Source organism: Heloderma suspectum, chromosome 2, assembly GCF_057233095.1.
Source record: "Heloderma suspectum isolate Gila_16-S chromosome 2, 16-S_ref, whole genome shotgun sequence".
In the NCBI taxonomy this organism is placed as follows: Eukaryota; Metazoa; Chordata; class Lepidosauria; order Squamata; family Helodermatidae; genus Heloderma; species Heloderma suspectum.
Window position 1 is genome coordinate 268013967 of NC_139459.1, and position 144179 is coordinate 268158145.

At 45.3% G+C, this 144179-nt stretch overlaps 4 protein-coding genes across 6 annotated transcripts in view; 3 read left to right on the forward strand and 1 right to left on the reverse strand.

Moving 5' to 3' along the window:
* LOC146354539 (cationic amino acid transporter 2-like) overlaps positions 1–20063 on the forward strand; it is a 26133-nt gene extending 6070 nt beyond the window's left edge. Inside the window, exons 2-13 of one of the 2 annotated variants that reach the window (XM_084832431.1) lie at positions 1421–1556; positions 1668–1796; positions 3490–3645; positions 5747–5915; positions 7428–7564; positions 7910–8132; positions 9903–10039; positions 11178–11280; positions 11872–12014; positions 12938–13104; positions 14463–14571; positions 19818–20057. In XM_084832431.1, coding sequence (XP_084688557.1) covers positions 1421–1556; positions 1668–1796; positions 3490–3645; positions 5747–5915; positions 7428–7564; positions 7910–8132; positions 9903–10039; positions 11178–11280; positions 11872–12014; positions 12938–13104; positions 14463–14571; positions 19818–19936 — 1728 coding nt within the window. In that variant the 3' untranslated portion in view covers positions 19937–20057. Of the gene's footprint in view, positions 1–1420; positions 1797–3489; positions 3646–5746; positions 5916–7427; positions 7565–7909; positions 8133–9902; positions 10040–11177; positions 11281–11871; positions 12015–12937; positions 13105–14462; positions 14572–19817 lie in introns of both variants that reach the window. The other variant, XM_084832429.1, reaches the window with a different exon arrangement.
* Positions 20064–28526: 8463 nt separating this feature from the next.
* On the forward strand, positions 28527–44870 carry LOC146354540 (platelet-derived growth factor receptor-like protein). 2 transcript variants are annotated; one of them, XR_014787427.1, is made up of 7 exons: positions 28534–28705; positions 31183–31525; positions 32071–32222; positions 35012–35305; positions 37640–37779; positions 41492–41788; positions 44638–44870. XR_014787427.1 is itself a non-coding variant. In XM_084832432.1 (6 exons), the coding sequence occupies exons 1-6, from the start codon at positions 28651–28653 to the stop codon at positions 41711–41713; spliced, it is 1206 nt and encodes a 401-aa protein (XP_084688558.1). In that variant the 5' UTR covers positions 28527–28650; the 3' UTR covers positions 41714–43141. The 2 variants fall into 2 exon arrangements, 1 of the variants encoding a protein (XP_084688558.1); XM_084832432.1 differs by lacking the exon at positions 44638–44870 and having other exon boundaries at positions 28527–28705; positions 41492–43141.
* Positions 44871–48331: 3461 nt separating this feature from the next.
* On the reverse strand, positions 48332–104816 carry CCDC69 (coiled-coil domain containing 69). Its single transcript, XM_084839188.1, has 9 exons — positions 104460–104816; positions 70530–70596; positions 64320–64489; positions 60942–61029; positions 59785–59858; positions 57897–57998; positions 53147–53266; positions 52301–52398; positions 48332–50369 (listed from the first exon to the last, which is right to left on the reverse strand). Exons 1-9 carry the CDS (start codon positions 104505–104507, stop codon positions 50204–50206), a joined length of 933 nt encoding a protein of 310 aa, XP_084695314.1. The 5' UTR covers positions 104508–104816; the 3' UTR covers positions 48332–50203.
* A 32265-nt stretch (positions 104817–137081) lies between these two features.
* GM2A (ganglioside GM2 activator) overlaps positions 137082–144179 on the forward strand; it is a 19465-nt gene continuing 12367 nt past the window's right edge. The window contains exon 1 of the mRNA XM_084839189.1: positions 137082–137519. Within this exon, the coding sequence (XP_084695315.1) occupies positions 137397–137519 (123 nt within the window). The 5' untranslated portion in view covers positions 137082–137396. The remainder of the gene's footprint in view (positions 137520–144179) is intronic.

Sequence of the window (144179 nt, forward strand, 5' to 3'; positions counted from 1 at the left end):
TTGGTGGGCTCCAGTGCCACAGAAAGAGTAAAAGCTAATAAGCAGCAGATTATCAGATTTACAAACAAGCAGCCTTTGCCTCTAAGATCGAAGGATGTGGAGAGGTCCTAGAAGCAGCAAGTGCAGGATAGGAATGTGACACAATTTTCACAGCAGTCAAACCTAACATGAGAAAATATTCAGTTGGCGTTATGAGGAGAGTTTTAGGCCGAAACCATAGCGAGATATATCAGTTAGCAGAAATAGACTGTGAGATGGCTACATAGCATCACTGATGCAATGAATATGAACTTGAGCACGCTCCGGGAGAGAGCGGAGGACAGGAAGGCCTGGCGTGCTGTGGTCCATGGGGTCACGAAGAGTCGGACACGACTTAACGACCGAGCAACAACATAAACCTTACTAGAACGTCTCAGTGTACTGTGTGTGCATAGGATTATCTACTGGTGCTCCTGCCTCAAGGACAAAGAACAGGCAAGCAAACACTGCAGAGCTGCCTATCGCATCTGAATGTTATGGGTACCTTTTCTTTGTCTCCTCCTTGTCACCACAAGGTGACATTTTTCAATGACTCTTATTGGTGGATCCGCACAGTGATTTGCAAATAATCCAAATCGTGTACAGAACACGAATCCAAACAAATTAGTAACTTTTTACTTTAGAAGACTTTGGAGTGCAGGTTGACTCTTGAACTGTTGTTGAATTATTCGGGATACATATTGATTATTATGTAGCGGTTGTCTGAACTGAACATTCTACATAAGCCAGAGGTCTCTTGATCATGTTGTCTCTCTGAAGAGAGAGTTTCAGATACTGGAGAATATGCGTGCTGGAGGGCTGTCATGTTTGCTACTTGTGTGACTTTAGATGGCCAAGTTGGCTGGGGATGATGGGAAGGAGCTAAAGTCCAACACATTTGGAGGGTGCCAAGTTGGAGAAAGCTGTTTCAGATTGTTAGATAGGGCTGTTATTGTTTTAGGGTGGCCATGTTCCTCTTTTACAGAGGACGGTCTTCTATTTGAAGGGCTGCCAGACAACTGCCCTCTATTTTGAAGGCATCCTCTATATGAAGGGCTGCCCAGTCCAGTTTAAAGACCAAGAACCCTAAAAAGGAAGGGGGAGCATCAGGGGCCTTGAAATTGCTCATCATCAGCACCTGGACAGCAGGCTGAGCAAGGCACATTGGTCACCTGGTCACAGTCTTCCACACTATGGTGAGAGGTACTGTGCTTCTATTTAAATTATAATAATTATTTCTACATTTGCATCTACACATATAAATTAGCACATGCAAATTTATTGCAGCGTGGTGTCCTCTTTTGACTTCTTTTTTGGTGATGCATTTCCTCTTTTTTGGCGATTCATGAGTGGGCACCCTAGCACCAGTGTTAATGTTCACTCCAGCTTATTTCTTTTTCAGATGTCGATCTGGGATTCCGTGCTCTCCCTCTTTCAGATGGTTTCCCGTAGAAAAATGATAACAGCAAGTGACTGCAGAGAATCGAACTTGCGCCGCTGCCTTTCCACCTTGGACTTAGTGGCTCTGGGTGTGGGCAGTACGTTGGGTGCAGGGGTGTACGTCTTAGCAGGGGAAGTAGCCAAGACCGACTCAGGCCCTAGTATCATCATTTCCTTTCTGATTGCTGCTCTGGTATCCATCTTGGCAGGATTGTGTTATGCTGAATTTGGAGCCCGGGTGCCGCTGACTGGATCAGCTTATCTCTACAGTTACATAACGGTTGGAGAGCTGTGGGCATTCATCACGGGGTGGAACCTGCTGCTGTCCTATGTAATTGGTATGAACATGTATTTTGATATCTTCATCTGCTTTCATTGAGGTTGGGGTCTATGAAAAGATAACCTGGCAGGTAGGGAGGCAGAACTTGGACAAATGGGTTGACAGCAAGCACACCCTAGCTGAATTTGTAGAAAGGCTGTAGCTCATTGGTGGAACACATGCTTCTCATGCAGAAAGTTCCAGGTTCAGTTGCCGGCATCTTCAGGTAGGGCTAGGAAAGACCTCTGTTTGAAGCCCTGGAGAGCTGCTGCCAGTCAGTGTAGACAAGACTGAACGAACTGGGCTAATGGCCTGACTCAGCATCAAGCAGTTTCATGTGAATGGTTCTCCCCATCAAAACCTCTCACGCCCATCTCCTCATTGGAAAGGTCATCTGTGCTGTAAATTGTGTTTAGTTTTCCAAAGAGGAGATGGGCACAAGAACGCCTACTGGCAGTCAGTCAATTTATTTGTTTAAAACCAAAGGTCATCACAAAGCCATTTAAAAAATCATATACGAATACAAAATATCAGTAGAGAGGACAGGTCAGGATATATTTATTTAAGATGACCCCCCTGTCCAACGTGACACAGGAATAGGTAGGACATATCTCTTGTGGATTTTTTTCAGCAGCTACTGCAAATGTTGTGGTCATGTAAGACACATTTGTCTGAGTCAGACAATATAAAGAATATCTGATCCGAGTCAGACAATCAAACATTGCTACTAATCAGACTCGTAAGGATTCTTTCCCTGGGAACTTATATAACGGAATTGCTTTCGCTGCAGTCTCAAAATCAAGTTCAGGCGTTCACAATCCCAAATCTGCAAATGAACAGGGCTGAGTGAGGGTGCCCCTAAGCCTATCATGGGAGCGCAATTCAACCACTTTTATCAGGCAAAATGTAGGGCTGTCAAAAATAAGTGTGCCATGTCAGTTCGGTGAGAACCGTCCCCAAAGAAACTGAGAAAAAGGAACAATGAGGAAAGGAATTCTGTAACAAAGAGGTGAAATGTGAAATCCTTGTGGTAAGAAGACTGACCTATTCTGCCTGGCTTTGTAGTGTCATAGGCAATGTATATGCCTACGCAACAGTTTAAGGCCGACGTACTTAGGAAGATAATTTTAAAAGGACACATTTAATAGAACAGGGTGTTGAACCTCAGGCCTGCGGGCCAAATCTGGCCCACCTGGGGTCCCAATCAGACCCTCCAGGGGTCCCCAAATGGCCACGCCCCCTTCCTCCTGACCACCAATCATTTGGTGGTTTCCCAACTTTTGCAGTTTCTTCCCCATTCTAAAAAGTTGAAATGCCTCTTCCAAGGCTTAATTACTGGTAGTAAGCTTTAAGCTAAGATACACTGGTAGTTTCCGTAATTTGGCCCTGCCCCTTTTGCCTTGGGCCCCATCCCCTTTTGCTTTCAGCGTGGAATGCGTCCCGAGAGCTTCTCCAAAACTGAATTGGGCCCTTGGGCTGGAAGATGTTCAACACCCTTCTCTTCGAACATGATGGGCATCCTGAGAATACTGCTGTTTCACAGGAGTCCACGTCAGCCATCCATGAACTTTGTAAAGCGGGTTCTCTGTACCTGTGTATATGTTTATAGTTTTTAGCTGTCAGGGCTCCACAATATCCCCCATTCTTCAAATGTGATGTTCTGTACCCATATCTGACAGTGCTATTTTGTTTAACTAGCTGTTTCTCTGCAGGCACCTCCAGTGTGGCCAGAGCCTGGAGCTCGACTTTTGATGAGCTCCTGGGCAAACAAATGGTGACCTTTTTCAGCACGCAGATGGCCATGAGCTCTCCAGGACTGGCTGAATACCCTGATATCTTTGCTGTTTCCCTCATTGTCATACTGGCAGGTATGTTTATACTGATTTTTGTTAATGTTGTAAGGATCCAGAAATCAACCCAGCATCCACTTTATTGAAGATTGGCCGCTTAGGATGCAACCCTATGCTCACTTACCTGGGAGTAAGCCCCATTGAACACAGTGGAATTTACTTCTAGTAGACATGTATAGGATTGCACTGTTGATTTTATAGATGTAAGGAATTTTTATCTCCCTGCTATGGGCTTACTGCAATCCCAACTAGTTAGGCCTCACTAATACTATCAAAATACCAGTTATAGTTTCCAAACCCTGCATTTGCCACTCACAGTACCCCACATTTCAATTTACACTGGTGATGCTCTTCCTGTTCCTAGTGCTTCCACTAGGCTTGTCACCTGTTCCTTATTTCAAGGAACTGTTCCTTATTTTAGTATTAACACGTAGTGTTCTTTTTCAAGGAAGTGTTCTTTGAAATAAGGAGGCAGCCAGCTTCATTTGTGATCCCTCTTGCTACAAAACGCTGAAAAACAAACCTTCTGCATCATCTTATCTGTCCCCTTTTCTTGCCTTCTTCAGTCCGTAATTCTGATTCAAAAGCCATATGCACCATTCTGTCCTTAAGATAATTGCTTCTATTAACGCAAACACTGGAGCTGAAAAGGAATTCGTCTGTTTTTAGGAGTGCAAACTGTCTTTTGAAAATTAAGTTTGACTGTAAATCTTTTGTCTTTCTTTATCAAGGGTAAAGCATCATCATTATTGCTGCAATTTGTGTCAGGGCTATCTTTATTAAACTAATTTCTGTTCATGAAAGTGTTTGTGCGTGCGTGCGTGCGTGCGTGCATGCGTGTGTGTTCAAAGCAAATCTGTTTTCAGGGTTTCATTTTCAAAGCCAGCAATAGAACTGGTTATTCACAACTTAGGTATTCTGTATGTGGCGTGCATTTCTTTGTTGTTGTTGTTTGTTAATTTTGATGTTGATCAGATTTTTAATATTGTAGTAAGTCTGTGACTCTGTAGCCCATTTCGTAGCATGAAAGGTTTCTGAAATACTAAGTACTGATGGAAATATGAAAGCCACATCTTCTGCAAGCACTGTTCATATTTCTCAGCATAATATGGCTGACGGTGCGTACTCACTGGCGACAGAAGGGCAGTGGGTACAAGCTAAGAGTCAGATGTTCTTTTATTATTGCTTTCCCAAGTTCCAGTCCAAAGTCCTTGAGAAAAAGCCCTGACTCAAAACACTTGCTTCCCTCCCTGTTTCCCTATACATGTTTTAGGTGAACATATGAAGCTGCCTATGAATATGAACTTGAGCACGCTCCGGGAGAGAGCGCAGGACAGGAAGGCCTGGCGTGCTATGGTCCATGGGGTCACGAAGAGTCGGACACGACTGAAGGACTGAACAACAACAACAATGAAGCTGCCTTATACCCAGTGGAGGCCGGTGGCTCCGGTTTCGGTGGAGCTGTAAATCCACTCTGGGTTTCAGTCAGAACCAGCCGGAACTCTAAAGTAGCTATCCAAAGTGCTGAACCCTATTCCCAAAATAGGTTTAATGCTTTGGATAGCTTCTTTAGAGTTCTGATGGGAACCCAGAATGGATTTACAGCCCCACTGAAATCGGCGCCATCAGCCTCTTCTGCTTATACCAAGTCAAACCATTTGTCCATCTAGCTTAGTATTGTCTACAGTGATTGACAGCAGTTCTCCAGGGTTTCAAACAGGGGTCTTTCCCTGCTGTACCTGGAGATGCTGGGGATCGTAGCTGGGACCTTCTGCATGCAAAGCAGGTGCTCTACGACTGAACTTCAGCCCCACCCCTTAACAATATGTACCAATCTTTTAAGAATGTGAGTAGGAAGAGTTCATGTGGGAAGTGATTCTAGTCTATTCTTTTGACAACAAATGCACCCTCTCAGACTATGTTTCCTTTCCATTTGGTATCAGCAACTCCACATATACCGTACTCTGCAAAGGGCACTTTCTCAGACTTTGATCCCTAACGCTTGATCTTGTCCTACACTTTCAAATTGATCCAGTTGCAGCCCATGAAGTCAAGCACAGAGACATTTTCAGTGGTGAGATCTTATCACAAACATCGTTCTGTCTCCTTGACTCCCTAGGGCTCCTCTCCATCGGGGTGAAAGAATCCAGTGCAGTCAATAAGGTCTTCACAGCTATTAATGCGCTCGTCCTGCTATTCATAATAATCAGTGGATGTATCAAAGGGGACCTGAAGAACTGGAGGATGAGTGAGAATGATTTGCTAGTAACTGCTGCCCATAGAATTAGGTAAGAGAATCAAACATGGTTCCTGAGCTCAGCTCTCAGGCTGTAGTAACAAAGCCCACAATGTTTTGCTATCTACAGATTCAGAGGTGGCTACAAGAAAGTGGGCTTGAGTAGCTGACTGTTCTTTACAAGGTACCAGACCCATGCTTCTTGTTTACTTTCAAGAAGCAGAACAACATGTATTTTGTTTATAATATAGACCCAGTTTATGACAATGTATCCAAGTGTGTCATTCCCCAAACTATGCTCAAGGGGAGAATCCAACTAAAGCTCTGTTTGTGCAACTGCTTGCACAGGAGGTTGCACAACCACTTTCAGGAGCAGGCCATGGGCTCCACTAGTGCGTGCTCCACTATGGTGGTGAAATGACACCATGGAGCAAAGGGCTGGATGCGCCCGATCTCATCTGATCTTGGAAGCTAAGCAGGGTCAGCCCTGGTTAGTACTTGGATGGGAGACCACCTGGGACTCAGGCTTCCTGCATTGAGCAGGGGGTTAGACTCAATGGTCTTGTAGCCCCTTCCGACCCTATGATTCTTTGTTCCCCATAGTTGTCAGGATGGCATTAGGAGCAGGCAGATCTATCGTCCATCTATCAAGTCTTTTCCGTGCGAGTTCCATATGAAGTTGTTTTTTTAATGGAAAAAAGTCTTACAAACTTTGGTGCACATTTTTCAAATGTATGTATGAATGGACACATGCCCCCATTGACTAAAGCGTGTTTGTGTGCATTTTAGAAATGTACGCAGTGGGTTTTTTGCATATTTTTCAAATGTGCGTGTGTTCTCAAAAACATTTTCTTTTGCGGAATGCATTGCAAGCACAGAAATGTGTGGATTTCTGATGGCAAATTGCATCTGTTTCTACATTCAGTTCCAGGAGGTGCTGATTGTGTAAATCTGTAAAAACAAAACAAAACAAAAACCTCAATGGAGCTAATTACACACCGATCCCTAGATGGCAAACATGGTGGTGTCCAACTTTATATTCACAACAACCCCCAACCAGGTGCCCTCCAGATGTGTTGAATTACAACTTCCGTTATTCCCAGCAGGCATGGCTATTGCAGGCTGGACAGGAATGCTTGGAGCTGCAGACCAGCACCTTTGGAGGGCACCTGGTTGAGGAAGGCTGGGTCAGGCTGAGAGAGAATGGCTTGGCCAAGCCCGTGCAGTGAACTTCATGGCTGAACAGGCATTTGAACGCAACTCTTCCCAGGCTCAGATTGACATTCTGTTCACTAACAGCCCGATAATGACTCGCATAAAATGGAATCTGCTCAGTTTTTATAGTAATTAACTTCCCAGGATAGTCACACAGAAACAAAGCTTTTAAATGTCCTTCCTTCCTTCCTTCCTTCCTTCCTTTAGTACCAGCTGCTTGCCCAGTTACCTTCCTGTGGGCTGCTTGTCTACTCTGTCTATTCATGCATCCTTCACTGTGCCTGCCTACCAACTACATCCAATCAGACCCTTCTCACACTGACTTCCTTTATGTCATCTTCCTTCCAAGCAACCAATCTGTGACTGGAAACAGAACCTGGGAGTTTGGGGCAGGAGGATTCATGCCCTTCGGCTACAGAGGGACCTTGGCTGGAGCTGCTACATGCTTCTACGCTTTTGTTGGGTTTGATTGCATTGCAACTGTAGGTAAGTAAGAGAGGAGACGAGCAGCACAAGTGTAAGTGATCGATGTCCACATCTGGCAGCTAATAAAGAAAAGAGGAAAGATTTAGTGACATCACCTCATAGAGGCAGCCTGTTATTTTTAAAGCTACCCTGTGCCCAGTTCTTAGGAGGAGTGGAAAATGCTCTGTTATGCTGTTAGGTATTGCTGTTGCTGGAACAGAAATCCTTAGGCAATCCTTTTGGAGTATCCAAGGCGTCACATCATTGCTCATTTGCTACAGTGCCAAGGGCCCCATTCTTTGATAAAAAGAGACACAATGTGTATTTCAGAGTGATCATTTGACTACTCCTGTCTGTGTCCACCAGGGGAAGAAGTAAAGAATCCCCACAAATCCATCCCATTGGGAATTGTTCTCTCCCTGCTCATCTGCTTCCTAGCCTACTTCAGTGTTTCAGCTGCTTTGACCCTGATGATGCCTTATCACCTTTTGGACACCATGAGTCCTCTGCCAGTGGCTTTTGACTACATCGGATGGAGCATGGCCAAATATGCTGTAGCTGTGGGGTCACTCTGTGCTTTGACCTCTAGGTAAGGATAGCTGGTGCCTTGCAGAAGGATATACTCATGTTCTCATGCTTATGTTTGAAGGCCGTAAGAGTTCTGCTGGATCAGACCAAGGTTCCATCAAGCCCAACATTCTGTTTCCAATGGTAGCCATCCAGAAGATTCCAAGGAGTCCACAAGCAGGGCGTGAAGGCCACATCTCCCTTTGTTTGCTTCCCACCAAGTGATACTTAGAGGCTCTGAACCTGGAGGGTCCATTTAGCTTCTAGCCACTGGTAGAACTATGCTTTAGTTCAGACTTGAACTCCCAGAGCTCCTGACTATTGGCCATGCTGGCAGGGGCTTCTGGCAGTTGAAGTCCAAAACATCTGGAGATCTATCTTCTGCCCACTCCTGCTGTATAACAGCCTTCCCCAACTTCTGGCCTCCAGATGTTGTGAATGACCATTCCCAGCATTCCTGATCTTTGGCCATGCTGGCTAGGGCTGATGGGAGCTGACATCCAAACCATCTGAAGGGCACCAGGTTGGGGAAGGCTGCTCTATAAATTTATAGAGAAAGTGGCCATCACCGTATGTTGTGACAACAAATTCTATAAGTTAATGGTTCATTTTGTGAAAAAGAACTTTTGATTGTCCCGAATCAATGTAATTAGCTGACCCCAAGTTCTAGTATTGAGGAGGAGGAGAAGAATCTGCTCTTCTCTCTCTCGATATCTCTCCTTTCTCCATTCCATTCATAATTTTATGCAACTCTGTCATGTAGCCTCTTGGTCATCTTTCTCCTAAACTACAAAGCCCCAAATGCTTTAGCCTTTCCTTGGATTGCTGAAGTTGCTCCAGCCCCTTGATCGTTTTGTTTGTCTTTTTCTGCACCTTTACCAGCGCCACAATATCCCTTTTAAGATTGGGCAACCAGGACTGTTCACATTATTTGAAATGCACAGGGCCGGTCCTACTATTATGCAGTGTGATGCAGCTGCCCCAGGTGGCAAATACTGGGGGGGGGGGCAGCAACAGCAGATCCTGGCTGTTCCTCCTAAATCCCCTCCCCAACTGTACCCTTCTCATGGGGGACAGAGCTTTGTATGCCACATGACCTGTCCTGAGCGCCCTAAGCTATCTTGTTTCCCTTAAGTGTAGAAGATTCTATCTCATTGTCAGTATTCAAGTCCCAATGCACTCAGCGCCTGTATGTGGAATTAGTGGGTTGGGATGACCATCTTATCTGCCTCAAGCAGCAAAAATGTATTTGAGCCTGTCCTATCCTCTACGTTGCATCTGGTCAGCTTTATCTGATAAACTTTTATCATGTTCCAAGTCAGTCCTCACAATAGTTTCTTCATAGTCTGAACCTCTATTCATCAATATTTCTACTCAGATCTCTCAGGCACGTCATGTGCATCAACTAGGAAGCAAAGATAAAGGTCAGGCGGGTGATTCCACTCATGAACAGAGATGGAGTTTTGGAGGTTAAAGTCCAACAATCTTGGAGGCATTGCTTTGACATCAGGCTCTACAGAAGTGTATCACGCTCATAATAAAGATCAAGCCCCATAATTTAAAGCAGCCTTTCCCAATCACCATGGTGGCTGGGGATGATGGGAGTTGTAGACCAACACATCTGGATGGCAAGAGACCCATTTCTATCAAAGCACTAGGAGGCTCTTGGAAGATTTTCCTTTATGCTCAGTAAAAAATTGATGCAAAGCAAGCTCCCTTGTGTACAAGAGGAGGGTAAGGGAAAGGCAGACTGTGAGTAGATGTTCTACTCTTTATCTGTCTCCCTCTGTAGCTTGCTGGGTTCTATGTTCCCAATGCCACGGATTTTATTTGCTATGGCCAGGGATGGACTCCTCTTCCAACCTTTGGCCCAAGTGAGCAGCCGACAGAGCCCAGTGATTGCAACACTGGTGTCTGGAGCCGTTGCAGGTAAGGATGAAAGAGCTAATCTAACACCGAATACACCTTGGGCCTGCCAGCAGACAAAGGACTAACAATCCTGCAGTAAACCAAGGACTAGGTCTATTTTGAGACTGGAATAAAGAACATAAGAAGAGCCCTGCTGGATCAGACCAAGGGCTTGTCTAGTCCAGAATCCTATTTCCCACAATGTCCAACCAGATGCTCTGGAACCCACAAGGACAAGAGGGCAATAGCCTGCTGTTGTTCCCCAGCAACTGCTATTCAGAGGCATGTTGCCTCTGATTCAGAGGTAGCGTATAGCCATCATGAGGAATAGCATTTGATAGCCTTATGAATTTGTCTAATCTACTTTTAAAGCCATCACCACCTCATATGACAGATAATTCCTTAGTTTAACTGTACTCTGTGTGAAGAGGTGCTTCCTTCTGACTGACGTGAATCTCCCACCATTCAGCTTCATGGGATGACCCCGCGTTCTAGTATTACAAGACAGGGAGACTTTTTCCACACAATGCATAATTTTATAACCTTTGATCATGTTCCTTCCTATTTGCCTTTTTCCAAAGCTAAATTGCCCCAAACACTTTAACATCTCTCCTCGTGGGGAACTGCAGCGCCCCCCTGATTGGTTTATTTGTCCTTTCCTGCACCTTTTTCAGCTGTACAGTATCCTTTTTGAGATGTGATCAGAACTGTACACTGTATGGTACCTCACTGGGAAGGAAATTCTGCATTCCCTGTTTTCCAAAACTTGAGAGACAGGGAGTTCATTGGTATGCACACAGTGTGTTTTACGAAGTATAGGATACCTTGGGCAGTTTCCAGTGGGGCCGCTCCTCCTCTGCTGGTTCCGTTGAGATCACAGGAATGGCCACTCATGCAACATGGCTTTGTGTTTCTAAAAATAATGCTGGTTTCTGGATTGGGGCGGGTCACTGGAGCTTCCTTCTGGCAGCTCCACTGACTTTCCCCATTCTGGAAACGAGAGTTTCCACCTTCTTCGGATTAGTTTTAGAAGTTGGTCCTGCAAGTGCACAGTCACAGTAGGATACTACCCCATATCTCTATATAGACAGCGACAAGAATTAGTAGAAAATATCTGATTGCTTGTGTTTGCAATAGGCTGTCTGTCTTGTCTTCACAGCTCTGATGGCTTTCCTGTTTGATCTCAAGGCCTTGGTTGACCTGATGTCCATTGGAACGCTGCTGGCCTACACTCTAGTAGCGATCTGTGTTCTTCTTCTCAGGTAATGAGGTGCACATTATGTATACACATTTATAAGTGTATACACATTTAACATTATAGCTATCATCAGTGCTGAGGTTTAACAAATTACAATTTGCTTGGAAAAAATTAAAATTGGCCTGATGGAATTCCAAATCATACTAACTTTTCTTTTAGACATGTTGAATACATATACAGCTATGATATTAATTCAGGGCAGGCCATTAGTAATATTACTGATGGCAATAAAATTATCATTTGAATTGCACCTCTTGAGTGTGCACAGAGCTTTATAGCAATTATCTCCTTGCATCTAGTAACATGTCTCTGGGGAAAGTTTTTGGATTTGTTCATCATATGCGCAAGTGAATGGGAAACAATAAATCCTTGCAACAGAGAATCTTCTAACTGTAAATGACCAACCCCACATTCTGCAGGACCTAGAAAACTCTCTGAAAGGCATCCTGTATTTGTTCAGAATCTTTTTACATGTAAAATGATATCTCCAAATTCTTATCTCTCATCTCTACATTCTCTTAATGCTCCAGCAATTTGGCCAGAAAGAAGATTCCACCAGCTTCTGTGTTCTCTGATAAGTGAACTTGCTTTGCAGGTATCAACCTGATCCCAGCTCTCTGGACCCATCAGAAAAGAAGAATCCAAGCAGGATGCTCTGGATAGACCTCCTAATCAGTCCTCATATGATCTCATCCCAGCGCTCCTTCAACCTGGTGTCCCATACTGTATCTGTCATTGGTGAGTATCGAAGCGACAACCCCATCTACTGCAGGGGTGAGGAGAAAGTAGATCTCCATATATTCTGGACTTCAACTCCCAGCATTCCTGACCATTGGCCATGTTGACAGGTGTTTCTGGGAGTCTAAGTCCCAAACATTTGGAGATCTACTTTCTGCCCACCCCTGATCTACTATATCATCTGTACCAGTTTTCCCCAACCTGGTTCCCTCCAAATCTTTTGGACTACAAAGAACTGGGCATGTTTAGCCTTGAGAAGACTGAGGGGAGATATGATAGCGCTCTTCAAGTACTTGAAAGGCTGTCACAGAGAGGAAGGCCAGGATCTCGTCTCATCCCAAAGTGCAGGACACGGAATAATGGGCTCAAGTTACAGGAAGCCAAAAACTTCCTGACTGTTAAAGGAACATGACAATGGTACCACTTACCTAGGGAGGTGGTGGGCTCTCCCACACTGGTGGTGTTCAAGACGAGGCTGGACAGCCATCTGTCAGGGATGCTCTGACTTGGCTTCCTGCACTGAGCAGGGGGTTGGACTCGACTGTCTTATAGGCCCCTTCCAACCCTACTATTCTATGATTCTATGATCATTGGCCATGCTGCTTGGGGTTGATGGGATTTTTGAGTCCAAAACATCTGGAGGGCTCTGAGCTGGGAAAGGCTGACCTATACAGTTAAGTGGGCATGATGGAACCAAACAGGGATGCTGTTATGTGTAAAAGACAATCATCCTGCTTATATGATTGGCCTCACTTGAAACAAATAGAAATAGCCAGTTCATAAAATTCTCCGGGCAGTAGAGCCTTGCCTTTCTGATGAATGCTTTTCCAGGGCCACTTGTTATGGTGCATGGATAATCTTGTTTGAGAGGAAGATGTCTGCCCTCCCCCCCACATGCTTTTCACAGCCCTCTTTCTGTCCAGTTGTCCTAGTCTGCATCGTGAGTGTGCTGGCGACGACAGGGCTGCCATGTTTGTCATCAGGGGGCGTCTGGTGTCTTGTCTGCCTTTTTATCCTCCTCCTGGGGATTCTAGTGGCAGCCCTCATCATCTGGAGGCAGCCGCAGAGCCAGAAGCAAGCAGACTTCATGGTGAGTGAGGGACTTCCCTCTTGATGCTGTTCAGCAACTTAAACATGTACTGATGAGGTGTAATGAATTTCACATTCAATACAGCTGTGTACAGACTTACCTTTGAACAGGAGCGGACAGGGAATTATCTCTGTGGGCTGCATTCTGCTTCCTAGTACCTTTGCTTCTAGTCAAACCAGGGATGTCAGAGAAATCCTCAGTTGATTTAAATGGGTTCAGATTTCTGTGAATCCAAGCTTCAGATTTTACAGCGGACAGGGTTTTTTTGAGTCGCATGGACTGGCAGGCCATTTTTTTTACTTGGGGTGTGTGTGTGTGTGTGTGTGCGCACTTACAAAAGTGCACATTAGTGCAAATGCACCATTGCAAACAGGAACAAAATTCTCATACAAAAACCCTATTCCATCAGTGAGTGGACGATGGGATGAAGGACACCTAACAATCCATGAAACACAGATGGAACGGATTTAACAAAATCTGTACATCCTAGTCAAAGGACACATGTACAGCCTTTCAGCAGAAGGTTAATGGGCTATTATTCTTTGTCCTCCCCACCCCCACCCCAACTTAAGGAATCTTATTTGTTTTGTATATGTATGTGTTTCTCTCAACCGCTTCAGGCAATTTACCCACTTAAACATTTGTTCTCTACTTAAAAAAAACAACAAAAAACCCAGTCCCATTCTTTGACATTGAAAAAACTGCTCCGAGAAGGGTGGGAGAGGTGGCTTTGAGATTAGCTGGCCCTCCTGTCAATCAGCCCCGTGCATAGTTTATTCAGCTGCAAACTGGAGGAATAGGTTTTCCCCGAGCTTGGTGGGTTATATGCCCAAAATGTGGTGAATGCACACCCTGCTAAAATTACATACAGCTGTATGCTCACCTTTTCTTTTGTAAAGTACAATTCTAATCCCCTTGGTCATGGGAGAAAGCTTGATAACACATGATTGAAAATGGTCCGGAGCTGGAAAACAACTGGGAATCCTCAGCTCTATGTATATCTGCCCTGTATAGTGAGTCACCAGAGCTGCGGTCTGAAGCATCTCTTAGGGCAGTGAAGTATTCTCAGGTTCTGGACTGGCCCTGCCCTCCTCCTAGACAGGAAGGACTATAAAAGGCCTTAGTCTGTTTCTGCGTGTTCTTTTGGCTCAGACTCCTGGCTTGGCCCTTGGCTCTGAGTCCATGGTACAGCTTCTGGCTTCCCCCTGACAGGTGCCTATGGCCCAGCCTTGACACGCATAGAGGTAAATTCCCATTTATGGATAGGTTTTATCTCAGGTACCCAGGGCCGTAACATGGAATAATGCTCCTTTTATTCTATTAAAGTCGAATCTCTAAATCTCTCTGTGCTAACTTAGGTCCCATGGCTGCCGTTCTTGCCCATCCTCAGTGTCCTGGTAAACAGCTACCTAATGGCACAGTTCTCCAATGAAACCTGGCTTTGGTACATGGTGTGGATGGTTCTTGGTAAGCCGTTGAGAATGTGGGTGGCATTTTCCAGTGGGATTTTGGGGAAGTTATCATGAGCTATAAAGTCAGTGTCATCTGAATTCATGATAAGGCATTGTAGCCGGGTTCTTGTCTTGCTAGGCCTGTGAAATTCTCAATACATCGGGTTAGATGACCCTGCCTTCCTCTTTGACAGAAGACACCCCACCCACCCTGAGTCCCTGTATAAGTGGTTGAGAAATAATGTGGAGCTGAGAAATCTTGGCCTCACTGTGTTCATCTCTCACAGCACTTGCAATATTAGTGGTATAAAGAGCAGTGATAAGCAGTCCTCCAGCTGACAAGTAATCCTCCAGTTGGCTCCCATAGTGACTCTTACAGAGCACTGTGCAACAAAGAGAAGTAAGCTGTTGTAGCAGGCAACCATGGTGTTCTCTGTTAGTTTGCTCCTTATCATATGGTAGGTTCACATGCATGGTGATCACGGCAGTACCACATGCTCTAGACCAACCTTCCCAAACGTGGTGCCCGCCACATATTTGGAAGAACAACTCCCATCAGCCCTGACCATTGCTCATGCTGGCTGGAGCTGATGGAAGTTGCAGTCCAAAACATCTGGAGGGCACAAAGTTGTGGTAGCCTGCTGTAGGGTACCTGCATGGCTCAGTAGAGTCATGCAGCAGGATACAAATGAAATACAGATAATCACTTGCACGTATGAATGGCCCATCATCAGCAATACTCACAGGAAAAAGCTAATGTCCTAAACCACACCAAAAAGCCACCAAACAGGATAGGTTATAGGAAGATATAGATAGATAGATAGATAGATAGATAGATAGATAGATAGATAGATTTGTTGTTGTTGTTCAGTCGTTCAGTCGTGTCCGACTCTTCGTGACCCCATGGACCATAGCACACCAGGCCTTCCTGTCCTGCGCTCTCTTCCGGAGTGTGCTCAAGTTCATATTCATTGCATCGGTGATGCTATCTAGCCATCTCATCCTCTGTAGTCCCCTTCTCCTTTTGCCTTCAGTCTTTCCCAGCATCAGGGTCTTTTCCAGAGAGTTTTCTCTTCGCATTAGGTGGCCAAAATATTTCAGCTTCAGCTTCAGTATCTGTCCTTCCAATGAGCACTCAGGGTTGATTTCCATTAGGATGGACTGATGTGATCTCCTTGCAGTCCAGGGGACTCGTAAGAGCCTTCTCCAGCACCACAGTTCGAAAGCATCAATTCTCAGCCTTCCTTATGGTCCAGCTGTCACAGCCATACATTACTACTGGGAAAACCATAGCTTTGATTAGACGGACCTTTGTCGGCAAGGTGATGTCTCTGCTTCTTACTATGCTGTCTAGGTTTGCTATAGCTTTCCTCCCAAGGAGCAAGCGTCTTTTAATTTCATGGCTACAGTCACCGTCTGCGGTGATCTTGGAGCCCAAGAAAGTAAAATCTGTCACTGCTTCCATTTCTTCCCCTTCTATATGCCAGGAAGTGATGGGGCCAGATGCCATCATCTTAGTTTTTTTAATGTTGAGTTTCAAACCAGCTTTTGCACTCTCTATTTTCACCCTCAACAAGAGGCTCTTGAGATCCTCTTCGCTTTCTGCCATTAGGGTGGTATCGTCTGCATATCGGAGGTTGTTGATAATTCTCCCGGCAATCTTAATTCCGACCTGTGATTCATCCAACCCGGCGTTTCTCATGATGTACTCTGCATATAAGTTAAATAAGCAGGGCGACAATATGCAGCCTTGTCGTACTCCTTTCCCAATTTTGAACCACTCGGTTGTTCCATGTCTGGTTCTGACTGTTGCTTCTTGACCCTCGTACAGATTTCTCAGGAGACAGGTAAGGTGGTCTGGTACTCCCATCACTTTAAGAATTTGCCACAGTTTGTTGTGACCCACACAATCAAAGGCTTTAGCGTAGTCAATGAAGCAGAAATAGACGTTTTTCTGGAATTCTCTTGCTTTCTCCATGATCCAGCGAACGTTGGCGATTTGATCTCTAGTTCCTCTGCCGCTTCGAAACCCAGCCTGTACTTCCGGTAGTTCTCGGTTCGCATAGTGCTGAAGCCTAGCTTGTAGGATTTTGAGCATCACCTTGCTGGCATGTGAAATGAGCGCAATTGTGCGGTAGTTTGAACACTCTTTGGCGTTGCCCTTCTTTGGAATTGGAATGTAAACTGACCTTTTCCAGTATTGCGGCCATTGTTGAGTGTTCCAAATTTGTTGGCATATTCAGTGCAGCACTTTAACAGCATCATCTTTTAGGATTTTAAATAGCTCAGCTAGAATACTGTCATCTCCGCTAGCTTTGTTGTTACTAATGCTTCCTAAGGCCCACTTGACTTCACTCTCTAGGATGTCCAGCTCAAGTTCAGTGGCCGCACTATCATGGCTATCAGGGACATTAAGATCTTTCCTGTATAGTTCTTCTGTGTATTCTTGCAACCTCTTCTTAATCTCATCTGCTTCTGTTAGGTCCCTGCCTTCTTTGTCCTTTATCATGCCCATCTTTGCACAAAACGTTCCCTTGAGATCTCCAATTTTCTTGAAGAGATCTCTAGTCTTTCCCATTCTGTTGTTTTCCTCGATTTCTTTGCATTGTTCATTTAAGAAGGCCTTCTTGTCTCTCCTTGCTATTCTCTGGAACTCTGCATTCAGTTGGATATATCTTCCCGTTTCTCCCTTGCTTTTCGCTTCCCTTCTTTCTTCAGCTACTTGTAAAGCCTCCTCAGACAGCCACTTGGCTTTCTTGCATTTCTTTTTCTTTGGGATGGATTGAGTTGCTGCCTCCTGAACAATGTTACGGACCTCCGTCCATAGTTCCTCAGGCACTCTGTCTATCAGGTCTAATCCCTTAAATCTATTTGTCACCTCCACTGTATATTCATAAGGGATATGATTTAGGTCATACCTGAACGGTTTAGTGGTTTTCCCGACGTTCTTCAATTTAAGCCGAAATTTTGCAACAAGAAGCTCATGATCTGAGCCACAGTCAGCTCCAGGTCTTGTTTTTACTGACTGTATAGAGCTTCTCCATCTTTGACTGCAAAGGACATAATCAATCTGATTTCGATATTGACCATCTGGTGATGTCCATGTGTAGAGTCACCTCTTGTGCTGTTGGAAAAGAGTGTTTGCTATGATCAGCGTGTTCTCCTGGCAAAACTCTATTAGCCTTTGTCCTGCTTCATTTTGTGCACCAAGGCCATGCTTGCCTGTTATCCCGGTGATTTCTTGACTTCCTACTTTAGCATTCCAATCCCCTATGATGAAGAGGACATCTTTTTTTGGTGTTAGTTCTAGAAGGTGTTGTAATTCTTCATAGAACCGATCAACCTCAGCTTCTTCGGCATCAGTGGTTGGGGCATAGACTTGAATTACTGTGATGTTGAATGGTTTGCCTTGGATTCGTACTGAGATCATTCTATCATTTTTAAGATTGTACCCCAGTACTGCTTTTCCCACCCTTTTGTTGACTATGAGTGCTACTCCATTTCTTCTAAGGGATTCTTGCCCACAGTAGTAGATATGATGGTCACCTGAATTAAATTCGCTCATGCCTGTCCATTTTAGTTCGCTGATTCCCAAGATGTCGATGTTCAATCTTGCCATCTCATGTTTGACCACCTCTAGCTTACCTTGATTCATTGATCTGACATAAAGAACAATATAAACAATATTGATCTTTACAGCATCGGACTTTCTTTTCACCACCAGACACATCCACAGCTGAGTGTCCTTTCATCTTTGGCCCAGCTGCTTCACTCTTTCTGGCGTTACTTGGAAATACCCTCTGCTCTTCCCCAGTAGTATATTGGACACCTTCCGACCTGAGGGTCTCATCTTCCGGCTTTTAGCCTTGTGATACGTTCCATGTGGTTTTCTTGGCAAGGATACTGGAGTGGGTTGCCATTTCCTTCTCCAGTGGACCACATTTTGTCAGAACTCTCTGCCATGACCTGTCCATCTTGGGTGGCCCTGCACGGCATAGCTTATGGCTTCACTGAGTTACGCAAGCCCCTTCGCCACAACAAGGCAGTGATCCATGAAGGGGAGATAGATAGATGATAGATAGATAGATAGATAGATAGATAGATAGATAGATAGACAGATGGATAGATACACATATATACATACACACACACACACACACACAGGTGTGTTAAATATGCAAACAATTCTAATATAAAATTAAAAACAGAGTTTTAATAAAATAGTACAAACAAGGTTAAAAACATCTAAAGATCTATAAACAGTCTTCAAGTATTCACTACATACATATTATGATAATTGGTATCTATACCGGGCTATACAAATTTTACAATGCCTTGTTTGTAACCTTGCTTGTAATATTATATTAAAACCTTGTTTTTAATTTGTATTCAAACTGTTTGCATATTTCATAAGAACACAAGAAGGTACTATACGTGATTAAAACAACAAATAAGGAAGTATATGTATTAATAAACTGTAATGCATGTTTTCAAACATAAAACAGCAGCAAAAGTTTAGTGTAGCTTATATATTTGTTTTTAAGAATAAAATATGTACATCTTATCATTGTTAATAGCATGGATAACTTGTGAATTGATGTACAATTTATTATGTATCTGTTGAACAAAGTTGTACAGATAGATAATGTACATGTATTGTAATGGAAATGAAATAAAGAACAATTAAAAGAAAATAAATAAATAGTTTGCATATTTAACACGCGTGTGTGTGTGTGTGTGTGTGTGTAGTTTCCTATAACTTATACTGTTTGGTGGCCATCAGCACCAATCTCATTGCATAGACAGAGCTTTCATATCATGATGCATTATCTCACACACAGTGCTTTTCAGTTAAGTCAGTTCACACAAACCAGTTAATGAATGCAGAGAAAATGTAGAAAAATCAAATGGTATACATGTATGTGCGAATCAGCACATAGAATATGAGTAATGCGCAACCCGTGAGACTTGCAGGCATTTATGCCTGGAAAATGGCAGTAGAGGAAGAGCCTGTGATCCAGGAACCAAGCCATAGGCTGAGGCTGCAATCCTATATCCCCTTACCTGGGAGTAAGCCCCACTGGATTCTATGGGATTTACTTCTGAGTAGGCATGAATGGGATTGCACTGTCGATGTTCCAGTGTGTTTTGATTTTATCTGAGGTAGCTTTCTCTATATTACTGAAAATGTTCTGGGGGAATTCTGGACATTTCTGCTTCTGAAAGGGCAAAGAAATCACACTCCTGTCCTTTGTGTTGTAGGCTTCCTAATTTACTTTGGCTACGGGATCCGCCACAGTACAGAGACACACAGGAAACAAGATTCATCTCCACAGAAGGCAACGCAGGCAACAAGTGACACAGATTCATCTGTCACTTAGAAAAAATAACTCTAGGGAAACCATTCCCCTATGCCTTAACTGTATACGTTTGTCCCTACTTGCAGTATGGAATGCTCTAGAGCAAAACAAATAACAGATAGTAAATAAATTCATGGAATTCATATCCACTGGGTGAGTTGGTGTAGCATAGTGGCTAAGAGTGAACTGTGGTTCAGATCACCCACGAGATCATTGGGTGTCTTTAAGCAAGCTACTATTCTCAGCTAGGGATGTACGAAAATTTCATTTCTATTCGCAAATGGTGTGAACAGGTCCCGTTTACAATCCAGAATGTGAACACAAGCAGGAGCGTATTTTTTCCATAAATGTTTGCGAATTCCCAAACTTGCAATCACATTTTTTAAAAAGTGTATTTTTTAAAAATCTGCACTTCAGAACGTGCATTTTTTAAGTGCATTTTTTACACTTTAGTCAATAGAAGGATAATGTGAGCTCTTCCCATTCGAAATGCACACCTTCCCCCATCAAACAGGAATAAGCCGAAACGAGGTTCAAAGTGAATTTTGGAGCATTTACGTGAACGTGAAAATCGCTGGTTCTCCCATCCCTGCTTTCAGGCCCTTCCTTTCCCCACCCCACCCCACTCTGCAGCATGGGGATAATAGTAATAATAATGGCCTACCTTACAAGACAGTTGTAAGGATTACTGAAATATATGTGAAATACATTTTTTAACACTTGAAATGCATCTTAAGTACACTAACTACTATTATGTGGTGATGGCCATTGGCTTGAATGGCTTTTAAAAAGGAGTAAGCAGATTCATAGAGGAGAGCTCAATCAACTGCTCTTAGCCCTGATAACTAATAGAGGGCCAGTGTAGTGTAGTGGTTAGAGCAGCCTTCCCCAACCTGGCGCCCTCCAGATCTGTTGGACTACAACTCCCATCATTCCCAGCTAGCCAATAGCCATGCTGGCTGGGAATTATGGGAGTTGCAATCTGGCATATCTGGAGGGCACCAGGTTGGGGAAGACTGTGTTAGGGTATTGGACAAGTACTTGGAAGACCTAGTTTCAGATCTACACACCACTATGAAACCCTCACCTTGGGCCTCTCCCCTAGCCTTACCAACCTTGCAGGGCTGTTGGGAGGATGAAATGGAGGGGTGGGGCAGGAAGAACTATGTATGCCACCCTGCGCTCCCTAGAGAAGGGAGGGTGGAATATAAACGCAAGTCATTACTAGGCTGGGCCACAGTTCACTGGTCCTTGCTTTGCATGCAGACGTCCCCAGGTTCAGTCCCCGGCATCTACCAACAGGGCTGGAAAGGGCTCCTGTCCGAAATCCCGGAGAGCCGCTGCTAGTCGTTGTAGTCAAGACTGAGTTAGAGGGACCAGTGGCCTGCGTCTGCATAAGGCAGCTTCCTGTGCTCCGGAATGAGATCTCCAAGTCTGGAGGGAGGAGACCTCTGAATGCCAGATACCAGGAACAAACACTGGGGGGCAGCCAGAACGTCCACACCTTGTGGTGAGTTTCCCAAGGTCGTTACTGGAAATGAAGTACCAGATGAGATGAACCTTGGCCTGATCTAATCTAACAAGGCCGGTCAAATATCTGTTTAAAGATCCACCAGATGAACGATTTTATGCTTGGATTATGATTATCCTGAATTAGCTCCTGCTCAAAATCCTACCAGCTAGGCTTCAGCAGCATGTGAACCGAGAACTACCAGAAGTGCAAGCTGGGTTTCGAAGAGGCAGAGGAACTAGAGATCAAATCGCCAACATTCACTGGATCATGGAGAAGGCAAGAGAATTCCAGAAAAACGTCTATTTCTGCTTCATTGACTATGCTGAAGCCTTTGATTGTGTGGATCACAACAAACTGTGGCAAATTCTGAAAGAGATGGGGGTACCAGACCACCTTACCTGTCTCCTGAGAAACCTGTATGAGGGTCAAGAAGCAACAGTAAGAACCAGACATGGAACAACCGAGTGGTTCAAAATTGGGAAAGGAGTACGACAAGGCTGTATATTGTCGCCCTGCTTATTTAACTTATATGCAGAGTACATCATGAGAAATGCCGGGCTGGATGAATCACAGGTCGGAATTAAGATTGCCGGGAGAATTATCAACAACCTCAGATACGCAGACGATACCACCCTAATGGCAGAAAGTGAAGAGGATCTCAAGAGCCTCTTGTTGAGGGTGAAAGTGGAGAGTGCAAAAGCTGGTTTAAAACTCAACTTTAAAAAAAACTAAGATGATGGCATCTGGCCCCATCACTTCCTGGCATATAGAAGAGGAAGAAATGGAAGCAGTGGCAGATTTTACTTTCTTGGGCTCCAAGATCACCGCAGACGGTGACTGTAGCCATGAAATGAAAAGATGCTTGCTCCTTGGGAGGAAAGCTATGGCACACCTAGACAGCATAGTAAGAAGCAGAGACATCACCTTGCCGACAAAGGTTCATATAATCAAAGCTATGGTTTTCCCAGTAGTAACATATGGCTGTGACAGCTGGACTGTAAGGAAGGCTGAGCGCCAAAGAATTGATGCTTTTGAACTGTGGTGCTGGAGAAGACTCTTACGAGTCCCCTGGACTGCAAGGAGGTCAAATCAGTCAATCCTAAAGGAAATCAACCTTGAGTGCTCATTGGAAGGACAGATACTGAAGCTGAAGCTCAAATATTTTGGCCACCTAATGCGGAGAGAAAAGTCACTGGAAAAGACCCTGCCGCTGGGAAAGATTGAAGGCAAAAGGAGAGAGTGGAGGACAGGAAGGGCCTAGCGTGCTATGGTCAATGGGGTCACGAAGAGTCGGACACGACTTAACGACTGAACAACAACAACCCACAATCCATACAAAGACCGTGCCAGTCTCTGTGCTGACCATCGCCAGCAGAGACTGGACAGCCATCTGTCAGGGATGCTTCTGACCGGATTCCTGCATTGAGTGGGGAGTTGGACGCGATGGCCTCAATGGCCCCTTCCAACTCTGTGATTCTAATCTGGAATCTAGGCAGCCTAGGAGGATCAGTGTGGATGGCACAGCAAATGCTGTGCTGCAACAGTGATGGTAGCTCCAGACCGACACCATGCGTTTGCCATAGGTCAGGGGCACAGAACCTCAGGAGCATGGGCCAAATCCAGCCCACCTGGGGTCCCAGTCTGGCCCCCTGGGGTTTGCCAGAAAGGTATGCCCTCATCCTCTGCCCCCATCCCCTTTCCACCAACCACTGATCATTTGGTAGTTTTTTGGCTTGTGCAAGGCTTTCCCCATATTCTAAAAGGTTGAACTGCCTTCCCTAAAGCTTAGTTACTGGCAGGAAGAGTGTTAAGCTGGCATTTTGACCCACCCCCTTTTGCCTTTGGCCCCGCCCACCTCTGGACTGTGCTTCCCAGAGGTTCTCCAGAATGGCTGTAACAGGTTCAACACTCCTAATGTAGGTAGTCTGACAGATGGAGAACCTGGCCAGTACTCTGGCAGCTATGGCCCTGCTCCAGGCCTACCGTTCTCCACTGATGCTGTATAGAGGATTGGCTGGATATATTTGAGACAGAGTAGGATCCTTTTTGTCACTGTAGTCATATATAATTGAATAACAAAAGCTACGACATGAAGGTCAAATGTGGCACTCTTGGTAAAATAATTGTTGTTCAGTCATTAAGTCGTGTCCGACTCTTCTTGACCCCATGGACCATAGCACGCCAGGCCTTCCTGTCCTCCGCTGTCTCCCAGAGTGTGCTCAAGTTCATATGCATTGCATTAGTGATGCTATCTAGCCATCTCATCCTCTGCCGTCCCCTTCTCCTTTTGCCTTCAGTCTTTCCCAGCATCAGGGACTATTCCAGGGACTTTTCTCTTCGCATTAGGTGGCCAAAATATTTGAGCTTCAGCTTCAGTATCTGTCCTTCCAATGAGCACTCAGGGTTGATTTCCATTAGGATGGACTGATTTGACCTCCTTGCAGTCCAGGGGACTCGTAAGAGTCTTCTCCAGCACCACAGTTCAAAAGCATCAATTCTTCGGCGCTCAGCCTTCCTTATAGTCCAGCTCCAATAGCCATACGTTGCTACTGGGAAAACCATAGCTTGGATTATATGGACCTTTGTCGGCAAGGTGATGTCTCTGCTTCTTACTATGCTGTCTAGGTTTGCTATAGCTTTCCTCCCAAGGAGAAGCGTCTTTTAATTTCATGGCTACAGTCACCGTCTGCTGTGATCTTGGAGCCCAAGAAAGTAAAAACTGTCACTCCTTCCATGTCTTCCCCTTCTATATGCCATGAAGTGATGGGGCCAGACACCATGATCTTTGTTTTTTTAATGTTGAGTTTCAAACCAGCTTTTGCACTCTCCACTTTCACCCTCAACAAGAGGCTCTTGAGATCCTCTTCACTTTCTGCCATTAGGGTGGTATCGTCTGCGTATCTGAGGTTGTTGATAATTCTCCCAGCAATCTTAATTCCGACCTGTGATTCATCCAGCCCGGCGTTCCTCATGATGTACTCTGCATATAAGTTAAATAAGCAGGGCGACAATATACAGCCTTGTCGTACTCCTTTCCCAATTTTGAACCAATCGGTTGTTCCATGTCTGGTTCTGACTGTTGCTTCTTGACCCCTGTACAGGTTTCTCAGGAGACAGGTAAGATGGTCTGGTACTCCCATCTCTTTCAGAATTTGCCACAGTTTGTTGTGATCCACACAATCAAAGGCTTTAGCGTAGTCAATGAAGCAGAAATAGACGTTTTTCTGGAATTCTCTTGCTTTCTCCATGATCCAGCGAATGTTGGCGATTTGATCTCTAGTTCCTCTGCCTCTTCGAAACCCAGCTTGTACTTCCGGTAGTTCTCTGTTCACGTACTGCTGAAGCCTAGCTTGTAGGATTTTGAGCATCACCTTGCTGGCATGTGAAATGAGCGCAATTGTACGGTAGTTTGAACACTCTTTAGCATTGCCCTTCTTTGGAATTGGAATGTAAACTGACCTTTTCCAGTCTTGTGGCCACTGTTGAGTGTTCCAGATTTGTTGGCATATTGAGTGCAGCACTTTAACAGCATCATCTTTTAGGATCTTAAATAGCTCAGCTGAAATACTGTCATCTCCGCTAGCTTTGTTGTTAGTAATGCTTCCTAAGGCCCACTTGACTTCACTTTCTAGGATGTCCGGCTCAGGTTCAGTGACGGCACTATCATGGCTACCAGGGACATTAAGATCTTTCCTGTATAGTTCTTCTGTGTATTCTTGCCACCTCTTCTTAATCTCATCTGCTTCTGTTAGGTCCCTGCCTTCTTTGTCCTTTATCATGCCCGTCTTTGCACAAAACGTTCCCTTGAGATCTCCAATTTTCTTGAAGAGATCTCTAGTCTTCCCCATTCTATTGTTTTCCTCGATTTCTTTGCATTGTTCATTTAAGAAGGCCTTCTTGTCTCTCCTTGCTATTCTCTGGAACTCTGCATTCAGTTGGATATATCTTCCCCTTTCTCCCTTGCTTTTTGCTTCCCTTCTTTCCTCAGCTACTTGTAAAGCCTCCTCAGACAGCCACTTGGCTTTCTTGCATTTCTTTTTCTTTGGGATGGATTGAGTTGCTGCCTCCTGAACAATGTTACGGACCTCCGTCCATAGTTCCTCAGGCACTCTGTCTATCAGGTCTAATCCCTTAAATCTATTCCTCACCTCCGCTGTATATTCATAAGGGATATGATTTAGGTCATACCTGAACGGTTTAGTGGTTTTCCCGACGTTCTTCAATTTAAGCCGAAATTTTGCAACAAGAAGCTCATGATCTGAGCCACAGTCAGCTCCAGGTCTTGTTTTTACTGTCTGTATAGAGCTTCTCCATCTTTGGCTGTAAAGGACATAATCAATCTGATTTCGATATTGACCACCTGGTGATGTCCATGTGTAGAGTCGCCTCTTGTGCTGTTGGAAAAGAGTGTTTGCTATGATCAGCGTGTTCTCTTGGCAAAACTCTATTAGCTTTTGTCCTGCTTCATTTTGTACACCAAGGCCATGCTTGCCTGTTATCCTGGTGATTTCTTGACTCCCTACTTTAGCATTCCAATCCCCTATGATGAAGAGGACATCTTTTTTTGGTGTTAGTTCTAGAAGGTGTTGTAGGTCTTCATAAAACCGATCAACCTCAGCTTCTTCGGCATCAGTGGTTGGGGCATAGACTTGAATTACTGTGAAGTTTTATGGTTTGCCTTGGATTCGTACTGAGATCATTTTATTGTTTTTGAGATAGTACCCCAGTACTGCTTTCCCCACCCTTTTTTAACTATGAGTGCTACTCCATTTCTTCTAAGGGATTCTTGCCCACAGTATTAGATATAATGGTCACCTGAATTAAATTCGCCCATGCGTGTCCATTTTAGTTCACTGATTCCCAAGATGTCGATGTTCAATCTTGCCATCTCATCTTTGACCACCTCCAGCTTACCTTGATTCATTGATCTGACATTCCAGGTTCCTAAACAATATTGTTCTTTACAGCATCGGATTTTCTTTTCACCACCAGACACATCCACAGCTGAGTGTCCTTTCGGCTTTGGCCCAGCCGCTTCACTCTTTCTGGCGCTACTTGGAAATACCCTCTGCTCTTCCCCAGTAGTATATTGGACACCTTCCGACCTGAGGGGCTCATCTTCCGGCGTCATATCTTTTAGCCTTGTGATACGTTCCATGGGGTTTTCTTGGCAAGAATACTGGAGTGGGTTGCCATTTCCTTCTCCAGTGGACCACATTTTGTCAGAACTCTCCACCATGACCTGTCTGTCTTGGGTGGCCCTGCACGGCATAGCTTATGGCTTCACCGAGTTACGCAAGCCCCTTCGCCACAACAAGGCAGTGATCAATGAAGGGGTGGTAAAATAATAGGAGCAAACAAAATTGGACACTAGCTTTTCCCAGGTATATGCACAACGTAACAGATTTCTTGTGACCCTTTTAGCTTGTTGAAATTTGAAGTGCACTCCATCTGATAGTGGTAAATTACAGGTGGGGTGTGGGTTGCGGTCGGAGTGAACGAGGATAAAGTCATGACAAAGTTTATTAGATTCATTATCTGTTATAAAACATAATTTCCACAATGTAGAGTTATTGTTAAAAACTAATAAAAAGCTTTATTGATTGATCCAAACGTATCAATGGATTCAAGAGAATAAGCTGATTTGCTGAAAGGAGTAGATGTTGTTGTATGTGCTTCAATATTTCCAGTTTCCTTAGAGCCACTTGCTGAGTAGCAGTGATACAACATACCAGTGCCTGTTATTTAATGAATAGTGCAATCCAATACATGAATTTAGTGGGGCTTACTCCCAGAGTAAGCCTCTTTGAACGCAATGGGACTTATGTCTGAGTAGACATGCATAGGATTGCACTGTATGTCTGTTGCGGAAGAGTGTAGTTTTCTACCATCACCACCCCAAATATTTTTGAGCAACATAGTGGAAACCTCCATTTCTGGCCAAGTGCAAATCCAGATAAAATATATATTTTATACCCCACTATTTGGCTGAATAGTCACACAGCCACATAAATGCCAAGGTACAAAAAAGTAAAATCCAGATTTTTAGCAGTTGGCTGGTGGCTCAGATTTCAGTGGTTGAAATCACTGAAATCACTTCCGATGATTGCATTCTAGGTTTCAGTCAGAGCCAGCCAGAACTCTAAAGGAGCTATCCAAGGTGCTGAACCCATGGGGGGGGGCTGGAGTCCAGCACCTTGGATAGCTCTTTTAGAGTTCTGGCTGGTTCTGACTAAAACCCAGAGTGATTTCACAGCCCCACTGACATTAGAGCCACCAGCCTCCACTGATTTTTAGGATACACAAATGGCTGTTTGGCACCAGTCAGCTGCTTAGCACTAATGAGCTGTTCATATGACCTTGAAGCTATATGTTTTTGCAAACTAAACAGTCATTTGGGACTCAACGTCAGTCTCAATAGTTACATACACAGAGTACGACCAGGATAAAGAAGAATCTGGCCCAGGATATCCATTTCAATGAAGCTGTAAAGCGGCCTCCCCCAACCTGGTGTGCTCCAGATGTGTTGGACTTCCACTCTGGTCAGCCCAAGCCAGCATGGCCAATGGTCATAAATGCTGGGAGTTGTAGTCCAGAACATCTGGAGGGCACCAGGTTGGAGAAGGCTGCTGTAAAGCACTGATATTTTTTTTATCTCTTTGTTATATTTGTATGCTGTCCTTTAACCAAGGGGATCCTCTTAGTGTTCAGAGGTCTGCCCCGTGAGTGCTTATACCTTTACTGTGTCGGGAGCTGTATGAAGAGGGACGCTGACCCTAGCCTGAGCAAATTTTATTCAGAACCATCAAGCTTCTTTCTCTCCTCCCCCTGCTGCTTTCTACGGAAAGAATCTGAAAAGGACTCAGCCATAATATTTTTAATTGGAAATTATTGTTTTTAAGCCTGGAGTGTGTCTCCCAGAGAGCAGTGCTGAATAGCCCCATTCATCTCCTCTGTAGGATCTGGAGTCCTTTTGGCATTCATGTGTGAAAAGGATTTTGTTTAATGAGGCAAGCCAAGAGTTCGCTTTGCTTTGAAATCTCCTGAATTCCCTGTACTACCCGTCCCCTTGCCTCCCTGCCAACCTCCTCTGCCCCCAAGAGAACACGGTGGTGAGAGATTTCTTCTAAGCAGTGAAAGCCACAGCAGTAGTAGCAACTTCGCAACTTGTGAACTGGCTGCACAGAGACGTAGGTTTTGGTGTCCCCTGGCTTGTACCAGGATGAATTCTAAGGGACTGGCTGTCTTGAGCTGCTACCTTCTCCTCTTTGTTTGGGGTAAGTCTGTTTCTCCTTCATTCTTTCTTCGTCCTCTATGTTCATATGATTTCTCTCCCTTCCCTAGCAAAATGTGCCAAGCATTTCTCTATTGCCCACACAAGGAATTCTTTGTTTGGAGCATGAAAACACGGCCTCTCGTCGCCTGCCATACATCAGGAGCAGAGGGAGGCAATCTGTAGATGAGCTTCTGAGCTTTGGCTGGACCTTGGATCAGGTTCTGAGTGCAGAGGGCCTTTACAAAGCTAAGCTGAAGAGGATACATTGCTCAACAAATGTGAAAAATCTCCTTCTCTGAAGGATTTTTTTTAAAAATCCAGCTAAATATTTATCAGGAATATTTGAAAATGTGTCAGACTAGGACTAGGGAGACCTGGGTCAAAAGCCCCACTCCATGGGTGGCCTTCGGCCAGTTACACAATCTACCTGCCCAGCCTACCTCACAAGACTATTGTGAGAATAAAAGTGGGGCAGCAGGAGAGACAGAGCTATGTAGCCTGAGCTCCTTGGAGGAAAAGTGGGGTATAAATGAAATAAAAATGAAAAATGAAAGATTACTCTAGCAAAGACTTGCAATTTGCCTAAATTACTTCTTTGGTTCCAAACCCTCCCTGTTGTTAATCAAGCATTATTAGAGTGGGAGAAATTCATTCCTCCACAGGTAAAGGTAAAGAAGCCCAGATTAAGGCTAGATGTTTTGCAAACACCAAAAGTTTAGGACAGTTTTGAAATTCCAAATATAATCAGAGTCAGTGTGTGTGGATCATGACCTGCTGGAGTTAAGTCCAGAGACTATTCAGTTTTGAACTGAACCAGTGACAACAAGTAGCCTTTGTTGCCTTGTTTTTATAAAGAGTTTGCCAGAAGACATCTAGTTATGTATCCTAAAATCCTGACTATCTGAAGAGTATGGAATACATTAAAACATCTTGTTATGTACCATTCTGTACCTTTGATATGCATGAAAGTGTGGGGCCCCGGAAGTAGATATAGTCTTACGTCCTTCCTCATTTCATGCATGTTTATTCAGAAAGAAGGTCCGCTGGGTTCAATGGAACTTATTTCTAAGTAATTTTGCATTATTTTGTGTTTCAGTGGAAAAATGGCTGTTGGTGTGGAAGGACAGCTTAACTCTTTCCCATCTGCTCAAAATCACCCCTCCCCAGCTACTTTTTGCCTCATTAAGGAAAAGCTAGGGGAACCCCATATCTTTTATTGCTGGAACAAAAAGCAGCTTAGATTATACTGGGGGCTTCTTCACATGAAGCTTTTATCCTGTTATTGAGACTGGTTACTCATGGAAGTTTGCAGGTCCTTTAGATGATGTTGGTAACCTTAGTGTGCCCCCACACTAAAGGCACAGTCCTATCAAGATAGGCAGCCGCCTTCGAACTCGGAGGCGACTACCTATCCAAAGCAAGGCAGGAGAGGCACGGGGAGGATCGAGTTCTGCTGGAGTTCTCTTGTGAAAAGAGAAAAAGCCTCAATAAGAGGAGCTAGACCACAGCGCCATCTAGTGGCTGTTTAATGAAACATATGGAAGATGCAGATAAGGGGGGAAAGGAGGGGGGAAAGGGGGAGAAGGAAACACGTGTAAAGGGAGGCTGTCGTGATCCTGCATTTAAAACAGAAGTAGAAAGCCCCATTTTAAATGCGAGATTTTATGCTGGTGTAGAGATGCTCTAGGTTGTACTTTATGTTTTTGAGGAAAGGTTTATATTTTTGAGGGAAAATATATAAAAGGTTGGAAGAGAAAGAATTAAGAGGAGCCTCTCTCTTTCCCTCTCCTATCTAAAGTATACAGTCAACCTGCAACAAAATGTTGCAGTGTGGAGTATTCATATTCAGGGTGCCAGCCAGCCAATCATGCCTTCTTTGGGGAGGCCACATTCCATTCCCCCTCCCTCCAGGTTTTCCATTTCACACACACACACACACACACACACACACTACCAGCAACAACAACAACAGCCAGGGCCTATTCCACCCCCACTGAGTATGCTCAGTCCACATTGTGCTGATTTATATTCCACCCACCTTGGTTAGGGTTTTTTCCCCTCTGCTGGGTTTTTTTTTTCCTAAATACTTTTGTACATCCAGAAACCTCAGGGTCCCCCCAGGCTTGCTGATATGACCCTCGCGTATGGATGGTGCTGCTTTAACTACACAAGAACAGAACACTTGGAGAATGAGTTTGCTATTAGAATACGGGAGGGTTCGGAGGGTAAAGGGGTGGAGGGAATCAAAATGTTATAGCTAATGGGAATTTTCTCATGGCTCAATGGGGTCAACTCTTGGACTGGAGACAAGACTTAGTAAGAGCTGATGCATAACGATTATCATAAACAAGAAGTTCTTAAAAACTAAAACGGGTGCAAGAAATGGTAACGCAATTTTCATATTTTCACTCTTTGTTTATCCACCCAGTAAACCTAAATATCACTGCTGTTATGCCTTACAAACATTTCTTTTCATAGCTGAATGCCAAACAGAAAAGTCCCCCAAAGCTACAGAGAAGAAGGTCACGAAGGCACTGAAAGCCAGCGAGCCCAAAATTTCCAGAGTCACTGGTAAAAAGGCACAACAGGAAGCACCAAAGTTTCTAAAGAAAGGCCAAGTCAAACCCACCGGTGCTGCCAGTCAAGGACAGCAGTCCCCCTCCATTCTGACACGGGCAGTGAGGAAGGGGCAATTCCAGAAGGTTCCTAGCACACTGGTGCTTAGAGCAGGAGACACCCTGGACCTGCGCTGCAAAGGAAAGGCTGTCAAATGGAGATATCCTCCCTACCTGGAAGATGATGAGGTTGAGAGGCGTCTCTGGTGAGCAGTGGTGTTGAACCTCTGTCAGCCCAAGGGCTGAATTCCATCTTGGAGAAGTTCTCAGGGGCCGCATTCCAATGGTGGGTGAGGGCTGATGGCAAAAGGGGTGGGGCTGAAGGCAAAGAGGTGAGGCCAAAATACCAGCCTATTTGAGCTTAAAGCTCATACTGCCAGTAAATAAGCCTTAGGAGAGGGATTTCAGCCTTTTAGTATGCACAAAAGCTGGGAAACCACCAAACCATTGGCCAGGTGGAAGGGGATGGGGCCAGAGGAAGGGGTGGGGCCAACTGAGGAAACCCAGATGGCTGGATTGGAACCCCAGGTGGAATGGACTTGGTCCCTGGGCCTGAAGTTCTACACCCCAGCCAGTGTGTATTGATAGTGGTACCTTCTGGAGATCATTTGTGTCACATACATGCATGTCATGACTTGGTGTTGCATTGAGCAAGGAATGTGTTTATTGGAGAAACTGCCCGTACCTGGAGGAGGGAAGAATGACATTTCTTTGTCCTAACTTTGCACGGCCTTGTTTCTCTCTGTTCCAGGATCAAACATTTCGAGAGACACAGCCAGCTGATTGTCGTCAACTCCACAGCGGCAGACACGGGCGAGTATAGCTGCTGGTCATTCCAGTGCCGTGACAGTGAGTGTCACGATGGAGAGGACAGACTGAGCAAAGCATTCATCTTCTTCACAGGTTGGTATTTTTCATGGTTTACTGGGATGGATTAGTGGGCTTGGTCCCTTCAGGCTTTGTCGTTCTGTGATAAAGGACAGCAAGACATGTCTAGGACTAGAAAGAAGACCTTGGGCTTGGTGGCTGAGAAACCAGGAAGCTGGTTTAGGGCACAGAAAACCCACATTTGAGCCTCTTCTACATAACCCTGAACAAACAGTTTAGTGCTTCAGAACTATGTGAGACTAACTGCAATCTCCAGTAAAGGGAGCTTGTGAGCAAAATTACATACTGAGAGAGAAGTGAGGTATTTGTTTACCATTAGCTTCTGATAATAGAAATTCATAGCCATGAGACTGAGCAAGCTGTTAGAATGGACTGGACCGTTTTGTTCATAACATATACCATTCCCCTTGTGTTGTACGTTGAACTGTGGTGATTGGATTTGGTCTCGCACAGGGATTAGTAACCTAACCAGCTTGTTTACAGGATTTCATACTGCTCCCTGGCAGTGCTTCCAACCTAGGCCAGTGGCAAGACTTTTCTTAGGCCAAAGAATGTACTTCAGGAGGCATTGCACAATTAATTCACCTTGCATGAATGCAACACACTTCTTGCACCACAGCAGGTCTTATGGTGGACATGTGTCCTATTTTAGCAACATAGGAAGCCATTGGTCCATCTAGCCCAGCATTCTCGACACTCACTGGTGGTGGCTCTCCAGGGTTTCAGGCAGGGTTCTTTCCTAGCCCTATCTGGAGATGCTGGGGCTTGAACCTGGGACTTTCTGCATGCAGAGCACATGCTCTTCCACTGAGCTCCCTTTGTCCTACTTTACAGAGGACAGCCCTTCATTTGGAGGACACTTGAGCCCAAGTATGGTTTAAAGATAAAGAACGGAGAACAAGGGCCTTGAAGCTGCTCACAAACAGCACCTGAGCAGCATTCTGAGCAGCTGGGGGGTATCTCCACCAGCGATTTACTCTGAGCCAGCTGCGTTTGGAGGTTGTTAGGGATACATGACATCGTGGCCATCCAGCAGCAGCCCCGGATCTTATCAGGGAAAAACCGGATTTCCCAAGACCGCTTGAAGTCCGATTCTTTTCCTTAAGTCAGGTTCTCCCAGGTATAGTTGTTGTATGCCCCAAGCCCTGCATTTAGCTCGGGTATGCTAGCCCTGCCCAGGGGTGTGCCTTTCACCATGAGCCCAGTCAAGGAGTGTTTCCTTTCCCCGTCCCCATGTTTCCCAGCACAAACCAATTTGTGGCTACACAGAAGTAACTCCCATTGTGCTCAATGAGGCTTGCGCACATCAAAATTTACAGAGATCCCCCTGTACTGAAATACCGATTTTAAAGCACTGATTCCCTGAAGCCTGTAAAGCACTTTACTGAACCTGCGATTCTCCGTGGCTTGTCTGTTGCCTTCGGAAGTAACTTTCACACCCCTGTTACAGTGATCCTGTGCAGCGTTGGGTTACAATGGGGGCTGGTTTCCCATCCCTGTGTTCCCTCCCCCCTTTCCCAGCACAAGCATATGTGTGTCTACTCAGAATGCCGAATGAGGCTTGCCCTCTGAATGCCCACATCAGAATTTACAGAGATCCCCCTGAATTGAATATGGAGTTTACAGCACTGATTCCCTGAAGCCTGTAAAGTGCTTTACCAAACCTGTGATTCTCCGTGCCTTAGGTTTATTGCCTTAGGAAGTAACTACTTCACACCTTCATTATAGAGATCCTGCAGTTAGAAAGGGGGCTGGTTTCCCATCCCTGTGTCCCCCCCTGCCTTTCCCAGCACAAGCATATGTGTGTCTACTCAGAAGTAACTCCCATTGTGCTCAATGAGGCTTGCTCCTGAAATACAGGTGCATCTGGACTTTCAGGGGAAAGGAGAAGGGGGGGGAGAGAGAGAGAGAGAGGGAGAAGCCTCTCTTATTGGTTAAGCAGCCCCTGCCAGGCAGATGACATTCACTCCAATCCCCACCCCCACTAGGAAGTATGTTCTGTGAAGTGATTTTTACTGGTGTGGAGCACTTGCTTGTGGAGCCCTGCATGGACCAAAGCGCAGCAAAGCTGATTCCATTGAAAAAATCCGGTACTCCTCCATTTGCTTCTCCTTCTGTTGTCGTGGAGACACAGTCCTGGTCACACTCTTCCTGACTTCTGTGAAATATATTGTATTTCTATTTAAGTTATAGTCATTATTTCAGCATTTGGAACTATACATATCAATTAACACCTGCACATTTTATGCAAATCTATATCCTCCTTTGTCCTCTCTTTTGGTGATGCATTTTCTCTTTTGGGGCAATGCGTAAGTGGCCACCCTAGGTTCCTTGAAGTTACTGTAAAGCTGTGGTAGGCTCCTGATGAGAGAATTAGGAGCTACATCCAGCATTATACGGGTTTCCTTTCCCCTCTTCCCACCAGCAGCAGATCTGCTCTGCTGGTGGATGAATGCAAGTGGATACAACCCTATAATTTTATTGTTGAGTAGGGTTGCCAGCCACTGGCCATAAAAAAACAACTCTATCTCTGTCCTGCTGCTTGATATGCAGAAATTAATTGGTGAAGCTTTTCATGGCATGGCACTAAACATTATCTGCTGCTAAGGGCTATACATCAACTGGCTCTTAAAGTAGCTATGGGTGCTGCCAGTTCAAAAACTGGCAACCCCTTGCTGATGATGGTTTGAATGTGGCTTTTCTAGAGAGGCTAGAGATGACAATAGTTTTGCAGACCTGCCCTTCAGTGCAGGAGGAGAAACTGTCTTTGTACGTCCGTGTGTCACTGTCTGCTTTCTAATCAGACCCTCAGGAGCTATTTGTGCCCACCGAAGATTACTACGAAGTGATCCAGCTGCGTACAAACCACCCCACCCTTCTGCCGTGCCAGGTGACCAACCCGCTTGCCAAAGTGACATTGCACCGGGAGTTCCCACCGGAGAAAGTGCTTGTGGATGGGTTAGACATCTCCTATGAGGTGAAGAGGGGGTTTATGATCCACCGCCCACAGCCCTCCCATGCAGGCTCCCTCTTCTGCATGGCAAATGTGGATGGAGTGAGGCAGATTTCCACCAAATATATGCTGATTTATGTGAACTGTAAGTAGCCTTAACAATGAACTGTGAGTCCCCTGCCCCTCTCTGACTCTCTCTCTCTCTCTCTCTCTCACACACACACACACTTAAGAAATGTTTTCTGTACTTAAGTTGTCAAATTCAAATTAATTTAGCATAAGATGTCTAAAACCACAGGGGAGGGGGGCATCCTTGAGAGATATAACAAGCCCATCTCATCGAATGCTCCATTGTTCTGAGAAAGGGATGTGAATATGAAAATTCAAATGTATGAAATCTGTTGTCCTGGCCCCAACACACGTTGGGCTGTGTGTCTATGCCGGCAGCTAAACGCACACCCAGCCCCCTTCAGTATGAATCAAATCTTCATCTTTATTGAAACACAACATAAACAGAAAACAACCAATACATGCAGGATCCGTTCTTAGCTGTGGAGGGAGGAAGAATGGATGAGGTGGATGGACGAGGTGAAAAAACAAAGCAAGGCCCGGCCTTCAAGCTGCAAGTAGCACAGAACTTGGCCGAGGCAGGTTCCTTCCAAGCTGAGGAAGAGCTGTTGCAAAGCGCATTAGAAGTTCTTCCTAGGGACAACTAAGCAATGCATGACAAGGCCTGATGGGTCGCTAACAGATTAATATAGGGAAAACTAAAACAGTTACAAATGCAGAACTTAAGGGGCAACATAAGAAGTAACACAATGCCTAGTTGGGGCAGAACTTCTCTTCATAGAACATGCTTATGATCAGGGTGCTGGGTACCAGTATGTATCAGTTTACCCAACAGGGTGTTGGGTGATCCAGAGTCTGGAAGCTGGGTTGGATCAGTAGAGCTGACACTTTGAATCGGTTTGGGCTGCGTCAAGTCACAGGTGAAAGCCAAGACGGACACCCAGGAACGATCTTAAGCAGTAGGGCCGGAAGAGAAACTATGTGGAGCCACTGCTGGTCAGAACAGGCCAAGCTGAGCTAAATGTACTCATGGTCAGCTTCCTATGTTCACGTGAAGGTAGGGCAGGAAAAGGAGCAAGACGGCAGCGCCAGGGTAGCACCAATTGGGAAATAGGGCGACGTACAAGGGGATGTTGTGGTAGTGGTGGTGATAGCGATGAAACCTTGAGTGCAGGTTGGCCAGTGAAGAGTCTCTGGCAGCTACTGGCTGAGTGGCTGAGATCCTAGAGCGGCCTTCCCCAGCCTCATGTTTTGGACTTCATCTCCCATGCAGACTGAATGTTTGGGCCGTTTTCCTTTGGAGCTGTAGTGTTTCTGATTGGACAGGGAGTTGGCACCTTTCCAAGTTCAGGGTCCTCGTTCTCCACTGATACCTCCATGGGATCGTTTATCAGCTGGACTTGCATAAAAGGCTGCCGCCAGTCCGATTTTGACGGGTTAAATAGGCGAGTTCATTTTCTTCGAGTTTTCCTTTTCTCCCCCAACCTGGTGCCCTCCAGTTGTGCTGGACTTCAGCTCCCATAATTCCCAGCCAGCATGGCCACTCCAGCCGTTACGTATTCGGGGGGCAGGGGTTACTGTAGGCTAGTTATTGTTTTGAGCCTCGGCAGCTCCTGTGGAGTTGGGAGTAGCAGCGGTGGGTGGAGCTTCTGCTGAGTTCTGTAGGTCTGCGTGTGATAAATAAGGGAGAGCGGTGTTTGAGGCCTGCTGAGCCCAACAGTCGTCCCCTCTACCTATACAACACCAACGCAGTTGGAGGGCATCAGGCTGGGGAAAGCTGGGACAGGGCTAGACTGGGAAGCACGTGCGAGACCTCGTACACTGTATCCTCTGCCCCAAGGGTGCAGAACCACTTTCAGCCCAAGGGCCAAATTCTTATTTGGAGAAGCTCTTGGGGGCCGCCTTCCAGTGATGGGCGGGGCAAAGGCAAAAGGGGCGGGGTCAAAATGCCAGCAGATTGCAGCTTAAAGCTCTGACTGCCAGTAATTAAGCCTTAGGAGAGGCAGTTCAACCATTTGGAATGTGAGGAATACGGCGTAAAATGACTGAGAAACAACCAAATGCTCGCTGGTTGAGGGAAATTGGGTGGGGCCAAGGCAAGGGGGCATGGTCTTCTGGGAAGCCCTGGGGCCCCAGATTGGGACCCCAAGCCTGAGGTTCTGCACCCTCGCTCTATCCCATTCCTATTCAGCTTGTGCTCCAGTTGGGAGAACTGCAGGATTTTACACCAGTGCCCTTGGGTGTTCTAAACTAGCAAAGGCATTGTTAGCAAAGAGGCAGCGGCAGCAACTGGTTTCTGAATATATATATATATATATGTATATATATAGGCTGAACAAAGCACGTATTGAAAAGTGGGAGGAAGTGCCCGGCACACTGACTTTTTTGTCCTCTATTTCCAACACTGCAGATCCGTCCTCGGTGCCCAAACCAGCTGTCAGGGCCTCAGTGGCCTCCTTTCAGGTTGGAGAGAACTTCAGTGTCACTTGCACTGCGTTTGGGGAGCCAGAAATTGTTGTCGATTTCACGTGGGAATATCCGGGACAGCAAGTAGGTGACGGGGTGCCAGTAGGGTGGGTGGGTGTGGGAAAAGAGAAGTGGCTTGCCCCATACAGTGCTACTCTTTCAAGTACTTCTCCTCTACTGCTGATCTGTGGCATTTCCCCCTTAGAACTCTGAACGAAGGGCTATCATGACCCATGAACCCAGTAAGCGAGAGGATGCAAAGCCAACCTGAATTATGATGGGTCTGACCTGCTCGAAGGAATGGGTCAGAGACTGAATGAAAAAATTAATTGTTCCTCTTGAGAAAAACACCCAACAGCCTTGTTGTGTGGTTTGCCCGCACCTGAATAATTTTCTGAGTGCTTCCAGGAGGACGGTTCCCAGTGCTACCAGTCAAAAGGCGCTGTGCAGCTAGTCTGTCTTTTCATCCTTAACGGATTTTTTTGTGGAAAGCAGAAAGATGGAAGAAGTGGTGGGAAAGCATGGGAGGGTTACAAATGGAAGATGGCATCTGACACACACAGATTTCATGGTAAATGCCTTGTCGGAAAGCACCTTATAGCTCCACAGACTGTGGGAAAGGGATAAAGTTGCCAGTGTTGATGACATCTCCCTAATAACTAAGGCTGCAATATTTTGCACTTACCTGGGAGTAAGCCTCACTGAACACAATAGGACCTACTTCTGAGTAAACATGCATAGGATTGTGCTGTAAGTTGCTTGACCTACAATTTCTATTGATTTATTTATAATTTTAAATGTTCTAACCCGCCGTAAACTCCCAAGTCACTTTACAAGAATTTTAAAACAAATAAATCAATTAACAATACCTCACCAAATCCACTAATTTATAAGCATTAAGCAGTAGCAATAAAAGTTCACAGCTCATTAAAATTAACCAATGCAGGCGGGAATACAGATGCCTTCAAGAGAGCGATCGTATGGCCCCTAGACAATGTCTGATTGGCCATAGGATGGAGGGATGCCCTCCGCTCAAGGCCATAGACAGAGTTATGACCTCAGGTGGGGTGAAGCTGACCGGGGGTTTCCCCACTCCCTGTGCCTCCCAGCTCCCATGGAAAGCTCCATGGCAGCTCCTCTCCTGACGTTGGTGTTGTGACCTCACAGGGAGGGAGGAAAGGGAGAGAGGAGAGGCCATGGATATGAACACACAAGCCTCTCACTTCCCATGATCCCATCTCCAAGGTGAGTTAGCTAGATGGGATCAAATAGGGGACAGAGAGGCTGTAAAAGCCTCCCAGACTGTAAAAAAGCCCCCCAGCCTGTAAAAGGCGGTAAAAGCCTCCCACCCTGTAAAAGCCTCCCAGCCTGCCTGGCTCTAGTGGGCAGGGTGTAGGATAGACAGATCAGAGCCCTCCATCTAGTGGGCATCAGACCTATAGGATTGCACCCTGAGGTCATCTTAAACACATCTAATGATGGGTCCCTATGTATTTCCCCAGGAAGGGAGTTCTGAAAGTGTGGTGTCACCACTGAAAATGGCAGGCCTATAGGGCTTAGCTCTTTTTGTCTGCTTGTTTGTTTGTTTGTTTGTTTAATAGCTACTCTTGAGAAACCTTGCAGGAAACTCAAGGTCACCCTGGAGCAATCTTGTGGTCTTTCCTGGACCTTTGGATGAACAGTTTTAGGAAAAGTCAGGTAAATAGGCTGTATCCAAACCAAAAACCTGAATCATGATCAAGACCTCAAAGTTGGGGGCAAGTGTCAAGAGTGCATCTCCAAATGACAAGTCCTCCCACAGGGAAAATGGCATGGCAGGGATGCAGCTCTCAGAACCACAAACATCTGTGATGCTTCAAGGTTGCTTAGGTGTTTACTTTGGGGGGAACTTCAGCTGGTGTGAAGACGCAGTCCGTGCGACGGAGAACATGGTGATGCTCAGGCAATCCTCTACTTCATTCAATTGCTTGGCAATCCTCTATCTCATTCAGTTGCATCTCACCCAGAAACAATGACTTAGCTGCTGAAAGTCACATATCACTGGAGGTTTTGTTTACTTATTTTTATTTTGTCTTTCTTGTGACAGTACTTCAGTCAGGACACTTACCCATGTTGATTCCTCCTATGGATGGTCCTGTGTGAGGGGCATCGCGTTATTCTGGACTGCAAATGGCTAATTCTATTACCCTGTTATTCCCTGTTCGTAGCTTCTTTGGTCCGCCACTCACCGTAAAACCCCGACGTGCGCTCACCGTTGCCGTTATAGTGTCACACGCTATGAGCTCTTTGCAAGATGGACTAAACATGACCAAATGGGAGATCAAACATGTGCACTGGCAAGATTTGGAGGCGTCGGCATCCTGGTTGCTGCAAATGTAGCAACGTTTTGTTCCCTTGCACCTTCTCTCTCCCCTTCTGTGCCAAGATGGCACTTCCTGCTTTGGCAGTGCGCATCAGCGGTGGTCTTCCCGGGCAGGACCACAGGGCACATATGCAACCATCTAACACAGGGGCACAGAACCTCTGGCTCTCCAGAGTTCCCCAGATGGCCACACCCCCTTTTCCCCAACTACCAACTGCTGCAGTGTCCAGGCAGGTGGAAAGTAAATCCATAGATTCACCCAGCAAAAAAAAAGCTTCCTACCTTCTGCCTTGACTGGCATGAACTGGCAGAGATGAAGATGAGGTAGATCAGGGGTGCAGAACCTCAAGCCCAGGGTCCAAATCTGGCCCTCAGCGGTTCCCCAGAAGGCCACACCCCTTTCCCCCCAATCGTTTGGTGGTTTCCCAGCTTTTGTGCAGTTTCTCTCCCATTCTAACAGGCTGAAATGCCTCCCCTAAGGCTTAATGATTGGCTGCAAGAGCTTTAAACTACAATCAGTTGGAATTTAGAGGATTTTGACCTTGTTCATTATGCCTTTGGCCTTACCCACCACTGGAATGCATCCCCCTAGACATTTTAAATTTGGCCCTTGGGCTGAAGCAGATGCAACACCCCTGATCTAGCACATTGGTGAGAGGAGAACCAAGGGACAGGAGAGAAGCCGCAATTCAGAATTCTGGTTTGTGTACTAGCATGACAACAAGCCTTTCTACACAAGGCTTTTATTGTATATAAGTATGTAAGTAGTGTGCGAGTCCTTTACACGACATTGTCAGCTTCCAGGGCCTTTCCTATGCTTTGCAACCATTACTGCATTTTTTTTCCTAACAAGGAAAATGTGTTATTATTTAGAAATGGCAGAATGAGAATCTTGTGTAATCGTGCAATTCTGCTACACCACAGTGCCACCTAGTGGTTGTAGAATGAAAAATATAGAAAGGCAAAGAAAGACATACACCACCACCCCTCAGAAAAAAAACACACATAAAGGAGCTGAACTGAATCCTGCAAAGAATCTGGAAGCAGAAGCCGCAGTAAATGTGTGGGATAAAGGCCTCATGTAGACATGCCTAATAGCTTATTTAGTTTCGTCACCCCATCCTTGCCAAGAGAATATGGCAGCAACAGAGGTGAAGAATCTTGTCTTTGGACCCATTTGATGTGAGGTGGTCTGCAGTACCCTAGCAGTGATGTGGGCTGAACAATGAAAAAAGCAGTCATGGAGATAGGAATTCTGCTCAGGCACATGTCACAAAGATCTTGTTGCATTCTCATCAGCATCACAGGTTGCTCAGGTTCCTGTCTGCACAGCTACATTGGAGGCCCTGGTAAACTCTGTTGTGCACTGACTATAGTATGCTCTGCCCACAAGGGATAACCCTTTTCTAAAATAATGCCTTTCCTCACTTTCAGATTGGCAGACCACCATATGTCCGTGAACGCACAGATTTGGTGCGACGTAGTGGACAGGTGCAGCAGGAATCCGAAAGCATCCTATACATTGATGAAGCACGTGCTGTGGATGATGGGTTGTATTCCTGCATTGCTGAAAATCTGCAGGGCACCACCACAGTGTCTACTCGGATTCGCTTGCTTCCAGCCCTACTGCCCCCAAGGAAGGCAAAGTCTGGGTAATCTCTCTGACCTGTATTGCTGAAAGACCCAGCTACTCTTAGAAATCCAAAGATTACAGGCTGCTGTCAAAAACGGGTAAAATGTTGCCTTCGCTAATTTTTCCCATTACTCCTTCTTGCTTTCTCATTCTAATAGCAAGTGTTGTTGTTTTTTGCTCAAGTAGAGAGTGAATGTTTGCGTACAAGGTATAACGGAAGATGGGGAAATGCTCTAAGACATTCATGGCTATTGCCAGAAGCAAGGGGGCACAACCTGAAGCCCTCAGCTACCCACAAAGCAAGGCACTTTCCTCCACAGCCCAGCTGATCACCTGGAGTGTGTGTGTGTGTGTGTGTGTGTGTGAGAGAGAGAGAGAGAGAGAGAGAGGGAGAGAGAAATACTGCTCCAGTGCTGCTGTTAGCAGCACTACTACAGTTATCTCACTGGAGATCACTGGGGAATGGGGGAGAGGAAAGTCTTTCCCGGCCCCAGCAATCCTGCTTCTGAGATTGCTGCTTTCCTGCTGCTAATAGTGGCAGTCTAACAGCAGTCTCAATGGTGATGGCTGGAGGATGGGAGAGGTTTAAACCTCCCCATCCCTGCCCGCTGAGATGTGTGCATGTGTTGTGAGGAGGAAAAGAGCGTGTGCGTGTGTGTGTGTGTAAATGTGTGGTATGCTTGTATGCCTGTGTGTGCATGTGTGCACATGTGTGGCCCCTGGCCCCAGGCCACCCTGAATGTGGCCCTCAGGGCCAAAAACATTGTGCACCCTTGGCCAGAGGAAATGCGGTCTCGGGAACACCTGCTCCAAATGCTCTCCCTAGTTCCCAGGGACTAGTGACACAAGGTGATGGGGATTTACCACCAGATCTCATCTCTCTTTAAATTTTGGAAAATATCTGCTGTGGGGAGGCTCAACTGACAGCTTATGGCTGAGTACATTTTCCCCTACTTGGATTAGGACTGCCTCCATCACAAGCTGCAGTTTTGCCTGCCACTAGAAATCTCAGGCAGAGAGGTGATTGATTTGTTTTTTAAAATTCAACCCGTACTCAGGCCAGATATTCATGCAGGTTTAGGCTGCATCCAGATGGGTGTATAATATAGCTCTAAAACGAAAATACAAAAAGTAAAATGTATGGGTGGTGGGCAGGTATAAGTTTGCCTCAAGTCTTACGCGAGAAGAACAAACCCCAAAACAAAACAGTGCAGTTCCTTTAATGTACCATTTGGGATAATGGTGTTTGCTGGTTTTATTAATTTTGCTGTTTTATCATTCTATGGGATGTTTGCCCTTAAAGGCAGGTAGAAATATTTTAAATAAAATATGTAAACTGGGCTTCAGCAAAGTGAATGACAGTGTTACTATAGCTTGTGGATAGGAAGACTGCTGAATCAAAGCTGAAATGAAATTTTGCTCAAATAAAAAAATTCATAATTTTGCTTTCAAATTTTGATTCTTATATTTGACTTTGAGGGCACATCTCTCTCTCTCTCTCTCTCACACACACACACACACACACACACACCCCTAAAATCTAACTCTTAGTAATCAGTTCTAAATCAGTAACATTAAGTACAAACTTGCTACATTAAATACTTTTACACCTTGTTTTTTCTACCTCCCCTTAATCCAACAGCATCCAGAACTGAGAATAAGGGGGTGGGGTGTCAAATCAGAAAAGAAAAATCAAAGTGTTACAAGCAAATTCAAACTAGATTAGTCTGAAACTCTTATTTACATTTATTTCCTGCCCAAAATAATTTCAGCTGTATATGACTTCTCAAAAGCCCCAAAGTATAAGTCAATCAGATCAGATGGTGAGGGAGGGAATTCCTCAGCCATGAGCAATAGTGTGCATTGTACCTTAGCCCATACAGGGTGATCACATCGTTGGGGAATCAGCTAGCAAACCTGATCCCTGCAGTGTAACTGGTTCCGTATACCTGGAAGCAGCCTTGCTGGGTCACTGTCTATTCATGTGGGGAGGGAGCGTAACTCAGTGGCAGAGCACGTGCTTTGCGTGCAGAAGGTCTCAGGTTCAAATCCCTGGCATCTTGAGGTAGGGCTGGGAAAGAATCCTGCCTGAAACCCTGGAGAGCTGCTGCCCGTCAGTACTGACCATACTGGGCTAGATGGACCAAGGTCCTGACTCAAGCACCCTGTGTTTCATATGGCTAGGAGGAATGATTTTATTTATTTATTACTGCATTTATATCCCGCCTTTTTTCCTCTTCCAAGGAACCCAAGGCGGCTTACATCCTCCTCCTCCTCTCCATTTTATCCTCACAACAACAACCCTGTGAGGTGGGTTGGGCTGAGAGTGTGTGACCGGCCCAAAGTCACCCAGTGAGCTTCCATGGCCGAGTGGGGACTAGAACCCGGATCTCCCAGCTCCCAGTCCAACACTCTCGCCACTACACCACGCTGGTTCTCAATGATGGCAGGGCTGGCAAAGTGTTTACATCTGCATTACTTCAGGAGTGAGCAACATGTGGTCCTCCAGATGTGGTTGGGCTACAACTCCTAGCCAGCACAGTCAGTGGTGAGGGATGATGGGAGCTGCAGTCCAACAACGTCTGGTGGGCCACAAATTGCCCACCCCCTGCATTACTTGTGTTCAGCCATTCCACGAGCTCAGTCATAGATCACCAAGCAAAACCTATGTTACTGTTATGTAACAGTACATAACAGTAGGTTGTTATGTCGCACCCCTATGCAAACATGGTGGGCTCTCTCCGCCTCTCCTCTCCATAACACACGTAGGATAGCCTTACTTCTAATCAGCTCTAATGGGGGGGGGGGGGAATGAAAAGTTTTCCAGCCAGATTTTTTTTTCCCACCAGGAAGATACACTGACCATTTTGAAGACCTCCATTTATTTTATTTTCATGACTTTTCCTGATTATTTATGATGTTCGTTTTCATCTGTTTTTTTCCCTAGGGGGCTCAAAGTAATACATTTTATGGCAGCTTTCCCCAACCTGGCTGCAGAATGCTGGGAGTTGTAGTCCAACACATCTGGAGGCACCAGACTGGCGAATGCTGTCCTAGAGCATTGGATACTCCTTTCGAGATCTAAGTAGACGGTTCTTCTGTCTGATTTTCCAGTGAGCTGAAGTGCCACATACATGTGCCACATCCCATTCTAAAATAATAAAATGCTCGGCTTTAGCGACTTTTGACTAGTTGTTGCAGAGCCTTCAGGAGCATCTCCCATCTGGGAAGGGCATTTAAATCCTTTGGCTCTGATCCAGCATTTCATGCATACAGCCGTGGGCTGCCGTGCATTCATTTTTCTAATCTAAAAGGCCCCATCCAGAAGTCAGGGCTATGTGTACAGAGTCAAGCAGCATGATTCTGAGCATGAACTCAGACATCCCACTGGATTCAATAGGACCTGATCACTTGGAAGTGTGCATAGGACTGCAGCCTTAGGAAGATTGCAGTAGCCCCAATAATCTGTGTGAACTGAGGGCTTGTTTCAGCCTCCCCCTCCCAATCCCCCCACCCCCATGCTAGGTGTTATTGCTAACAATCTGACTGAGGTTTTTGGGCTTGGGAAACATGCACACCAGTTATTTGCATGTAGCTATGGCCCTAACTAGGGGGCCGCAGTGGCTTAGTGGTTAAGACGCTGAATTGCAGACCGGAAAGTCAGCAGGACAGCAGTTCGAGACCCGAGTGCCACGTGACGGAGTGAGCTCCCATCTTCAGGCCCAGCTCCTGCCAACCTAGCAGTTCGAAAGCAAGAAATTGCAAGTAGATAAATAGGTACCGCTTCAGCGGGAAAGGCAACAGCGTTCCGTGCACCTCGGTGTTCAGCCATGCTGGCCACATGGCCACGGAAGCGTCTTCGGACAGCGCTGGCTCTTCGGCTTAGAAATGGAGATGAGCACCACCCCCTAGAGTCGGACACACACGACTGGCTGGGGACACCTTTACCTTTTTTTATGGCCCTAACTCAGGAGTGGGCAGGCTTGAGCCTTTTAGGATCTACTTTGTTTTTCACTAGATCCCCAAGGTCCACCCAGCAGAGCCAGGTGCAAAATAGTGGCTCAGGAAGGGGGACATAGAAATGAGGAACAAGGTGCCACAGAGCACTTGCTCAGCCCAGGAATTCATTTTCAGTACAGAAATGTACTGGAGCTCACACACAAACCCTTTCACACCCACATCTATTCCTGTCTCCACGCCCGCCCAGCCACCCCCTTTCTTGATTTCAGCAGCCTGATTAAGGGGGAAGGGCTTTTTGTCAGGGCCGCCTACCATGAGGCAGAGTGAGGCAACCACCTCAGGTGGCAGATATGGGGCAGGGGGGAGCTGTTGAAAGACAAAGCTATATGGAGCACAGGGCCTGCCCCTGTGCCCCCTAAGCTAGCCTGCTGCCCTCAGGAGGGCACTGTGCCATCACCAGTGTCAAAATAAGATTCATCTCCCAGCGCGTGTGTGTTATCCTTTGCATCAGGCAGCAAAACGTCTTTTCTGTTGTCGCTTTTGTTCAACCTTTGGTAGTCAGAAGAATCACTTGCTGACGTGTGTGTGTGTGTGTTAGCACCCCCACCTCACACACGCAGTGTGTGTGTGTTAGCACCCCCACCCTTCAAAAACCTATATCTGACCCTCCCCACCCAATGTAAAAAAAATAATTTTCCCTTTAAAACCGCAAAAGCGGCAGCAAAATGTGCAGCAGCGAACCCTCACATTACCATTTTAGTGGGGACACTCAATCACTCAAGGTAGCCTGCTTTCAATCTTTAACATTTCCCCCCTTCTGTGCATGTTTACTCAGAAATAAGAAATAAATCTCACTCCCCTGCAGTGAAAGGGTTAAAGGCTAACTGTAATAACTCGCCCTAAAGTGCTCTTTCACTTCTCCAATGCTCCCTTATATTGCGATTGCTTGTTGTGCTTCTTTGATATTCTGTAGTTCCTCTGTTATGTAAAATCACTTCTCTCTTGATCACTTGATTGCAGTAACAATCTTGCCTTGCACTGCAAGGGGGGGGGGGAGAAGGGGAGAAAGAGGAGGGGGTGGAAGCAGTAGGCAAAAGTGCACACATGGGGAAAAAATGGGGTGGGGAGCAGTAGTTCTGCAGCAGATTGCTGGGATGCGGCAAAATTGGGGTGGGGTGGACCTAGAAATAGGGAACATCGCAATCCTATGCATCTCTACTCAGAAGTCAGTCCCACTGGGTTCAATGGGGCTTCCTCCCCCGTATGTGGGTTTAGAATTGCAGGCAACATCTCCCAGAGGAGTTCTGAGAAACAAAAAGAGGAACATCATCATCAACAACAACACTGAGAAGGGGCATCCTGGTGGAAGATGAAGGCCAAAACTTCTGGTGGGCCACAGGTTGCCCACTTGTGTCCTACATGATGAATGCAGAAAATCCCACCCGTTTGAAGTTCATCATTTTAAAAAAAGGAGGAGGGGGAAAGAAAAAGAGCTGGGGCTTTCACCAACACGCACACGAGATACTCAGCATGATCAACAATTAGGAGCAGATCACTCTCGCCTGCATGTGCCAAGTCATCACCACTCTGGTGTGGCGTAGTGGTAGATTTCCTAGCTGGAAACCATTCAAAGAATTTCCTCATGGTGAATGGCTTGATAAAATATCTCAGTTGCAAGGTGGGTGTGCTTCTCCAGAGAGAAACTCTTCCTGGTGTTGGGACATAGATGATTGCTGACAATTAAAGACTTGTCAAGATTGAGAGAATCCCATTTTTGTTCCCTGAAACATAATTCCAGGAACCAAGAAGGTTGGCAGGAGTTCTGCGGCCACAAAGTGAAGCGGCAGAAATGGAACCAACCCTTTATATTAGGCCTTCAGCCCACTGAATCTAACACAGTCCACCAGGCATGTGTGGTGGTGTGTTGGGGCAGCCTTCCCATACCTGGTGTCCTCCAGATGTGGCTGAGGATTAGGGGGTGTAGTCCAGCACATCTGGAGGGCCCCAGGTCGGGTAAGGCTGTACTAGGGCCATTGATCACAGTCAAACAACATGCTACTTTAAGTGTGTAGCATGTAGTTGAGGATTACTTTTTTCTTACTCTAGCGATTAGGATTGGGTCCACTGCCCACTGAGAGGGGAGGATTCAGTCTCCTGTCACCACCATTTGCTTCCCCAAATCCTTCCCCCATGGGGATTTTAAAAAGAGAAAAAGCCTCCATTGACACCAACTGATTTTGGGAAGCAGTGTGTGTGTGTCACGGGGGGAGGTTTAATCCTCCCCTCCTGGTGCATGGTGGTCCCAATCCAAATTGGGGCCGCATGCACTTACTCTTGAGTTTTAAAAAAAGATACTGCTCAGCTACATGCTACGTAATTAACTTAGGGCGCAATCCTATGCCTGTTTGGACAGAAAAAAGGCCTACAACTCCCAGCATTCCCCAGCTGGCTGGGGAATGCTGGGGGTTGTAGGCCTTTTCTCTGTCTAAACAGGCATAGGATTGCACCCTTAATGTGTAGTTTGATGCTGCTTGCTAGATACTTCAAAAACAGGCGGGGGGCGGAGGAACATCAAGGACCTGATAAGTCAGTACTACGCACGGCTGGTGGGCTGCATTGCTCAAACGTTGTGTGGAACTATGTTCCATTTCCCCAGACAGAAACTAGAAATTCACTGGCTTCCCTTGAACATTCAGAACTAGTTACGAGCCAGTGTTTATTTGCTACATTCTATGTGCACGTTGCACTAGAGGTCACCATTTCCACCAGCACAGGGCATATGAAATGCTTTGTGATTAGAGCAATTCATGTTACACTCACTTCGCTCCCATTCCAATTCTTCGTTTTACACCACTGCAAATGTGCCTGCTGCTATGCACCTCTGCAGTACCTTCTCCGATTTGGACACACAATAGCTCCTTTCTCTGCAGCTAATAGCACCACATCACAGCCGGTAGAGGGCAGCCTCTTTTGTCAGTTTCACAAGACAGTCCCGTTTTTTAAAAAAGAAGCCAGAAGCAGCCCTCCTGGATTTGCAGTCCAAATGCTAGCATTTTGAGGCTGTTTCTGATGTGATGTTGCGGAGTCACAGAAAATCTGACCTGAGAAAGAAAGGACCTGTGAAAGCAGTCGGAATACTTGCTGTTGAAATGGAAAGAGTCATATTGTTTCTGGAAGGAACAGACTTGGAGGAAATGTCCATTCAGTTTTCTCCCAGCTATGTGGAAGATGCTTCTCCAATGCATCTGTTCCGATGTTTAAATGATCCAGCCATGTGGGCAGAGACCAACCACCATCACGGCAGGGACGACCTACAGCGATCAGGCCCTACCCACAGAGTGGAGTCCTTTTTTAAGCTCTCTCTCAGCCACAGGGGACCTGGTCATGGATAAGTGGCTACCATGCGGCCTGGAGAACACCTAAGGCACACCTCGGTTACAAAAGTTCACATCCATATTTTTGTCTAAGTCCTCCAAAGCATTGCATTTACGAATACAATAAAATGCTTGAGGTTGGGTCTTGCTCTTCCAGCTCAGATCAAAGCAATCATGGAAATGTAACTTCCTGTAATATCTAGTGCAGGGGTGCCGAACCTCTTCCAACCTGGGGGCCAAATTCCATTTTGGAGAAGCTCTTGGGGGCTGCATTCCAGTGGTGGGCAGGGCTGAAGGAAAAGGGGGTAAGACCAAAAGCAAAAGGGGTGGAGCTAAAATACAAAAACATCCCAGCCTATTGTAGCGTAAAGTTCTTCCTGCCAGTAACTAAGCCTTAGCAGAGGCAGTTCAACCTTTCAGAATGGGTGAAAGCTGCACACAAAAGCCAGGAAACCACTGAACAGTCAGGGGGAAGGGGGCATTGCCAGCTGCGGAAGCCCAGGCCCAGAGGGCCAGATCGGGACTTCAGGAGGGCAGTATTTGGCCTGTGGAGCTGGTCCAGCAGATTTAATTTGTATCTCCACTCCCACTGTCTATGGCTTCTTCTCACCTACAGCCAAAACTACTGAAATATTATTCTAAGGGTAATTGGGACACCACCATAACTCATGTATTCTAATGTCCGAGGTAGTTAATTCTGCTACCTCCCAGTGGGGCGTGGGGCGGAACGCCCCTGGACAGTGCTTGTTTGCATAGACTGAAATGTTGGTAGGTTTAACATTGTCTCTTGGCTAGCATTCAACACTGTAGCGTTTAACGTTGTCTCTTGACTAGCATTAAGGCTGACTTTTGGGGGGATGTATGGGTGTGTGTGTGTGTGCGTGCGTGTGTGTGTGGTGGGAGGGAAGAGTACCACCTTTCCTGAGGCAGGACAGTTTAACCTCTTCAAGTGTCAGAATGACGAGGCCATTGATAGGAGAGAATCAAAGCACGTGGTACCTCAGGAACCGTTTTTACACCGTAGCATCACAGCGCACCGTGTGTCACCGCACACTAAGCTCTAAGTCTAGGTGACGGGAGAAGGGCAAGAATGAAAGGGTGGGACACTTTCATCCTCATCCTCTCTGCCTGCCTCCCCCCATGCCTGGCGTACATCAGTCTCTTTGGCCCTTCAGAGTGCTACGTCGCGATGAGCGTCGCCTCCGTGGAGATGGGGAAGGTGTGGGCGGAATCGCCGTTCAGCACTCTGTACAGCAGCTCTTCCTTCTCCCGGTGGGCTTGCTCCCTCAGCTGCGACTCCTTCTCCAAGGCCTCGCGAATCGTCAGGAGCTCATCAGACAGTTGCCTGTAAAGCAGAAGCAAACAGGAAAACATGTTGGGACCATTTTCAGAAGGTGCAGGGCAGCTGGCAAGAGGGAGACAGGCATCAGTTTTCATTATGAGAAGGGAAGTAGGAGAATTTCATTTCAATTGGTTCTTTAACTTGTATTTACCCCGTTCGCAACCGTGAATGGGAGCACCGTTTTCAGAGAAAGCTTTCACATTCCCGAGCTTGCGTTCATAAAATGTGTACTTTAGGAAAACACACATTTTTTTTTTAAAGCATTTTCACCATACTTTAGTGTATGGGGGGAAAGTGAGCATTTGGGTCTACATGTTATAAAAATGCATACTGAAATGTGCACTTTTCCCATTTTAACAAAAAGTAAAACAGAAATGGGAGTGAAGCGATTTGAGCTTCAAGGTGGAGAGTTTGGAGAATCTTGACAAGCTCAAAAGTCACTGATTCCCCCGTCTCTTAATTATAAGCACTTTCCCACCTCTTTTGTATGAAAACTATACTGTGGGAGAACCGAATGGTCTTGAAAACAGAATGAAGTGAACATGAAATAAACATGAAATAAACACACTAGAGCAGCCACCCCCAACCCTCCGATCTGATACTGGAAAAGTGGGGAGATGTTTGGCACCACAACTCCCATCATCCCTGGCCATTGGCCATGGTGGCCTGGACTGATGGGAGTTATAGTCCAAAATACCTGGATGGCGCCAGGTTGGTGAAAGCTATACTAAAGATATTCAGAGTGATGCTTAAAAAATAAGTAAACCAGAAAAGAGCTTATTAGAGCCCTGCATTTTGGCAGTGCTGCTTATTGAAACAGCCACTCCCCCGGACTCTTTGAGGAAACTTCTCCAGTAGTAGTCACCAGAGCACACAGGAAATTGAACAGGAAGTAGATCAAAGAAGGGGTATTTTCTAGCACAAGGATTTGTTATTACAGTAGCTGACTGGCCACTACCACAGCGATGCTGATCCTGCAAGTCCAGACAGGCTGCATACAGATATACAGGACAGCAGGGCAAGCATACTGAATCTAGGTACTACTGGACCAAAGGCTTTCTCTGGGCATACTTTACAGCGGGACTGTTGAACTTCAGGCCCATGAGCCAAATCTGGCTCTCTGAGGTTCCCCCATTCCCTCTTCCCCACATCACCAGATGGCTCCTGCTTCCCCTACCCAACCACCTACTTTCTGTGGTTTCCTGGCTTTTGTACTTTTTTATCCATTCGAAAAAGGCTGAAATGCCACTCCTAAGGCTTAGTTACTGGCAGTAACAGCTTTAGGGCGCAATTGTAGGGCCGCTAGACAGTTGCCAGACGGCCATAGGATTGGTCGGTTGCCAGGAACTGACCTCAGAGCCTGCGCTCCAAGGTCAGTGCCCGGAAAACCACCTCCCCTACTGCCTCATAAGCAGCAAGGAATGTCCCTGGGCTCCGGGCTTCTAAGAGCAGTGCAGAGAGGGGCAAAAGGGTGCGTTCCCAGGGGTGGGGAGTGCGGAAGTGCTAGTACAATGCTTCCTATACATCGTCATGCCTTCCCCCCCACGCTCCAAGGTCCCATGGCTAGACAACCGAAATCGGCCATCTATCCACAAATGCAGGGCGGCCGGAGCATGGAGGAGAAGATCCCCTCCACACTCCGCCCTCCTTGCACTGGATAGGTGGTCGCCTCCAAGTTCAAAGGTGGCTGTCTATCCACATAGGATTGCTCCCCCTAGGTAAAACAGGTTGGTATTTTGGCCCTGCGCCCTTTGCCTTTGGCCCCACCCACCACTGGAATGAGGCCCCCGAGAGCTTCTCCAAATCTGAATTTGGCCCTCAGGCTGAAAGAGGTTCAACACACCTGCTTTACATGCATCTCCCCAGCTCACCTACCAGACCCCTTGACAAAGGCTAGGCATGCTGGAGATACTTCATGCGGCTGAAAAGATTACCTTGTCACTGCCACGTGGTTCTGCATCCGTACTTGGAGATCTTCATTCTCCTGTTGAAGGGTTTTAAGCTTTTCCTCAAGCAACAAGTTTCTCTCCATCTGTAACAGGCCAGAACAATGATCAAACGGCAGATAAGACACAGGTATTGCAGATGCGATACCATCCCGAAATCTAGAAAATGCTTCCCAAACACATTCACGTATCAAAGGTTGCATATTGGTACGTACACTGGTATTTAGTAAACTGGTAAGATACTTGTTTGGCTGTCAACCACAAGCTCATATTTGTAGACTAGGAGTGCAAAGCTATTAATGTTTTGTCTTCTGCAGGAAACCAAAGAAACTGGGTGGTCTAGAGGAGGGTGTTGAATCTCTTTCACCCCAAGGGCTGAATTCCATTTCTCAGGGACCACATTTAAGTGGTGGGCGGGGCCAGTGACCAAAGGGGTGGGCCCCAAATCACCCCAAATATCAGCATGTTGTAGCTTCAAGCTCTTGCTGGCAGTAACCAAGGCTTCCGAGAGGCATCTTAATCTTCTAAAATGGGGGGAAACTGCACAAAAGCCAGGAAACCACCAAACGATCAGTGGTCGAGAGAAAGGGGGTAGAGGCAGGGAAAGGGAGTGTGGTCATCTGGAAACCCTGGAGGGCTGGACTTGGCCCCCGAGCCTGAGGTTTGAACACCCCTGGTCTAAAGAATATTGATGGTATCCAGAAAAAAAGTCTGTAGGGCTTCCCAACTTTGGAGGGCAGAGTGTGGCCATTCAGGGAGGGATCACAAAGGTCCCCTCTACAAGTCTCTACTAATTCCTAGGAACAACTGTGAAAACTAATTCATCCAGCCCACCACTGTTTCCAGGTTCAGCAGCTTTTTGTCCAGGTTGTGGATGCGTTCATTCTTCATCTCAATGACAAAATGCAGACTCTCTAGTTCCTGTTCCCAGAACTGGCTGGGGCTGCCATAGTCCTAGAAAAACCAACAGGGAAAAATTTTAAATATGCACCATTAACGAGAAGATCGGCAAACTCCTGCAGCCACTTACATCCCTTCACACATATATACCGATGTACATGTTCAGGCGTACTCACAGCTGCCACATAGGAACGCACCTACATCCAAGGGTTCAGCCTCTCCCCATCCAAGTTTTGGAGACGGACTACAGCTACAGTCTTATACCTGGGATGAAGCCCCGCTGACTCAGTGGGAACTTCTCAGTACATATATATTGGATTTCTGATTATAATTGTAAGGTCTGATCCATACATGCAGGTACATTACTTGCAGTGCAATCCTGAGCATGTCTACTCAGACAAGCTCAGTGGGACTATATGTCCAGGGCAGTGTGTAGCACTGCAGTCTTGATGACTCAGAGATGAACAGGTGCACCACCTCCATGGAAAGCACCGCATTTGAGGTGACATTCCCTTTGTTCCGTGACAACTATTTTATTATTTATTTGTTTGTTTGTTTACACAGGTTTGCATACCGCTTTCCAGTGAACTATCAAAGCAGTGAACAATAATAACATAAAAATACAATAAAATAATCACTGGTTGGCAATTCAACCCATAACTATGCCAACTGGGTCACACTTCAGGGAAAGCCTGCATGAAGAGGTGGGTCTTAAGCAGACATCTCAAGTTCTAGACTGGAGACGAGTGTCTAATGTCAATAGGGAGTGTGTTCCAGAGGGCAGGTACTCCAACACTGTAACAGGTGCTCCTGAGGCAAACCTCAGGACCACCAGGCCCTCATGCAGTCAAGTTACCACTGGGTTCACTGGGTGAAGCATTCACTGGGTGAGGGACAGAGCACTGCTTTGCCTTGTGGGGCTTCTGACGCTTCTAGTGGACTTCATTGTCTTTACGGTTGGACAGCGCCAAATGTCTGCTTAGAGCAAGAGCATATAAGCACTGTAATAAGTTTGGGTCCATGTCTGAAGAAGATAACATGGTGGTTTTATTAAACAGAGTTATAACAATGAACAGTTCTTTGCTGGAGCTCCCTCAGCCAGTTCAGGCTCCACCCCCTCACCCCACTCTCTAGGGATCATCTCCAAATTCCCATCCCAATGTTTCTTGTAAGGAAATGTCTCTAAATTACTACAATTACTACAAGCACTTCTGTCTTTCCCTAGTTTTTATGCCCAGGAAACACTGCTCTTTGAACCCACTCCCCCCCCCACACACACATTAGCCCCCTTCAGAGATTTTCCTCCACGTGTTCAAACAGAGGTTTGGGGTTCCACTCACATGGGGGATTCTTAGCATGGTATAGTCTCCAATGTTTGTCCTATATAGCATAGACTCATTGAACTATCCCCTTCATGGATAGTTCGCCTTGTTGTGGCGAAGGGGCTTGTGTAACTCAGTGAAGCCATAAGCTATGCCATGCAGGGCCACCCAAGACGGACAGGTCATGGCGGAGAGTTCTGACAAAATGTGGTCCACTGGAGAAGGAAATGGCAACCCACTCCAGTATTCTTGCCAAGAAAACCCCATGGAACATATCACAAGGCTAAAAGATATGACGCCAGAAGATGAGCCCCTCAGGTCGGAAGGTGTCCAATATACTACTGGGGAAGAGCAGAGGGTATTTCCAAGTAGCGCCAGAAAGAGTGAAGCGGCTGGGCCAAAGCCGAAAGGACACTCAGCTGTGGATGTGTCTGGTGGTGAAAAGAAAATCCGATGCTGTAAAGAACAATATTGTTTAGGAACCTGGAATGTAAGATCAATGAATCAAGGTAAGCTGGAGGTGGTCAAACATGAGATGGCAAGATTGAACATCGACATCTTGGGAATCAGTGAACTAAAATGGACAAGCATGGGCGAATTTAATTCAGGTGACCATTATATCTACTACTATGGGCAAGAATCCCTTAGAAGAAATGGAGTAGCACTCATAGTCAATAAAAGGGTGGGAAAAGCAGTACAGGGGTACAATCTAAAAAACGATAGAATGTTTTCAGTATGAATCCAAGGCAAACCATTCAACATCACAGTAATTTAAGTCTATGCCCCAACCACTGATGCCGAAGAAGCTGAGGTTGATCGGTTCTATGAAGACCTACAACACCTTCTAGAACTAACACCAAAAAAAGATGTCCTTTTCATCATAGGGGATTGGAATGCCAAAGTAGACCTGGAGCTGACTGTGGCTCAGATCATGAGCTTCTTGTTGCAAAATTTCGGCTTAAATTGAAGAACGTCGGAAAAACCACTAAACCGTTCAGGTATGACCTAAATCATATCCCTTATGAATATACAGTGGAGGTGAGGAATAGATTTCAGGGATTAGACCTGATAGACAGAGTGCCTGAGGAACTATGGATGGAGGTCCGTAACATTGTTCAGGAGGCAGCAACTCAATCCATCCCAAAGAAAAAGAAATGCAAGAAAGCAAAGTGGCTGTCTAATGAGGCTTTACAAGTAGCTGAGGATAGAAGGGAAGCGTAAAGCAAGGGAGAAAGGGGAAGATATGTCCAACTGAATGCAGAGCTCCAGAGAAGAGCAAGGAGAAACAAGAAGGCCTTCTTAAATGAACAATGCAAAGAAATCAAGGAAAACAATAGAATGGGAAAGCCTAGAGATCTTTTCAAGAAAATCGGAGATCTCAAGGGAACGTTTTGTGCAAAGACGGGCATGATAAAGGACAAAGAAGGCAGGGACCTAGCAGAAGCAGAGGAGATTAAGAAGAGGTGGCAAGAATACACAGAAGAACTATACAGGAAAGATCTTAATGTCCCTGATAGCCATGATAGTGCGGTCACTGAACTTGAGCCGGACATCCTAGAGAGTGAAGTCAAGTGGGCCTTAGGAAGCATTACTAACAACAAAGCTAGCAGAGATGACAGTATTCCAGCTGAGCTATTTAAAATCCTAAAAGATGATGCTGTTAAAGTGCTGCACTCAATATGCCAACAAATTTGGAACACTCAACAGTGGCCACAAGACTGGAAAAGGTCAGTTTACATTCCAATTCCAAAGAAGGGCAACGCCAAAGAGTGTTCAAACTACTGTACAATTGCACTCATTTCACATGCCAGCAAGGTGATGCTCAAAATCCTACAAGCTAGGCTTCAGCAGTATGTGAACTGAGAACTACCGGAAGTACTGGCTGGGTTTCAAAGAGGCAGAGGAACTAGAGATCAAATCACCAACATTCGCTAGATCATGGAGAAAGCAAGAGAATTCCAGAAAAACATCTATTTCTGCTTCATTGACTATGCTAAAGCCTTTGATTGTGTGGATCAGAACAAACCCTGGCAAATTCTTAAAGAGATGGGAGTACCAGACCACCTTACCTGTCTCCTGAGAAATCTGTACGAGGGTCAAGAAGCAACAGTAAGAACCAGACATGGAACAACCGATTGGTTCAAAATTGGGAAAGGAGTTCAACAAGGCTGCATATTGTCACCCTGCCTATTTAGCTTATATGCAGAGTACATCATGAGAAACACCGGGTTGGATGAATCACAGGTCGGAATTAAGATTGCTGGGAGAATTATCAACAACCTCAGATATGCAGAAGCCACCCAAATGGCAGAAAGCGAAGAGGATCTCAAGAGCCTCTTGTTGAGGGTGAAAGAGGAGAGTGCAAAAGCTGGTTTGAAACTCAACATTAAAAAAACGAAGATCATGGCATCCAGCCCCATCACTTCCTGGCATATAGAAGGGGAAGAAATGGAAGCAGTGACAGATTTTATTTTCTTGGGCTCCAAGATCACTGCAGACGGTGACTGTGGCCATGAAATTAAAAGACGCTTGCTCCTTGGGAGGGAAGCTATGGCAAACCTAGACAGCATAGTAAGAAGCAGAGACATCACCTTGCCGACAAAGGTCCGTCTAGTCAAAGCTATGGTTTTCCCAGTAGTAACATATGGCTGTGAGAGCTGGACTATAAGGAAGGCTGAGCACCAAAGAATTGATGCCTTTGAACTGTGGTGCTAGAGAAGACTCTTATGAGTCCGCTGGACTGCGAGGAGGTCAAATCAGTCAATCCTGAAGGAAATCAGCCCTGACTGCTCATTGGAAGGACAGATACTAAAGCTGAAGCTCAAATATTTTGGCCACCTAATGCAAAGAGAAAACTCCCTGGAAAAGACCCTGATGCTGGGAAAGACTGAAGGCAAAAGGAGAAGGGGACGACAGAGGATGAGATGGCTAGATAGCATCACCGATGCAATGAATATGAACTTGAGCACACTCCGGAAGAGAGCGGAGGACAGGAAGGCCTGGCGTGCTATGTTCCATGGGGTCACGAAGAGTTGGACACGATTTAATGACTGAACAACAAACATTGAAATATATGGGACTTAAGTTAGTCATGGACACTATCCATGGTCAACAGAACACGAGAGGATTCCCCCTTTAGGCCTTCAGCCTCAAAGTGCAAATTTGGAGGTGAGGTGGGGTGGAGCAGGGCTAGCACATACAGCCCCCTCCATGCATTGTTTAAACACATGAGAGGAAAATGCCTGAACAGGTGTTAGTCTTTGTTTTGTCAGCAGTGAGAGAAACTAGTGCACAGTGTCTCTGTTAATAAGAGGATAAAGACATTTCTACTCAACAGATGATGGCAGTTTTGTTTATGGTACCTGGATGTGCTTCTTATAATCTCTGCTCAGGATTGACTCCTCCACCCGTTTCATTTTCTCTTGGAAAGACTTCATCTGGGAACTCAAGTGGTCTATGGTCTCCTAGAGCAGAAAGATGAGGCAGAATCAGTTCATACAAGTCCATAACTCCATTAGGAACATACTTCTCCCTCCATTCCCACTCCTGGTGTCATGGAAGGCTTGGACTTCACGGACATGCCAGTCAGGAAGCTAGGCGAGCATTTTATTGTCTCTCTCAAACCAGAACAGAATAGGAAACTCCTGACTCTACTCATACAACTAAGTCTGGGGGCACCTAGTGACCAAACTATATAATGACACTATCCAGACACCCAGCATGCACCTCTCTCTCCCTCTCTCCTTCCCACCCCTCTCTCTCACACACATGCATACATATACACAAAATACATTCAGAACATGAATCAAGTTGCAATACATTTTCACAATGACCAAATAGATAGAATGCTGCTGCAGTTTCATTGTGCTGTGTTTGAGACCAGCAGCAGATGACTCTTGTAATATTGTGGCTCCTTTTTTGTGATGGAGAGATAGCTAGTTATAAAAAAAGAGAGAGTTTAAAATCAGCGGTTCGTAGGATGCGTGGTGCAGCTAGGTATTTTTAGAGACTGAATTTAATGGTCTTACAAGGCAGGGGGGCCTTTAGACAACCATGTGTATTATTTCAATTGTGAAGCACACAACTAACATTTCTCTTCCCCCCCTACCACTGCCATTCCACACTTTACAAGTGCTTCTATATTCCTGATACGTTAGAGCACATTATAAAAAGCTCTATTTACCAGCTGTGACTAAAAAAATACCCTGAGCATGTGCAGTTTCACATTTTAAATCCACTTATATCATAGCACCACTTGATTAAGGAAGAAAATGACGTTTGTTTCTGCTACCCTGATGTCAAATGCATATACTTGGGAATACGCACCATTTTGTTGTAGAACAGGGTAATACATTTCTAAAATAAAAACAGTAAAGTGAGCTCTGTAACCTTGTACGTGGCTAGCTGACCAACCAACCCTGACCTTGGCCCCAAATTCTAGTCCTCGTTGCACCACTGCCTAGAATTGCTTAAGCCAGCTCTAATTTGTCAGGCCCAACAGTTCTGCTACTCGCTGCTGTCTCCTCAGGGCCACACAGCAGCTCCTTCCTAAGCTTTTAAGTTGCCCTGCAATGCAGCGATGAAGTTATTTGCCCCCATTATGACCCCAGCTGCATTCCTTGCACCTGTTCTTTGCATTGGAATAAAAGCTCCCATTCACGTCAATGGAAGCTTTTCTTCCAATGCGAAGAACAGGCATAGGGGCCTGATCCAGACTGGGGCTGCACTGGAGACCAAAGGACTCCAGCCCCCCTACCCTACACACAGTGGAGGCTGGTGGCTCTGATTTTGGTGGGCTTTGCAGCCATTTTGGGTTTCAGCCAGAACCAGCCAGAACTCTAACGGAGCTATCCAAGGTTCTGGACCTATTTGGGGCTAGGCTTCAGCACCTCGGATAGCTCCTTTAGAATTCCGGCTGGTCCTGACTAAAAGCCAGAATGGTTTCCCAGCCTCACCGAAATTGGAGCCACCAGTCTCATCCAGCTTGTCCCTAAACGAAAAGCAGCTCGCACACGTTCAGCAGAAATAAACAGCATGGCAATTGCTGCTACTTGGCAGCCTCATATGCCTTCCAAGGGGCAAATTGCTGTAGAGGCTGACTGTTTTATCCAGGTGCAGACAAAATTAAGGCGGCAATACGGTGCAGTAGTGCAAAATGGTTAGTTTAGCTGAGAGGATCTGTGCCATCTTCTCTCTGCAGTGAATCTGGAGCACGGATGAGGAGGTGGCAGGAGGGAGCGGGGAAGGCACCTGTAAAGTGGCCTGGGACTTCTGGAAGGATTCGGTCAGGAGCAGCTTCTCTCGGCCGTGTGCTTTCTGGAGCTCTGCAAGAGGAACACCAAACCATGGTCAGCAAGAGGGAGGCACGAACCGAACCCCGCTCTGATGTAGCCTGGGTTGATCATTACATGGTGGGGCGCTAACAGATCGCACTATCTGTTTCAAGAATGTATTCAGAAGTAAAGGAGAGCCCAGAGGACTGAGCAGGTGAGTGAATGGAGCATGGTCCTGACTAAGCCACTGCTGCTGTTGCTGCTGCTGACAGAGGGCACAGTGCTGCCCATGCGCCAGTGGGACCCACCAATGGCACAACAGGAAGCTAACCAGTGGAGGCCGGTGGCTCCGACGTCAGTGGGGCGGTGAATCCGTCCTGGTTTCAGTCAGCACCAGTCACACCTTGGATAGCTCCTTTAGAGTTCTGACCAAAACCTGGAGCAGACTCACTGCTCCACTGACATCAGAGCCACCAGCCTCTGCTGAAGCTAACACCTCCTAAAGCAACCGGAAATGAACCAAAACGCTTTTTTTCTGAATGGGACAGGCAGAGCTCGCAGAAGGGGGTTCCAGAAACAAGCATTTCAGTTCATTTCCAGGGTTGCTCTAGGAAGCACTAGCTTCCTGTTGCACGGTGGTGGGTCCCGCTGGCGCAACACAATTAACAGAGCTGCAGGGACAGCACTGAATGCTGCTGCCCAGTTACTCCGAAAGGAAGTGAAAAATATAATAAGCCGACAGGACTGAACGACTGAACAACAACAACAACAAAGGGATCACAGAGCCTCCATCATGCAAAGAAGAAAAGAAAACATGGCACACGTTAACACCGCCTTGCAATTTGCTTAGGGCCAAAGCAGACAGTACTTTAAATGCAGGTCTAGCAGTTACGTTTTCTTTTCACTTTTACTCTAGAGTAGGTGCAAGGGCACAATCCAGATCTTAAAAGCCCACCTACCCTTCAGCTAGGTCCTGATCCAGATCAGGGGCTCTGTGCCTACTCCAAAAAATGAATAAAAAATGTAGCTGCTAGATGCACATTTACAGTAAGGTATGTTTGGCTCCTTTCATCAGTGTTTTAATAGAAGCAGAAGAAAGCTCACATGCATAGTAGACAAGTTTTCGGCCCTTACCTTGGAGTCTCTCTTCCTGTTCTCTCTTCAGTACATCATACTGCTCAGACAGTTGCTGCTTACACTGTAAATCCTTCTCCTTTTCTACCTATAAAAAAGGAGCATGGAATATTATTTTGTAAATTTAGAATAATACATGATCATTTATTTATTTTATTATTACATTTATATCCTGCATTTTTTTCCTCTTCCAAGGAACCCAAGGTTGCTTACACGGTCCTCCTTCTCTCCATTTTCTCTTCACAACAGCCTATGAGGTAGGTTAGGCTGAGAGTCAGTGACTGGCCCAAAGTCAGCCAGTGAGCTTCATGGCCAAGTGGGGACTACAACCCCGGTCTCCCATATCCCATTCCAACACTCTAACCATTACACATTACACTGGCTCTCTTACCATCAGTGTGCACAATGCCTTACATCCTACTCTGAGGAATTTATAATTTTAAGGCTGGGGACAGAAAATCATCTTTAAGAGACTTGAAGGAGAGCTGTTAGAAGCATCCTTTACTGTGGTGACCCCAAGCATACCTTTTGTTCCATTATCACCTCTGGTTAAACAGGTTTGACAGGACTCTGAAGCATGACAAAACCCACAAACCACTCTTTGACTAGAGAAGATTGCAAGATATGGGTACATCATGGGAAACAACACTTTTATCAGAGACAATAAACTCTGATCAGGGGTGGGTAGAATAAATGCTTTTATTCTGCCCACATCTGCCCTAGAATACATCCCAGATGCTCTCCTACATCTGTCCATGGCTTGAGAAGATTGGCAGCGCTGGCAAGCTGTCTTTCAGGGAAGTTTATTCACCATTACTCATCTTCTCACTGAGGAGCCCCTGGAAATCTTCCAAGGAATTCCAGGGCTCCTTGGAACACTGGCCTAGAACAGGTGTTTTGAGAAGAAGTTCTAAGTGCCTGTTTATGCCTCTTTTATAACTGGCCTGTTCCATCCTATTGTCACTGGGGAAAAGAGCGTTGGGCTAAGAGAGTCTAAAAATAAAGTCCCGTTTCTTAAATGTGTTGTGAATTCTTTTCAGGAGTTCACCACATCCCTGCCGACTTGCTGCCAGAAATCTGTCAGAGTAGAATCTGTTCAGTTAGAGCTTATTTACACAATCTTAGTAATGCAAATACTTTTTTTTAAAGGACACATGCATTCTTCACTGTATATGTTGTTCACTCTCCAAACAAGTAATCAGTGCCAAGCAACATCCAGGAAGAATCTAGCACTTTTTCAGGACTCACTGAGCTGTGATGCACTTTGTCCTCTGAGCTCCCATTGTCTGGGACCGATGAATGGTGCAAAACTACACCTACAGCCTGATCCTAACCCAGATCCCACTGAATTCAATGGGACTTACTCCCAAGTAGGCATGCATAGGACAGTGACGCTGCTGCTCTTGGATATCTAAAGATCAGTCAGTCAGTAGACTGCTAAAGCTAGAATCATATGCAGATTTACTTGGGAAAAAGTCCAACTGAATGCAATGAGATTAACTTCAGAGTAAAGAGGTATCGCGTTGAGCCGTTTGAATTAATTCATACTTTACATCAGGAGATGTAAAGTATGAATTCAACTCTCTTTCAACCCAAGAGCCAGACTTCAGAGAAGCTCGGGGGGGGGGTGGATTCCAGTGGTAGGCGGGGCTGAATGCAAAGGGGCAGGGCCAAAGGGATGGAGCCAAAATAACAAAATATACAAAATATACCAGTACATTGTAGCTTAAAGCTCTTCGTAACTAAGGGGGGATCTCCACAACAGCAGGAGGAGAAACAAATGTAGAATTACCCAGATTTTTCAGAGAATCGGCTTTGGTCCAAGCAGGGCTCCACAAACAAGTGTGCCATACCATTCTAAGTCACTGCACAGTAACATACTTCTGGGTGGGGTGGGGGTTTGGAGTAAATGTCATCAGACTGGCAGGGGCTGATCAACCAATGAGAGCGGCTCCCCCCACATGTCCTTCCTTACAGCTAAGTAAACATTGGAGAAACATGGCTGCAGACTTCTCCCTCCCCTGAAGCTCCCTATGCTGCGAAGAAGCAAAGCTGCAAATTAGTTACTTCCAAAAAGCAAGGAAGAAGACATCAAAGACACACAGCTTTGACATAGCTTTAAGGCTCCTTAATGTGTTGTTTCGATCCATGGGAATCTCAGTAACTTCAGGAGTGTGCATTTCGGGAACAAGCCTCAGGGACCACAAAGGGAGTTACTTCTGAGTAGACACACATATGTTTGTGCAGGGAAAGACAGGGATGGGAAAGACAGGGACAGGAAACACCCCTTGACCTGGGTCACAGTGAAAGGCACACCCCGGGGCAGGGCTAGCATACCCAAAGTAAATGCGGGGGTTGGGGCACACAGCAACTATACTGGGGAGAACCCAACTTAAGGAAAAGAATCAGACTTTAAGTAGTCTCAGGAAATCCAGTTTTTTTGCAAAAAGCTCTGGGGTGGCTGCGGGATGGCAGCCCGCATGTGCCCTGAACAACCTCCAAATGCAGCCAGCTCACAGCAAATCACCTGTGGAGACACCCCCCAGGTCTTAGGAGAGGCAGCTCAACCTTTTAGAATGAGAAAAAAACTGCACAAAACTAGGAAACCACTGGTTATTGGGGGAAAGGGGGGGCCATGAGAAGGAGGCATGGCTAACTGGGGAACCCCAGAGGGCTGGATTGTGACCCAGGAGGGCGGGACCTGAGCCCTGGACCTGAGGTTCCCCATCTCTGCTTTACATTTTGAATTGAAGCTCATAATGCACCCAAGATTAAATGGCACAATATGTGTATAGTGCTGTTCACTATGAATGGTACATGCACATTTAAGTAGCCATGTTTTCTCACAATAAATATGGAAGTGGGGGCTCAGCCCTTTCCCAGTTGTTGTTTCTTTGTTTATTGCAGAGTAACCTCTTTTAAGTGCATGTGCGTCAGTTTCAATTAGTGCCCGGGCACGTGCATTTTGTCATTTAAACTCAGGCATTTCAACTCAGTTCAAAAAGTAAAGTGTACATCAGCAAACAAACAAAAAATGCATTTTCAGTTAGATTTTGGATTTTCAGAAATACGAAACATCTTTTTTATCCTTGGCCAAACAAAAGGCCCAAAGGAACAGGTTCGACATAAACCTTTCAAAATATGGCAGATTATATAAATATGTCTTGATAGTGTGTCGTGTCCCCAAACAATACATTAGGTACTTAACTACCATGCTACCCTCTCCTCTTCTGTAACTGTGAACCATAAGAATATTGCTGAGCATGAGAACTGGTGTGGTGGTGTGGTGGGGGGAGTAAGTCCCCAACGAAATGGGGAATCTTGCTGACCACCAGTCAGACCCAGTTCAAGAATGTTAGGGAACAGGGTAGCTCCAACCTGGACTTTAATGTCTTGGCTACGCCTCTCCGTCTCGGCGTGGTGCGTTTCCTCCAGACACGCTTTCTCTTCCTGGTGGTGGTGTTGGAAACTTGCAGCCTCAGTTCTCTGCTTCTCCAGCAGCTCTCCCTTCCCTTTCTCTGCTTCTTCATGCAAATGGCTTGTGTTGGCTTGTTCAAGGAGAAGGAGGGAAAGAAGAAGAAAGCACATGATTCCTTATGATTATTGGTTGATCCCCCCCCTACACACACACAACCTCCATGCTACATTTACCTGAAACTCATTTTCTTAACCCAAAGGCACATTTTGGAAGGACAAGATTTGCAAAGGCAAATGAAGGATTTGAATTCCAAAGAGTCTCCTTGGATGTCTGCCAGAGGTAGCCATATATGGCCTGTCCAGGATGCAGACATGCACTATTTGGGGGCCCCCTCTAGAAGAGAACTGGTGTGGAAGTCGCAAATGCAAATCTCAGCTGAGGCATGCTCAGTGGAGGCTGGTGGCTCCGATTTTGGTGGGGCTGTGAATCCACTCTGGGTTTCAGTCAGAACCAGCCAGAACTCCAAAGGAACTATAAAAGGTGCTGAACCCAATCCCCAAAATAGTTTCAGTACCTTGGATAGGTCCTTTAGAGTTCTGGCTGGTTCTGACTGAAACCCAGAACAGATCCACATCCCCACTGAGATTGGAGCCACCAGCCTCCACTGGGCATGTTTCACTGGGTGACCCTAGACAAGTCACTCACTCTTACCCCCCTCAGTCAGTAAGCAGATAATAATATTGGTCTGCCTTACCCGTTTGTTGTAAGGATTACTAATACTGTATGTCTGTGGAGCACTTTGAAAGAACACCATATAATTACCAAGGTTGCCCTCATATGCACGCTTTCCACGGAGTAAGCCCTGTGGCACAGTACTCAGTAAACATGCACAGGATTGTGCTGCATATATTACTATTAATGGACCTTAGGGCCCAAACAGATATTACTTTAAAAGTGTGTATAGCAACTACTTCCTTTTTCATTTTTAGTCTAGAGTAGGTGCAGGTTGGGATCCTAGTGTGGGGCGTAGAGGGGCTTCTAAGATCTGGATCAGGGGCTTCGTGCCTACTCTAGGGTAAAATACATAAGTGCGCAGATCTGGGAGCCCTGTGCTGAGCATTATTTCTGGCTAAAGCTGCCCACGGAGAGGAGTTTCTTGTACGATTTCAAAAGAATCCAACTAAGGTCTATATTAGGAAAAAGGTCTCCAGCATAGCCTCTGCGTTCATCACAACTGCACAAGGAGGATGGCTGTCTGTATTACCCAATTCTGACTGAGCTTGAAAAAGTGCTCTGCACAATTGTTGAATTGTTTGGTACAGCTTCCTGGTTGGGCAACTCAAGCTAGTTTGCAGGATTTGTATTTATCATTATACAGCAAAAGAAGGATGCAGTGTAATGTGTAAGTCCTGTGCGTCCGAGGTGCTTTGAATCCTTGAAACATTAAATGTTTATCTGAAGTGCTTATATTACATGATGATGATTTATACATTGTGCCCTGGAACTCAACAGCTAGATGGAAATATTATCAGGAATGGTGCGTCCAAATCCCTTGGTTGTTCTACAGCTGGCAATGTGTCGCTTGTAAGCCCTGCACTGTGATGCAAGTAGGGCTGTCGGAGAAATCCATAGTGGAATCAAATGAGTTTGGATTTCTATGAACCTGATTTGCAGATTCCGCAATGGACTGGCTTTTCCTGAGTCACACAGATTCCATACACTTGCAGACTGTTGGTTTTTTTTTTACTTTCTGGAATTTTCACATATGTAGTCATAGAAAAATACGTCAAATAAAAAACTCCAGCTGAAAATGCACATTTCGCCCACAAGCTGAAGCATGAAAATGTGTGTTGGGGGGGTTGTACATTTGAGGGGGGTGCACATTTTTGCAAGTGCAACTTCATGCAAGTGCAAATTTGTGCAAATGCGAATTTGCACAACTTCGGAAAATTGGAAAAAAACTGATTCCATCAATGAGCAGACAACAGAAACAAAAGTCACTTGAGAAACTACAAAATGCAAACAGAACAGATTTTACAAAATCCGTACTTCCCAAGATGCAAGCCAGGGGTATGCACACCAGTGTGAAACCAAGCCTTTGGGAACTGTTCCGCAGACTGGTGTAATTACCAGAGGAGTGCTGTCTCTATTTGCAGATTATCCTTCTGCTCAACTAATGGGAGCAGCCCCACCCCACCCCCTAGGCAATGCTATACTCTCCCTAGCAGTAGCAGGGACCTTGCTAGGACTCTGCAGTAGGGAGTTTGGGGCAGATGTCCAGGGCCCCACTCAGCAGAATGACCAGGAGAGCCCCCAAATGTAGCAGGGCTGGCTTACTACATTTGGAAGAAAGCGAAATAATACACACATTACCATCTAAAGAGCCCCCAACCAATAAGCTCATTCAGTCCAGAGTCTAAAAGGACCTAATTGCACGGCTGTGTACTAGGAGAGTGTACTGCTGCACCTTTACTAGATATGAAAGCACTGGCATGGACAAAAGCTGATCCTTTTTCATCCTCTGGTGGAAGCCAGCCTCTCCTTCAATGCATTGCTGCTTTCGCCTCATTGCCCAACTGGACAGAAATTGAGGTGTTGCTTATTTGGGGGAAATTCCTTGACTAAGTGAGCCAGCAGGGCTGTCAAGGCTTTTGACCATGGGCAGCTCTTCACCTTACACAACAAATATGGAATTGACCTCACTAATTCTGCCTGCCTAACAAAAGTTATATCAAGGTACGCTCAGGACCAGGATGTCCCAAAGAGTGTAGGCTTACATACTGCACAAATGAAATCATATGAAATACGTTTCTCATAGGGAACTTTCAAAGTAATTATATTTATGTTCCACATGGGATTGGTTCACCATTACTAATTACTTTACTGTTGCTAATGCTCCATTGTTTAGGGACAGATACATTTGACTAGTTTGGGACCTAACACCTACCAAGTAGATAGCAGCCTTTCCCATTGTGGTGCCCTCCAGATGCTTTGGACCACAATCCTTCATCATTCCTGGCCATTGACTACACTGGCTGGAGCTAATGAGAGCTGTAGTTCAAAACATCTGTCTGTGCTGCATTGCTTTCAAAGAGATGCACATTTGGATGTGAATCCTCACGCACATTCTTGTATAATTAGTTACTTGCAAAGAGTACCGTTTTAAAAGGCAGTTAGACCTGGATTAGGGGGACTATATTTAGCACCCATCTGGACAGCCTGGGTGTAAAAAAACCCATGCTCAGTCTTGGAATGTTGGATATTCTTGGTAAGTTTCCTTCTCTAAGCCTCTATGTGTCTCCTGAAAAAAAGTAACTAGTTTGCAGGGTTGTTCGCATGGAATAGGGGTTGCAGAGCACTTTGCACAAGAAAGGTGAGCCCACACCAGTTATTTTTCCAGAATTTATGGCTAGCCCACACTGCTGTTTAAGCAATAAGCTGGCACATCTACCCAGGAACAGATTTACTCACAAGTAAACATTCCAGGCTGAGCTTGAAATGGCAGGCTGGAGCCATTCTCATGGGTACATCTGCTGGCAGGGAGGGAGGTTCCAGAGTGTCTTACCAAGGTGGGCTGGAATGTCGGTGTAGAAAGATCTACTCACCAGGAAGTGGCCCAGAGAGATCTACTCACCAATAAGTGGCCCAGCCTGCTGCTTGACATGGCAGGAGGGAGCACCAACCCACCTACTTCAACATGCTACTTAATGAGAAAAATATTGTTCTCACTGTCAGTAATGATGGGACAAACTTCTACTGGGGAGGTTCAGACTGCAGACCTCCCCAGTTCAAAAAGCATCCCACCCAGGACCAGTCTAACCATTAGGCAGAATAAGGGTGTCACCTCATGCAGCGGATGCTGAGGGGTGGGATGGGCAGGGAGGTGCTGGAGAATGGAACTGTGTATGCCATACAGCTTGCCCTGTGCACACACACCTCAAGCTAACCTGCTACCCTCAGGTGTGGCAGAGGACACTCACTGTCACCAGCATAGAAGTTATATTCAACTGCCAGACCACTTGGCTTCTGAATATGGAATGTGGGGGTGGGTGCCATATTGTCCTTTGCAAAATTTTATGGGCTGGCCCTGCCCATCCCATTCTCAACTGGGCCCAGATCTCTCTGTGCTAGATCATTCTCAATAGTTATTCCCAGGATCTGGAACTCCCTGCCCAGAAAGGCCAAGCTAGCTCCATCCATCGCTGTTGACCATCCATTGGCAGACAAAGACATTTTGATTCACACAAGTACTTTGCTTTTTAGCTGGCTTGTTTGTTGAAACAGGCTGTAAGTGGTGGGTACTATTTTTTTTCATCAATGTTTTTTTAAATGTGTGTGTGTCAGTTTTATTAATGTTTATGTTTTAATTATAATTTGCTGTTTTATCTGTATTTTATTATTTTTTAGCCTCCTTGAGCGTTACTTTTAGTGAAGAGGCTGAATATAAGTTAATAAATAAATAAAATGGTGGACACTATAGCTTTCACATCTAGCTAGTTGGCAAGGGCTCCCCTCAATCCTAATTATCTTTACTATTTAAAGTCCATAGCAGCCTTCCCCAATCTGGTGCCTTCCAGATATTTTGGACTACAATTCCCATCAACTCCAGCCAGCATTCTCAATGGTCAGGGCATGATGGAAGTTGGGGTCCAAAATATTCAAAGGGCATCAGATTGGGGAAGGATAGTTTATAGGCATATGGGCAGATGTTAGCGACTAATAGGTGATGTGTCAGGAACTGCCAATGACTCACAAGAACCTTGTGGACTGAATACATCATCAGAAAGATGACAGTGGGTGCTGAAGAATGGGAGCTATATGCAATAAAGTACAAGGGGATTCTTCATAACAAAGGGATGGGTCATCCCGAAGGCAATTTCTCATTCAGTGAGATCTCTTGCTAAAAATTAGGAACCAGTGTTTCAGGCAAGCTGGGTAGCCTTCTGTTGTTACCCTGATTTATCATATAGCTTGAAGCCCATCTAACGTTCAAGGAGAGGCTGCTGCTAACCAAAACAACATACCAACCTTCCAGCTTTTCCAGCATCGGTAATACCAATACAGAATGCTTAGGTGGAAATATTTCATGTTGAGCTATTTCCCAATGCAGGGGGCTGGCTGGCACTCTTCAGTGTGCCAGTCATTAGATAGGTCCAGCAAAGTCCCAGTCGGGGCTTCTGGGTATTAGGAGGTATACCCAGTGGTCACAAAGACAACTGATTTAGAGAGATGAGAAAACTATGTGTAACAGCAACACCCCCGTGTCTTCTAATATGGCTCACTGTCAAACACCTGTGAAGCTGGTCAATTCACGAGGGAAAGCAGGAGACATGTGCATGTTTGTGCATGTGTGTGGGGAGAGGGGTGCGGGATCCTTTCCCCAGCCATAACTTTAATTTAATTTATTATTTAAAATATTTCTTGGCCACCTTTCAGGGTAGGAGCCCTCCCAAGGTGGCATACAGATGATCCTCATGGAGCAGAAGGCTACCAATGGCTACTAGTCCTGATGGCTATATGCTACCTCCAGGATCAGAGGCAGTAAGCCTATGTACAGTACACCAGTTGCTGGGGAACTTGGGTGGGAGGGTGCTGCTACACTCATGTCCTGCTTGTGGGTTTCCTGTGGGCAGCTGGTTGGCCACTGTGAACAGAATGCTGGACTAATGGACCTTTGGTCTGATCCAGCACCGCTCTTATGTCCTTATCCACCTGCAGTCTCCCCCATGCCAGATGCTTTGCTTCTGGCTGGTCAGATTTTCAGACCTAGGGTCTAACAAGGAGAAAGGTGGTTGGGGGTCTCCCACCCACCAGTTTTCTGCGTGAGAAATCCCTCCCCATCTCTCTCCCCACCCCCCACTTCATGGTGCCTGGCAGTGACATATGATCAAAGCATGGACCTGCTGCCATCATGTCTAGTTCCACCTTTACTCACAAGGAATCCAGTTCATTCAGTACATTCTTTGTGCACATTTGCCCCAGCCACCATTGAGGATGGACAAATGTAACAAAAACATCAGGCACTCCAGTTTCCTTGATCGCGGCAATGCTTTACCCAACCGCTGTGCCAGCAGGGATGCTGCTGGATGTATCCATCATCAGCGGGTTCACACATTCATGATTTTAAAATGAAGAAGCTTCAAGGTGATCAAGGTATATCTGCATCTTACCATTTTCAGTCTTCAGTGCAATCAGTTCACAGGAAGCCTGTTTCCCCGCATGAGTTTTGGGTTTTTTCTGTAGCAAACACATAAACAGAATCATAACTCACTTTTAAAAAGAAAAGGGAAAAAAAGTTGGTTCATGCTGGGGTCAGTTTAATCTGAACCAAGATTAGAAAAGAAACATGTCATTTTGGAGAAACTTTGATTCTGGGTCCCCTTGACACCAAATTATTCAATAATCCCTCTAAAATGGGAGCTATGGTACAGTTAATACCTCAGCTGCTCAGGCAGGCAGCCCACTCCAGACCCATCAAAAGGGGTCTCCTGGTGATCCAGAACTAGCAGCTACGTTGTAGGATCAGTGCTGTAGCGGAGGCAGGGCTCACAGGGTCAAAGCACTGGGACTTTTTGATAAGCAGGGATGATGACATCATCTGCCACCCCCTTTCAGGCTTCCCTCTGAGCTTAGCTGCAATCCTCACAGTAGCTGATGGGAAAATGGATTTTCCCAGCAACAATATATTGTTGCAAGCTATCCCTGTAATGCAAAGGATTCGGGGCAACCTGGTCTTGAATGGGGAATTAAGACCCATTTGCTTTACATAAAACATACAAAAGACATACCCAACCTCCTTCTCTTCCCCTCCATGGTGCTGCTGATAAACAGGTGAAAATGCCCATCTAGCAGAAATGCAGGGTGACTGGAGCACGGAGGTGAAGATTGCCTCCTCTGTCTTCCCACCCTTCATTGGATACTCCGCAGCCTCCGAGTTTGGAGGCTGCTGGGTATTCACATAGGAAGAAGAAGAAAGGTTCCTAGCACCGGGTCATTACTGACCCCTAGAGGGACGCCGCTTACACTGGCGTTTCATGGCAGACTACAGCGGGGTGGTTTGCCATTGCCTTCCCCAGTCGTGACTACCTTTCCCCCCAGCAAGCTGGGTACTCATTTGACCAACCTTGGAAGGATGGAAGGCTGAGTTGACCTGAGCCAGCTACCTGGAACTCAGCTTCCGCTGGGATCAAACTCAGGTCGTGGGGAGAGTTTCAGTTGCAATACTGCCACCTACCACTCCGCGCCACACGAGGCTCTATTCACATAGGACTGTGTCCTTAATTTCCCTTAATCACTAATGAAGTTAGGTAACTTTAGATGCTGGACTTAATTGTCTCTTCTCCTCCCTTTAAGAAGGTAATGTGTATTACTTAACTTTGTGATATGCCAGCCCTGCTGCATTTGGAGGCTCTCCTGCTTATTCTGAGTGGGGCCCTATACATCGGCCCCAAAGTCCTCCCCTGATGGCACCACTACACTTAACAGGTGGCAAGTCTTTTCTTACGGCCACATTACACACTGCATGGTGGCAAATGCATGTTTGCCGTTGGGTGTGCATGTGTCAGGGAGGCAGAACTAGGATGTATTGATTTTGTTAAATCCGTTCTGTCTGTGTTTTGCAGATTGTCAGGCATTTTTCATTCCATCGCCTGCTCGCTGACTTTTTTTAGGGATGTACGAGAACTTCGTTCCACTTGCACATGTGCGAGTTTATGCCAATTCCCCCCCCCCCCCAGTAAAAAAAATCTGGTCTGCAAGTCCATATGACTCAGAAAAAGCTGGTCCGCTGCAGAATCTACAGGTTGTATTCATAGAAATCCGAACTCAGTCGAATCCGCTGCGGACCTCTCTGACATCCCTAGGCAGAGCTACTCCCAGTTTCCAGGCACAAGTATCTATATGATACACGTGGATGGGGGACAGTCTGCACTGGAGGCTGTGTCTTTTCCAAGGCACGGCTGTGACAGAATATTTTTTTCAAATGCAACTGCTGCATTGTGGTCACACGTTAATAAATACTGTGCAGAGGATAAATATCCTCTGTGCAGTATTATAACACTATTCTGTGCCACACGCCAATGTATGGTGTTGCAATTGTGGAAGAAGTGAGGGGTGTTTACAAGGTCAGGTGAGCTGTTCCAGGGTCCTTTTTGTATCTCTGGTAAATGCATGCACACCTGTGCAGACAGTTAACTGTGCTGACCTATTTTGTGGGCTGTTTCACTCGGGTGAAACAGTCTCTAATGGAAAACTTGCATCTTACACATCAACACAGGAAAATGTCCTTGGGCACTACGCCCACCAAACTCCCCTTCCTGATCTTCTCCCTCTCTTCAGTCTATCAGAGTTTCAGAGCTACATGCTTTTCTAGATACTTTGCTCTCCTTTACTGCAGCTTGGGTACAACAGGAGCTGGTGGAGAGTTTTTCCCCTCTCCTCTTTCCCCCAAAGTTATGTTCCCTTCCTCCACTCCACCAAAATGCATTCTCCAGCCCCCACTCCAAACCAACAGGAACGCCAATGTCCCCCTCCCCTGTGCTACCCCAAATTACATGTTTCAAGAACACTTCCTTCTCTTCCTTTCTTTGGTGCCCACCACACCCACTTACCCGGGAGTAAGCACCATTGAAATTAATGGGATTAACAGAGATTTCTTTTGGCATTGGAGGATCAACAACTTACTGGATATCCAGATAGACTGATTTATAAAGGAAGTAATGAAGAAGATAATTGAATGAGTGCTATGAATTTGGATAAACCAGTAAAGGATATCAGAACAACTCATAGTAGAGCGAATACCTAAGAGATGCCTACAGAACAATTAAGTAGAAATATGAAATCCAGGAAAGGCTCTCTAAAAGAGACTCTGACGGGAGCTGCGAAATTATTGGTGAAAGCAACAGCTATAAGCAAGGAAGAGGTACCTGAGCAGAAGCAAGATATACAAAAGATGGCCCTGGATGGACAAACTCAGAATGTTATAGATGCTATAAGCAAAAAGATGGAGGCTTTTGAACTATGCATAGAACAAAGATGGGCACTTTTGAACAACGTATAGAACAAAGGATGGGCACCTTTGAACAACGTATAGAAAAATGGATGGAAAGACAAGTATTGGAAGTAAAAGAGAAGATTAAAGACACGAAGGAAGAATTGAGACAAGAATTTAAGAAATTAGATGATGCATTAAATCAAAGAACAGAAGAATTTAAAATAATGACAAACAGAGTGGAAGTACTGGAAAATAATGCAGAAATTGTAACTACGGAGTTAGAACATGAGCAGGATGCCTTAGCTTGTCTTGAGCTTAAAGACAAGGAACGCTCATTACGTCTTAGAAGGGTCGTGGAAAGTTATGGCAGTGCAGAACCTGACCTCAGAACTGAATTGGTAAAGACTATAGCAGCCTTTCTGAGTAAAGAAGAGAAAACCATGGAAATGGAAATAGATCGAGCTTATAGACTGAATTTGACATATGCAAAAACAAAAGGTCTACCCAGAGATATTATTGTCCATTTTGTAAAGAAAACGACAAGGGATTTAATTCTCCAGAAACACTATAAAACTAAATTGAAGCTGGTGGGCAAAGAGATTATCGTCATGAAAGAAATTCCTGGAAGATTTCTGAGGAAAAAGAGAGATTATACATTTTTAACAACAATCCTGAAACAGAAAAAGATCATGTTTAGATGGGAATTCCCAGAAGGTGTGGTCTTCTTTTACAGAGAACAGAGATTTAAGTTGAACTCAGTTCAAAAAGCAAGAGAGATCCTTCGAACTTATGGAAAAGGTTGGACAGACCTACAACCTGGTGTACAAGTAGAGGACAACACTCAGGGTGTAACAGGTAGAAATTAAGAAAGTACCTTAATCTTATATTTTCTAAAAATTGGATTATAAATTTTTAACCTGGAACATTAATGGGGCGAATGCTCCTCAAAAGAGAAAGAAAATATTTTACTATTTACAAAAATTGAAACAAGATATAATATGCTTACAAGAAACTCATATTAAGAAAGAAGATACCAAATATTTAATTAATAAAAAATTAGGTGAAGAGTTTATAACTGCAAGCTGAAAAAAGAGTGGAGTAGTTTTATATATTAAGCCACATTTGGGACCAGAATTGGTATTATCAGATGAACAAGGTCATTTTGTGGGAGTTAAAATTACGCTGAATGGTGTATCAATTTTGATTTTAGGGGTTTATGCACCTAATGATCACAAAGCGGAATTTTATGAGGATCTCTTATCCAAACTCGTGGATCTAACTTTTGACAGTTGGTGTTTAATGGGAGATTGGAATGGGGTGATTGCACCTCAAATGGGTAGAATATCAGAGAAAAAAATAAAGTGTGACCAAGGGAAATTACCTAAAAGTTTCTTTGAATTGATGGACAATTTGGCTTTAGTAGATGTATGGAGAGATAAAAATGGAAACTCAAAAGAATATACGTACTTATTTTTCAGAAAGACATAAATCTTTTTCAAGGATTTATATGATTTTGACAACTAAAGAGCTTGCTACAAATACTGGCAAAATACAAGTTCTACCAAGATCATTTTCGGACCATAACCCTATATCTATGTCATTTGTGAAAAGAAGCACTACTTTTAGATGGAGATTCAATGAAATGATATTTCAAAATAAAAGTATTGTGGATGATACTAAAAAGAAATTGAGATAATTTTTTGAATTGAATCTGGACAAGGGAACAAATATCCTAACAGTATGGGATGCAAGTAAGGCCTATATGAGAGGTTATTTTATACAACAAAACACACAACTGAAAAAGAAAAGAGAAGAGAAAGTACAAAATATTCTAAAACAGATAAAGGAGAAAGAAGAATTCCTAAAGAAAAAACCGGGAAAGGCAAGTGTTCTCCGACAAATTAAATTACTCCAACAACAATTGTTGATGCTAACAGTCCAGGATATGCAAACAAAATTAAACTTCATAAAACAAAGAAATTTTGAATTTGCTAATAAACCAGGAAGATGGTTGGCCTATAAACTTAGAAAGGAAAAAGAAAAGAAAACAAGCGAAAATAAGCGAAAGTGGATTAGAACTAACCGATAATGTGGCAATTCAGAAAGCCTTTTATCAATATTATTCAAATTTGTATAAAGGACAGGATATCTCCCCAGAATTAATGGATAAATATATTCATTAAAAAATTACCAAAAATTACCAAAGAACAAAAACAAATGATGAATGGCCCAATAACAGTAAATGAAATGGTGGAAGCAATAAAAAAAATTAAATTGGGAAAAACTCCGGGACCAGATGGAATATCAGGATTATATTATAAGAAGTGTGAAGACGAAATTTTACAACCATTGAAAAATATGATGAACAGTATTTTAGGAAAGGGGAAGATACCGGAAACATGGAAAACAGCATATATAACATTAATACCTAAAGAAGGACAGGATTTAACCTTGACAAAAAACTACAGACCAATCTCATTATTAAACAATGATTATAAGATATTCACAACCATTTTGGCAGAAAGGTTCAAGAAAATATTGCAGGAGTTTGTATATGAGGACCAAAGTGGTTTCTTACCAAGGAGATAGATGAGAGATAATGTAAGAACGGTCTTGAATGTGGTGGAATATTTGGAAAAACATCCAGAAAAACAAGCAGCTCTGATGTTTTTAGATGCAGAGAAAGCATTTGATAATCTCAATTGGAAATGTTTAATTAAGACTTTAGAAGAACTGGACTTTGGAGAAAACTTTATAAAATTGGTGAAATTGGTATATGCTGTTCAAAAGGCTCAAATAATTTTAAATGGGGATTTGACTAAACCTTGTGAGATACAAAGAGGAACAAGACAAGGTTGCCCATTGTAACTGCTATTGTTTATATTGGTTTTAGAATTATTGAATAGAGATATAAGACAAAATGATCGAATTACAGGAATAAAGATTAAAAAGGAGAAATATAAACTGAGGGCTTTTGCAGATGACTTGGTGTTTAAGTTGGAAGAACCTTTAAAGGAAATTGAAATTTTAATGAAAAAAATTAAAAGAATTCGGAGCAGTGGCAAGGTTCAAAGTTAATAAACAGAAAACAAAATTTTTAACAAAGAATATGAACGTTCAAGAAAAAAAAAGTTGATGGATAAGACTGGCTGCCAAACTGAAAAGAAAGTAAAATATTTCGGAGTCCTTTTGACAAATATGAATTGTATGCCTTTTCAAAATAACTATGTTAAAGAGAGGAATGACATTAAACAAGGCCTATTAAAATGGGAAAAATTACAACTATCAACTATCATTTTGTCTTATATCTCTATTCAATAATTCTAAAACCAATATAAACAATAGCAGTGACAATGGGCAACCTTGTCTTGTTCCTCTTTGTATTTCACAAGGTTGTGAAGCTTCACAACTTTGAATCTTCGAAGATCATGCCTGAATTAGAAAAAAAAAACATCGCGGAGAAGCCCCGATTCTTCGAGGATAACGCCTTAATTTTTTTAAAAAAACATCCTGAGTGGGGGATAGGAAGGGGTAAAACTTAGTCTTATTTGAAGAGATACAACAACCCCCTGCCCAGTGCAGGAAGCCTGATTCCCAGGCGGTCGCCATCCAACTACTGACTGGGGCCGACCCCGCTTAGCATCCGAGATCAGACAAGCGCGTGCAGGAAAACAGCAGGAAAACAGCACAGCTCTCGAGTGTGAACCGAGCTCGCGCATTCGATTAAGCACTGCAACGGGGAAAATGGGTGAGCGTGAATAATCATGTTTTAACACGAGAGCGTTTAACCCGACGGGACACCGAATTCATTGCGATGGTGGGTCCAATGTAGATTGGCCCTAAGTCTTAAAGAGAATTTTTATAAGATGATGTATAGATGGTATATGTCACCGTCTAAATTGTCTAAGATGTATAAAGGTGTTTCTGGAAAATGTTGGAAATGTGAAGACCAAGAGGGAATGTTTTATCATTTATGGTGGACTTGTAAAAAAGCTAAAACATTTTGGAAATGAATACAGTCTTTAGCTCAAAGAATATTAAAGACTACTATAGAACTAAAGCCAGAAACTTTTCTATTGGGACTAACAGATAAACCTGTAAAGGAGAAGGGGGGGAACCCTCTTTCTCTACATGACAATGGCTGCAAGGTTATTGTATGCACAAAAGTGGAAGAATGAAACAATACCAACTGTGAGCGAGTGGATCATGAAAACGATGGAGCTGGCAGAGATGGCAAACCTTACTATTATAATTAAAGAAGGATCAACAACTAAATTTATGTTAGACTGGAAACCTTTTATAGAATTTGTACAAGAAATACAGAAAAATGATATCTATGTATGTGGATTTTGAACTTTGAGATGGTTGATTCTCTTCTTTCTGTTGTTGTTAAAATTAGGAGAAAGGAGATAATATCTGTGAACTCAATGTATGATATATAACTAAAATAAGAACTAGAGAATAATAATAATAAGCATTTGTTGTGTAAGGGGAGCCAAAGGTAAATATCTTACAATCTTAAGAGATATTTTAGTGTATGTGTATTGTTGCTGTGTTGTTCTTGTTGTTGTTGTGTTTTGTTTTTCTTTAAAAAAATAGAAAAAGAAATTAATGGGATTTACTTCTGTGTAGACATGTTTATTGTTATCAACTTCCTAATTGGTGAAAGAGAGAAGAGGGAAATTGGGAAGGCTTGAATAGCCATTCAAAACTTTATTTCCTTCAAAAAGAAGTGGTCAGGGGGAAGAAACACTGATTTAACTCTCCATTGATTTGTCACACCAAACCAACCTCACAGACATTACAGCAAAATTGTGCATAGCAGCACAGCTATGCAGGTGCACTCCTCTGCAGAAAAATTATTTAAAAAAATACCCTGCAGTTATTCACAGCTACACAGCTGTGCAGTGGTGCATTTAAAAGTAACATCCCAAACAATAAATAAATAGTTGACCATCCAACCTGGCCAATGATGGTCAGTAGATAGAGGACAGACTCCCTATTTCCTGTTGAGAGTGCCACATTGCCCCCTACTACAGGTGAAAAGCGAAGGCATGGAAGTAAAATTGGCAATTCATTGGCAGGCTGAAATCACTCCCAGTAGCAAGATACAAGTCATAATAGCACACAGCTTCTCTACACCAAAATCACGAGTGCAGGGACACCATAGTAAACAAAAGCCTCATCACAAAATTGGCCTGCAAAATACCTATAGAGGCAGAAATTGCAGGAGGACCATGCTAGTGAGTGTGTCATGTGGTGCACAAGTGAGCCAGATGTTACAGTAGCGAGGGGGGGACCGTAGTGTAGAATGTCCCTGGAAGAAGCACACAGTTGCCTTGAGCATATATTATAGAATTTATGACCACTCGTAGAGTGTCTTGCACATTCTCCTAAAAAGTGTGAAGCAACCCTTAAAATCTTGCAACTGTCTCCTATCTTGGGAAATCACAAATTGCTGCTTCCTATTTCAACTCATCACAAGTCCCTGATTTTGTCCACTCCGGTGCTCCAATGCTGCTATTATTTCTCACCCCTCACTTGCCCGAGTAGTAGGAAATTCCCAAGCAGCTGGTACAAGATCAGTATATTTGGAAGGAAAGCATATTAGAAAACAGGCCTGGGATGAGGATTGCTGAAATTATTATTTCGTCTGATCTTCACAGGGGAGGGAGAGCGAATTCTGGCTCCTGAGTAGGGTGGGGCACCCCCAAAAACGCAGGCGCTGCAAAATGCAGGTGGGATGGGCTACATATCCTTTAGCAGCAGGGGTCTTCCTTTTTTTCTTTACCACCACCACCAGTGCAGTCAGCAACTGCAAAATGCAGTGTTTTTTTGGTGACGCAGCCACTAGGCTTCGATGCAGCGTTATACTGCGGAAAAGCACCATGAAGGTAGTCAAGGACAGGTTCAGTGGCTGCGGGGAAGACTAAAAGTCTTCCCAAAGGCCACTGAGCCTTTCCTCCTTACACTTTCCCTTGGAACGATGCAGCATCCAGGCCCAGGGCAGTCTGGGTGAAAGGACATGATTGCTGAACCACTGAAGAAAGGGCTCTGCTCTTGCTTTTGCTGCTGCCACAAGAAATGGGGGAGGAAGAAGAGGAAGAGGAGGAGGAGCCAGGGCCATTTTTGGTGTTTGGATTCCAGCTGGGATAAAAACCACTGGGAGGGAGGCGTTTGTGGGGAAGAATCAGTGAGCAGGAGAAGGTCAAAGTATTCCCCTCCCACTCCCTTGCAAGTGTCTCTCCCAGACCCTGCATTAGCATTATGCGAGAAACACAGGGTTGGGCATCTTCAGCTTCCCTTGTCATTTTTCTTTCACCTTTAGCTCCTATGCTATGCTAGGGGGGCTTCCAGACAAGGCTTTTATTCCTCCGTTGCCCTGCCTCTTTCATGGCATTTTACAAGGGAGGGAGGGTGTGTTCCAGATGACAACGCCTTCCGCTCATGACCTTTCTGTGTTTTCTTACCACTTCGTCTGTCTTTTTCCTCACTGCAGGAAGTTTGTGAAGGCTGGGCTGGGGAATGCATGCTGCCCGCTCACCCACCCCGGATGTTGTTGTACTGCAGCTCCCATCAGCCCTTGCCAGTGTGGCCAGCGGTGAGGGATGATGGAAGCTGTGATGGGAATTATTTGGTAATTATGCCTCCTGTTAAAAAGGCAGTTAGCCGAGGAAAAATAAAAGGCAAGGAAGAAGAGCAGGAAACCACACTGTAGGCTATAGAGATCCTAAGGCTAGCTATGCCCCAAATTCCCATGAGCTAACTGTAACACTGCCCCCTTCATGAAACTTGCAGATGAGGTTGCAATATTCCCGTCATCCAAAGGACCCCATCCCCAAGAGGGAATAGCTCACAAGGCCTTCTAACTGATAGCACTAGGAGACCTCCGTCTGGAAGCACCCTAGCTCTCAACATACACCGTTGCTTCTTCTTCCTTTCGCCATGGAGCACAAAGAATGCCAACTGTAGCCCTGTCCATCCAGCCCTGAAAAGGGGTGATGAATGCATGGGTTGGGAGAGGGACTGCAACGGCAGGCCTCGCCCCGCCCGACCCTGCCTCCATGCATTCATTGGCTCTTCTGTACATGCGTGTAAGTCATACACTCCTAGTCTATCTCCACTTTTTTACAGAGTGCCTGATTGCGCAGTTAGGCTCGGTGCAGAAGACACACATGACTGTGTGTGGTCAGGAATGGGCCTAGCATCACAATCCCACTTCCTCCCCTCCCACATCATCGCCTGTTTGGCTGTGTGAATAGGGAATATCTTAGTGTAGCCTTGGGCCCTCCTCTGTCCTGCTCCAGGCAGACACAATGAAGCACAGAGAGCTAAGAAAGATCCCCACGCATCTCAAAACACACAGCAATCATCACACCCACCCACCCCCTCCCTGGAGCGGGCTTATTAACCTTCTCTCTCTTGCACCCAGCATTCCTCTTTGTGGTCCTTGTTGCTGGCGTCCCGACCCCACCCTTTTTACCTTCCCAGAGCTCAGTGAATTGGGCCCCTCATTCCCTCCAGGGGTGTCTGGGAAGGAGGAACAGCTGGAAAATATGAAGGCAGCTTAAAGAACTGACAAACAAAGAGTTGTTTGGCATCAAGCTACACTGTGCCGGGGTGTGGGACGCACTTTCCAAGAGCCTTGCCATGCACCTCCCTTTTACCCGAATTTCACATCGCAGACACCCATTCGACTCAAGCAAGTGGACAGCCAGTCACGACACACCACCAGGCAACTGGGTGAAGAGCTTAGCTCGTATACTCCCACAAATCTACTGCTGCAATGGTGCTTTTTATAGCCAGCTCCCGAGCCCAGATATAGCCTGTTCCAGGGCGCAGAGCGAATACAGGAATTAGGTGTGTGTGTTTTTTTCTTTAAAGAAGGCAATAAATCACAGGCAATTACGAGGATAAGGCTCAGGTCTAATAATTCCTCCAAATATCTGGCACTCACAGAACTAGCTCAGGCTGCTCTTCAGGCAGTTACATCATCACTCATGGAATGCTTTGTTACAGCATCAACTGTTGCTGCTACCGTCCCCACTTGAGCTTTTGGGACCTGTCAGAGTTTCCATCCCAGCTTCGGTTTTAAATAGGGGGTTTATATAAAAATTGGATTTAGGACCTTGCTTGGCGATATAGACTTGGCCGGGACTCCTTCCAGCCCCAGGGCAGCAGCCACGTTTACTTGCATTAACAACAATGAAGAGGGGGGGGGCGCGCAACTATATTTTAGTTACTGAGCGCCAGTGTGGTGTAGCGGCTAGAGTGTTGGACTGGGACTCGGGAGATCCGGGTTCTAGTCCCCACTTGGCCATGGAAGCTCCCTGGGTGACTGTGGGCCAGTCACTGAGTCTCAGCCTAGCCTACCTCACCGGATTGTTGTGATAATAAGATGGAGAGGAGGAGGACCAGGTGAGCCACCTTGAGTTCCTTGGAGGAAAAAAAGTGGGATATAAATGTAATAATAATAAAAATAAATAAATAAATAAATAAATAACTTTAGTTATTGTTCAGTTACTAAGAAAGAAGGGCCTCTCTCCCATTCCCCCAAACCCCATGAGACATTGGGCCTCTTCACACATTGCACAGGACTGCACCCTTGTTGTCCTGTGACTTCCAGACTGTCTAACAGCTTGCGGTGGGTCGGAGTGGGGTGACTGTGTGAATCAGAGTGTCCATGTGGCTGCAGTTTCTGGGCTGGCACAGTGACTTCCTCTGTGCAGATCTGTCCCACAAACATCCAGACAGATCTGCATGAGCAGATGCTATCACATGGGCATTCATGTGGCCTAGTGATAGGCTTACGGTGTTTCAAGCACACGGTATGCTTTACCCATGGGTTGTTCTGTCAAAAAATAGCTGCCATGTCGTTCATTCATTCATCCACTTCTACAGCACCATCCACATGTATGGCACTTTATGAAGAACACGTTTGAGTTGTCCCTATGCCGAGGGGCTTACCATCTAGGGATGTACGAAAGTCACTTACCTTTTCAAAGGGTGACATTCGCGGTGGAGGGGAGGCGCTCCGTCCCTCCCCCCGAAATTCTCTCCGGCTGGCTCTGCTCCACAGAGATTCCGCGGAGCCACCAGCCAGGGCCGCCGGCAGCTGGACACCTGGCCACTGGGCAGCTTGGAGGGATGTAAATGGCGGCTGCCATAGCCGCTGCCATTTGCGTCCCTGTATTTTGCCGTGATAGGCTACGTAAATATTTACGTAGCCTATCACGGCAAAAAACAAAACAAAACAGCGAACGCAAATGGCGGCCGCTGTAGCCGCCGCCATTTGCGTTCCCTGTTTTTTGCCGTGATAGGATACATAAATACTTACGCAGCCTATCACGGCTTCCACAGGGCCTCAAATGGCGTCCAAATACTTTACAAATATGTAAAGTATTTACATAGTCTATCACGGCTATAGTGATCAAGTGAATGGCAGCCGCGGCCGCAGCTACCATTTGCAAGTCAGCGCGAATGGCAGCAGGTAGGTGTCCCATTTCACATGCCTTTCACAGGGTGGGGGGGTGGGGGGGCTTCGTTCCGCCACGGATTTTGGGGGCCAAATGCACTGGCATTCGGCCTCACCGAGATCCATGGCGGAATTCTCTGACATCCCTATTACCATCTAAGAACAAACACAAGAGAAACCACACCGGAAGGGGAAAGTTAACAGAGACAGGGGCAAACAGGGCTTCTCTAGAGAGATAGACATCTCCCTCTAGGCAGCTACCACTTCTTATGAAAATAGACCTAAGGCAGGGGTGGGGAACATGTGACCCTCCAGATGTTGCTGGACTGCAGCTCCCATGAGCCCTAACCAGCATAGCCAATGGGGAGAGATAGTGGGGGTTGCCATCCAACGTCTGGAAGACCACATGTCCTCCATCCCTGTCCCAAGGGACAATAACATACAGCCATACTTCACACATGAACAATGTCTAGCACATTGTTGGCAGTAAACGGCAGCAGCGCTGAACAAATTGATTTTCAGTTCTTCCTGCTTCTATTTGTCATTGACTTCCCTGCTTGCTTCTTGCAAAGCTTGTCTTGCTTATCTACAGACTTGTTTCAATAATCATGCATCCAGAAGTTATTGTACAGGTTATTTCTAGAGTGGGATATAGAGGGAGCACAGACGAGAAGACTTCTTTGCACACTCTTTCAGGGAAGATGCACAGTCCCTTGCTGTGTCATTTAGAGATCACAGTGTGTCCCGAGAGATCATTCTCTGCACGGTGTTTACATCAGCCTTCCCCCACCTAGTGCCCTCCAGAAGGGCTGGACTGCAATTCCCAAGGGCCATCCTGACTGAGAATGATGGGAGTTGCAGTCCAACAAATCGGGAGGGCACCAGGTCGGGGAAGGCTGGTTTGCATAATCCCTTATCCCATGATCAATGATAGAATAGACTAAAGCACTGCTAGGCCAGAGTTCTCAAAGTATTACCCACATCAGTGCCAGCTCCAGGCTTTTGAGGGCCCTTGGGCAAGGCATCCTCAATGGGGCCCCCTCCCTCAGTGAGTCTGCCTTCTCAATGCCATTGTCACCAGCTGCTCTTTCTCCTAATTCTCGTCATTGCCGCCACTTGCTTGCTTGATGGACTGAGAGGCAGTAGGCCGTGGCATCTGCTGCTCCTCCTTCTCCCCATCACTGTTGTCTGGGCCAGAGCAAGAGGCAGGTGAATAAGCAGGTTGCCTGCCATGGTGAAGAGGAAGAGCAAGTCCAGGGAGCTTTTCTCCTTGGGCCCCTACTGGGGTGTGGGCCCTCTGCAGGTGCCCAACCATGCCTACCCTTGATGCTGGCCCTGACACAATCCCTCTGCCCATCCCTGTTTTGATCTACACTAATCCAAATGGCAAACGGAGGGATGAAAAGGAGCACCACAGGTAGCACTGTTCGGATTGGGTCTCCAAAATATTGTTGCAGCAACAAACATTTTTCCTCTCACACACAAGCTTGTAAGTGTTTGTTTCGTTGTTTAAATAATGTAGAAACTGCCTTTCAGGACACAGTTGCCCTCCCAAGGTAGTGTACCCACTGCTATGAAAAGAAGAATGGTCATACAAAAATGCTTTTCAAGAAGCTCCAAGCTAGGGAAGGCCTTAATTTAAAAACATAATGATGTGGGCGCAGATGCCCAGTGACACAAAGCAGAGTGCTTTGGGTACTGCCTGTTCTGTACATGATCGCATTTACAGCACTGACTACTGGAGCATCTCTTTCTGCCAGGACACTGTGCATGTGATGCAGGATGCAAGACCTTTCCAAAGATATAACTAGTTGTATCATGTCTGCTTATAATCAACAATGGCATCCAAGTTTAGAGAGCAAGCACGGTGGCACTGGGCCTTGTTTCAGTGTATGGAATGGATGCTAAGGACTCTTACAGCAACGTTTAAGAGACCAGGAAAAGACTGAGCAATTAATGGCAGGAACATTAAGGCCATTCCACACATGACACTGCAACAAATCTGGGTTTGCGCTTCAGAGTACACTCATTGCAGCCAGCTCTTTGGACAGGCCACCAGGACAGGCCACCATTCTACTATAAGCTGTAATTCTGTGAGCACTTACTTGGGAATAAGTTGCATAAAACTCAGTACGACTTAGGCTGGATCTACACTAGAGATGTACGAAAGTCACTTACCTTTTCGATGAGGCAATTCGGCCACTGGGCAACTTTCTTCCAGAAGAAAAAAAAAAACTCAGCATACGCAAATGGCGGCAGCTACGGCAGCCGCCATTTGCGTTCCCTATTTTTCACCCATTTATCTTATGTAAATATTTACGTAAGATAAAACGGTGAAAAAAAGGGGAACGCAAATAGCATAGTGGGCGCTATTTGCGTTCCTTTACTTTTTGCCGTTCTAGCCTATGTAAATATTTACATAAGATAAATTGGTGAAAAATAGGGAATGCAAATGGCGGCCGCCATAGCCACCGCCATTTGTGTACACCGGTGTTTTTTTATTATTATTGGCTTGCCGTGATAGGCTACGTAAATACTTACATAACCTATCACGGCAAAGACCAGGACGCCAACGGCGGCTGTGGCAGCCGGTCGAAAGACCAGCCGCCGCCGCCGCCGCCACTGCCGGAGCCACCGCCGTCCGTACCATCCGCCCCAGGTAAGTCTCGTCCCGGGGGGAATCCGTGGGGAATCCATGGGGAGGCAGGACGGCGGCAGGCCGTTCCGCCACGGATTTCGGGGAGGCTGAATGCCAGTGCATTCGGCCTCACTGAAATCCGTGGCAGAATTCTCTGCCATCCCTAATCTACACTTACTGCCTTTTTTTGCTTCCAATGAGGTTTCACCACCTGCCTTTCACACTACGCAGTAGGTGCCTCGAATTGGAACTGGAATTTCCCACTTCCGTGCTTCCGCTTTCAATAGCCTAATATCCTGGTATTTCCCCTTAATGTGCTCTGATTTTCCGCCTTCGCTACCTAGGGATGGCAGAGAATTCCGCCACGGATCTCGGTGAGGCTGAATGCCAGTGCATTCGGCCCCCCGAACTCCATGGCGGAACGGCCTGCCACCCCCCATCCCTCCTGCGGATCCCCCCCTGGGACGAGACTTACCTGGGGCGGATATTCCGGGTGGCAGCGGCTCCGGCGGTGGCTGGTCTTCCGACCGGCTGCTACCGCCGCCATTTCCAGTGTTGAAAAAAAAAGAAGAAAAAAAAAGACGTGATAGGCTACATAAAGATTTACGTAGCCTATCATGGCTAGGTTTTTTTTAAAAAGAAAACGACGTGATAGGCTACGTAAATCTTTACGTAGCCTATCATGTCTGACTTTAAAAAAACAAAAAACGCACGTACGCAAATGGTGGTGGCTACGGCCGCCGCCATTTGCATTCCTTATTTTGGGCTGACTTAGTCTACGTAAATATTTACGTAGACTAAGACGGCGAAAATAAGGGGGAATGCAAATAGCATCCACTACGCTATTTGCGTTCCCCTTATTTTTGCCGTCTTAGTCTACGTACATATTTACGTAGACTAAGATGGCCCAAAATAAGGAACGCAAATAGCGGTGGCCGTAGCCGCCACCATTTGGGTACATGCGTTTTTTTTGTTTTTTTTTAAGTCAGATGTGATAGGCTACGTAAAGTTTTACGTAGCCTATCACGGCTGACTACAGGGACTTTGCGTCCCTGCTAGCCAGCGGCCAGATGTCCGGCTGCTGGCGGAGCTGGCTGGTGGCTCCGCGGAATCCCCGCAGAGCGGAGCCAGCCAGCGAGGATTCCGGGGGGAGGGACGGAGCGCCTCCCCCCCCCAGCAGAACCCGGCAGAGCCAGGTAAGGGCAATTTCGTACATCCCTATCACTACCATATCCATTCATAGTCCCCTCCCCCGCCTGTCCATATGCGGCAGTGTTTGTATTTCCCTCCTGTCCAATCACAGCTCTCGATAGCCCCATGTCTTCTTCCGGCTACTGATCGCATAGCTTCCTCAGCAGCCCCCATTTCCTCAGCAACAAGCAAAGGGCTGGATGTGCGTGCTTTTGTCTGATCTCGGAATCTAAGCGGGGTTGGTCCCGATCAGTGCTTGGATGGGAGACCGCCTGGGAATCAGGCTTCCTACACTGAGCAGGGGGTTGTTGTATCCCTTCAAATGAGACTAAGTTTTACCCCCTCCTATCCCCCGCTCCGGATGTTTTTTTAAAAAATTAAGGCATTATCCTCAAAGAATCAGGGCTTCTCTGTGATTTTTTTTTTCTAATTCAGGCATGATCTTTGAAACTTTGAAGTTGTGAAGCTTCACAACTTCGAAGCTTCGAAGACCATGCCTCAATTAGAAAAAAAAAACATCACGGAGAAGCCCCGATTCTGCGGGGATAATGCCTTAATTTAAAAAAAACATCCGGAGCGGGGGATAGGAGGGGGTAAAACTTAATTTCATTTGAAGGGATAGAACAACCCCCTGCTCAATGCAGGAAGCCTGATTCCCAGGCGGTCGCCCATCCAACTACTGACCGGGGCCAACCCTGCTTAGAATCCGAGATCAGACAAGCGTGCGCAGGAAAACAGCAGGAAAACAGCACAGCTCTCGAGTGTGAACAGAGCCTGTGCATTCGATGAAGCACTGCAACTGTGAAAATGGGTGAGTATGAATAATCACGTTTTAATGCGACAGCGTTTAACCCGATGGGACACCGAATTCATTGCGATGGCGGGCGCAATGTAGATCAGCCCTTACTTCTGAGTAAAATATTCAAGAACATAAGAGCCCTGCTGGATTAGACCAAAGGTCCATCTAGCAACTGGTTCCCATGGCAGCCAGCCAGATGCCTCCACAAGCAGGACATTTATTTGTTTGTTTGTTTGATTGATTTCTATACTGCCCAATAACCGAAGCTCTCTGGGCAGTTCACATGAGTGCAAGAGCACCCTCTCCAAGTCACCTGTAGCATTAGAGGGGCCTAGAGATCCATAATGCCTTGCTTAAGTTCATTATTAGTGCAATTCCCTCACTAGTGAGGCTCTGAGCATGTGAAGATGCGTCAAAGGGCCAATAGCGCGGCCTAGCACATTCCATACTAATGAGTGAATCAAGATGTGCCTGGGAAGTGAAGTTTGTTTGTCTTAAAGCTGCAGGTGGCTGTGCTGGGCACCGTGACTGGCTAGTCTATGGTGGGAATGAACTCTAGGGGTCGCTTGCTGCTGTCATGCTGCCTCATTGCTACATTGCTAACATGTATGGTATAAAACCATTGTACCCCATGGCTCTGGGTTCAGAGAAGCTGTCTGATCCAACCATTGGGTATGCCTGTGTGCTGTAAGTTACTCAGTAAAGTACTCCCTGTACTTTATCTTGATCTGATTTATCACTATCTTGGCACCTCTAAATTAAGAGGTCGAAGCCCACGGCCAGGCCAATACAGTATGTAATCACCCTGCCTCATTCAAGGAATGTTATGCAGGGGGGCAGGGTGTTCAGATGGCATTACCTTTCATTCGTAATTCTCCCATGTTTCCCCACTCCTTCTTCCATCTTTTTTTCTTTACCACAAAAGAAATCCATCAGGAAGGAAAAGATGGAATAGCTGCACAATGCCTTTTGATTAGTAGCACCTCCTCTGCCAGAACCCTCAGCCTCCCTCCATGCATTTGGGATCTGTGCACAGTTATTCAGAAGCAAGCTCTATCAGTTTCCATGCCTAACCATTTCCATGTCACTGGGCCAGGGGTTGCACCTTAAAACATAGCAAGAGTTAAAATGGCTTCTTTGAAGTATTATAAAGCCATAGTGTCCTCTCTCTCTCACACGGGATTTTATTTTGCAGAGCAATCAACTTCTGAAATAAGGGACATTTTTTTAAAAAAAAATAAAGCACATCTGGCAAGTCAAAGAGAGGAGGGGAGGGTCTTATCCCATGAGTTGCGTGTCCCCCTGTCAATATGCTATTAAAGCTGGAATGCTCCCAGTCATTTCCTTTGCTTTACAACAGTGGTTTGGGAAGCTGCATGGAGGTTATGCTTAATCACACACTTGGCAGAATGTATGTGACACCATATGAGGAACCTGAGCCCAAAGGAGAAGCCTGTCAAGTCCCTTCCTTCCATCTTGCCACCCTTTCTATTCTGTGCAGGCCTATTCTTCTTGCAGCACCTGTGTGTCGTTGGCTAACAACAAAATGTGGCAGGGAAACTTTGCTCCATTGAAGGCAGATAATGGGAACAACCTAAGTTTTCTGATTCTTGGTGATAAAGTAGTACAATCTCAGATCCAGTGTTCCTGATGTATCCTGTTACCATAATGCAGGAAGGGTATTGGCTGCAGGGGAAGTATCCATGCTGCAAGGACATATAGTCAGGGCCAGAAATATTGGAACAAGGATAACTGTTTTGGCTGTTGGTCTCTGTACACCACCACACTGAAGATGAAAGGAAACACACTCAGATGGGAGCAAAGTCAGGACTTTCAGCTGTAATTCAAGGAGTGTGACAAAAGTGAGGCACTAACCATTCAGGAAGTACAGCCAGTGGCATACACACCCCTATCATTGGTGGCTCATAAGTAATGTAACGAATGGCTGACAAGCAGCTGCATGGCCAGGTGTGGCCTATTTCCTGGGTACTCCATGACCAATCAAGCAGATAAAAGGCCTGGAGGTGGTTCTGAGTGTTACATTTGCATTTGGTAGCTGTTCACTGGAACTCCCAACATGAGGTCCAAAGAGGTGTCCATGCGAGTGAAGGAGGCCATCATTAGGCTCAGGAAACAAAATAAACCCATCAGAGAGATAGCAAAAACATTGGGAGTGGCCAACACAACAGTTTGGAACATTCTGAAAAAGAAGGAATTAACTGGCAAGCTCAGCAACAGCAAAAGGCCTGGAAGACCACGGAAGACAACTAAAGTGGATGACCGCAGAATTCTGCTCATGGTGAAGAGGAACCCTTTCACAACATCTAGCCAGGTCAAGAACGCTCTTGAGGAGGCAGGCATGTCATTGTCAACATCTACAGTCAAGAGACAGCTTTATGAATGTAAATACAGAGGCTTCACAACAAGGTGCAAACCACTGGTGACACTCAAGAACAGACAGGCCAGATTAGCCTTTGTCAGCAAACACCTAAAAAAGCCCACCCAGTTCTGGAATAAGATTCTTTGGACTGATGAAACCAAGATTAGCTTGTACCAGAATGATGGGAAGAGAAAAGTATGGAGAAGGAAAGGAACAGCTCATGATCCAAAGCATACCACATCATCTGTCAAACATGGTGGAGGCAGTGTTATGGCATGGGCATGTATGGCTGCCAATGGAACCGGGTCACTGGTGTTTATTGATGACCTGACTGCTGATAAAAGCAGCAGGATGAATTCTGAAGTGTATAGGGCTATACTTTCTGCTCAGATTCAGCCGAATGCTGCCAAACTGATAGGACGCCGCTTCATATTGCAGATGGATAATGACCCAAAACGTACAGCAAAAGCTACCCAAGAGTTTCTCCAGGCAAACAAGTGGGGTGTTCTTCAATGGCCAAGTCAGTCACCTGATCTCAACCCAACAGAGCATGCTTTTCACTTACTGAAGACAGGATTGAAGGCAGAAAGACTCACAAACAAGTAGCAGCTGAAGGCAGCTGCAGTAAATGCCTGGCAAACCATCTCGAGGGAGGAAATTCAGCATTTGGTCATGTCCATGGGTTCCAGACATCAGGCAGTCATTGACTGCAAAGGATTTTCATCCAGGTATTAAAGGCGACTCTGAAGTTTGAAATGATGTTGGTTTGTTCCATTACTTATGAGCCACCAACGATGGGGGTGTGTGTATGCCACTGGCTGTCCTTCCTGAATGGTTAGTGCCCCACTTTTGTCAAACCCCTTGAATTACAGCTGAAAGTCCTGACTTCGCTCCCATCTGGGTGTGTTTCCTTTCAACTTCAATGTGGTGGTGTACAGAGGCCAACTGCCAAAACAGTTATCCTTGTTCCAATATTTCTGGCCCTGACTGTATCCTATTTGCCACACTTTCAATGTAAAAAGGGTAGGGATTGGGTGCATAGCTCCCAAACCTCCTCTCCCTAATACACACTAGGGACAGCCAAACCTGTCAAGTTTGATTCCGCTCAGTTTCTCATTTTTCCAACAGTAAGTTTGTTCCGTCCCATTTCTGCATCAGTTTACAAATTTTGTTAAGTCTACATGGAAATTCGTAAGCATTTTCATGGACATTTCTTAAAATGCATGCATTTTGTATGCACTTTGCCAAATATATACACATTTTTGTATCCACTTTTTAAAAAATATATATTTTTGCAAGACATTTCCTCAACGTAAGGCATTTTTGTGTGCATGTTCCCCTAATATCTGCATGTTTGTGCTCATTTTTACTAATCATAAACACTTTGGTGCACATTTTTTTGTGTGTGAACAGTATCACAAAATTCGGAAAAGTGCAAATCTTGCCATATCAGTGCATACTGGCTTGTGTGTGGATTCAAAAAGTCCAGATTTGGTAAGTTCACATTTTAATGCAGCCCCAAGAATTTTCTCAGCCATCCCTAAGACAAACACCTTCACACACACACACAATGAAAAAGAAGAGATTAAAAAAATGGCAGCACACTGCTTATGGGGAAAGGGATAGGTTAACTGGTGTTTAGCCAATTGCCTATCACCACCATTCTCTGACCATATGCCAGAAATGTGGAACCACTCTAAAAGCAAACTGACAAATGCCTATTACGTTGAGTCACCAACACTAATTGCGTCAATAACAGGTCATCAACATTATCAAAGGCTGCAAAAAGATCGGGCAGAATCAACAGAGGGCAAATGCTCCTAGGGATCTCTAAGAGGAGATCAGAGCCATAAGCCACCTTGGGTTCCTTAAGGAGGAAAAAAGACAGGATATAAATGTAATAAATAATAAATAAATGCCCTTGTCAGCTGAAACCAGGGATGCTTCTAGATGAGGCTCTTATTGTGCAATCACCTTGCCTCATTCACAGAAATTTAAAAGGAACCCAGATGACACTGTCATCAAAAGGTAACCCTCCTGCATTTTCCAACCATTTTTATTGTCTTTTTTCTAGGGATGTACGAAAGTCACTTACCTTTTCGAAGGGTGACATTCGCGGGGGGGGGGAGGCGCTCCATCCCTCCCTCCGAAATTCTCCCCAGCTGGCTCTGCTCCGCAGTGACTTCACGGAGCCGCCGGCCGGGGCTGCCCGCAGCCGGACATCCGGCTGCTGGGCTGCACAGGGACGCAAATGGCGGCCGCCGTAGCCGATGCCATTTGTGTCCCTGTATTTTGCTGTGATAGGCTATGTATATATTTATGTAGCCTATCACGGCAAAAAAAAAAAAAAGGGGAACGCAAATGGCGGCGGCTATGGCCGCCATTCACAAAGCAGTGCGAACGGCAGCAGGTAAGTACTCCGTTTCGCGCACCTTTCGTGGGGTGGGGGCGCGGGGGCTTTGTTCCACCACGGATTTCGGGGGGCCGAATGCACTGGCATTTGGCCTCAGCAAGATCCGTGGCTGAATTCTCTGACATCCCTACTTTTTTCTTAACAGGAAAAAAACATGGTTAAGGTAGGATTGAAAGATGGAATAGCTGCATAATGCCTTTTGATTGGTAGCGCTAAAAGCCTTCTATCTGGAAGTACCCCAGATTAGCAAGAATCTATCCAGTGGTGAAGGGCAACAATAGCCATGGCCAGCCCTTCCATTAGGCAAAATAAAGCAATCGCCTCAGGTGTCAGATGCAGGGAGGCAGCAGCAGCAGCTGCAGCCCCCTGGCTGTTCTCATGTACTCTCTGGCTGTCCCCGTCTGAGACAACCTGTCTTGGACCCTCCAAATGTAGCCTGTGATGAAGGTTGCTATCCCATTGCCAGGGTGGAAGTCAGATTCAGTTGCCAATTCAGTCAGCTTCTGTACATGGACTGGGCAAGGGGCGCCATCTTGTCTTTTGCCTCAGGCAGCAAAATTTCTTGGGCCGGCCTGACAATAGCGTACTCCAAAAGTCGGAAATGAATCAATAGCCAACAGGGGATCCCCAGATGGTTAGATTTACAGAAGGAACAGGAAATATATATACTCTAAAATTCATCTGCATGGAATAGGCTCTATTTATTAATTTCTGGAAATTTACACATAATCAAACTATTAACCACAATGGGCATGATGGAGCCAAATTCAGGCTGCAGTCCTAAACATAGTATCGAGGGAATAAATCCCATTGAACTCAGTGAGACTTACTCCTCTGAGTAAACATGCATAGGATTGTGTTGCCAAACACTTTTCAGTCCTATTCATTTCAATGGGAGACTTAAGTATGTGCTCAAATATTTCCAGCTAAAACCAGTGGATTTAAAAGTGCCCAATTTTGGCAGGTCATAGCCTATATTTTAAGTGGGTGAGCTATTTTGTTACATTTGTGAACTGGTGAAATGTTTAGAACTGTATGGTAACTAATAAATGATCATTTCGCTTTAGTTGGCAATAGCTTAAGAGCTTTCATTAAAATAAGTGAAAACATGCGTTCTACCAACCGCAGGTCAGAACGTGTAACAACCTAATAAAATCCAAAACCATTGCCAAGTTTAATCTTTTTTAGGTTGTCTGGTGGACAAAATTTAGTTATATCATCTATATTATATTATCATCATGGCTTGGTACCTAATATATGAACTTGTCCTCTAATTATGTTCTACATTTTATTATTTCCCATTTCCTTAAGGATAAGATGTTGTAAATGTTCACCACAATAGGTAGTGAGAGCCATGGCAAATCCCAGTTCCCTGTCATATCTCTGCAACAACATAGTCCTAGTTCCCTGACTCAAACAAACATCAGTTTGATGTAACATTGTTCATGCATATTCCTTCATGGATACTTGGAGAATGAATGTTATTTCAACATCAGCTCATATAGATTCATTAAGGGTGCAATCCTATGTCCCCTAGACAGCATCTGGGGGACATAGGATATTTTGGTTTCTGGGATCCAAAGTTGCAACCAGGGCTCCTACCTCAGAGCCAAGAAACTATGCTCCCCACCCCTTTGTAGCCAGCACAGTTCTCTTCACGCTAACTACATCTCCATGTTCAGAAATGGAGTGCGGAGACAATGAAAAGGGGGCAGTCCCTGAGGCGGGGAGAAGTGCATGGAAGCTGCTTTATGCAGCTTCCTACGTGCATCCTCACCTTCTCCCCGCCCCCCCCGACCCACAAAGCTGCATCTAGATCGCCTCTATGCTCCAGCCACCCTGAACTGGATATTCGGCAGCTTCCGACTTCAAAGGCTGCTGACTATCAAGATTAGATTGTGCCCTCCAAGGGTGTTTGTCCTTCTGCTCTTGCTCCAACATATAATGTTCATGGGACTGTTTCATCATGGCCATATGGTTTCATGAACAAATTGACTGCAGGTGCTACACCAGTATGGATTGAGTCAGACAATGGTTTACGGGTACACATAATTCAGGCTGTCTTTTTTGACTTGAGCTGCTGTCCCAAACACTTTTCATCCAATCCAGACCCAGAAGAAACTATATTCTTTTAAGGCTACAATCCTATACCTGAACTCAATAAGGCTTACTTCTGAGTAGAATTGCATAGGGCTGCACTGTACATTGTTTTGGCGTCAATATTCTACCTACAGTTCCTATTATGATGAACCTAGAGATTCTTCTTTTCCATCAGATAGTCATCATTTCTCTCAGGCTGATGTGAGAGGCAAAGAGACAGAGAATCAAGGCATGAGAAGAAGCCATTTTCAAACACATGCAAAGCATTTGGGAGACCAGTGCTGGCCCACACAGCAGTTGTCAAGAAACCCTTCTTTGAGTTCATTCGCATTAACTGGAATGTCTTCTTCAGCTGTTTAATGTATGCCAGGGGAGACCACAGGCAATCTCTATGGGGTGGGGAGGGGAGGAATTGAGGATCAATGCTATAATCAGTTTAAAGTTTGAGTGACTCACACAGGATATGTCAAAGAGAGATGGTTAACTGGAACCAAAGAATGCAAGAAAATCCCCTGTTGAACACCTCTGTTCCCACACCATTGTGTCCAATGTTTCTTCTTCCCTGTTCTTTTTTTTTTTTGGTCTGCTGATCAGGTTTTGCTTGCTAACATTTTATATGACATTTTATATAACCCTTGTTGCACTGTTCTTCTCCAGCAGCGCAATATATATTTAATCCAGATTTGGAAGGAAGCCAGAGCTCAGCCCTGATCTTTCAAGAAGGCAAGGTATCTCTCAGCCCTTCTCCCCAATCCGAGATCAGAGCAGAAACACATGTTGTGTCCTCCTGTGCCAGGCAACCGAATTCCACCCCCTGATATAATGTAACACTGCAGCACAATCTGGCATTCTTATTGCTGCAGATCCCTGTGGGCTGCTTGCATGCCGCACCGACACAATCGTTTCCTTATCTTCTCACTCTTCTAAGAAACAAAAATAGATGACAGGAAAGGCTGAGGCCTATCAGAACCTACACCCTTGACATAGAAAAGAGGCTGTGTTGCATGTGATATGAACAGCACTACCTGAACAGATTATTTCTGGCTAAGAATCCCACAGTCAAAACCCTCTCCACCCTACGCAGAGTTGTTTCTTCTTTGAGCAAGGGGCAGGGCGGAGTTGTTTCCCAGACTGAATTCTTGTACTCAGGCACATGTGTAAGAAACATAACAGTTAAAATCCAAAAATGAGTGATGAAGTTACCGTTCCCTACAAGTATAGCAGCCAGGAAAAAGGTGAAGATTAGTTGTCAGAATGGCAGTATGGAGGTGGCAGAATGCTGAGCCGCACTACTTTAAACTGCTGCTGGGGAGAAAGTCATACTTTTTAGTGTTCCCTTATGCGAAAACAAAACACCTTGTTGCATGCTCAGGGAGAAAGTTTGGAAGAGCTCCCTCCCTGATGTGCTAGGAACATAGGAAGCTGTCTTCTAGCAAGCCGAACTGCTAGTCCTCTTAGCACAGGGCCAAACTATATGTTATGCTAATTGCGTAGCATGTAGCTGAACCTGATAGTTTTATTTACTCCAGTATAGCTGCATGTGGTTTCGATTCAGATCAGGACTAGTGTGCTCCAGGAGGGGAAGATTAAAATTCCCCCCCACCTATTCCCTGCCCCGCGAAATTCCATTCCTCAACCCACACACATACACACTGGGGGGTTAGGAGGAGGAGGAGGAGGAGGAGAAGAGGAAGAAGAAGGCCCTCCATTGACTCTAATTGAGACCTTTTTCCTGAAATTTCAGGGAAAAAATGGGGGAGAAGGTTTAATCCTCCCTTCCAGAGATGCTGGTTCCAATCTGACACAGGACCAAGTGCTATATGGTCGTATTATGTGCTATACGATCAGCATAAAATGTAGTTTGGCCCTCAGTATTGTGTATACCAGGGGTCGGCGATCTGGGGCATTCACATGTTACAGCTCCCATAAGCACCAGCCAGCATGACCAATGGTCAGGGATTATGGGAATTGTAGTCCAAAACTTCTGGAGGACACCAGGTTGCCTTCCCCTAGGCTACACTGACTGAAAGCAGCTTTCCAGGGTTTCAACAAGGAGTGTTTCCCAGTCCTACCTTAAGATACCAGAGATTGACCCCGGGACCACTATTTTGTGGTGGCGCTACTATGGCTATTCCCCAAATGTTTCCTGGTTTAATATATGAACATGGGAAAGCATTCCAAATTATGACCCTCTCCCAGAAATCTGAAGTGCCTGTCCCCTGCAACCCTCTCCCTCGCAATCTGAGTCCCAAATTCTGCCATGCATAGCATGGCCCTCACCACACACAACCGGTAAGCATCCTAAAGGTGATCTGCCAGTGAGTTTGTGTCAAATGCATAACTGACGTCCAACATTACACATATTTACATGTGCAGACGCTTGCAGCCATTCAAACATGTGGGTAGCGAACAGCAACTCTAGAACCAACTATAAAACACCACCAGTTTCCAGAAAGCTACTCCCAGACTCAGGAATCAGTTGGTGCTGAGCTTATCCAGAAACAAACCAGACATTCTTCTTATTAATCATCTATATAGCACTTTTAAGTCTGCAAAATTCTTACAGCTCCATCTTTGGCCATATGCACAAGATCATACCCTTGTACTTTTCAGTAATCACATCCAGAATATCTCTCTCTCTCTCTCTCTCTCTCTCTCACACACACACACACACACACACACGTACGTTATTAATGATTAATGAATCCCATTCCACCCACAATCAAGCCATAAAAAGTGCAGGAAAGAGCTGCCCATCTACAACACTTTAACCACCCTGACTGTGAATACAGCAATATGGTTAAAGTGCTCTAAGCTAAGGGATACCAAATGCATGTTTAGTTGATTAAAGAAATGGATAATTCTTGAAGTATAATCCCACAGTCCAACCCTTTCTGAAATCCTGAATCTGATCCAGTCAACATTAAGCCCTCATTTCAATGGGAGGATTAAGTATGTTGCATAAGTGTTTCAAACAGCAGAAATTTAGCCAGGTCATAATATTTAAATATTCTAATGTTATGCATCCTTGTCATGCATATAGTTGTCCTCCTATCTCATAATTAATCCCATACATTCTTGGCTCATCTATAAATCTTGGGGACCCTGTTTCCTTTCAGTGTATTGGTTTAGAAACAGCCACAGTCTTTCAACATGTTTCCCGATTACAAGGCATTCACAGTGCATTCTTCTGATACAGGAAGGGCAAGTGTGGCATAGAGTGTTAAGGACAATGCAGACACTACTTTAAATCTGTACCTAGCAGCTTCATTTTTTATTTTTACTCTAGGGTAAGTGCAAGGCCTCTAATCTGGATTGGGACCCTGATATGGCAGGGGGGGCTTTTAAGATTTGTATCATGGTCCCTGCACCTACTCTAGAGTAAATAATAATAATAAGACGTAGCTACTAGATATGTATTTGAAGTAATCTCTGTTTTGGACCTTGGGCAGATGGGGCCACAGTTGAAATTTCTGCTCAGCCATGAAGCCTTGGGTAAATAACTTCACTCTCTCTTTTACCCTAGCCTTCCTCACAGGGATGTCATGAGGGGAGAAATAGATAAGTCCATACATGCAGCCCTGATCTCCTTGTAAAAAGGGGTAGAACACACATGTAATGAATTTTTAAAAACGTATTGATAAATATAGCCCACATGTTGGGGGGGGGGGGGAAGCAGCAAATGCATAATGAAAATCAGTGAGGCTGTCACAAACCAAATGTGATTAGCATGATTATGTGAATCTAACCATTTAACTGGTTTATTCTGGGACCAAGACATAAGCAACTGGACTGGCAAATTCAGACTTAGGAACATACACAAAAGTACATATTCCCCATATAAAAGTACATGCAGTGGAGGCTGGTGGTTCCAATTTTGGTGGGGCTATCCATTCATTCTGGGTTTCAGTCAGAACCAGCCAGAACTCTAAAGGAGGTATCCAAGGTGCTGAACCCTATCCCCCAAATAGTGGCAGGTCATTCTCCCTCCTCCAGGGAAGGCAGCGGTGGGAGGTCTTATGCCGGCCCCACTGCTTCTTTTCCTGCTGCTCATTCTGCCTCAGACAACGGTGGTGGTTAGGAGGAGGGCCCTCAAAAACCTGGAGTGCTCTCTCTCTCTCTCTCTCTCTCTCTCTCAGTCTCTCTCTCTCTCAGTCTCTCTGCTTATTCATCCAACTTTCTGGAGAACTCTTAACTACCTCTGCAATACTGGATTAAAACTACCTCATATTGGCTTGCACCTGTGCACCAGCATAATAAAAACCTTGTTCCACATGAACAATTACTTCAGTTTCACAGACAAATGAAGTCCACAAGTCTCTTGAATCTGGTACTATTCCAAGTGAAGAAAGCACAGGGGTATGGACACCTCTTTGAAGAGGAATCATATGACTACTGCAGTGTTTCTGTGGTCATCACAGATCAACTGTTTCTTTTCCTCAGGGAGAACACGGCCCTCTGTGTGCAGGGCAAGGTAAAACCAAGAACAGCTCTGCGATATCCCCATATTACTTCACTGAATATGGTCTACTGGGACAAAACATTGCATCTGTGTTCTTAAAACATGCAAACACGGAAGAAACAAAGAGGGCCATTGCACCTCTTTCAGTCCGAAGGCCAAATTTCATTTCAGAGAAGCTCTGGGGGCCTGCAGTCCAGTGGTGGGCTGGGGATGAGGGGGAAAGGGGGCAGGGCCAAACACCCCAAATTATTGTGGCTTAAAGCTCCTACTGCCAGTAACTAAGCCTTAGGAGAAGCATCTCAATGTTTTAGAATGAGGGGGAACGTACACAGAAGCCAGGAAACCATCAAACAATTGCTGGTTGGGAGAAATGGGGTGGGGCCATCTCGGGAACCTTGGAGTGCTGGATTGGGACCCCAGACAGGCAGGTTTGGCCCCTCGGACGGAGGTTCTGCACCTCTGGAATGAAGCATACCCTTTTGAATAAACTCAAAGAAGTAGCTAATATTTCTTGCTCCTGTTCACAGGTAAACAGCACAGTTTTATGTATTTCTGAGAAGTACAGATAGTAGGACTTCAATGAATCTGAGAAGTAATACAGTGATATGGCAGCCACTGAAATATCTCTTTGTGTGCCCTCATCATATGGATTAGTGTACAGATGGAATGCTTAAAATGGTATTCTGGGTATGAAATTTGTGAAAAATTATCCCTAATATTTGCTCAATGTAAGTATGATATAGTAGTAACTTGAGTGTATTATATTTTCTAGGTACAGTTCTTTCTGTATCTTTCAAAGTAATCTCCCCAGTACTGGACCTCTTAGAGACACATTTTCAAAGTGTGAACTGGAGAGAAGTGGCTGTCAAAGCTCTGACTGGGCTGGTATGGAACTGTTTGACCTTGCATGCAGGAGATTAATGTACTCTGCAATACAGTTAAGCATATTTATTGAGCAGGGACAGGTGCACAGTGCAAAAAAGCAAACAAAAAAACCCAGAAGTCACAGATGTTCTTCAGTAAACCTTCCATAGAATCCAAATGTATAGAATAATGTGTTTGTCTTTTTAGATTTCTTTTCCCTTGAGAAATGGGCAAAAAAGTGTGTCAAGACAGTTTATGGACAGTGAAAGCTTGTGAATATTTACTGGTAGACATACTAGGTTTTTTTGCAGATGTTTGCAGCATCATTTTGGCAAGGCTTAGTTTGAGCCAGAGTTCACCAGGCCTCAACCTTGGAAAATGTGGTCACCACTTAAAAATAATGGTGCCTCTAAGCATGTACAAAGTTTATTTACCAGTCAATAATTATGGCCCTCTCCTATCTGTAGTTTCACAATCAGGGGTTTGAGACTGGACAATTCTCCTTTCAGAAATTGACAATGGCATATTGCAAAACCCTTTGATTTTAGCTTTAAATCCAAATTAGGGAGCATCAACAATCATGTCTGACCATGGCATACACACAGGATGCTCACCTCTTACAAGGATCAATCAGCAATAGACAGATTTAAAATACATAATTCACCAAGAGATTAATCTTGCTTGGTCTTGTAAGATGTTCCTGAAATGCTGTGTTTAGCTATAGGTAATCAGACTACTGAAAGAAAAAGTTGAACAGATGTTTTCATTCAATCTACTTCTTCGTCCATAGCTATTTACCTACAGAGACAAAAGAACAATCCAAAATATGCCTTCTCAGAAGTAAGTCCCATTATTTTAAATTAGACTTACTCCCAGGAAAGTGGGTATAAGGCTACCAACTTAATTATCTGAATGAATCCCTTCAGCATTTTTACACCTGTAGAAGGATATTTTAACTTTCAGAGGATTGGGGCTTAAACAGCCATGAGCTAATGGCAGCTTCTGAGCATCCTTTTAAAATATATTAGCAAAGCTATGGATTTTTGTATTTTATTTTTTACAGGAAATTGCCTTCTTATTCCATGGTGGATACGGCTATCAATGCCTACTAGATATGATGGCTAGACATTACCTCCAGTGTCAGAGGCAATATGCTTCTGTACACCAGTTGCTGGGGAGCATGAGTTGGGGTGTGCTGTTGAATTTATGGGCTTCTGCACACCAGGCTTTTTATCCTGCAACTTTCCAGGGTTTCTGCTTCCAGATTCTTTGCAGGATTAAGATCAGCTCCTTACACAGGCTGACACAGGCTTTTTTTTCTCTCCAGGGACTGGCTTTGTCTGCAAGTTCTACATGTTTCATTATACAGCCACTAGATACTGCTGAGGCATAGCGCAACTGCACAATGCCACATGCCCATTAAAGCAGATTAATATTTATTACTGCACTATTCCTGATCTTTTAAAAACCGGGATAAAGGTCAGAAAGCATGGGAGATGCCCTGGTGGTTGAAAACATCGTGTAAAGGACCCGCAAACTCCTATGAATAACCAATCACAAGCACGCAATAACAGCCTCATGTAGAAATGTCCTATGTCCCATTGTGGACATCTCAAAGGCAGCTGGTTGACCATTGTGTGAAAAAAATGCTGGAAAAGATGGGCCCTTGGTCTGATCCCACACAGCATTTCTTATGGTTTTATGTTATGTTCGATATCAATATTTGACATGATTAGGTACCTAGATACCTATTCAGATATATGGATTGCTTACTAATGTAATCTAAGGTATAAGTGATGAATTTTTGTTAATGTTATTGTGAACTGACACTATTTCATATTTGTTTTTGTTATACTTCACATCAAAAATGAAAGTTAAAAAAACTTTTAAAGAACATTTAATATGATTATTATAAAACAGCTTTAAAATCTGCCTCAATCCATTTTGCCTTCAGATCATCAAAGTGTTTCCCCCACCACTACCATGAGAATCAGAAGCCATAGCATTTACAGGAAGAGATCATAGAATCATAGAATCATAGAATAGTACGATTGGAAGGGGCCTACAAGGCCATCGAGTCCAACCCCCTGCTCAATGCAGGAATCCAAGTCAGAGCATCCCCGACAAATGGCTGTCCAGCCTCGTCTTGAAGGCCTCCAGTGTGGGAGAGCCCACCACCTCCCCAGGTAATTGGTTCCATTGTCGTATTGCTCTGACACTCAGGAAGCTTTTCCTGATGTTCAGCTGGAATCTGGCTTCCTGTAACTTGAGCCCATTATTCCGTGTCCTGCACTCTGGGATGATCAAGAAGAGATCCTGGCCTTCTTCTCTGTGACAACGTTTCAAGGACTTGAAGAGTGCTATCATATCTCCTCTCAGTCTTCTCTTCTCAAGGCTAAACATGCCCAGTTCTTTCAGTCTCTCTTCATAGGGCTTTGTTTCCAGTCCCCTGATCATCTTTGTTGCCCTCCTCTGAACCCTCCCCAGTTTGTCTGCATCCTTCTTAATGTGGTGCCCAGAACTGGACACAGTACTCCAGATGAGGCCTAACCAGTGCTGAGTAGAGGGGAACTAGTACTTCCCGGGATTTGGAAGCGATGCTTCTATTCATGCAGCCCAAAAGAGCATTGGCCTTTTTTGCAGCCATATCACATTGTTGGCTCATATTCAGCTTGTGATCGACAACAATTCCAAGATCCTTCTCGCTCGTAGTGTGGTTGAGCCACGTATCCCCCATCTTGTAACTGTGCATTTGGTTTCTTTTTCCTAGGTGCAGAACTTGGCATTTGTCCCTATTAAATGCCATTATGTTGTTTTCTGCCCAGCGCTCCAGTCTATCCAGATCACTTTGAATTTTGTTTCTGTCTTCCAAAGTATTAGCTATCCCTCCCAATTTTGTGTCATCTGCAAATTTGATCAGCATTCCCTGCACCTCCTCCTCCAAGTCATTAATAAAAATGTTGAAGAGCACTGGGCCCAGGACTGAGCCCTGCGGTACCCCACTCGTTACCTCTCCCCAGTTTGTGAAGGTCCCATTGATAAGCACTCTTTGAGTCCGATTCTGTAGCCAACTGTGGATCCACCGGATCGTTGTTTCATCTAGCCCACTTCGAGCTAGTTTGCTCATCGGGATATCATGGGGCACTTTGTCGAAAGCTTTGCTGAAGTCGAGGTATATGATGTCTACAGCATTCCCACGGTCTACAAGGGAGGTGACTTGATCAAAAAATGAGATCAGATTTGTCTGGCAGGACTTGTTTTTGACAAATCCATGTTGGCTTCCAGTAATCACGGCATTGTTGTCAAGGTGCTCCCAGATGGATTGATGGATCATTTTGAATTTGGATTTTGAGAAGTCTGAAATTTATGCCGGATCTTCAAGGTTAGCTGTCTGTGCTCCCAGTTGAGCTTAGCAGCAGCACACAACTGGAAATTCAAGAAAGCATTTCTAAAAAAGGCTAGTGCCTCCACTCTCCATCCGATCGCCCTTGCTAGCACTCTAAAACTGCTTAAGCCTATCCTTTCCCCAAAATAAGCATCGTGGGATCTCACACACGTTGTGGCTATTTGTCCTAACAGCCACTGAAGATCACCAAAGCACCTTTCTAGGATAATACTCTCTTATTTAAAACAAAGGAGAATATGAGTGGAGTTTTCATTTCCTGGAGTTTTCATTGTCTTTCATGGAACTGAGGCCCTTTAAAAGATGTGCTGTGCAGCCCTTGCCAGAAACCACCTTTGACAATAACATGCAGATGCTAATTTGAACACCACACGTACATTATTTTTTTCTGTTTTATTTTTTGCTTTACGAAGTTCAGCACAGGACACCACCAAACCAAGTAATTTAGGGTGCAGTCCTATTGCCTGTTTAGACAGAAAAAAGTCCTACAATTTCCAGCATAGCTGGCTGGGGAATGCTGGGAGTTGTAGGACTTTTTTCTGTACCAACAGGCATAGAATTGCACCCTTAGGGAGTCAAACAGAAAAGCACTCCCTTTAGTTCCGGATTACTTAATCCAGAATAACTACCATAATCCTGCTAGTATTGCTTTAGCAATCAGAAGGACTGACTATTCACGCATGAACAAGGCGCGAATACACTGTAATAGTTTCCCAGTAGGATAAAACACACCCTAGGGAAAGTATGACGAAGTCGCATCCTTTTACCACACCCACCTTTTATCAACCCCACCGTTACCCAGTCAGAGTTGAGATAACGGGTCCTTTCTATGGGACGGGATTTGGAGCTGGTACTAGCGATCTCCCCCAGCAACAGCTGCACGCGGACGATCACACCAGCGTCGCGGCTCAAGTACAAAATATACATCTGTCCGGCCAATCGCGCGCTTCCTTCCAAAGCTGACTTGGCTCTCGGCTGCTGCCTCCCTCGCTCACTTTCTGATTGTAGTGAGAAAGAAATCTCTTTGTTTGGAAGTGGGTGGCTGATGGGATGGGGCGCGGGGAGCCTAGCCTAACTTTTCCACCCGTAGACCTGTCACTGCGGCCGCGGAGTCCTGCGGCTTCGTTGCTAATCAGCTCCCCCTTCCCCTCTCCGGCCCAGACGCCGCAGCAGAGTGGTCGCTGGCTCGGCGGAGGCTCTTTCCTCTGATCCGCTAGCTGGTCAGAGATCTTTGCCTGGGAAAAGGAGCCGGGGCAGACCGAGGGGGCGGGACGCCCGTAGCGCCCACCGAGCCACACTCCGCGGCGCTGGAAGCCAGCCTGTCAACGGAAACCAGCCGTGCGAACGCGCGCCCGGACTTGGACGCTCTCTCCCCCCCTTTACCTTGCTTCTGCCTTCGCAGCAGCCCGGTTTGCTCCCTTTGCAGCCCATCCCTCTTCGCCTGCGGTGGGGAAAGCTCTACGGAAGCCGAGGGGTTAAACGGAACAGCAGGAGCAGCCGCCGCCGGACGGGGAGGCCTCCATCCCGTGCACTGGCTCCTACAAGACCCCGAAACTGAACCTGAAAACAGCCTACTTGAACTTCACGCTTAGACAGTCCCGCGCCGTAAGTATCAGAAGAGAAGCCCCTTTCGAAGGCCGCCTGCCTTCTATGGTGTGTGCGTGTTTTGGTTTTTTTAAAACCCCAGCGGGCGAGATAATAGTAGAAGCCTCGCTGTTTTGGTTAGAGCGTGGCTGACGTGGCCAGAAGAGGGAGCCTGAGATGCTCGGGCTACCAGAGAGAAAGGGAGAGAGACAGATGGCCTCTGGATCCTTGCATTAGAATAGCTGCAGAAGACTTTACGTTTATAGATCAGATAGTTCCAATAACTATCTGTCTCTATCAGTATGGCCAGGTTTACACAATATCCCCAGGCCTCTCCAGCCCCCTTCCTTCCCCCTATGCAGCACCCCAGCTGGACAGGCGAAAAAGCCTGTCTAACTAAAATGCAGAGTGGGAGGCGTGGCAGAGGCAACAATTGCCCCTGCTGCATCTCCCGATCTGCACTGGATGGTCCTAAGCCTCCAAGTTTGGATCTCATAGGACCTCACCCTTACTTTGTTCTTACTGTGTTTCTATGGCCAGGGATGGGGAGAGGTATTTGTGGGATTTTCTACCTCATGTACCAAAATAACTTGTCTGACTTGGTGGATGGGTGAGGCACCATTTGCTGCTCTGCCTCATACAGCCTTGACTGCAATTCCCATAAGCCCCAGCCAATTGTAGTCTTAAACATCTGGAGGGTATCAGGTTGCCTACCTCTGAAGTAGATCTTTGCCTGTCTTATTCCAGTCCTTTGCAGAGAATACATACTAGAGGAAAAGATTTCATTACAGCCAAGAGGAGATCCCTCAAGATCATCTCTGCTGTGAATCTATTAAGATACTGTTCTAGTTGTTTTGCGTGTCATTAGCTGTGTTCAGGATGCTGTTCAAGTTTTGTATCAGTTGTCGATTGGCTCTCTTCTGCTCTTAGACGTTTGTTTTGTTTATTAGATTTGAAGTCCAACTTTCCTTAAAAGCAAAGGGTACCATGAGGAGAAAAAGTCTGTGAACCCCTTAGGATTGCCACATATTTCCATCCTCAAATGTTTTTAGCTCTTAATCTAACTCCATAGTCCTAGATAAAGAATAGATAACCCGAGTAAACAAATGACACACAAACATTATGCTTTTTCAACATTTATTTATCCACAACTGATTCAGTATGCAATATCCATGTGTGGAAAAGTATATGAACCTTTAGATTCAGTACCTGGTGACACCCCCTTGAGCAGCAATGACTTCAAATATGGGTTTCCTGTAACTGCTGGTCAGTTTCTCACATCAGTTTTGGCCCATTCCTCCTTACAGAACTGCTTTACCTCAGCGGCATTTGAGGGCTTCCTTGCATGTACAGCTCGTTTCAGGAGGTTCAGCCACAACATTTTGATGTGGTTTAGGTCCAGACTTTGACTAGGCCATTCTAAAATACAGAAGTTCTTCTTCTGCAGCCATTCTGCAGCCATTCTTCTGTAGATCTGCATGTATGTTTAGGATCATTGTCTTCTTGCATGACCCACTTTCACTTCAGCTCACAGACAAATGGCCTGACATTCTCCTCTAGAATCTTCTGATGCACTGCAGAATTCATTGTTGTGTCAATGATGGCAAGCCGTCCAGGTCCTGAGGCAGTAAAACAGGCCCAAACCATCATGTTCCCACCACCATGCTTGATGAGGTTCTTCTGTTCAAACCCAGTGCTTATTTTTGCCAAAAATAACACTTCTCATTGAAGACAAAAATTTCTACCTTCGACTCATCTGTCCAGAGAGCATTATTCCAGAAGTCTTGGGGATCATCTCTGTGATCTTTAGCAAAATTCAGATAGACAGCAATGTTCTTTTTAGAGAGCAATGGTTTCCTCCTGGCTATCTTCCCATGAACAGCATTCTTGTTCAGTCTTTTTCTAATCGCTGAGTCATGAATACTCACATTAGCCAAGGCAAGAGTGGCCTGCAGATCTTGGATGTTACTCTGGGGTTCTTTTTTACTTCCTGGATGATGCACCGGTTTGTTCTTGGAGAGATTTTGGTAGGATGACCATTCCTGGGTAGAGTGACTGTGGTCTTGAAGCTTCTCCATTTGTAGACAGTGGATTGGTGGAGCCCCAAATCCTTAGAAATGGTTTTGTAACCTTTCTAGATGGATGAGTAGCAATAACTGCTTTTCTGAGGTCCTCAGAGAAATCTTTTGGTTGTGGCAGGATGTGTTTCCACACAACAGTATGGTAAAGACCAAACTCACAAGGTTTCTGATCCTTTTCTAGGGTGGGGCCTCCCAAACTTAACCCTGAAGATCAACCTAATTACTTAAACACCTGATTCTAATTATTTCCTTTAATTGAGCTGATGCAAACCCGGGTTCAATTAGTTTTGCACATACCCTGACTCTCAAGTACTCACTGTTTGCCTAATTTGTACATGGTTTTATTTCACAAGACAAGTAATCGATTAATATAAATCCTATTGGATATTTAGAAAAGGACTGGTTTTGATTCATGAAACCTATCATGGTACAACTATGGAATTTCCATAATTATCATTAACATTCACAAACCTTTTCTTGCCAGTGTATGTTAGCCCAATTTTTAACAGCTCGGCATCTTGTATAAACTGGGCCTTTGGTTGCTAAGCAAGTGCTGTTCAGCCTTCCCCAACCTGGTGTCCTCCAGATGTTCTGGACTACAACTCCTAGCATTCCTGACCATTGGCCATGCTGGCTGGGGCTGATGGGAACTGATGCTCCAAGCAACTAGAGGGCACCAAATTGGGTTGGGCTGGTGCAATCACATCGGGTTCAATGGGGCATACTCCCAGGGAAATGGGATTAGGACTGCAGATTTAACATGCCAGGGATTTGTCGCCTGGACAGGTACTCTGCCGGTGGTCTAAACAGCATGGACAAAGTCTGAAGTTAGTGCCTGAAGGCCCGGATCAAACAGAAGCCAGGCATGCGCAACACTGTGCATGCATGCTCTTCTTTCCCAGCGGTGTGATATTTAAATCTGCATCTAAGGGCAGCGTTGCAACCAGTGGTTTTTGTGGCTCGTGTGGGTTTGGCTGTGCTGTCAGGGTCTCCCATTGTGGCTACTGCTTCTCAGCGCTGTGGTCTCCTTCCCTCGGAGCAGCCCAGTATTAGCTGTAATACGATAACCATGTCGGATATGTTTTTAGGGCGGGCTTCCTGCATTCTGGGCAGCAGCATGGCAGCGAGTGTTGTGGTTACAGACTTCAGTTACAGCACATGTTTGTTTTTAAAATGTTGCCATTTAAATTGGGGGGCCTAGGCAAGATTAGGTTACATCCCTTAAGGCCCTTCCCTCAGCCAGAAGAATGGGGAATGCCTGCCTGGGAGCAATCCAGCTAAATGTATACAGTTGTTGCCTCCTGAAAAAACACACACACCAATCTGTTAAATTAGCTGCCTGTAAATAATTTCAGAGGCATTTCCATGGTATCTGATGTGTGGGATATACTGTAGTGCAGTGGAAGTGTCTTTGCTGGAGAGATTTATTTTGTTAGGTTTGCTGCCTACATCCCAAGAAGCTAAAACTGGGGTCCTTGGTATCCATCCACTATCTGCTGTTTAAATAATCATGCTGCTTTTTAAATTGCTCATACTATGGCTAAAATTATATTTTTAAGTGTACCATTATACTAAAGTGAAAGTGGTAGTGGGCCCCTTTGGCCTTAGTTAGAGGGAAGGGGATTACTTGCACCATGTTCTTCTCCAGATTTTTGGTGCAAGCACTGTCTAGCAAGGAAGAGCATAAGAACTCCTTCATCTAACTTTGAGCTTCACCACACAAGGCTAAAATCCTGCATCCTTACCAGGGCTTTCTTCTTCCATATTCTTTGCAGGATTAAGATTGGCTCCTTTACATGGGTGGAAATGTGCTTTGAATCAGAGAATTCCTTTCTTGGCAAGTTCTCTATGTTTCATTTTACAGCCACTAGATGACGCTGTGTTTATAGCAGAACTGCACAATTACACACAGTTGATATGTTGGATTAATGTTCCTTATCGGGTTATCTCCGATCTTTAAAAAAAGTGGGATAAAGGTCAGAAAGCACAGGAGACACCCTGGAGGTTGATGATGTTGTGTGAAGGACCTGCAAAATTCCATGGGTAATCAATCCAAGCGTGCAATAAAAGCCTCCTGTAGAAATGCACTTTGACACATGGCTCACAGCCAAGCCTATTTTTTTGTCTCCTTCACCTTGTTCATGAATAGGCTCTTAAAAGTGGAACACGCAGAGAGTTCCTGTTCAATGAGCTGCCAGCCAGCCAGCTATGCCCTCTCCCAGGATACCTCATTCTATTTCCTCCCTCTGTTCCCTGCCCACAACAAACAGCATTCAATGGCCACGAAGCATGCGAAATCCCCACTGGGCTGGTTTTTCGGGGATTGTTCCCTTAGGTTTATTTATTTTTATTGAGTTGGATCCCGATCTGTCGTTCTGCCAGCAGAAGGATACCGATTGCAGAATGGAAATTCTGTGTCCTTTTTCCCCCTGAAGCCCCCCCACTCCAAATCTGCCCTGGAAAGTCCTTTGGAGGACACGGGGCACTGCAGGGGAGAGAAGAGGACACAGAAGTCCCATTCCGCAAGCAGTATTCTTCTGCTGGTGGAACAACAGATCTGGATCCAATCCCTAAAGACTTTTCTACTTCTGCAAACCTTGGGGTTCTCCTAAGCATGCTGGTATCTCCCTCTTGCTTTTCAGTAGCCGCATATTGGCTATACAGCTGCCGTAACTCAGCACTTGAGTTTGCTGTTAGCATGTGTGTGCATGTATGTGTGCGTGCGCACACACATATGTGTGTGTGTGTTTTGTGAGTATGCTATTATTCATAATAGGAATGCGTGCCAGCGCATTCGGCCCCCCAGAATCCATGTCAGAACGAAGCCACCCACCCCACCACCCCGCGAAATGGTCCCAGAATGGAGCCTACATTTGTCTTTCATAAGGAAGACTCTTTCAGGCTCCAGGGAACTGGCAGACAGGAGGATCCAACTGCATGCTCTCTTCCCAGCAGACCTGCTGCTGCATCCTCCAGCCCTCTGCCTTCTTTTTCTCTCTCTCCCCCACCCCCCACACTATGGATGCTGCTACTGGGAAGCTGGTACTGTGAAGTCCCACAGCCAACCAGCAGATATTTAAATTTAAGGCATGTCCTGTTGGCAGCTTCCCACACTTTCAGTTTGGCCTTTGTGCGCTAAACCAGAATAGCAGGAAACAAACACAAAGCAAAGTATCCTAAAAAAAGTAGCTACCATTTCTAGCATGACATTTGCTATGTAAACAGCACAGCCTGCTCTGGTCACGCAGTTGCCACTGATAAACACATGTTAAGGGATCCCAGATTAGAATTTCAAAATGTTTGGAGGCTCTTCCATCTTAAATAATGCAGCTTATCCAGTAGATCAGGGGTGGGCAACTTTGAGAGTCCAGGTGTAATTTTTGTCTCCCCCCCCACCATGGACTGCACTCCACAGGGCGCCAGGAAAAAAAGCCACTGGTTAGCCCCCGATTTTAGGCAGCAAACCACTAGCGAACTCCTACAAAAGCCTAAAATGGGCAAATCTCGCTTGAAAACAAGGAAGATCTGGCTGCTTTAGGCTTCCTTAGCAGTTTGCCGCCAAAATCAGCAGCACACCAGCTATGGTTTTTGCCACCATGAATTTCAGCGGTGCGGTGGCAGGGACCACACAGGGGGCAGCAAGGGCCACATGCGGGCAATGTGTTACCTAGCCCTGCCTTAGATAAATAGATACCGTATTAAAATAGTGTGTGGGGGGCAGGTTCGGTGTGTGTTATGCATCTGTAAGACTGATATTATCAGATCCACGTAATTAGCACTTTGTCTCCAACAGTGGCCAGACCATGAGGAAAGCTCACAAGCGGGGCATGATGGAGATAGACATTCTGCTTGTGGTCTCCAGCACCTGGTCACTGGAACCAATGCCTCTCGCGGGTCCCTTCTTAGCAATCAGAGCTATGACAGGTCTATCTGTCACTGGGGATGTACGGATTGTGTAAAATCTGCTCCATCTGTGTTTTGCGGATTGTCAGGCACCTTTTGTTCCATCATCCGCCCACAGACGGATGCGGATATTTTTTTCGTCATGCGGAAAAATACATAAATAATTATGTAAGTTTACCATAGTACGTAACATTTAGCCTATTGTCCCCCATTCCATTCAATGTTTCCTCAGCAGAAATGTACGTATTTTCCTACGAATTTATATGCGTAAATTTTGGGAAAGTAAAAAATCATCTGAACGTCCACGGACTCTGTGCAGCCTGAAGAGGTCGCTCTACAGAGGATTCCGCAGGTCGGATTCTTAGAAATCTGAGCTCATTTTAGTCTGTCTCGCATTTCTCCAGCATCCCTATCTGTCATATGTCGTTGAATCCCTCTAATAGCAAACTGAGGTGGTGTGTGCCGACAGGACTGGAGCCAAAACCGGAGCACCAAGAAACAAGAGGGAGATATTGGCATGCTTGAGGAAACCCTAAGATTTACAGAGGTAGCAAAAATTTGAAGCCTATGGGGGGTGGGGGGAGGCAAACAGTCCAATGAGAATTGGGCATGCTCAGTAGCCATGCAGTGTGGAATGGAAGTTGGAATAGAAAAGTGGCAAACATGGTAGGGATGAGATAGACTACCCTGGAGGAGGGCACCCTCAGTATAGGGTCACTCCTGTTAGAAGGTGAGGAAGATACACGGCAACATTCTGTCACTTAAACCACGCTTTGGTTTGTGGAAATCAACTCTTGTACATTTATGCTATCGAAGCACAAACCCAGCGGTTGTGCACTGGTGAAGTTAGCAATGTTGGTACAATTTGCACAAGGACTGGGAATTTTCTGTCAGACTACTCTCTGGAGTGGAAGTGATACGGCATGGGCAGCCTGTATTAAGGCAGCTGCCTGGGCGCGCTGGGATTGGGACACCACCTGCTGGATAGAAAGCAGAAGTGCATTTGGGCTGGGGTTGCTTCCGCACGAGCCACTTCCTCTAGAATTTAAACTATCCATTTCACTTAGTTACTACTTACTGAGAACCTTACTGGAGACCCAGTAAACTAGAGTGGTTAGTGTGCTGGACTGGGACTCGGGAGATTCAGGCTCAAGTCCCAACTTGGCCATGAAGCTCCCTGGGTGCCTTTGGGCCAGTCACTGACTTTTAGCCTAAGCTACCTCACAGGGTCGTTGTGAGGATAAAATGGAGAGGAGGAGGACCAGATGAGCTGCCTAGGGTTCCTTGTAAAAGGAAAAATGGAGAGATATACATGTAATAATAAATAAAATAGAAATGGAATAGAAATAGAATAAATGCAGACAATGATCTCTGCCATACTGTTGTATTCCAGTACTTTCTATGTTGTCCTGTCATCTTTTTCAGATGGTGTTGGCAGCAGTGTTTCTGACTTAGAATGCAACTGCAGTGTCATGCAGCCCAGTCTGGACTGGCAAAGCATTATGGATGCATTTGACGGGACGAGGGTTCCATGGGGCAAGTTGGTAACATGGCTGGTGGTGTCTTGCCTTTCTGCATTGTTTATGTGCATTTTGTTTTGGCACTGCTTGCCACTGGCCCTTTAGGGTGCTGCCACCTAATGCGAAGAGAAAACTCCCTGGAAAAGACCCTGATGCTGGGAAAGACTGAAGGCAAAAGGAGAAGGGGACAGCAGAGGATGAGATGGCTAGATAGCATCACGGATACAATGAATATGAACTTGAGCACGCTCCGGGAGAGAGCGCAGGACAGGAAGGCCTGGCGTGCTATGGTCCATGGGGTCACGAAGAGTCGGACACGACTGAACGACTGAACAACAACAACAACTGGGGAATGCTGGGAGTTGTAGAACATTTCCCTGTCTAAACATGCATAGGATCGCACCCTTAATTACTCATATCCTATTTGCAGCCAGACCAATTGCATGTTCATTAAAAAAAATATATTGTAGAAAAAACAACAAAGAGTCTTGTGGCACCTTAAAGACTAACACATTTATTCTGGCATAAGCTTTTGTGAACTATAGCCCACTTCATAGAATCATAGAATAGTAGGGTTGGAAGGGGCCTACAAGGCCATCAAGTCCAACCCCCTGCTCAATGCAGGAATCCAAGTCAGAGCATCCCCGACAAATTGCTGTCCAGCCTCGTCTTGAAGGCCTCCAGTGTGGGAGAGCCCACCACCTCCCCAGGTAATTGGTTCCATTGTCGTATTGCTCTTACAGTCAGGAAGTTTTTCCTGATGTTCAGCCGGAATCTGGCTTCCTGTCACTTGAGCCCATTATTCCGTGTCCTGCACTCTGGGATGAACAAGAAGAGATCCTGGCCTTCTTCTCTGTGACAACCTTTCAAATACTTGAAGAGTGCTATCATATCTCATTCAAAGTAATGAGGTGTTCCTTGACCATATGCCTGTCGATCTCAAGCTGCAATCCTGCCCCTTCAGCCTGTACTTCGCCTTTGCCAGGGGGGTCATAGACCCTCTTTTGGGAGAAGACTGAACCAAAGTAGGAATTGAGCACCTCTGCCTGTTCTTTGTCATCTGTTATCGTTTTGCCATCCTTATTTAATAGCTGAACCACCATTTCTTTCCTCTGCCTTTTACTATGCACGTAGCTGAAGAAAGCCTTTTTGTTGTTTTTAACATCCCTTGCTAACCTCAGCTCATTCTCAGCTTTAGCCTTCCTGACGCCATCCCTGCAATTCTGTGCTACCTGCCTGTACTCTTCCTTTGTTACTTGGCCTTCTTTCCACTTCCTCTATGTGTCCTTTTTTGTTTTCAGGTCATCCCTAAGCTTTTTGTGAAGCCACATTGGCTTCTTCTGTTGTCTTCCACCTTTTCTTCTTGTTGGAATTGCTTGTGATTGTGCCTTGAGAATTTCCTTTTTTAAAAGCTCCCACCCATCTTGGACTCCTTTTCTTGCTAGCATCGCTTGCCATGGGACCTTACTGATCATTGTTCTGAGTTTATGAAAATCAGCTTTCCTAAAATCCAGCGTACGCGTTTGACTACACTCGGCTTTTGCTTCCCTTAGAACCAAGAACTCAAGTACAACATGGTCGCTTTCCCCCAGAGTTCCTGTAACTGCTACTTTATCCACTAAGTCATCTCTGTTGGTTAGGATCAAGTCAAGGATAGCCGATCCTCTAGTTCCTTGCTCTACTTTCTGTAGGAGGAAGTTATCCGCCACACAAGTCAGGAATTTCCTGGAGGGGCCATGTTTTGCAGAATTTGTCTCCCAACAAATATCGGGGAAATTGAAGTCCCCCATTACTACTACATCATGCTTCCTTAAAACATTGGCTATTTGCTTTTCAAAAGTTTCATCCTTGTCTTCTCCTTGATTGGGCGGCCGGTAGTAGACTCCGACCACCAGGTTCCTTTTATTCTTTGCTCCGTTTATTTTGATCCAGATGCTCTCGATGGGGCTACCAAGCTCCTCCTCCTGTATTTCTGTGCAGAGATACGTATTTTTCACATACAGTGCAACCCCGCCTCCCTTTCTGTTACTTCATCAGATACATGTATTATAGAGAGTGTCAGATTTATATATAGTCCAAGGGTGGGGGGCCGGGGGGAGGAAGGAAAGAGTTGTAAACTGTGAGGTCAGAAGGAAATAAAACTGCATTTAATACCTTTCTGCCCTCACTGTTTACAATCCCCACCCCCATTAGTACTGTATATCAACCTGAAACTCTCCATAATACTTTATGCATCTCATGAAGTGGGCTATAGTCCATAAAAGCTTATGTCAGAATTAATTTGTTAGTCTTTAAGGTGCCACAGGACACCCTCCAGCACAGTTTAATAGTTGTGTAGAACTATTAAACAAGGTACAGGAGCCCTCTTCTGTTTTGCATGTGGCCACACTATTTAAACCACACCAAATAGGGCCAGCTGTGCTATTTGATGGCTGTAACCCTAAACATGCTTCCTAGGAGTAAGTGACTTGTGAGAGTTGGCTTGTTTTCTCAGAGTCAGCAGCAGACAAAGCGGAAAGCAGAGTGCAAAGTCTAGACTGCAGGAACACAAAGGCGGCACTTTGTCAGCAGTAGGGCTATACTTAACAACAATCAACCTCCCTGACGGCTCAAAGAAGTAGAAACAGGAAGTGGGGCCGTTACAGCCTTCCTTGCAAGAGGCAGACACCTGCACCTTCCCACGCGTGCAACTGTCTTAGCAATGGAAAAATCCAGAAGGGGACCAAATCTAGCTTGGTGATACGGTAACGAACGACTAATTGGTTTAGTAATGCTTTGTATGTTGAGATAAGCTTGTGGAATTCAGATCAGATTTTCTCAAAAAGGAAGTATAATCAGTTGCATCCACCAGACTGTGGGTGTTGCCAGACGGCAGCGTCCTTGCCGCTAGTAATCAGATGGCATTGTGCAGATGTTCCATCTTTTCTGACTTAATGGTTTTTGTGCAATAAGAAAGAAGGCGGAAGAAGTGTTGGGAAAGCACGGGAGGGCTACGTGTGGAAGACAACGAAACCTGCCCACCCCCTCCAAGATTCCATGAATGAGGCAGGGCAATGGCACCATAAAAGCCTCGTCTGGAAGCGCCCCAGCATTTCTTGTGCTTCAGTGCCATTTCCACAGTTTGGCCCATGGTTCTACTGAGCCTAAACCATACCATACACACAGACAATCTGGGCTCCCAGACTCAGAGGGCTCTCTACCTGATCACCAACATGTGGGAAAACATGTGCACACTGTGAGAAAGGGCATCCAACCAGATCTGAGGGTCTCTCTGGGTGATGGCTTCTTATCCTTCCTGTAGTATACATTTGACATTATGGTTTTCTGCAGTACTGCTATGCAGCTGGAAACACACTCCACATAGCACCACACCCCAGTGTTATAGGCAGGTTCTCTGCAGTGGCCACTTTCATAAAGCTCATGTCTGAAAACATATAGTAAAATATGCCTCTTGGGGATGTAAGGCTGAGGCTTCTGATTACAATGTTTGCTGTGTGCTTTCATGAGAGCTAGTGTAGTGGCGAGGGGAATCAGCTATGAATCAGGAAATCCCAAGTTCAAACCTTGCCTCTGCTAGGAACTCAGTAGCTGGCTTTAGGTAAGCCATTCTTTCTCAGCCTTAGAGCCATTTTACATGAGGCATTTATTGTGTGCTTGTGATTCTTTACTCATGGTAGTTTGCAGGTGCTTTACACAATGTCGTCATCCTCCAGGGCCTCTCTCATGCTTTGCAACCACTATAGAGGTTTTTGTTTTCTAATGAGGAAAGCCCGGGATTTCTGTGAATGGCAGATGAAACTCTGGTGTATTTGTGCAATTCTGCTATACCACAGCACCACATAGTGGTTGTGTAGTGGAACAAATAGAATGGCAGAGAAAGAAACCCCCCTGGAAAAAAAACACATGTAAAGGAGCTGAGCTTATTCTTAAAGAATCTGGAAGCAGAAGCCTCAGTAAAGTGGTGGGTTAAAAGTCTCATATTGAAAAGCCCTTGGTCTCCACCATCTACAATGTGGGGGATAATACTGTTTTACCTTACAGGGTTGTTGGAAGGATTCCAGCCACAAAATGCATGTGAAGTGGTTTGAACACTTGAAAGCGCTATACTGGGCTTCCCCAGCCTAGTGTCCTTCAGATGTGTTCGACTGCAACTGCCATCATTTCCAGCCATGCTGGCTGGGGCTGATGGAAGTTACAGTCCAACACATCTGGAAAGTACCAGGTTGGGGAAGGCTGCGCTATACAAATTTTAAGTAGTATTATTTTCAGACATGTTTCTCCCTCCCACACATTGGTGTCCACTGTAGAGATATACTATGTTTGCTGTGGAGGGTACAAATGGGAACTTGGCTTTTCTGTCACATGTGAAGTAGCCCTAATGCTAGTTGAGGATTTTGCCAGAGAAAAAGCGGACAAGAGAAGAGCCAGTGTGGTGCAGTGGTCAGTGTGATGGGCAGGGACTCAGGAGCTCTGGATTCTAGAACCCACTGGGCATGAGCTCATTGGGTGACTTTGGGCCAGTCACTGAGCTTAACTTACCTCACAGGGTGTTGTGAGGATAAAATGGAGAGGAGGAGGTTCATGTAAGCCTTGGTTTTCTTGGAGGGAAAAAAGCGGGATATAAATGTAATAATAAATAAAATAAATAAAATGTGTGATATATTATGAGACCTAGACCTACCAAAGAGAGTATTATCTGTCTAATGTCAACAGACTCTACCATCACTTACAAAAGTATCTTTAGGCAAATGGTCTACTGCCGCAAGAACCTTATCAGTGATGTGAAGAGCTTCTACTGACTTGTTCCCATAGCCTTGTTCTACCGTCCTTGACACAGTCCAGTATTCCCCCGCTTTTGGCGGTACATAAATGCCCTCCAGGCAGTGACTTGTTCTCGCCTTTTCTCCCTGCTTTTGAAGGCTGAAGTACCCTTGGATTCAGAGGCTAAACTTAACAACCGACGGCCTCAGTGGAGAGAGACTGAATGAGGCAGAACCAGGAAGTGGGCAGTTGGAATCTTCCTTCAGAGAGACAGATGGCTGCATCAGATCCAGCACAGCTCAGTCCTAGTCCTTGGTCCCTATACCTTTTCCATGTGGGGAAGAAGACCGACTGATGTTACTCATAGAAAATAGCGAATCACAAAACAGCCGCACATTTTTAGGGGCAACGTGAAGAAGGGATTTTTCTCAAATATTTTCACTAAAGACAGTAGCATTCCCCCCTCCCCCATGGGTTTAGGCAAGGTTACATATGGAGCTAATGCAGCTAGCATCATATCTGACATTTGTTGACTTCACCATAAAGAAATGTGCATGGGAGAGAAATGGAAGCCTGGAGCAGTATCTCATGTTAGTCCTATGTAGAGCAGACCCAGTGAAATGAATGGGACAAGTTAGTTATGACTAATTTAAGCCTCGTTCATTTAAATGGGTCTACTCTATGTAGGAATAACATTGGATACTATTTCTGGTTCACTGGGATCCTATCCATCAGTCGAGAAGCAGGACCACCTTTTATGCTGGTATAGCAGTGCATACAGAAGATGTAATTCAGCAGATATTATACCAAAGAAAAGCTCCAGAAACGAAACGATGATCTTTGGGCATGTTGGGAGATAGAATCACAAGTAGCTTAGTAGCCAAGGACGGCACAGAACCAGAGACAGAGACACAGACTGCACAGTAGGGAACACTACTCACATTTCAACACATACAGCTCAGGGCTACAATACTGTGCTTTCTTGATTATGCCTCAAGATAAATAAACACCCCTTGCTTTTACAGCAGTATATTTTATTTCAATTTTTTTTTTTTTTTGCAAGAGGCCATTTGGAATTCACGCCAGTGGCTAGCTTAATGTCCACTATCATTTTAATGCCATAGAGCAGGGGTGGGCAGAAGGTAACTCTCCAGATGTTTTGGGCTTCAACTCCCAGCATTCCTGGCCATTGGCCACACTGGGAAGGGCTTATGGGAGTTGAAGTCCCAAACATCTGCGGAGCTACCTTCTGCTCACCCCTGTGCTGGAGAGCTGAAAAGCAATGTGGGCACAATCCAGTTACAATGAAGTGCTTCTACATCCCATTGCTGTTCAATGTGAAAGGTTTAAGAACATGTAGCTCTCTGGTTGAAATCGGTGGTTCTTGTAAGTGCTTCATTTTGGCTAGATCAAAGCTTTAAATGTTTATGTACTTACTCATCTTATCCGGAACTATGGTGGTTCTTATCTCTCAGTTACTAGTGAAGATAAGCATTGTTCCAAGTATATGTTAACTCTTAATGACCTATATATAAAGCTGCATTTATAATGTATAAACACACCCCAGGCAAGCCACACAACAGACAGTTGATAGAAATGTAGGGAAAATCAAACTGTATGAATGTGATAATACACCTCCCCGATCTCTGAGTTACCTTATCTCCATGTTCTCTCCAGAGGGTCTGTCCCACTTAGCTTGTAAGTAGTAACCATTGCAGCACAGGAGTGCCAGGCAATGTCAAGTCTTCTTCCTGGCCCCATGTTGCTCTTAAAGAATGGACTGAAGGAACATGGTGTGGGCCCTGAGCGCGGGCAGGGCTGGCTAGGAGTCCTGCTTGGAGATGAGGCTGCTGGAAGGGAAATAGCCATATATATAAGCTACTCTGATTTCTTTGAAAGCAAGCTGAAAGGATATTTATGTATTTATGATTGCATCTATATCCCCCCGCTTTTCCTCTTGCAAGGAACCCAAGGCAATTTACATAGTCATCCTCCTCTCCATTTTATCCTCACAGCAACCTGTGTGGTAGTTTAGGCTGAGAGTCAATGACTGACCCAAACTTACCCAGTGAGCTTCATGGCCGAGTGGGGGCTAGAACCCAGCTCTTCCAAGTCCCAGTCCAATGCTCTAACGACTACACTGGCTCTCCATTCACACTGGGTTGTGAATGTCTGGATGTGAAAGACAACCGTGGCCCTTCTCTTTAGATAGAAGAGCTGGGAAATGTTCAGCTGGTGCAAGTTTTCTCCAACATTACAAATACAATTCCTACCTAATAACCAAACATAGCAAACAGGAACATTTTCTACCCTTTTGGTAGATTAAGGCTGGTATCCTACATGCACTTACCTGGGAATAAGTTCCATTACATTCAGTGGGACTTATTTCTGAGTAGACATGCACAGGATTGGACTGTAAGTTTTGGAGGCAGATTTTGTATGTTTTAGGAGAGCTTCATGGACGTAGTGCTTCCTTCTCTGCTTCCGCTTATTGGGCAGTGCTGACAATCCACCAGCTCTAAACACATTGTGCTAGTGGGAACAACTGCTAGGACAACGGGGAAGTAGCGCTTGCTAATGCAGCCTGGGAAGCTAGTTGAAACTACCACTTCCGGAATGGGACAGGTCAGCATCGTCCCATTCCAGAAGCAGTCATGTTGCTAAGTTTGCGGTTTTGCTAGCCAGTGCTAGCTTCCCGTTGCGCCAGCAGTCATTTCCATGAGTGCAGCGGCAGCATTGGATGCTGGCCATTGAGTCAGTGTAACCAGGAAGAACTGGCAGACAGTTGCGATACTTGCGAGCAAATGTAGTGGCTGATTATCCTTGACATCTTGGGTGTATGTCTACCAGTAGGATAATTTTGAAGACACATTTTGGCCGGCCGGCCTCTTCTGTGGAAGGAGAGCCTTCCCTGGTATTTCTGAGGCCCAGCATGGAGCAGAGGCTTGAATATCAATCCGTGCTGGATAACTTACACTTTCTCTTCTCTACTGTTACCAGGAGCATGAGAAGATCATCATGGCTAACCAGAAGGGAGAGAGGGAAAGGCCTGTTGAAGAGATACTATTTATTGCTATCTTTAAGCCTTTCTAGAGGATAAGGGAAGCAGTTGTCATTGCCTGGCTGGCGCAAAGCAAAGTAAAATGTTCCATGAATGCATCTCTTGTCACAATCCTCTCCAAACTCTCACATACACAGTGATATATACACACACACGACTCTTGTTATGCTGGATTGCTAAATAAGGAGCTTGCAAACACAAGCTGGCTAAAAATAGGAGAGGGCTGTGGTGCCCTTTTTGACCTCTGAGATGTTCCTCTAGTGCAGCTAATGAATGCAGTTTTATGAAGGGAAGACGTAGCTCTTCAGAAAACACTTGTAACTCCAAGCTTCTGAATGCAGATACAGTCCGTCCCTCTGATCTCCTCACTCTGCTTTCAGGCATAACTGGATGGATGGATGGATGGATGGATGGATGGATGGATAGATAGATAGATAGATAGATTAATTCTTACAGGACACAGCCAGCTACTATGGTAATGCTGCTAGGCCTGTACAGCTTGTGACCTACCAAGCCAAAAGCATCTTACCAGCCATATATATTGTGACCTGCCAGATAATTGACAACTTCTTTGGTTTTGCAGTCCCAGGGGCAGGCAGGGAGCCAAAATGTGAGATTTTATCAAAGAAGTTGTGGGCTGCTTTCATAAAATAAATTGTTGGATAGGTTACATTCAGCTTGGTGGATCACAAGTTGTGCAGATCTGACCAAGCACCAATATTTTCCTGACTTTTTGTATTGCTTTGTTAGTACAAATCTAGAGATGCTAAGGCCCAGAAAACCTTGAGGGCAGGGGGAATGACGATAAATCTCTTAAGAAGTATTTTCTCTTTTAGAATAAGGAACAAAATGCTTTTTAAGGCAGGGTTTTAAAATATTGTTTTGGCTGCATTTTATTCCCTCAAAATGGTTTCAAATAACTATGCAAGATAATCTGCAGTATTAAGAAATTATAGTCCCTTTATACTCTAAACATGTACAACTCAAATCCAATTCTGTTAGGCTGCAGGGATGGGCAATTTATGGCCTCCAGATTTTCTGGCCTACAACTCCCATGATCCCTCACTGTTGGCTATGCTGGCTAGGGCTGATGGGAGTTATAGGCCAAGGGCCACAAAATTCCCATCCCTGGATGACACACAGAGAGAGAGGTTACTTCTTTTTAAGACAGCTGGGAACAATTAGAAAGAGAGATCATTACTTCCAGTGAGCACAATCTTCCTACTGTCACATTATGGAGTTTTCAGGGGATGGGGTTGTATTATTTCTTCTATTTCTCCATAAAGCTGACTGTAGGGACTGTTTGTAAGCCCAAATAACAATTTTTTAAAAAACGCTTTCCTTTGGCTCCCGCCCCCCTCTGTTTTCCCAATTGGCAAATGCTATGGTGTGCTTGGTACCTTCGGGTGTAACATTTTGCTGCCCCATCTCTCACATATGGAGCCACTGCAGGGACGTAGCAGGGGCACTTTTTGATTAGCAGGGACACTGACGTCACCTGCCACTCCCCTCAGACTTCCCTGTTTATTCTGAGCTTAGCTGCAATCCTCACAGTGACTGGGGGACTATGAATGTTCCCAACAACCACATATTGTTTCGTGTGGACATGCAAAGTATTTGGGGGTGTCTCGGCCTTGAATGGGCAATTAAGACCCATCAGCTTTACAAAAGGCCTGCTCCTGGTGAGATAAAACTGCTAGAATTAGTTTGTTGATATGGAATAACACAGCTGCCTACATTTTTGGACTCTTCTTGGGCCTTGGCTGTGGGGACTGTCACGATGACTGCCTGCATTTCAAAATTTACCTCTACACCATTGCTCTTACACTTGGTATACCAGTGATTATTATTTGAATAAAGCTAAGCCCTAAATGGCTTAGGACCTGGCTACGTAAGGGCTTCTCCACACCAGGCTTTTTCTCCCACAACTTAGCAGGGCGTCTCCTTCCAGATTCTTTGCGGGATTAAGATCAGCTCCTTACACGGGCTGATACGGGCTTTTTTCAAGGATTTCCTTTGTCTGCAAGTTCTACATGTTTCTTTATACAACCTGGTGCTGTGTTGTAGCGGAACTGCACAATTTCACGTAGCCATTAAAGCAGATTAACATTTATTACTGCACTATCTCTGTTCTTTAAAAATGGGATACACATCAGAAAGCACGGGTGACACTCTGGAGGCTCATGATGTCATGTAAAGCAGCAGTCAACAACCTTTTTGGCGCCAGGGACCGGTCTCATGGAAGACAATTTTGCCCTATTCTTTGCAGTAATCGGCTACGTAAAGATTTACATATCCTATTTCTTGAAGAACAGGGACACAAATGGCGTCCGCTACGTGGATGCCATATGCGTCCCAGCGGCCGGAAGTCCGCCAGCGGCTGGGGCCAGCTGGAGCCGGCGAGGATTCGGGGGGGGGGGGGGGCGATCACCTCCCCCCACGGACCCAAGGTGAGGGGGTTTCGCACACCCCAGCAGCCCGGTTGCTAACAGGCCACGGACCGGTACCGGTCTGCGGCCCAGGGGTTGGGGACCCCCTGATGTAAAGGACCTGCAAATTTCCGTGCGTGACCAATCACAAGCATGCGATAAAAGCCTTGTGTAGAAATTCTATAAGGGACTGCCTGTCGTGTTATGAGCCTACCTGGTTGTTAAGATCTGCAGGAGGGACCCTCTTGAGAGCCCCATTATCTGCAGAGGCCTGTTTGTCAGTCATGATTACTAATTAGTAATAAAACTATATACTCTGTTGTGTACTGAAGACTATATCTGGCTGGGTCACACCTCAGGGAAAGCCTGTATGAAGAGATGGGCCTTAAGAAGACAGCTAACACAATAATCCTACCACCCCCAGAAAGTGTCTGGGGTGCCATAGGATGCTGTGGAACTACAAGTATGCAGGAGGAGATCTGATCATGGATCTCCCCACACCCCTGCCGCCATGGTAATCTCTGCAGTGGCTCCTCTTTTTGAGTTCCTTGATCTTTAAAGAGGACAGGGAGGGTGGAAAGGGGGAATGCTGGGGGGAGGGAAGGGGGGGAGGACGAGAGACCAGGATCCTCAGAAATCTAAAGCCCCTCTCTTCCTCCCCCGCCCCTAGGAAGGTAAGCAAGCTAGACAGGCTCAACAGCCTGTCTAGCTAAAAATACTTCACAAGGAGGAAAGGGAAGCGAAAACGCCTCCTTCATTCCTCCCGCCCTGCCTGGCTCCTGCTTGCAGGGCTTAGGAAAGATGGAGGGCTACAGTCAAGGAGCCCTCCATCTATAAAGCAGCATTCTCATAGGACTGTACTCTGAACATCAATATAGTGGGTGCCTGTCTAATGGCAGTGTGGTGTAGTGGTTCGAGTGTTGGACTGGGACTCCAGAGGTCCAGGTTCCAGTCCCCACTCAGCCATGGAGCTCACTGGGTAAGTGTGGGTGAATCACTGACTCTTACCCTAACCTACCTCACAGGGTTGTTGTAAGGAGAGGGGGAGGATCATGTGGCATCATCAGAAGTGTTAACGTACAAATGAGGTAAGGATGATAATAATACATTTATACTTAGCAAACAGAACCATTTTATGTGCTAAGCTATACATAATCCATTTTAGGTTCTTAAAGTAGTAAGGTAAGTTTCAAACTGGAAAGAGAACAACCATTTCATGTATTAAACCTCCACCCATTATTTATTTATTCATTTAAAATGTATAGCCCGTTTTACCTAAAAATAGTTCAAGGTAGCAAGCAACATATAAGAACTATACATTCAGTTGGGCAGGGGGAGGAGTCATTTAAAACAGCATAAAACCAGTGGCAAGAGTTACAGCACCACCAGCATCATGAACAGCTCTTCATCTACTGTGGAAGGCCACTAGAAAGGGGACCAGGCAAGCTTCCCTTGGGAGGGAGTGCCAGAACCTAGGCACAACTACCAAGAAGACTTTCTCCCCGGTCCCAACTGGCCAGACCATCAGAGCTGATGGAACTCATAAGAGGGCTTCTGCTGATGACCACTGCAAGTGGACAGGTTCATGTGGGAGAAGGCAGTCCTTCGGATAACCTGAGTCCAAACTGTAAAGAGCTTTAAGGGCTCAATCCCATGGTCTCTGGAAGGGTGTCCCAGGGGCTATAAGATATTGTAGACCTCCCTCAGAGGGCAATCTGTGGTTAGAAGCAGAGGTCTGCTGAGGAAGGCTTCCTTGTTGAGTTGGAGGTTTCCACCACTGCAATGAGGAAGCCTCCTTCAGTGGACCTCTGCTTCTGCCTGCAGACTACCTCTGAGGGAGGTCCACAATATCTTAAAGCCCCTGAGACAGCCTCCAGAGACTGTGGGGTTATGTCCTTAAAGCCCCCCGATGCCAGTGTTCTGACACTGCCTCCAAAAGAAGATATAGGGTAAAATGCACTGTAAGTCCTATGTAGAATAGACCCATTGAAATGAATGAGACTTAAGTTACTCCTGACTAACACAAGTCCGATTCGTTTCAATGGGTCTACTCTAAGTAGGGCTTCTGTTGCATTTCACCCATAGATTTCCATAAACTGTGCTAATTTATATGTATAAATGCAAATTTAGAAATAATTACTAAAATTTAAATAGAAATACAATAGATCTGACTGCATGGCGGGAAGGGGGGAGACTGTGACCAGGTGACCTATCTGTCCAGGTGTTCACTGTTGATGGGCTACTTCAGGGCCCCTGCTGCTCTTTCTTCTTAAGGTTTTTTATCTTTGAACCAGACTTGGCTTTCAAATACAGCAGGGGAGGGTCCCTTTTTCAGCCCCAGGACTGATTTCCAAGATGAGAAGAGTCTCATGGGTCACATTCTAGCAGTGGACAAGGCCAAACATTCCAAGCAGCATTTTCACAAAACCGTTGCATTTCCAGTGAGCATCCCCAAACAACTCTTTTCCATGTCTACTCAAAAGTAATTTGCCGGCCCCTGCAACATTCAAACCTATGCTTGTCTATTCAGAAGTAAGCAGGACTAAATGACTCATCAGAATCAAGACGCATGATTAAAACAGGATAGGAGGATAAAACAAAATTGTGAAGAACTGAGGATGGGAAAGCAACAGCCAAGGGAGGCATGGTTTAAGAGGTTGTCCTGAAGAAGCCTCATGGGCGGGATTGTGGAGCCTCGTGGGCTGGATTAGGCTTGCAAACCAGATTGCCCATGGCTGAAATAGAGGATGCCTTCAAAGAGAGGGCTGTCCCCTGTAATGAGAACATGTTCTCTCCCCCCACCCCTTTCAGGGGAAGCTCTCTAATGGTAGACAAGCTACCTTTCAGGGAAACTTGTCTGCCATTACAAATCTCACTGAGGAACCCCATAAACGTATGAGGAATCCAATGTTTCTTTGGAACACAATTTGAAAACCACTGCCACAAATCTTTATATTGACTAAGTACAAATATGGAGTGCCAGGACTAAAGTGCCATTTCAGTAACACAACTATGATATTTCTAGTTAGTGCTGACAGTTGACCCACTACATGATTGCAGTGCTGCATGTTAAATCTACACCACAGTTCCACCCCACCAAAGATGCAGATGTTAACAATGAAGTGAATACAGAGAGGTACTGCTGCTTTCTTTCTAACTCCTTGTTCTTTTGTATACATCGCTTCCTTCTTGTCTCCATTTCTTCAACTTTCTTTCTCCGTTTTGACTTTTCAAGTTGTTTTTTTTTTTTTTTACCTTTCCAGGGTGACATAAATATAGGCAATTTGATTCAAATCCAGATTCCTGGTTTACTTGTCCTTTAGCAAAGCTCAAATGTTTTCCAATATGCTAAAGCATATCAGTTTGATCTTGTAATTTGTTTAGGACTTTCCTTTTTTTTAGCTGTTAAAAATGAGTTGAGATCAAAGGACCAGAGCTTTATCCTTCCAAACTTGGAGTTGTTTGAAAGCTGGGTCCATATTTTGTGGCTGCATTGCAGAACATGGAGATTAGAAACAATAAATAGTAATTTCCTTCTAATTAGTTCTAAAAAGGAGCCCTTACTACAGTGTTGACATAGCTTGCAAAACTGAAGGGATTTGTTCATCGACATCAGGCCGGGATGTTTTTGACATAAGAATGAAGGGAACCAGACTAGTGTGAAACACTATATTTTGATTTTAGCAGGGTAATATTTATTTAGTTATATTTTAACATGTTTACCCTGCTTTTCTTTATAAAATAAACTCAAAGCAACTTACCAAATCGCGCTCACGTGCTCTCTCTCTCTCTCTCTCTCTCTCTAATCAATCAGAAAATTTGACAGGGTAATATTTATTTATTTATTTATTTATATTTTAGCATGTTTACCCTGCTTAAAGCAACTTACCAAATCTATATCTATATAATCAATCAGAAAATACGTAAAACATAATAAAACATCTCAAATTAGGAAAATCAATTTCATGTATTAAAACCAAGAACAGAATAAAACAATTCCGTATAAAAACAGGGAGAAAGAAGTTTAGCTCACACTAAAAGTTCAGGAATTAAAAAAAAAAAAGGTCTTAGCAGCTCGCCTGAAGCTTAAAGGAGAAGGGACCAACTGAACGTCTCTAGGGAGAAAAGTTCCACAATTTGGAAGCCGTAATAGTTGGATCCCAACCAATCATGCTTTTGAAAGTTAAATCATAAGATGCAGCAGGGCCTCTAGTACGGAATGCAGATACCCCATCTTAGCAATGGGATCACTGGGTGAAGTTCAGGAAATTAGTATGGCCCTATTTAGGCATTCAGCCTTGAGTGTTAAGTCTGAAGCAAAACTTAGACACGCTAAGGGAGCAATCCTATGGCTGCTGGTCAGCGGCTAGATGGCCACAGGATACATCGGTTTCCGGGGACCAACCTCGGGGCCCGCTGTCCGAGATCGGTTCCTTGAGAACTGACCTTCACCCCCTTCTGCACTGCCTTGCAGGCAGCTCAGAACAGCCCCACGCTTCGCTCTCGGAAGAGGAATGTGGAGCGGCAACAACGGGGCATTCCGGGGCGGGGAAGGCGGAAATGCCGGTATGACATATCCAACGTGTCATCCGGCAGCTGCTTCTCCACTCCACCTTCCCACAGCTAGACAGCCGAAATTGGCTGTCTAGCTGCAAATGCAGGGTGGCTGAAGCACAGAGGGGATGATCCCCTCCGCGCTTCTACTGCTCTGCATTGGATAGGTGGTCGCCTCTAAGTTAGGAGATGGCCACCTATCCTGGTAGGATTGCTCCCTAAGTGTGTGTGAGAATTGGGAACCCTGCACTACCAGGGTTCCTGGCCATGGTTGTTGTTGTTCAGTCGTGTCCGACTCTTCACGACCCCATGGGCCATAGCACGCCAGGCCTTCCTGTCCTGCGCTCTCTCCCGGAGTGTGCTCAAGTCCATATTCATTGCATCGGTGATGCTATCTAGCCATCTCATCCTCTGCCATCCCCTTCTCCTTTTGCATTCAATCTTTCCCAGCATCTCCTGGTTGTGGGAAAGATCCTAAATGTGTGAAGGGCTCTATCTGGGTCCAGTATATTCGAGGTGGGGCTTGTGCACGTGGTCTCACAACCCTGTTCATGGGTTCTCTTTCAGTGCCTGAATAGGACTTAAATCAGGCTCTATTTCTGGATATGATAGTGATCAACTTCTCAGGACTGTTCCTTTGACAAATGAGATCCAATGCTGCCTATCCTTTTAGGTTTAGGGCATGTTCTAGAAGTTATTTGTTGTAGGGATCATGTCACCCCCAACATGGCTCTTGCTACATTCAGCAATTTAGAACCCAGGTTATGCACATGTACAAGAGGCTGCCACATTTCAGAGGTTTTGGAGAACACTACAGCCATGGAGATGAGAGCAACAGCATGACTTTGTGGGCGGGGCTAAACATGCAGCTTCTGTCACCATGAGTCACCCTGCTCACACGCATTATGTAGGGCTGTCAGGATCTGCTCAACCTGGGAAGCTCTGCAGCTAGGGATGTATGAAACTGACTTACCTTTGCTCTGTCCTTCTGCGTGGAATCCTCGACGGGGGGGGGGAGGCGATCCGGCCCTCCCCCCCGGGAATCCTCGATGGCCGGCTCCGCTCCGCATCCAGGGCTGTCCACAGCCGGATTTCTGGCCACGGACGGCCTGGTGCGGATGCAAATGGCGGCCGCTGTAGCGGCCACCATTGCCGTCCTTGCAGCCAGCCATGATAGGCTATGTAGCCTATCACGGCTAACGTAAAAAAAAACAAAAAACGCAGTGTACGCAAATGGCGGCAGCTACGGCGGCCACCATTTGCGTGGCCTATTTTTCGCTGACTTATCTTACGTCAATATTTACGTAAGATAAAATGGCGAAAAAAAAGGGGGAAAAACAACAACAATATTTACGTAGGCCAGAATGGGGAAAAATAAAGGAATGCAAATAGCGTCCACTATGCTATTTGCGTTCCCCTTTTTTCCCGCCGTTTTATCTTACATAAATATTGACGTAAGATAAGTCAGCGAAAAATAGGCCACGCAAATAGCGGCCGCTGTAGCCACCGCCATTTGCGTACGCTGCGTGTTTTTTCTTCTTTTTTTTTTTACATTAGCCATGATAGGCTACGTACATTCTTACGTAGCCTATCACGGCTGGCTGCAAGGATGGCAATGGCAGCGGCAGCAGCCCTGCCGCGACCGGCCAGGAGACCAGCTGCCGCCGCCAAATCCACCCCAGGTAAGTGGGGGGCAGGAGGCCGTTCCGCCACAGATACCGGGGGGCTGGCCTCACTGGAATCCGTGGCGGAATTCTCTGCCATCCCTATCTGCAGCTCTACCTGGTGGCCTGATATAGAAAGCAGCCTGGTCCACACTGCAGTACTTGCAGGATTAAGCTCTGGGTCTGCGGGTGCTTGCAGGTCCTCTAATGCAGACCAGTTGGGAGCCTCAGGAAGCCCTATAAGGGGCTTCTTCTTCCCTCCAAGCCTTGCTACAGCAACAGGAGTCTTCGTGGTAGCAGGATCGTGATTTTGTCTCGTTCCTGATCTTTTTTATGCCTTGCTGATGCCTGTTCCCGATGGCACCTTTGCCTCTGGCCCTGTAGCACGTTGCTGGTAATTGACCATAGTCTGCTCTGGACACCGCTCTTACCTCTGGCCCTGCCACGCTTTGTTTGTACCTGACCTCTGCCTGCTCTGGGCCCTGTTCTTGCCTCTGGCACTCCCATGCTTTGCCAGTTTCTGAGCCTTGCCCAAGTAACTTTGGCTGGCCACCTATCTCCATCACCTGTGCCTCTGGTGTTCTAGTCAGGGACACCTGCTGCCCACATCCTGGACCTGATAGAGCTTGTGTGTGTGTGTGTGTGTGTGTGTGTGTGTGTGTGTGTCAATGTCAATGTGTATCAATTCTAAGATCTCCTTGTGCCATTGTCTGTATCAGGGGTGGGCAAACTGTAGCCCTCCAGATGTTTTGGCCTACAGTTCCCATTATCCCTCACCGTTGGCTAGGGGTGATGAGAGTTGTAGGCCAAAATATCTGGAGGGCCACAAGTTGCCAACCCTTACTTCCTTCCAGACAATTTTTTTTTTTTTGCTGTGGTACGTATGAATCATGACTTAAAACAAGGCACAGACATGTAGATTCTCACTTTTATAAAAAGTAGTTCTGCCAGTTTGAAGAAGAAAAAAGTCATCATCTAGGGCATGCAGGGAGAGGGGTGACTTGTGGTCCTCTAGGAATTGTTGGACTGCAGCTCCCAACAGCTGTAGCCAGCATAGCCAATGGTGAGGGATGATGGGAATGGTAGTCCAACATCAGCTGGAGGGCCACAGTCAGGACTGGGCCCAGATTCTCTGCAAAGGCCTTGTACAAAGACTAGAAGTCTTCTGAAGAACAGTGGAAAGGGGAGGAACCCAAGCTTCAAGGAGACAGAGACAGGGAAGAACCTAGATGTAGACTGATCAGTTGAAGCAAAGCCATAATCTCTCCTTTGGTGGGAACACAGCAACTCACCTGGGGGTGGGAGGTGGGTGTGACAGATGCAGGGATCAGACATCGGGTCCAGAGGGAGGAGCAGCGTAGAGAAGTAAGGTAGTCTACAAGATTGGCCTATTACAAGAGGTCTCTAGGGGAAGCCCATCCTTGAGGGCAGGACTGAGAAAGCCCTTCAGGTTCTGTGCTGCAGAGTGGTGCCAGATTTGCAACAACTGTCTCTCCTACTGTTGTGCATCCTTCAAAGGGATCTTTAGGCAAGCTAATTAGTGTTGTGCCAGATTATTCAGGGATCTTAGCATTAGGCTGCCATCAGATGACAAGGTCTGTACCTTGAATTGCTGTTTGACTGATTGATTTGCACAATAAAGCAAAGAGATTGACTTCTTTGACTACAAACATGCCTGGAGGGCTTAGTCAGAATCATAGAATAGTAGGGTTGGAAGGGGCCTATAAGACCATCGAGTCCAACCCCTGCTCAGTGCAGGAATCCAAGTCAAAGCATCCCTGATAGGTGGTCGTCCAGCCTCATTTTGAATGCCTTCAGTGTGGGAGAGCCCACCACCTCCCTAGGTAGTTGGTTCCATTGTTGCATTGCTTCAACAGTCAGGAAGTTTTTCCTGATGCTCAGCTGGAATCTGGGTTCCTGTCACTTGAGCCCATTATTCCATGTCCTGCATTCTGGGATGATGGAGAAGAGATCCTGGCCTTCTTCTCTGTGACAACCTTTCAAGTACTTGAAGAGCGCTATCCTATCTCCTCTCAGTCTTGTCTTCTCAAGGCTAAACATGCCCAGTTCTTTCAGTCTCTCCTCAAAAGGCTTTGTTTCCAGTCCCCTGATCATCTTCGTTGCCCTCCTCTAAACCCTCTCCAGTTTGTCTGCATCCTTCTTAAAGTGTGGTACCCAGAACTGGACACAGTACTCAAGATGAGGCCTAACCAATGCTGAGTAGAAACTAGTACTTCATGTTATTTGGAAGCTATACTGCTATTAATGCAGCCCAAAATAGCATTTGCCTTTTTTGCAGCCACATCACATTGTTGGCTCATCAAGAAACCCCTTTGAATGCTCCTAGATACACAATGCTCCATCCAGCACAGTACCATAAGCTGGTCTAGATGCTGCCAGAATTTTGAGAAAGTGGGATTTTAATGACATCAGTGACAAATTTCTAACAATTCAAAGTTGTTGTTTTTTTACAGATGCTTAGTGGTTAAGACGCTGAACTGCAGACTGGAAGGTCGGCAGGTCAGCCGTTCGAGACCCGAGTGCTGCATGACGGAATGAGCTCCCGTCTTCAGTCCCAGCTTCTGCCAACCTAGCAGTTCGAAAGCAAGAAATTGCAAGTAGATAAATAGGTACCGCCTCGGCGGGAAAGGTAACAGCGTTCCGTGCACCTCGGTGTTCAGTCATGCCGGCCACATGACCATGGAAGCGTCTTCGGACAGCGCTGGCTCTTCGGCTTAGAAACGGGGATGAGCACCGCACCCTAGAGTCGGACACGACTGGTTGGAGACACCTTTACCTTTACCTTTTTATATCCCACTTCCTTCCAAAACTCAAAGTGGGTCACAAAGCAATGCAAAGAGCTCTACACCTATTCTGCCAGAGTATTGGGGTGCGGAAATCTAATAGTATTAGCACAGGTGCTCAAATATCTGACCCAACAGTTATTGGTGTCTCTAACATCCCAAAATTTGCCTCATCCACTTTTCTCAATAACCATGAGGGCTAGAAAGTTAGGTCTACTTTTCAAACGCAGCTCAACTCCATTACTACTGTTCAGTGGCAAAATGCATTCCTGAGCTGCGTTTCACACAGCCTATGGATTTGACGCCCAAGCACCTGGCACTTTGCTCAGACTTGCCCACCCCTGACCTAGGACCCCCTGAATGCCTCCATGTGATGTACGTGTGCTGTTGGTTGGAAGGAGAGGGCCGAATTGGTTAATAAGACGATTATTTCTATGTTCTTAATAGGCTTATAAAACCCACCTTCCGAAGGATCAGGTTCACAACTTGGTGGTGCTTCTTGACCCACATCTGCTGCACTTGCAGCAGTGGTGAAGGGTGCCTTTTTTGCAGCCACAATGCATGAATCAACTACCACATGTCATGCTTGCCTGATTACTAAGAACCTCCTCATCACAATGAGCTGTATTCAGTCATTTTCCACATGCGTGGGGCTGCGTGGAAGGCAGAGCAGGACTATGAACTATTGGTGTAGGAACAGATGCATTGAAAAATTATTGATTAATATATTTGTTCATGGTGAAGGTTCATGGGAGTTGTAGGCCACAACATTGTAGGGCCACAAGTTGCCCACATCTGAGTTACCTGTTTTAAGCACCTTGTCATGCTCTCAGCCATAGTAGCTAATAAGGTATTCTTTCAGGATCACGTGAGCATGATAACGGTGATGACAATCTTGGAAAAATATATCCTGGGCCAAAGGGAAAGCTTGGGCTGGCTGAACTAGGAAGGTCAGGCGGATGGATGATAGAGCACTAAAAAAATTTTTTGGGGGGTGGTTGTTGAACCAGCTGCCACCAGTATTTTGGGTTTTTTAAACTAGAAATTGTTCATTTCTAAAAACAGTATCTAGTTCTTCACATGAAAGCTGCCATGTCACATTGGGTTGGTGGGAATGTTAGGTGTGGCAAACCAGTATTCTCTAGTTGATCCTACTGGCCCCAGCTTGTACTCTTTCCTGCTTGGCTCTGATTTAGTCAAATAATTATAGTGTTGTTAAATAAGATCTCCATTATTGTTAAAAGAATATGCATGATGAGGGGAAGAGAAGGGTGGTGGCACTGTCAGGGTTTGCTAAGAGGCTGGCTGAGTCAATGAGGTGTGACATAATTAATATCTAAAGTCAGGCTAATGAGGATTTTTCTAATGTGACTGTTTCCCCAGGGAAACTTTGCTCAGCCAGAAAGATGAAACCCTGCTGGGTAGAACTCAAGCAGGTTTCCTGATAAATCAATGATTTCTAGTAATAGAAGTGGTAACTGTAGTTCCTGGGAAACAACCCTTTTTACTAATTGGTCATGCAACTATTCCACACATTTTTTTTCTGTGAGGAAGGTGGCTGAGGTCGTGCCATGGACACTTACTAGATGTAACCCCATCAGAAGGCTCCCCCTCATCCATGTATAGAATCGGTCTACCAGGAGCTAGAGAAATCCTGAGTAGGGCCTGTAGGCAATGAAGTGGAGGGTGTAGAACTTCTTTTAGCCCGAGAGCTGAATTCAATTTCAGGGAAGCTCTTAGGAGCCACATTCCAGTGACTGGCAGGGCAAAAGGGGGCAGGGCCAAAATACCAGTCTATTGCAGCTTAAAGCTCTTCCTGCCAGGAACTGAGCCTTGGGAGAGGCATTTCAACCTTTTAGACTGGGCGAAAAACTGCACAAAAGGCAGTAAACCACCAAACAATCAGGGAGAAGGGTGTGTGGCCTTCTGGGGGACCCTCGAGGGCCAGATTTGGACCCTGGGCCTCAGGTTCTGCACCCCTGGTCTTCAGCTCTGCTGGCTCAAGCTGGTTAAGGCAGAAGGTGGGGGGCATTTTTGCTGGGCAGGTCCATGTGTTTAATTTGACTGTCTGGGCACTTCAGCCCCCCCCCTTCCTCCAGCCATCAACATTGGGGAGGGGTGGGGTCAGATTGTGCTCTTGGTTACATTTTGGCCATTTCTCCATCTCTCTTTTGGCTCTTCCTCAGAGGCTATGCATTTGCTGCCACCAGAGAACACCTTCTCCAATTATTTTTGAAGGCTAGACTTTCCTGGCTTAGCAGTATTAATCTTAACAGCAATACTAGCTCTGCCCCCATCTTGAACATGGGGATCAGGGATACAGACAAATATTTCTGCTACTGCACAACACTAGCAGAAGAGCACAGTAAGTCTGGAAAGGCCCGTGTCTGGAAAGGCCCTGAGATATGTTGTATTGTTTTGTACTGAGTAAAAAAAGTCCTCTCATATGAGCTCTTTTTTTCTCTTCATGGCTGAATCAAGCATTTCCCCACAAACATCTAGGAGAAAGTCATTCCTAGAACTACACTTGATCAAGAGGAAAAAGGAGAGGGTGCAAACCTAGCAGTTTGTATACTCTGTTACCATATTTTCTACCCCACCCACATATAGCACAGAAATAGTACTTCACTTTCATGAGCTGAAGTGTTCTACACATCTGAGAGATGCAGTTCAGAATGTTTTTCCAGAAACTTGTTCACACATAAGTTAACACATCTTTTACATACATACATTGCATCAAAATCTTCTGTTATCACAGTTGTACCCTTAGGGAAAATGCTGTATGAGTAAGTTTCAAACCTGAGTAATAGGCTTTATGTACCCTATGCAGTTGCATAATAGCTTTCCAGCTCCTCAGCCATTGCATTTGGGTTAGCTCACTTGCCTGTTATGAAAAACAATGTTCTGTTCATTCTTTTCTCAACATTACTGCAGTATAGGGGGAGGTCCAAGAAACAATCCATTAATTTGACCTGGTGGGGAAGGAATGGAGACATAGAATTGGCCTTGTTGGCCCTCTAGTCCAGCCCAGTACAGAGAGTTATGACCTGGGCCGCAGCCCTTAGCACAGATTCCTAAGGGCATGGGAGCCATTCAGCATTTGAGCACAGCAAGGTTATATGCGTGTAAGGCTATCTGAGATTATATGTGTGTTGTTGCTGCCTTAGGTTAGCCTTCTTCAACATGGTGCCCTCTGATGTGTTGGACCACAACTCCCATCATCCCCAGCCACCCTGGCTGGGATGATAGGACTTGTAGCCAGACACAGCTGGAGGGCACCAGGTTGGGGAAGGCTGCCTTAGGTGAATTACAATCCCCACCTCCATTTTGTCTTACATGCTTAGTGGTATATAATAATAACAACCGATTAAATGATCAGGGATCTACTGGAATCCTATTTGTCATTTTCATGTTCAGTGAACAGTTTACTTCCTCCCCATCACAAGCTGGTATCTATGCACTGGTGGGCTGGTGGAAACCAGAAGGCCCTTATCCTATGTTATGCAGAGGATATCACCTAGCAAATGAACTGCTGACATGCTTCCTCTGCACACACCCTTTAGAAGCAGTGGCTCCCTCTCTTCCCAGGACATAGCTGAGGCAGACATTCCTGGAAGTTTGGCATCCCAGGCCCTTGGTTCTGTTCCCAGGCTGGTGCTGAATACTGGCCAGTTCTGGCCTGTGTGATTCAGGCCTGCATGGGATTCTTCTTACACAGCAAGCCTCTGGGCTGGTTCGCACGATCAAAACAAGCCACGGTGCATGCTGGCCGCAATCTGCATAATCACCCCCCCAGCTTATAATGTCGACCAAACTGGGATGGCATGGCTTGTTGGAGAGTTAACCAACCCTCAAATAACCCTACAACATCCCATGGGTTATTGAGGGATGTTTAGCCAGGTTCAGACAACATGACAAGCTGCGGCTGGGCAATGGTTATGCAAATCGTGCCCAGCACATGCTGCAGCTCACAACAAGCCACTGTGGCTTGTTTTGATCACGTGTACCGGGTCAGAGTGTGTGTGTGAATCTTTTACTGTGAATTTTTACGAAACAAAACAAGCTGAAAATATTATAACACCTAAAAGAAGAAATAAATAAAAATAAAAATATAATACTATACTCAAAATCCTCAGTTTCTAACATTACAATATTCGGGGGGGGGGGGAGGTTACACATAAACTTCAGTAAAAGCAGACCAAATATCCGCATATAAGTCCATTTGCAAGTTATGCCTATATACCACTCCCTCAAATGTTGCTAGTGTTGTTACGTCTTCAGTCCATTAAGTTATAGGCTGTGAGCTTTTATTGTTCCAGTATCATAGTATCAGTAACAACCAAAAGGGCATGAAAACTCCATTTACGCTGACCATGTGTTACGTTCCAAGAAGCAGGTAAGTAATTTAAAAGAACATTTACATCAGTAAACATTAAAGAGCTTTCCAATACAAAACTTATCTGTACAATAACTTCCTCCCAAAAGGAGGCGGCCATTGGGCATTTCCAAAACGTATGAATAAAAGAAGCATTGACTACATTACACCTCCAACAATTAGCCGAATTTGACAAGCCTTTACTAAAAAGATGTTGTGGTGTCCAATAGACCCAAAACAAGAGCTTTTGCTGAATAAGGTATAACCTTTGAAATCCATTGAAATATCCAATACAGACTGCAAAATGGCAGTCCATTGATTAAGCAAAATAGGACGTTCCAATTCCCTGTTCCATTCCTGCTGTAAACCACTTGTGTCATATTTATTCATTGATAATAAATGTTTATAAACATGAATACATCTGATCAGCTTCGGTAAGTATTTCTAATAGTGACGGAGACTCCGAGGCAGTAAAAGCAGCAGGACCAAATCTAGATACAACAAATGTTTGAATTGCAAGTACTGCCATTCTGCTGAAGCTGGCAGATCAAACTGATCTCGCAAAATTGAAAATACCAAAAACTCATCATCAACCCCCACTAATTGATCTAAAGTAAAAATCATCTGTCCAGATCGGCCATAGAAACATTTTCTTGCCAATTCTTAGATCTGGATTTCCTCATAAAGTCGATTTAGCATGGGCAAATGGATCAAACTGTAATTGACATGACAGCATACGCCACACTTCCCTAACTGCCAAAATCGTGGGAGGCGCTCTGTCTACTTTAATATGCTGAGAACCTAATGCCATCCATTTAAAGAGAGGCTCCAGACAAGAAGATTCCAATACTGACCATAATTGCGTTATATAACTGGAATTCACGAATAAACAAGATGAATGGCTTTGAGCATGTGCAGAGAGCCTTGGCCACTCTCATATACTGGCCTTCACCGGGGCGAATGGCGGTATATAAATGTTTCTATAAATGAAATATCTGGGATTAGGAGGATGTGATGTCCTGGCACGTTTTCTCATTTCGAAAACGAAGCTGGGTTTACAAAGGAAGGGAAATGCGCGCCTTGTTTTGTGAAAATGCACCCTAGCACACCGGGAGGGGTTCTGGGGTGGAGGGGGGGCAGGGGTTGGCCTGGGCAATGCACCTTCCACTCCAGCAGAGGGCACAGCCGCTTCCCTTCCGTCGGGGCGTGCTCAGTGATCGTTTCCCGGAGCTGATCTTGCAACATACAAAGCAATCGGGTTTTTTCAGCAGTCGGAACGTCTCTGCTGTACAGGGAGGAGGCAGGCTAGCTTGGGCGTCTAGTGCCTGGAGGGAGACAGGCAAGCCGGCGCCTGAACGAAGCAAACAACCCCTCCTGCGTATTGCTCGGCGCTCCAGCTATCTGCCTTCTCCAGCACAGTAAAGTCCAGGTCCTTCTCTCTGGCCGCCAGGGGCTATAAAATCAGCCCCCAACGGCTCGATCTTCCTGCTCGAGTGTGATCGGGTTCGTCACTTCGCTTCTGTTGCTCCATCTTCAAGCGCGCTTCCCTTCATTTCGCCAAGGCGTCCCGGAGCAGCCCAAGAAATGCAAGCCTTGGCACTCTCGCTAACGCTATGCGCCCTGCAGCTGTGGCCAGCTGTTCTCGGAGGCCCCCAACACCAGCGGTTTGTCCTGCTGCAAAACGACTGGCCCATGAGGCTCAGCAAGGTAAGTCGCAGCTGCTCGGCCCATTTCGCGCTGCTCTTGCCAGGTTTTTGGGGAAGGGGTGGAATAATTCTGAGGTTTGTTAAATGGGAAAGAGTTGGTTGCTTACTGTGGAAAAATAAGTCTCCCAACACTTTCACCTTCTTGTGATTGGCTGTTTGCACACACATGCATCCCCCCCCCCCCGTTAGAACGGCCCAGTAGTGCACCTCTTCCTAACTTCATGCTCTCCAGATAGTTTGGACTTCAATTCCCATCAGCCTAGGCTACCGTGGCCAGTGATCAGAAATGCCAGGAGTGGTACAAAACGTTTGGAGGGCAGCAGATTGAGGAAGGGTGGTTTACTATGTTATCAACGGAGGATGGCATATAATTTGTTTCCCCGGAAATTTTTACGTTGTAAAATACATCATACAATTGCTCTTTCCTTACGTCTAGAATTGCATTTTTAACATATTTATTTAATTTGTGATATTTATATACCACTAAAGATAATAAAATCCCTAAGGGGTTCACATATAAATATCAAAATCACTTTTAAAATACAGTGTTGAAAATACAAGATTAAAAACAATTCCAGTTACAATAAAAGCAATACAAGGAACTGTGTGATTGATTTAATTAGAATTGAGGGAAAGCCTGGGTGAACAAGTGTGTTTTCAGGAAGCATTTGAGAGATGCCACATTTTCTGCCTCCTATATATACAATTCATATAGAAAACATTGAACTGTGTTCCACAAAACTCTCTCACCCCATATCATGGGAGGCTCTTTTTCAGTTAACATTTCCTTTTAGCGCCTCTCTTGCTATTTGAGTGAATGACTATAATACAGTCTTTTTTCAAAATTTGGTATAGTTAGTAAAGCTATGAGATATACCAAAGTAGAATAGCTGGAATTGTACCAAACACTTAGTATAGGTAGAGGGTATAGGTAACAGCTGATCTGAGCCAGCAAGGTTACTGCACTAGGAGCCCATAATGGTACTGGTTAATTTTATTTGATTTTGTTAATTACGGAAAATCACATTGATTTAATTTTCTTTCCATAGGTGGTCATAATGACTCTGGGTATACAAGTGTTAATATTACAGTTGATTCTTGCCACTAATGAAAAGTGAAATTTCAATGGGAAGGACAATTATTACTGCTACTAATTACAAATGTTCCTGTTAGAAGTTAATCATACCGATGGTGTAAGATTTAATAGGCATGTAAATGAAGTCCAAGAGTGATTAGTGGAGCTTGTGATTGCAGTCTAGGGTATGCAGTCTCCTGTCATGTTGAGTAGAATGTAAAGCTTTATTTTCTGCCTGACATGGAATGGATCAGAGTCAGTTGCTTGCGTTAGAAGTATTTCAGCAATGCTCTTTGGAGAGCAGCAAACAAGCACCTCAACAATTCTTATGGGTTATGCTGGAGCAGCACCTTGACCCAAGCTAAAGAGGCTATTTGTGAAGGTATGCTTAGGTCACGTGGAGTTGTATAGGTCAAACTGTGAGGTGGGTTACAGTAGTAATAATAGTTATGGATAGTAATAACCATCTATTGTAGTATAAATAGTAACTTGCTCAAGCCTTTGTAGCTGAAAGTGGATTTGGACCAGAGTTTCCCCGCACCCAAATCTAACACTCCAGCAAATGGGTCTTGTTTCCACATATGGTGCAATGGCTGAACACCCTTTTCCCCCATGTTATTTGAAGCAGAGCATGATAAATGTTGCAGATTCAGTTAGATGAACCTGCTGACAGTGAGTGACTGAACACACTGTAATATTGTTCCTCAAGTCCTGTTCTACATAGGGACATAGGATGCTGCCTTATATCAAGTGAGACCATGGGTTCATTGAGCTCAGTATTGTCTAAACTGACTGGCAGCTGTTTTCAGACAGGGGTCTTTCTCAGCCGTAGCTGGAGATGGCAGGGATTGAACCTGGGACCATTTGCATGTAAAGCATGCGTTCTTTCAGTGAGCTATGGCCTTCTCTGTCCTATACTTAGAGTCTGTTTGCTGTTGAGGGAAATGTTTGGTTGGTAATAACATCTATGGTCAGTGAAGGAACATATCCTTGAATGAAGGAAGGGATTTTGTTTATTAACAAATATTTTTAGGCTGCCTTTTAGGTAAAACCCCCTAAAGGTGGCATACACGATTTTTTTAAAAAATACAAAAGTATACAAGTAGGCAATAAATAAATGTACACTTTGTTGTTGTTCAGTCGTTCAGTCGTGTCCGACTCTTCGTGACCCCATGGACCATAGCACGCCAGGCCTTCCTGTCCTGCGCTCTCTCCCGGAGCGTGCTCAAGTTCATATTCATTGCATCCGTGATGCTATCTAGCCATCTCATCCTCTGCCGTCCCCTTCTCCTTTTGCCTTCAGTCTTTCCCAGCATCAGGGTCTTTTCCAGGGAGTTTTCTCTTCGCATTAGGTGGCCAAAATATTGGAGCTTCAGCTTCATTATCTGTCCTTCCAATGAGCACTCAGGGTTGATTTCCTTTAGGATGGACTGATTTGACCTCCTTGCAGTCCAGGGCACTCGTAAGAGTCTTCTCCAGCACCACAGTTCGAAAGCATCAATTCTTCGGCGCTCAGCCTTCCTTATAGTCCAGCTCTCACAGCCATACATTACTACTGGGAAAACCATAGCTTTGATTAGACGGACCTTTGTCGGCAAGGTGATGTCTCTGCTTCTTACTATGCTGTCTAGGTTGGCCATAGCTTTCCTCCCAAGGAGCAAGCGTCTTTTAATTTCAGGGCTACAGTCACCGTCTGCGGTGATCTTGGAGCCCAAGAAAGTAAAATCTGTCACTGCTTCCATTTCTTCCCCTTCTATATGCCAGGAAGTGATGGGGCCAGATGCCATGATCTTAGTTTTTTTAATGTTGAGTTTAAATGTACACTAAAATACTATAAAAATAGATAACAGCAATAAAACATGCAGCCCACACATTATAAAAAACCCAGTGAAAACAAGTGGGTCTTTTGCTGAGGGCATGACAAGCAGAAGCATTTCATTCATGGCTTACCCATATATTCCACCCCAGCCCCATTTGTTCCACTACATGCTAGTTTTGCATTAGTCACAACCTTCTCATGAGGTTTGAGTCTTGGGCCAACACTTTCGTTTTGGAACGGTGTGTACTGAACTCTTGCTGTGTTGGCTAGCATTTAATGCTAGCGCTTTAGTATTTTTGGCATAATGTTCAAATAAATGTACTTTCATGTGTCACAAAACTGGGCTTAAGTTGGTGGTTCTTGGGTCAGATTTAGAGCTGATCTACATTTTTAGAAACACCATGCAGCACTGCATGATGGAATGTTCTTCTATGTTGAAAACTCACTGCCTGTGGGTAACTAGCATATAAGGGATAAAAGTTCTAACACAGCCTTCTTCCTGATGAGCAATTTTTCTGCATGTAGAGAGTCTTCTGCATAAAGCAGGATTCAAAGATGTGACTTCTCACATGTATTGTGAAGTGGTATACTGCCAGGAGGGCTGTACCACATGCTATTTTTGAGTATGCAGTCCCACTTTTAGAGGGGTCTTCAATCTTCTGGTCTTGAGATATTTCCTCTGCCTCTGTACGTGCAGAAATGTAACCTTTCTACAAAGGAAGGGCTGATTGATGTGTTACATTTCACCAGTTGCAGATCCTTACAGACACAATTGAGGTAATCGTAGTAGTAATCGCTTCATATAACTTTGATAACCAACCGTTCCATACTATATGGAACAATACAATATGTTGAAATCTTAATGCCGATAAATAGCATGGTACATTCTGTCCATCGTGGCAGAATGCATATATCTTTCTTGTGCCCAGGTTTGTTTGCTTCTTGAATGCAAACCTCAGCACTCCTGACAGTTTTAATTGCTTTATGGCAGGGGTGGGGAACGTGTGGCCCTCCACATGTTATTGGACTGCAGCTTCCATCAGCCCTAGCCAGCATAGCCAATGGTGCAGTCCAACAGCATCTGTAAAGCTGCACATTCCTGATCCCTGCTTTAGGGTCATCTCTAGGCCTGTTGTGCAGGAGAGACCGTGAACCTGAGATCAGCCAATGTCCCAGAATCCTGTTCAGTTCTTTTCGATTCCTAGATGGCAGTTTAATTCAGTTCAGAAAAATCTGGAGTGCCCAGTGTCACTTGCACAACACAAAACTGCTGTCTTGCTCTGTGAATTCCAATTATACCTGACAACTTGGCCATCATTGTGCTAAGTGGTTGGTCAGTGAATAGCTCCGGACAATCACATTTTACCAAAATGAATCTCGGGTTAGAATATAATAAGAGGGTTTTAAAAAACGCACCCTGCCATATCATTTATAAAACACTGCTTTCTGGATATCTGATCTTCAGTGTGCCAGAAATGACCCTTGGCCAAATGGGGCCAAGGAGTCTTTGCAGTATTTTTTAAAAATCTGTGTTTGTAGAGACACTTAGCTGAGCTGCCTAGGTTCAATAAATGGCTTAATAATTAAAATTCAGATGCTTACCCTCAAGAATAAGTACCTTTCTTACATTTTGTGGATCAGGAAAGTTGGACTTTACCCAAAATGGAGTACAGTAAGGATAGACCACAAGGAGTTCCATGAAGTGTCTGAGGCATGCCACTACTTTTATACACCCATTCCAGTATGTAGAGGCCTGAAGTACAGTGTGATGAAATAGTTAGAGACTGCAGTGCTGTGCCTTTGTGTGAAAGAGATCCTTCGGAGCCTACAAGCTGTTCTCTCAAGTTGACTGAAGTTTTATGGGTTGGAGCCAAGGTGAGTTGCCCCTGTCTAACCAGTCTGTTTAAGCTGCAGCTGCATCAAACGTTCTAAACCTCCTACACAGAAAAGCACTTCTGTATCTGAAGTAGAGTGCCAGCAGCAGGACATGATTGCTAGGTAGGTTACATGCTTATTTAAATAGGGGAGTGCTTTCCACGCTACCTTGAGAGGGTGCTAGCCTTAAAGGTGGTCTTAAAAATAAAATAAATAATTTTGCATAGGAATTTGGCATCATCAGAAGTGACCTTAAATATGCCACCAGTGGCTGCAGGTTAGTGAGGGGGATTAGTGTAATGGTGGACAAAAATCCTCCAGCAATGGGGCAAGAAACTAGTTGAAATGTCCAGGACGGTCATGGGATTAGATTGCAAACTGAAGGGACGTGACAAAACTCCAGCTTCTCCAGCCTGGCCACTTTCTTCTTATCAGTTTACATCTTCTGTCCTGAAGGTCTGCCCTAGCCCATATGTCCAGTGAACCACTCCTTTCTTCAGACAAAACAAAACATGATTGTAGGCTGTCCTCTTTTCTGTGTGTTTTCTTTCTTTTTCTTTTGTAAGGCCTTGGGAATTAATGAGGCCCTGGTTGCTGACGTAAGTTTTTTTGCAGGAGCTGAATGGAAATTTAGGCCTCACTGAAGGCCTTTGATTGGGCTGTACCACTTCAGATTGCGGAGGGTGGGGTGGGGGAGCACCACGGATAGAATGAGCCTCCATACAAAAACATTACAACACTTAGAAAAATGAGAGCAGCTGAGCCTAGAATTCCTGTCCGTATGTACCCTATATCCTCTAATCTCCCTCCCTATTCTCTCAAATCCTCCTTGTGAATGTGTGCTGCCTTTATCTGTTGCGTCACTCTCAGCCAGCTTTTGACTGCTCAGCACTCCTGTCTTTTTGTCCACTCTTCTGCCAGTAACATGCTGCACTCCTCTGACCTAAGGCCTTGTGATGTTTTCCCACAGTCATTTCTCAACTCTCTTCTTCAACTTCTGATTTTTCTCTGCCGTTAGGGTCCTGCCCTTCCACACTCCCTTGAGGTTCTCCCTTTGCAGTCCACTGCTTGCAATGTCACAAAAGTTCAAAGCTCATTATGATATAGGTAACATTGACATAGAGCTTAACAGGGAATCTGTTATGGTAAACTTATCTGTGACTCCCTGTTCTGGAGTCTGTGCTTTTGCACTGGCCTCCTTTTACATTCTTCCACTGTTCAAAATATTGTACTTCTTTACTGAGTATATAGAAGCTTCTATTTTCTCCTGAGAGGGATTATCAGTATTATTATTCATACGACAGGGGAATGAGGAACAGTAGTCTGAGTGCTTAGCATGGACAACAGAATTGCCAAGCTTTCCACACTGCGATGATTTTCAGATGGCATGAGTAGAAAGAAGCCTGTGCATATTAGCAGAAGATAGAAGTATAAAATCTCTAGGATGTGGTTTGAAATAAGGCTCCCATTTCCAGGGCTGGCCCAAGACATTTTGCTGCCAGAGACAAAAGACAAGATGGTGCCCCCCCTGCCAATCCATGTACAGAAGCTAGCCAGACTGGCAGCTGAATGTTAGTTCAACGCTGAGGACAAGACAACATCTAACACCACACCAGGAGTGCAGGACAGGCTATGTGACACACATCTCTGTGATACAACACCTCATCACTGCCCCCTGCTCCCTAGCACCTGTTACCTGAGGCAGGTGCCTCACTCTGATAGTAGGCCAGCCCTGCCCGACTTACATATATAATTCAAAGTTGGGAGTTACTTGGTCATCCCTTTTTGACTGTCTTCCCCTTGACTGATTCTCGTGAAACACCTTTCTTTCTTTCCAATATTTACATACAGCTCCTCATCAGAAGATTTTGGAGCGGTGAACAATATGATAA

Coding starts and splice junctions, on each gene's coding strand:
- LOC146354540 (XM_084832432.1), top strand. CDS start 28,651: ATGAATTCTAAGGGACTGGCTGTCTTGAGCTGCTACCTTCTCCTCTTT. Junction 28,706..31,182: donor CCTTCTCCTCTTTGTTTGGG/GTAAGTCTGTTT, acceptor TTCTTTTCATAG/CTGAATGCCAAACAGAAAAG. Junction 37,780..41,491: donor GGGAATATCCGGGACAGCAA/GTAGGTGACGGG, acceptor CCTCACTTTCAG/ATTGGCAGACCACCATATGT.
- CCDC69 (XM_084839188.1), bottom strand. CDS start 104,507: ATGGGCTGCAAAGGGAGCAAACCGGGCTGCTGCGAAGGCAGAAGCAAG. Junction 64,490..70,529: donor TGCACTGAAGACTGAAAATG/GTAAGATGCAGA, acceptor TCCTTGAACAAG/CCAACACAAGCCATTTGCAT. Junction 59,859..60,941: donor ACAGGAAGAGAGACTCCAAG/GTAAGGGCCGAA, acceptor TTCCTCTTGCAG/AGCTCCAGAAAGCACACGGC.